General features: G+C 41.3%; 6 protein-coding genes across 12 annotated transcripts in view; 3 read left to right on the plus strand and 3 right to left on the minus strand.

The window, feature by feature from the left end:
* Positions 1-30530: 30530 nt before the first annotated feature.
* On the minus strand, positions 30531-48243 carry LOC101737153 (protein kinase C). 3 transcript variants are annotated; one of them, XM_038020208.2, is made up of 17 exons: positions 47974-48243; positions 47678-47810; positions 47202-47316; positions 43731-43791; positions 42748-42955; positions 42361-42392; positions 41767-41837; positions 41052-41193; positions 40577-40713; positions 40417-40510; positions 39749-39817; positions 38344-38695; positions 38067-38215; positions 37265-37504; positions 37060-37196; positions 36892-36990; positions 30531-35758 (listed from the first exon to the last, which is right to left on the minus strand). In XM_038020208.2, the coding sequence occupies exons 1-17, from the start codon at positions 48068-48070 to the stop codon at positions 35699-35701; spliced, it is 2196 nt and encodes a 731-aa protein (XP_037876136.1). In that variant the 5' UTR covers positions 48071-48243; the 3' UTR covers positions 30531-35698. The 3 variants fall into 3 exon arrangements, with proteins under 3 accessions (XP_037876136.1, XP_021203383.1, XP_037876137.1); XM_021347708.3 differs by having other exon boundaries at positions 39749-39820; XM_038020209.2 differs by lacking the exon at positions 39749-39817.
* LOC101743220 (ADP-ribosylation factor-like protein 2) lies at positions 48138-52494 on the plus strand. Of its 2 annotated transcripts, none has more exons than XM_062676007.1 (5): positions 48138-48277; positions 48658-48784; positions 49559-49714; positions 50224-50422; positions 51420-52494. In XM_062676007.1, the coding sequence occupies exons 2-5, from the start codon at positions 48720-48722 to the stop codon at positions 51552-51554; spliced, it is 555 nt and encodes a 184-aa protein (XP_062531991.1). In that variant the 5' UTR covers positions 48138-48277; positions 48658-48719; the 3' UTR covers positions 51555-52494. The 2 variants fall into 2 exon arrangements, with proteins under 2 accessions (XP_062531991.1, XP_004925700.1); XM_004925643.5 differs by having other exon boundaries at positions 48142-48282.
* Positions 52495-53463: 969 nt separating this feature from the next.
* Positions 53464-57611, minus strand: LOC101743394 (pinin). The gene is made up of 6 exons (XM_004925644.4): positions 57275-57611; positions 57067-57201; positions 55875-56097; positions 55115-55409; positions 54567-54812; positions 53464-53899 (listed from the first exon to the last, which is right to left on the minus strand). Exons 1-6 carry the CDS (start codon positions 57403-57405, stop codon positions 53742-53744), a joined length of 1188 nt encoding a protein of 395 aa, XP_004925701.1. The 5' UTR covers positions 57406-57611; the 3' UTR covers positions 53464-53741.
* A 25226-nt stretch (positions 57612-82837) lies between these two features.
* Positions 82838-117006, plus strand: LOC101743636 (paired box protein Pax-1). Its single transcript, XM_004925646.2, has 5 exons — positions 82838-83008; positions 112387-112540; positions 112989-113121; positions 113580-113825; positions 114774-117006. Exons 1-5 carry the CDS (start codon positions 82933-82935, stop codon positions 114852-114854), a joined length of 690 nt encoding a protein of 229 aa, XP_004925703.1. The 5' UTR covers positions 82838-82932; the 3' UTR covers positions 114855-117006.
* LOC134201367 (uncharacterized) lies at positions 100360-102598 on the minus strand. The gene is made up of 2 exons (XM_062676008.1): positions 101680-102598; positions 100360-100617 (listed from the first exon to the last, which is right to left on the minus strand). Exons 1-2 carry the CDS (start codon positions 101896-101898, stop codon positions 100435-100437), a joined length of 402 nt encoding a protein of 133 aa, XP_062531992.1. The 5' UTR covers positions 101899-102598; the 3' UTR covers positions 100360-100434.
* A 6321-nt stretch (positions 117007-123327) lies between the features above and the next one.
* Positions 123328-144179, plus strand: part of LOC733007 (copper transporter) — a 34857-nt gene continuing 14005 nt past the window's right edge. The window contains exon 1 of one of the 4 annotated variants that reach the window (XM_062675995.1): positions 123328-123484. The gene's annotated coding sequence lies outside the window, so the exon portion shown is untranslated. 4 annotated transcript variants of the gene reach the window in all.

The following is a 144179-nucleotide window of genomic DNA, read 5'->3' on the forward strand; positions in this document are numbered from 1 at the left end:
ATATGACAGGGCAGTTATTTAGTGTCGTCGTTATCTGAAGACACGGTCGTGTGTTACCGAGACCGACACTGGGCTAATTGTTACGATGAAATTATGGGATCCTTAATAATATGCGCAGGAACGTATTGGGAAGGCGAACGGGTCCTGACTTAAAATGCTTGCCTGCTATAAAACCTGCACACAACAAGTTTAACTACAGCTCTACATACGTATTAAAAAATTACTGATTTCGTTAACTGACAGAGTTAAAAAAAAAAAAATCTTCAACTCTCTCACTGTCTCTCTTTCTTTTCCTCTCTGTATTTCTCTCTGTTTGCCCACGGCCAGGGAGCATTTTCAAATCTCGGTTGAAGAAATACCATGTCATACCACTCTGGAAACACCGTGGAGTTCTGCTGCAGTGGTGAGTAGTGTAATGAACAAAATTAAATACATATTAACTATGTTGGTTTTGAGTTTCTCTTCACCCACAAAAATTTGGAAATATCAGTCTCCGGCACAACCCCAAATCCACTCCTGTCCAGTAAAAAGATTTATTGAATTGTTTCATTAGGAAGAGAAACTCTTTTATCTAACAAAATTGTTTGTTTCTGTCTCCACGGATTATTGGTGGCTGACGTATTATAAAAACACACAGAAAGGTACAAATATGATTACAGTTGAATTGAGGAAAAGTTTGTATTGAGAATTTCGAAAAATAAATTGTTTAAAAATAGTGTTTCTTCTGTCAAACATGTCCGGAAGCTGGGGAAGGCTCTGCCCGGAACAGGCCTTACACATTGACGTTTCGAATTCTTGCTGCGTACTGCTTCTTTCACCAAAACCGAAAAAAAATTAAAAAATCTTGTTCTGCTTTTTTCTTGATTTCTATATGAAACACTTTTTTTGAAAATCAGAAAAAATTGGCTGGTTTTTAATTATAATTCAAGAATCATTTTAAGGGTTGGACAAGCAATTGTCTGATATTTCGACCCTTGAGATTTCGTGTGTCAATCATACCGGAAGGAAATAAGGAAATACGTTACAATAGGAGTATGCTCCTATGTCTCCACTTAAAACCTATTTGTGATCGATAAGTTTTTTTTTACTTAGTTGAATGGACAAGCTCACTACCCACCTAGTATTAAGTGATTACTGGAGCCAATAGACATGAACAATGTAAATACTGCATGCCAGCTTGGTTGTCCCGTCCTTCAAGATCAAACACGTTAATTCTTCTCGGCAGAAATAGACAGAATAGTGGTACCCGTGCGCGTTCACAACACGCCCTACCACCAATGCGTTCTTTTCGCTACGTCATCACCGTCACTCGCGATCAGAACAATATTGTGTATTACCTGTTAGACTGTTTGTACACACGCACTGTGGCACAGCTTACGTAGTCAATTTACCACTATTTAAATATCAATGTCCAAGGCGATAGATGAGTCCTCACAAAACTTCAATTCCACCGGACTACATTGAATTGCACAACATTCAGCTATTGTCGAGGCAAGGGGACTATCAGCAGTCAGTAGCTACAGCAGGCGGCTGGCCACATCAAACCATGAAGCTCCAGCAACATGAGCCAGCCAGCAGATTTAATGAAAACATTGCTTCAGACAACAAATCTTCCGCTGACGATGTTCGAAGCAAACCCTTAATTACGCGAACAGAATCTAGTTATATAAATCGTGGGTTCATTTCCTGAGCGGGTACTATTCGTAATTAATAACCGCCCCTCGGCTGTCTGCGATCTATTCGACGATGCTATCTGTTAATTAAAAGCGCAGCCGCGGGCGAAATACTATATTACTATCTACGAGGTTTTGCGCGATTCTTTCTACTCATTTGTTTAGACGATTTAGCTAAAAGTGAGTTTTTATCAGTTTTGATAACTTAGTTTTTTTTTGGCGAAATTATCAAAACGTCGCATTTTAGAGCTAATTAATATATTTAAAATATTGGATTTGAATTAATCTTTGATAATAATTTCAATTTAATATCGCATAATACCAAACCATCTTCTAACGATATTTTAACCGACATATGGACGTTTTTCTTATTTTATTTAAAATAATTTCCAATTAATCGCTACCAATGTAACAAACGTTTTACTGGTAGGACTTCTTGTGAGTCCGCACGGGTAGGTACCACCACCGTGCCTATTTCTACCGTGAAGCAGTAATGCGTTTCGGTTTGAAGGGTGGAGTAGCCGTTGTAACTATTCTGAGAACTTATAACTTATATCTCAAGGTGGGTGGCGCATTTACGTTGTAGATGTCTATGGGCTCCAGTTACCGCTTACCACCAGGAGGGCTGTGAGCTCGTACAACAATCTAAGCAATAAAAAAATAAAAAATGTAAATGAATGAGACGAGAGAGTCGGTAGAGACACCGCAGCCCTCCAACGTGACAACAAAGTGAACACCCTTAGATTCTATATCATCCTGGCTATCAACTACAACTACAATGTCATCCATATTGTGGCACGTGCTCCACATTAGTCCTGTAGATCCTGGAACGCGATCACAGAACCCAACCGATGATTTAAACAAGCGTCATTTTAATATCGACGATAAGAGTGACCCGTGGGAATATTACATTCGCAATGCGTTGCGGGCTAACATAATTTAATAACACCGTCTTAGGAAGCTTCAGTGCCAGTGCCTGTCTACATTTAACTAAACACACCTTTGCAGTTTGAAGCGTGAGGCTCGACTAATGTGAAATAAAAGATAACGGATACAACAAAGGCAGGTACGCACAATATTTTCTTTGAAACCATTTGCGATATCGATCGGTTGTTACATAAAGAAGGTTCTGTCTGCGTTTATGGAGTTAGTAATTATTGAAACATGCTCGTATTGACAACAATGGTTGGTAATAACAAGATCCGTGAACTCACAGCCGACCCGAGCTTAGTGTACGTGGAACAGCGGGAGGAGCACGCCCGGACTGGTACAATTCCCGCAGTAAACTATTAATGAATGGCGCTGTAATGTTGTAACAGCTAAATCCCGATTATTTGGATACTTCTTTGTAATTAACGATGGGCAGAGGCACTATTACGTAATATATTCTTAATATTGCTGTCCTAAGTGTTATGTTTTTTTTTAAATCATTGGAACCTTAATTTACTGCAATGTATACACATATAAAAAAACAATTATCTGATTAAGCTTCTATAGTTCTTAGATTCAGTGTTTGAGTCAAACAGTTCCAACATGGTCTGACTCAGTAGACACGGTCCACGATATGAGTACTGTGCTCGGAGGGGACACGACCAACAAACGCGTTGGGCGATTTACGCTTTAATCGTGTTCATACTGAAAATTTCGACTCAAAAATAAATCGCGAGTGAACGAAGCGCTAGCAGTAACTAATGCGAAACGGAACAGCGTCGGAAGCGATCTTTGTCTAATTGGCCAAATGTTAATGATTCGACTCCTGGCTTGTCACTAGTGTACCTACAATTTCTTAGAATCGCGGCTCGCGTTTCCGATCCGGTGGTAGATTCTGCAAAGCATGGCCTTTGCTAGGGCCAATGTTGGCAACACTGCCGGTTTGAGCCCCGTAAGCTCACCTATATGTTAGGGTGAAGTTGAAATGGCCTCTCAACGCTATCAGCATAAATAGGAAAAACAAAACAAAAATAGAATCGCGGCTGAGAATGTGAAGGAATTTTGAGTCGTATTGTGACGTCTGATTAAAAATTATTTCTCTGTCACAGTCGAAGCGAAAATCGCAATGATTGAACTCAGCTGAAACACCAGAACCAAGACTTTGTAAATCCCCAGTATTTATTCAAATTTTCGTTTATGTAACCGACGTACGCTTAGAAATAAAAACATCGGCAACTTTGTTCGCCACCTCTAACATTTATCCTACTTAAATTTATGGATATTATTTAAGTTTCATTCCCGACATTTAGAAATTAAAACTAAAAAACGCACTTAAATTTTCGACGTAATGGCTTTCTGACATTTTACTACCAAACTATATCATATTTTTATCTAATATTTAGATAATAATTTGATTTGAAGCCCGCTGCCTTTCATCACTATCCGCCCAGGCTCGGCCCGATAAGATCATCCAATAATTGAGGCTTTCACTCGCCCCAATGTTGCCTCACGCTATTTGTAATATGAACGCTGATGACGTGGACACGTTGTAAGCATTCAGACTGTAGAGAGCACGTATCTACTGCCACTGTCAATAGGACTGCTAACAGCGAGCTGATATCAGAGCGACTCGACTCTTCTTGGAACATCGGTGAAATTTTTGGCAACATTGTATTCGGGTACAAGGGAGAGTAGGCTAGTAAATGTTGTGTTTAGTACAATCTAGCAACAAAAAGTGGAAAAGAAGTATAATTTCACATCAGATTTATCTCTGTTTCGTCGAAAGTAATATTTTAGACTTCCTCGTACAATATTTTAATCATAATGTCGCTTTAGACATCCGTTTATGTCATTTCGTGACAAATCGCGTCGTCGCTCATACAAACGTAATAAATTATTCAGGGCGCAGAGCAGACAACACAGTCAAGATCAGATTTGTACCCGACGGAGACGGTACGTGGATATAACTAATTTGTCCAACATTAATCTGAAGAAAAACCCTTTAAAAAAACTTTAACAAGGTTGGCATCGACGTTCTGTGTATTTCTGGCGCAAAGCAATCATGTCTTTATGCTGTAAGGGTGGGAGCTATTATTATATTAAAAGGGTCGAGTTCCCTGGTGCCAGTATTGGACCCAAGCAGCCGCTACCGACCTTGAGACAAGGTTGCAGGCACAGTTTTATTACATAATAGTTAGTGCACCACTCAGACCGGAGCGCGGGACTGCATCGCTGCAGAAACAGACTAAACGGTAGGTAGTAGTAGGTACCTGCCCACTTGAGAGCACCACCACATCTAGTAGTACCTACGGTACAGCGTCCATTATAGCAGCAGTCCCCAACACATTCACTGTACAGCGTAACTTTAGTGCAAGATGACCTAAAAAAACCAAAGACAGTTAGATCCATGTTTTTGAGTAGATTATGGTATCGTTAATCTCAGACCTGATTACCTGCACTTAGTATGCAGGTCCACCTTCTCTTCATCTCCGAGGATCGTCACGCGCCGCTTTAGAAGCACATCACGTACTTAATTTTACATTACAACTGTTGTTTTGTATGATTTTATAAGAATTTTTATGACGACTGCCATATTAGGTTGTGTAAATTTCTATTGTTTGAGAAAAGTTTCACAGATTGCCAAATTTACATGCAACACGAATTTAATGGATTTTATACTTACGAACAAAATTTAGAAGAAAATCCAAGTTAACACACCGTAATGTGTTATGTGATCGACGAGATATCTTAGTATACATACATATATCCACAAAGACAGCTAAGTACCATGTTCTCCCGTCTATTTGTCAATTTATTTTCTTTTTTGTTTTCTTTAGTAGCTATGACCGAGATTTAGTGGTATCAGTTTATTTTTTCAAAAATATTTAACTTGTTGTCTACTTGTCAACCGTTTATCATTTTTTTTAGTGTTTTAGCTTTTGACAAGTGACTTTAGTTATATCAATAACAAGAACCATATTTGCAAAAATAGTCAATTGTTATTTCAAAATAATCTAACTCTTGAATTGTCATTAAATATCGTCGAATTTCGATCATTGTCCAATGATCACTAGTCATTTTGAAATTGCTGAACTAACTAGACACATGATCTCAGCGTTCTCAGATATCAAATCAAAGTTTCAATAGCAATTGCATCATCCCTATCCCTTGAAAGACCTGAAATAATCAGCAGATTGACACTTGGACAACAGATAGTATAATACCATCAAGTAGTCAAATCTACGCACAATAGCAGATGCTGGAGGCACAACTCACAATACTAACAACTCAGGCAATACTCACAACAAATAATAATTTACATGTATGTTTGTAGAATGAATGTTAATAATACATCATAACCATCGTGCGTGTAGTGCCGTTCCTTAATAGAATAATATAAGTGACGAGACGAGCAGGACGTATGGACTAGACTAGACTGCTGTGACATCTGGTGCGTGTGCCACGCTTATGGTCTGGGCCATCAACCTCACGTGTGTCGTCGGCCAATCGAATAATACCCGAAAAGTAATGGATCTTTTTTTTTATTGCTTAGATGGGTGGACGAGCTCACAGCCCCCCTGGTGTTAAGTGGTTACTGGAGCCTATAGACATCTACAACGTAAATGCGCCACCCACCTTGAAATGTAAGTTCTAAGATCTCAGTATAGTTACAACGGGTGCCCTGCCCTTCAGACTTCTGACTTAAATAAAAACTATTAAAATTTCAAAGGCTGTTGACAACAGGTGGAGCAGTCAGAACTGATTACAAGATGTATGAAGATTTTATTTTATGTATTGATGATTATGGCCGAATAGTTCCTTTCATTTAGAACTCATTCAAGTACACATCAGTTTTGAAAACGTTCACAAACAAAGGTTTTACAGGACATTGCGACAAGCTGCGCCCGGTCACATTACACTATTGTTGATCTATTGACGCAATAATGCTGTGCGGCAATGAGAAAAGATATCAGCGGAACTGCGCTCATCCGCTTATCCACGAAGCGTTTCTCGATATCATTTTTGCCACCTCTCACTTGTTTCTTGAATGATCTTTGCTCCGCAGTTGCTCGAAGTGCCTTGTTGAGGTCCGCGGGCGGTGTCCACCCATCTTTCGCTGAGCCGTACGCTCATCTACCGTCAAGAGCAATAAAAGATACCTCAACACAAATGACGTCTAACATTCATTGTGAACTATGAATAGCTGTCAATTGAGATGTTACACCGTGAACCCTAACTTAAAACAAAGAGCCCACTTGACACAGAGCCATCTTTATAGAATAGATATTATTTTGACGTCGTAAACTAACGTGGAGGGTATCGTGAGGTATTGACGCAATCGACTGGGCTTCTGGATTTCATAGTAGTCCTTTCTTTTCTAAAGTTGGTCACAGCTACAACGTCCATGCATTTTGCCATCTGACCCATCAGAGTCACGGCCGTGGGCTGTGCACCCGCACTTTCTAAATATGCGCCAATCAGGAGCCAAGGATACGCCCACGGACTGCACCTCCTACTTACTGATGACGTCATTTGAACTATCTTAGATCTATAATTTGGCTAAACGTTGGGCGAACTAGATTCAGATTATCATTTATCTAAGCGTATTTTTATGTACGGACACTGGCGGTATTCATTACTTCTTTAGTATTAAAACACGTCTTTCTTGATGAATATGGACTAGCCAGCTCACTTATCACCAAATGTTCCAAATCCGTAGCAAGATGCTTACTGGTGGTAGGACCTCTTGTGAGTCCGCACGGGTCTGTACCACCACCCTGCCTATTTCTGCTGTGAAGCAGTAATGCGTTTCGGTTTGAAGGGTGGGGCAGCCGTTGTAACTATGCTTGTTGACCTTAAAGCTTATATCTCAAGGTGGGTGGCGCATTTACGTTGTAGATGTCTATGGGCTTCAGTAACCACTTAAATTCAGGTGGGTTGTGAGCTCGTCCACTCATCTAAGCAATAAAAAAAAGTGCGTGCGTACAAAGTACACATGTCAGAAGTGAAACTTTTTTGGCGAACTAATTTATAAGTCTTGCTTATATTTATACAAATCTAAAACTTTAGATTTCCGAGACTTAAGAGGAAGGAAAAAAGGAAGATAAATTCCCGCCAAAAGGCTGTCAAATGTCAATCTCAAACCTCAGTGTTGACAGTCACGTTATGTTTAGATTTCTAAATTGTAAATGACTAATATTTTGCCAATTGAATTGACTAATTTAATTTCATGCTATTTGATTAATGTTCCAAATTCTTTACATTTCATTTCAATTCCTATTAACATTTTTCACAAAAAAATTATAAAATATTAGGCTGTATGTATGATAGGCTGTATGTATGACTAGCGACCCGCCCTCGCTTCGCTTCGGAAACATTAAAACACACATGAAAACAAAAAAATAAAATAAAATAAAAATTAAAAAAAAAGTAGCCTATGTTCATCAGGGACAATGTCGGCTTCTAATGGAAAAAGAATTTTTCAAATCGGTCCAGTAGTTTCGGAGCCTATTCGAAACAAACAAACAAACAAATCTTTCCTCTTTATAATATTATTATAGTATAGATACATTTGCCTTTCCAGTTGGAAAAATACAACAACTACTACTACTGACATTTGACAGTACTTAATTTCAATAGTAGTTTGATGTCACTTCCGTTGCATACCTGCGTGACGTTCTGTAAAAATTTTACCCCCATGCGCCTAAAGAAGTTTCACTTCAAAAATGCCGCCGTAGACAACACCGGCACGCTTGGCCCTGGGCCATGATTATGAGCTGTGAATTCCCCTTTATCTGACATATACCTACACTAGACGAAACTAGTCAACGTTTTATGTGTCTATTACCTAGACCGCGTCGCTCGTCCCCACGCCAGTCCTGAGATCATCATTGTAATATACCATCCGGCTCTGGTATAAACTGCTCTCTTGGGTCGTGTAGTTGTGACAAGTCCTTCTTCAAACGAGCTTAGAACCGTATCGACAGGCTTGTGCCGGTCCTGACATTGCCATTATCTATGGGTGAAGGTGATCACTTAAAATCGTGTAGGTCGTAAGCTAGTTTGTCTTCAATGACCAAGAAATACTAATTGTCCAACCATTAATCAGAGGGCATTGGGTATGCGACATAATATAAACTCAATTTGTACCCAATAATGCATTTTGTGGTGAAACAGCAAAATAAGCAAAAGCAGCTTACAAATGTGTTAGGTTAGGTTACAATAACGAGACACCGTGTCACTTGCGATTAGATCAAACACGTCATGGTAATAAGGCGTTTATATCAGACACATCTAAATACAACTCACGGACTGCACTGCTCTGTGGGATCACGCGACTTGTTCCTTATTAAAACAAAACATTAGGCTATTTATTTATTACTTACCGCCTGCTTTGCTTTCATCGACTTGGATTACGAAATGTTAAAGCCTTACTCACCCAGTAAAAACATCACATTCTACAATACTTTCGGCTCTCTTCAGTTAGTAGTTATTCGTAACTTTTAATAACGGATTATTGTGAACAAAGCTTGAAGTAGTAAATTCTTAGCGTAACAGTCTCACTGCAGCGACATCTGCCAGCGAAAACTGAAAGGTACTTGTTTCCGATAATAATAGGTGAGGGATTACAAGCTGTAGCAAGCAAACACAACTGTTTATACATATATGTATATTTAATTCACTACTAGCTGACCCGGCAAACTTCGTATTTTCATATTTATTTAACTTTTAAACCTTATCTGGACTTCCACAAATAATTCAAGACCAAAATTAGCCAAATCGGTCCAGCCGTTCTCGAGTTTTAGCGAGACTAACGAACAGCAATTCATTTTTATATATAGAGATTACTCAAAACCCATTGAAGTGGAACCTAAAATACAAACGGATATGTATTTCTACTGCTTATTGGTAGACAACAAACAGTTTAGCCACCTAAAACGTAGATCAGAAGATCAATCAAATAGAAATTCATCTAAATTGAAAACAAAATAAGAATCAACAACAAAATAAACAACTAAACTAATGCTTAATCAAAAACATTCAGACTTTCACGTGAGCACTCGCGACGTATGTAATCAGTCTTCATTACATTTGGATATCGGCCATCCCACCTTACAATGAACTGTTAATATTTCTTGAAGGAACGAGCAGGGCGATATTACTACCCAGCCATACGGTCGCAGGACTGCCGCTCAAAAAAGTAGCAAGATAAATATTATAATCTAAACTGCTTATAATATTTCCAGATTAGGTGTGTCTGAATATGGACGTTTCCACTGTTTATTTTAAATATGTGACAAATTTTATTAAGAATATGTGCCCGGTCTTGAATCCCGCGATTGAGCACAGCTGTGCCGCGAGTGCATTATATCAGTAAATTTTAAAATCAGTCAGCCCTGTAGGATCGTTCGCGGCCCAGGGTCAGTCGTGACCGGCTGCAATTACACGCGCCGCTCCGGCCGCGGTTATTTATGTGAGCGCACCGCTTTTCATTCTGCTCCCTGACTGAAGTACCACCAACGTTTTGAGGTTTCCATGGACACGCTTGCGACTTTCAATAACACATTATCCAAAATATGCTAAAAGGCGGTCCAAGCAAAATCGCTTGAAATAAGATTTCTTAACATAAAATTCTACGTTCCAATGCTATGCCATTCCATTTTTGTGAATTTTAAATTTTAGTCGAAATGGGAGGCATGTGGACAGATTTAATTAACAATTTTTTTTAGTATTACCTGAAAATGTTTCAAAGCTACTTAATCAGTCATGATTTTCGTGTGAATGATAAGAGAAATGCCTGATAAATTCAGAGTGAATGTTATGGCTAATGGCCAGCGATTTTTGCCAACATAACCCAATCATTAACGAATATATATTGTAAATTTCACTTTTGTAATTGGTGCATATTTATTGGAGTATTTCTCTTCAATGTGGAATAGACAAATAAGGTTTGGAGAACTCGTGGTCATAGAATTGGGATTTCAAAGAGTCCTCGAAATCCTTATTAATGAATCCTTGGTTGAGTCAATGTCGACAGAGTTTAAGTTTTATTTTAGTATTCTGTAATGTTTTGTGATAATTTTAACTTGTGGTCACATAGCGGGCTAGTTCCAAGTTGACCGGCAGGGGTCGCGATTCTCCGTGTTGCTGGCTTTGCGCATTTTTATAAATAGTTCACGTATTACGCTGTTCGTTTTGAACGATAACTTATCTTTGTAAATTGCTTTAATGTTGTATGAATGGCGTGCTTAAACTTTTAATGGGAGATCGCTGTGAAGGTTTTTCGACTAACTAAAAGGCCATGTTGCATATGTAATTATTTTTTTTTGGAATTAACACCTTTACAAAAAAGTTTAAAGGTATAAAGGATTATAATAAAATGAATATTCTAGACCATTTATGGTAATTTAATCAATAACAAAATGAAAATTTGCAACTTTCTTCTAAAACTGAAAGATTAAATTTACATAATGTTGCTAATAAGCTTAAGGTTTTATTTTCAGTCTTTATCGTAATCAACCTAATTGTAAGCAATTTGAAAACAATTCTTCATTATCGTATTAAATTATCGGATTTTTCGGCTTTTGAGTGTAAAAGAATGTTTAGTTGGCAGGAAATAACCTTGACCACATTGCAGCAGCTGAAAACATCTTTGGATCCACATTTCGTTTTTAAGTTACTAACGCCATCTATCGGAAAAGGCTAGAAATTAAAACACATGACACAATTTTAGTCATCGATAATAATGGCTCAGCGTGACACGGACACAAAATTACAAATGCTTACGCAAGATGGCATTTTAACTTTAATTTTAAAAATACTGAAGAGTTGGTGTTTTAACGTAAATTTATTATAAAACTAAAATAAAATAAACAAGACTTTTGAAAATCATTAAAGTTGGTACATCCATGCAATAAAAATTTATGTTACAATTGCCGAAGCCCATAAAAAGCTTTAATGTCATGCAAATAACCGATTCACGCTCGATTATTTTGCTCATCGATCAATTACCACAAAATACCGATTAACGTTCGCTAAAATCGATTTAAGCCATTCACAAATGGATACCCTATTGGATTATATGCTCGATGCATTTGATCGGTTAAGTACACAATGAGGTGTAATGAATAAAGGATTGCGAGGGGACGACATTAATCCCTGTGTCGAATTTTGCAATATCTATAAGGGATGGGGGATTTCTATTGATCTATACAATTACATAGTTTTTATTTGTATGTTCGTAGTACTTTTACAGCTTGTTGGACAACTAAAATGGCGGATGAAAGGCGATTGCATGCAGCAGAGATGCAAATGTTGCGATGGATGTGTGGAGTAACGAGAATGGATAGAATACGGAATGAATATGTTAGAGGAAGTCTGAAAGTGGCACCTGTGACAGAGAAGCTGAGAAGTGTGCGTTTGGGATGGTATGGACATGTGATGAGACGAAATGAAAATGAGGTTGGTAAGAGACTGTTAACTATGAATGTGGAAGGATATAGAAGAAGAGGTAGAACCTAAGAAGAAATGGATGGATTGCGTGAAAGACGATATGGGCAAGATGGGAATGTGCGAAGAAATGGTATACGATAGAAGAATATGGAAAAACATGTTGCACCGACCCCAGGTGACTGGGAGAAAGGCTGGAGAATGATGATGTTCGTAGTACTTTTACAGATTATATTTAGTATGGGTCAGTGGCGCTTAAGTGTAAGTAGAGTTAAGGCAGAAAGGCAGACATGACATATTTATTTTTTATTTATTTATTTATAACTTCTTATACTAGAAAGTATAAAGGCGGACTTAATGCCATAGGCATTCTCTAACAGTCTACCTTAGGGGAGTGCAGAGATGAAGTTTGGTAAGTGTAGTGTGAAGGGGATATTACTTAAACTTATATTATGTGTATATATAACATACATAATACATAGTACTTACATAAATACATATACATATATATATAGATATAAATAAAAAAAGTGTGTGTGTCCGCTCCGACGCACGACTGGAGTTTACTGGATATAAAAAATTAAACGAAACAATACGAGAAATAGTTCTATATTACGACAACACGATACACTACAGATTATTAACAAATTAACGAGACACAAAACAAACGACTAACAAATATATGAAAATACAATAATGAGAGAAACGCGCGATCAGTACGAGGCTTTGTGGCGGACTGCCGGCGCAGCAGCCCGGCGCGCATTTCGTGTGACATGCGCAATCAGGCGCATAACGCATTTCGTGTGACATGCTAGTACGATTTTGGTCCCCATAATTTTCATACCCCGGGCCTATATATGTAAATCGATTCTAAAGGAGTAAACTCCAATATATACATATATATAAATATATACATATAAAAACATATATGTTATGTTTGTAATAAATGTTAGTGTGTCACTGGCCGTCTTGAGTATCACTTGTCCCCATACACGCTAACACAACATTGGCGACGAGGTACCCACACCAAAAAATAAAAAATAATGTATTTCGGAAATTTAAGTAATTTCGATCATAACATGCAAACTTGGAAGACTTGGAGATGCAGACTCACACAGTGGTTCATCGCGAACGATATTAACGTGGTGAAAGATCCAGCAGGAGTCAAAAGACGGGCCATATTGCTTAGCACACTCAGCGAATCTACCTACAAACTGGCGGCTGATCTCGTGCTGCCTAAAGAAGTTCAAGAAGTACCATACGAAGATATAGTTAGTACCTTGGACAACCATTTCACTCCAAAATCAGTGGGATTTGGCGAGCGTCATCATTTTTATGCCGCCACACAACTACCCCAGGAGACACCATCACAGTGGGCTGCGAGGTTACGAGGTCTCACTTCTCAGTGTAACTTCAGCAATGTAGAAGAAGCATTAAGAGATCGATTCATTATGGGTATGCTGCCGGGCGTGGAGAAAGAAAAAATGTACGTGCAGGAGCTGGCCGGGCTGACCTTCGCCAGGGCTGTGGAGCTGACCGAGAGCTTGCGCAGCGCCCGCGCGGCTGCTGCTGCAAGCGCTGCTGCCGAGACTGTCGTTACAGAGCTGTACAAAATAGGCAAACGTTCTCCGACTAGTGTACCTCAAAGTGCAAAAGTAAAGTGTTCCGTGTGTGGTTATTCGAATCACAAAGCCGCGGAGTGTCGTTTTGCGAGTTACACTTGTAGGAAGTGCAACAAAAAAGGACATTTGCGTAGAATGTGCAAAAGTATCAATTATGTTGTAACGGAGGAGAACGATGAAGGTGACGGTGACGACGGTAAAATTTGTAACATTCGATCTTTGCGAGGTGAACCATTAATCGAAGCCGTGTGTGTCAATGGTATCAGAATGAACTTTGAGATTGATAGTGGGTCAGCTGTTACCGTTATTTCCGTAGATACATATAACGAACATTTTAAAAACATTCCTTTATTTAGCACAAATAAGAAGTTATTAAGTTACTCGGGTGACGTGTTAGGTTGCGCCGGTCGCGCTCAGTTGTTAGTGGAGTGGCGGGGTCGCACGCGCCAGCTCGACGCGACGTGTACGTGGTGCGCGATGGCGGACCGCCTTTACTGGGCCGCGATTTTTTTTTTTTTTTTTTTTATGATTGAAGCATTACTGGTGGCCCGGAGGCCTTTCCAGTTTCACCAGGACAGGTGGGCGAGCAAAGGCTCAGCCAGGAGGGGTGGGATTTGCTAACAGCTACCCGAGCGCCTCCGAAGGAGACCTAACAACTCAAGAGTAGCTGCTTCGCGAATGAACAATTTGAACTGCAGCTAGCGCCCGTATATAAATGTGCCACTACCCGTGACACGTTGAAATTAATACAGGAACAATATCCCGCCGTGTTCTCGGACAAGCTAGGTAAATTCAACAAATATAAAGTTAATTTGATATTAAAAGAAAGTGCTCATCCTATATTTTTTAAACCACGGCCGGTCGCATTTGCTCTGCGTGAAAAAGTGGAAAAAGAGATAAACCGTTTGGTGGGGCTGGGAGTACTCCGACCAGTCGAGCATTCCGACTACGCGTCACCAATAGTCCCGGTACTGAAACGTGACGGTTCGGTCCGTATCTGCGCGGACTACTCTGTTACTATAAACAAGCAATTAGTTGTAGAACAGTATCCGTTGCCTACCGTAAACGAGTTGTTTTCTAAACTATACGGGGGCCAGAAATTTACTAAATTAGATTTGTCTATGGCCTACGGTCAGTTTTGTCTGGATGAAGAATCCCAAAAGTTAACTTGTATCAATACGCATAAAGGGATCTTCGCGTATACGCGTTTGGTGTTCGGGTTAGCTAGTGGGCCATCAATTTTCCAGCGAGCCATGGATACAGTGCTAGCGGGCCTGGACGGCACGCTGTGTTTATTGGACGATGTGCTCATAACGGGTCGCAATGACTCTGAACATCTTGAGAGATTGCATCAGGTCCTACAACGGTTGCAAGACGCAGGATTTGTTCTACAAAAGTCTAAATGTCAGTTCTTTCAAGATGAAATTAATTATTTAGGGTCTACCATTAATAAAGAGGGGCTAAGGAAATCACCCGATAAAATAAAAGCAATATTAAAGGCACCGGCGCCTACGAATGTTAGTCAACTACGATCTTTCTTAGGCTTAGTAAATTATTATAGGAATTTTGTACCGAATGCATCTTGTATTCTCGGACCATTATACGAACTTTTAAAAAAAAGAAACAAAGTGGCGTTGGTCTAAGTTACATGATAAGGCGTTTAATGAAATAAAAAAAATGCTAGCATCCGATAATGTATTGGCCCATTTTAATCCTAATGCAAATATAATTCTCACTGTAGACGCGTCGCCCAATGGATTAGGTGCTATTCTATCACAGGTGAGTTCCGATGGCCAGGAAAAACCTATCTCTTTCGCTTCGCGCACGCTCAACGACGCCGAGAAAAGGTACTCACAAATCCAAAAGGAAGCAACCGCGATTATATTTGGTGTTCGTCGATTTCATCAATATTTGTACGGCAGGTCAAATCCATTTATACTAAGGACGGACCACAAGCCGCTGCTCTCAATATTTGGCCCACAACGAGGCATCCCAGAAGTCTCGGCAAACAGACTTCAAAGATATGCAATTTTTCTTAGTGGTTATAATTATGTAATCGAGTACGTGAAGAGTGCAGATAATAGTGCGGACTATCTGTCTCGTGCGAGTCTACCGGCCGGCGCGGGCGCGTGCGGTGGTCGAGGCGGGGGGACCAGGCGCGGAGCGGGAGCGGTCGATGTCGATGCGTTCGACAGCGCCTCTTATGTTTGCTTCGTAGTGCAAGGCGCACTCCCGATATCGGTGACTGAATTACGTAACGCAACCAGCAATGATAGCATATTACGTGAAGTCATCAAATATATTCAAAACGGATGGCCTAAAAAAATTATTAACGCAGAAGTTAAGCCTTACTACTTATGTAGATTGCAACTGTCCGTTGAAAATGGTTGCGTTATGAGGGGTCATAAAGTGGTGATACCAGGAAGTTTGCGTCACCGTATTTTAACAGAGTTGCATACCTCACACATGGGCATAGTTAAAACAAAGGCTGAAGCTCGATCTCGATGTTGGTTTCCAGGCTTAGACGACGCCTTAGAAAATATGATTAGCTCATGTGAGGTGTGTATGCAGCTACGACCGACTCCGCCGCGCACTCCGGTGTGCCCGTGGGAATACCCCCCACAACCCTTTTACCGTGTACACTTAGACTTTCTAGGTCCGCTGAATGGTCGGATGTACCTGGTCCTAGTAGACGCGTACTCCAAGTGGCTTGAGGTGTACGAGATGGCTTCCACAACTACTAGTGCGGTCATTGAAAGAATGTATGAGTACATGTCCAGATACGGATTGCCTCATACGGTAGTTACGGATAACGGTACTAATTTTTGTTCTCAGGAGTTTCTTAATTTTTGTACACTAAACGGTATATCTCATATTACTTCGCCGGCATACCATCCGGCAAGCAACGGACAAGCCGAAGCTTATGTGAAAATAGTAAAAAGGGGTATCAAAACTTGTTTGTTGAGTAGTACAAATGCTAGGGAAAACAAACTGCGACTATACAAATACGTTTTCGATTATAGAAACTCGGTTCACTCGACAACAGGAATGTCTCCGGCACAGTTAGTGTTTGGTCGCAAATTACGTTCACGTTTAGATTTAATGAACCCGCGTTCGCCACCGTCGCCTTCATCTGCTTCGTTGACTGATTATGTTTTATCTAAACAGTGTACGCAAAGTAAAACAAAAGGAGGGAAAGTCAGAAATTTTGAGCTAGGCCAAGTAATTATGTACAAAAAATATCTTGTTAATAATAAATATACGTGGTGTAAAGGTGTGATATTAAAGAGAATTGGTAAAAACGTATACATTGTAAAAGACTTTAAATCTTCAATACAACTCAAGAGGCACTCTGAACAGCTGATTTCGTGCAAAACCAAATGTGGTGCCAGTCAAACCTGGGCGGATGACTTGAGCGGTTCTATTGCTCCAACCGTTGCTAGTCCGGCAACGGGGATGATGTCGTCGCCTTGTGATGATAGTAGCGGCATCGGACCTCACACACACGACGAAGAGAGTGCAACTGAGGAGAGGGAAGAGGAGAGCGGCCGCACTGGAATCTTTAGTGCATGTGACAATCAGCCGAATCGGGAGTCACCGGAACCGAGTCACGTAACTGTCACGCGAGGAGTGCGTCGACCCGCGCAGTCTGAAGACTCTGAGGAAGGGGATCTGTTCTTCGAGGCAGAGGAGGCGAGCTTGGAGCCCCAAAATATTAGGGACCCCAGGTTTCCTAAACGTAACCGTCCTAGGGTTAATTATAGACAGTTTTATTAAATGTGTAGCTTGTAATTTTGTTTGTCTTAATAGTGTTAATGTGTCTTAATAGTTAATGTGTCTTGAACTGATAAGGGAGGAAATGTTATGTTTGTAATAAATGTTAGTGTGTCACTGGCCGTCTTGAGTATCACTTGTCCCCATACACGCTAACACAACAATATATAAACAAATATTATCAATTAGACGACTCTGCTAACTCTCTGAGAAACAGTTCTCGAACCTTCGTCTTAAACGCTTCACGTGTAGTGGCCGACCTTATTTTGAGTGGGAGCGCATTCCATAGAAGAATAGACTGAATTGTGAATGAAGAATGTAAAAAGTCAGAGCTATGTAGAGGACAGCGAAGAAGATTGTGAGATGAACGAAGATTTCGGCTGTGGTCAGACCCTAAGTATTGAAAGGAATTAGTTAAATAAGCAGGTGGATTTGGGGAGTGCAACAAAGAGTAAAGAGTACTGAGAGCACGCAAGCTACGGCGTTGACGAATGGGGAGCCGTTTGAGTTGGGAGCGATAAGAAGATACGTGATCGTATTTCCGAAGATTATAAATAAATCGAATGCAGTTATTGAGAAGCCGGTTAAGTTTATTGAGTAGATCTGCATTCAGGTCAAAGTAGCACACATCACCATAGTCGATCATGGGGAAGACCAAAGTTTGAACGAGCATTGTCTTGGTCTCGCGCGGAAGGAAATTCTTCAGGCGGTAAAGCATACGGAGTGTAAGTGTAACTCGCTGACACACGGAAATGACCTGGGCTCGCCGACTCAGGCGATATTTCTGACAAAGCACGCCATCTCTACATTTAAGTTCGAGAAAAATTAAAATACCATAAAGCTAGACCAGTGGACACCTTGAAATTTCTATGCCAAGATCAGGTAAACGCTATTCTGATTAATTCAAATTTAAACATTATTGCGCCTCTCCGCCATGCGAGCAGGCTGCCCGTCGCCCCCCTCCGGCTGGACGTACCTAGGTATTGCCATGTCAAATTCTTGCTGCATCGAATCTGGCGTTCTTTAATTTCCAAATCTTGTGATAATTGACGGAAACGTTTATCCATCCAACCTTTTTGCGTTAACTAGGTACTTATTATTATTATGATGGTATATAAACGTAGGGGGCATCCATTTATTACGTGAGGTGCTCTAGGAGGGTCAAGATCAAGGGAGAAGGGACGATCAAGTTAAATCTTTCCAATCTGACTTAGAGAGAAGGGGGTTTTATTCACGTAATTGGTTTTCTAGCAGGAAACGGTATAAAACAGCGGGAAAAGTTATTTCTAGAATAAAATATGACCAAGTCTGACGCAATAGTGTTTATCACATTGGTTTTTTTTTCTCGTATAACTCGTGTTTCGTAGTCGGTGACGAAGTTTACGTTGTTGAGTTCTAAGGGTTCCACTTGCCTTCACTCCACCAAAGCTTAGCGGCAGGAGTAGCTCAACCACGGTCCAGTCATATGTTACAGAATGAGAGCTAGGGGGCGTCTATTACGTTGGTGACATTTCGTAACATTTTCCTCAACTCTCTCCCCTAATCCAACGCGAGATTCTTCAAAATTGATGTAATTTGTGCTAATTTACTTAATAACCAAAAGTTGCGAACGCGTTGGATTATTGAGAAAAAACAACACAACTTGTTCTATTAGTTTTTTTGAAGACTAGTAAAATTAACTTACGACGTTGCGCTGCGGGGTCCGCACGAATATAGCCTCCATGACGACCTGGACTTAGAGTCCATCAGTAAGTATCTTCAGTCGGCGTCGATGCGCCACTTCGATAAAGCGGCACGACACGAGAACCCGCTCACGGTGGCCGCCGGTAACTACATTCCCGATCCTGCGGACAGAATGGAAAGCAGTCGACGTCGCCCCTAACACGTCATTTCGGATCCTCCCGATCCAGTAACGGTGCTTACAGGTTTTTTTTTTTTTTTTTTTTTTTTTTTCTCGGGCCGGGGGCCGAACCTCCTACGAGGTCCCCGCGCCTAGGGGGCGCGCGGGGTATGTGAGACTCAACGATCTGCAGGTGTTGAGAGCAGATCGCGGGCCCAAGGATTTTAGGGCCCACCCACTAAACGACTCCCCTGCACTCTTACACCCGACGTCCGATCTCCGTCCGGGGTCAGAACCCGTTCAGAGTAGGGGGGTTCCCGCGGTCAACACTACAACCAGACACGCGGCGCCACCCCGAGGACGCCCGACCGACGGGTCGTCGAGGCGATAGTCGACGACCAACGACGTCAGTCTCCGCGGTACGGCGGCCCTACCAGGCCGCCCGGGCGGTGCCGCTGGTGTTCCGGGATACCCCGCTGGGCCAGAACCAGCCTGCCGGGTCGGAACGCGATACACCGCCGACCGGGTTGCTCTTCAACAGTATGTTCGGCGACGACAGCGACGACGAAAATGCGGACTGCATCGCAGTCCGCAGCCGCCGACGCGCCGTCCCGTCCTCCTGGTGCCAGCGCGCTAGAGTGACGGTAGCGTGCGGCGCAGCCTCAACCCCCTTAGGTCGCCCCGTGACCATCACCGGGAGGAGACTGCCTCCTCATAGGGGCTGGAGCTGCACAAACGCCCTCCTCCGACCCCCGGCCCGACGGCGGCGGCACGGCGCCGAGAGGGAAGAAGAGCTCTCCCTCTCCCGTTCCGCCGCCTCCTTCTGCGAGATGGTGGACTCGCAGAAGTCGAGCATCGCCTGCCAGGACTCGTCGCTGCCGAGCATCGTAGCCACGACGGTCGGAAGCGACAAGTCCGGTCCTATTTTTGCAACGAGGACGCGGCGCTGCTCCGCGAAAGCGGGGCAGTACGCGAGCGTGTGCTCCGCCGTGTCCTCGTTGCAGCCACTGCAGTGGTGGCACTTCGGCGTCGGCTCCCTCCGGGCGACGAGGTGCAGGTAGCGACCGAAACAGCCGTGTCCCGTGAGCACCTGCGTCGCCCGAAAGGTGAGACGTCCTCGGTCGCGATTCACCCAGTCCGAGAGGACCGGGCGGATCGCCTCGACGGTCCGTCGCCCGTAGGCGGGGTCCGCCAGGCGGCGAGACCACGCCTCAAGCACGGCACGCCGAGATTGAAGCTTCCGCGCTCGAACTTCCACCGCGCCAGGACGCGGCTCCCCCCTGGAGCGGAGATCGCATCGCCACGCGTAATCCGCAGCGAGCGCCTCCGCTTCCAGGTCCCAGGGAGGCGTCCCAGCTAGCACGCACGCCGCCTCGAACGAGACGGTGCGGTATCCACGAACCGCCCTGACCGCAATCGCGCGCTGCGGACGTCGCAACGCCGCAACGTTGTCGCGAGTCAGGGCGTGGCACCACACGGGAGCCCCGTACAGTGCCATCGACCGCACCACCCCCGTGTAGAGGCGGCGCACCACCACGTCAGGCTCCCCGACGTTCGGCAACAGCCGACTCAGCGAGCCGGCGGCCGCCATCAATCGGGGACCTAATCTCTCAAAGTGAGTGCGGAAGCTCCAACGACCGTCCAGTACGAGACCGAGGTACCGTAATCCGGTCGCCTCGATCTCGACGCGAACGCCTCCGATCACAAGGTGGGCCCCCTGAGGCGGCGCTCTCCGGGCCCCGTGAAACAACAGGGCCTGGGATTTATCGAGCGCCACCTCCAGACCCAGCCTTCGAATCCTGCCGATGACGAAGGCCACCCCCGCGCAGGAAAGACGGGCAGACTCTCGCAAGTCCCTCCCCTGGGCCACGACCAAAGTGTCGTCCGCGTAACAAACTACGCTCAGACCTGGGAGAGGAGCACTTAGGGCGCTACGCAGGACCCAGTCGTACCCGATGTTCCACAAGAGAGGGCCAAGGACCGACCCCTGTGGAACACCGCGCTGGACGGGGAAGCGGAGCACCGCCCCACCGTGCCCGGTGCACACGACCGACCTGTCCTCGAGGTAGGACCCGATCAGCCGACGGAGATACGCAGGGACGCCGTGATACTCCAGCGCCCCTGCGATCACCGACCAGGGCAAGGTGTTGAACGCGTTGGCGATGTCGAGGGACACCGCCAGTGCAACCCCGCCCTGGCCGACAGCCTCATCAGAGAGGGCACGCACGCGCATCACCGCGTCGATGGTCGAGCGGCCCTCCCTGAATCCGAACTGCTCCGCTGACAGATCGGGTCCCACCCCCGCCAGATGCTGGACGATGCGGGCGGCCACCACCCGCTCGAGCAATTTTCCCGCCTCGTCCAGCAGCACGATGGGACGATATCCCGCAGGTGAGTCCGCGGGGCGTCCCTCTTTCCTTAGCAGAACAAGTCTGCCCGTCTTCCACTGCTTCGGAAACCGTCCCGACTCGAGGCAGGCTTCATAGAGCCGCACGAGTCGGTCCCCAAGGGCACCGAAGGCCAAATCCCAGACCCGGCCGTGAACACCGTCAGGGCCGGGGGCCGCGTCCTTCCTCCGCATCCTCGACACGGCCGCACGAATCTCCTCCTCCGAGATGCTCGGAGGGACCACCTCAGCAGGGGAATCACCGCTCACGCTACTGCGTGGTGGCGCGCCCATGGAAGGGGGCTCGAAGCCCCTCTCCATCCGCGGGAACAGCCCGGAGACAATCTCCCGCAGCTGCTGAGGCTGGAGACGTTCCGTCACCGGGAGCGCCCACGGCCGCAATTTCTTGCGGACCGTTTGGTACGGGCGCCCCCAAGGATCTTGGTCAAGCGTCTCCAGGAGCGTCTTCATGCTCTGAGACTTGGCCTCGCCGATGGCCCGCCGCAGTGCCTCCTGCTTCTGACGGCAGTCGGCATGCAGGCGGGTCGCCACCTCCGCGAAATCCGCATCGCGAAGGCGGCGACGGCGGTGGCGGGCGCTTCGGCGGCGCGCCCGCACGCAATCCTCTCGGAGGAGCGCGATCTCGGGCGTCCACCAATACGCACCGCCACGCGGAGCGCGACCGCTGACCCGGGGCATCGCAGCATCGCAGACGCGACGCATCGTACCCCGGAACCATTCGGCCTCCAACTCCACGTCCACTAGACGCGCGGGCATCGGCGCCCACGCGGCCACTGTGGCCGCCTCCACCGCAAGCACCTTGTTCAGGCGCTTCAATGCCCATCGCGGGAATGATCGGGGAGCACTACGCGGGAGCTCCTCCTCACCGCGGGCGTCTTTGTCCGGCGCGTTCAACAAGGTGGAAACGGAGAGCTCAAATCGGACGAACCGATGGTCCGAGAGCGTCTCCGCCCCCTCGAGAACACGCCAGCCACGGACACGGCGTGCGGCGGACGGAGACGCGAACGACACGTCCACGTGTGATTCCCCGTTCCACCGCACGCAGGTCGCGACCGAACCTCTGTTCAGAAGACAGAGGCCGGTCGCGAAAGCCCACTCCGACAGGAACTCGCCGCGCGAGTCCGTGCGAGGAGAACCCCACGCCGTACATTTAGCGTTGAGGTCCCCCGCCAGTATCACCGGGCGAGACTCGAAGCGATGAACCAACGCCTCGAGCCCGCCCAGGAACCGCTCGAACTCAGCGAGACTCCTGTTCGGAGAGAAGTACACCCCGATCACGACGGTTTCGTTGACCCTAACGACGACGTACCCGGATCCCCTGGCCACCATTCCAAGGGGGGGTAACGCCGCAGACTGTCGCATCACGATCGCCACGGAGCCATCAACATCTCCGGCCCAGGAATCCTCCCGGTCGGGAGGTACGAAGTATGGCTCCGCAACGATCGCGATGTCGATGAGCCACTCCGCCATGGTGTGGACGAGGAGATCCTGCGCCCTGGCGGAGTGGTTCACGTTCGCTTGTAGGAAGCGATGGACGTGATCCATTATTGAGGTGTCACGTCCATCGCTCCCTCGTCTTCCGTCCCGCCTTGCGGCCCGACGGCCGCGGTGGGAACTGACCGGCCGACTGTATCACAGGCAGCCGGCCCTTCCTCTATATTTTTCTTCTTTTTTCCGCCACGCCTCCTCTTTGTGGAGGAGGGTGCGGAAAGACAGGACGGGCCCCCAGCCCGATGATCGGCCCGCCGCTTCGCCGCGTCGCATAGCACGCAGTGCGGTGCGGCGGCTGTGCAGGAGCCCGCCTTGTGACCGGGTTGGCCGCAGCGGAAACAAAGACCGCTGCGGTCCACAGCCGACGGGCACCTGGCGAGGCCGTGCCCGGTGCCGAAACACCTGAGGCATCGCCAGGGGCGGGCCTTCTGTAGCTGCACGTGGGCTATCACCCAGCCTACGCGTAGCCTCCCTGGTGAGTCGGCGGGCCGACCTTGTGGAGGCGTAGCCAGTAGTGTGGCTGCCTGCATAGGGCAACGCGCCCACACAGTGAAGGCTCCAGAGTAAGAGCTTCGCAGCTCTCCTACCTTTACCTGCGTAAGGGCGCAATTGCCCTGCGATGCAATGGCGGCGGCAACTTCCTCCTTAGTGGCGCATTCATCCAGGCCCGTCACTTTGACTTCCGCCATCTTGACGGGCCTGTCTATACGCACCACTTCTGGGTCCGGCAGGATTTCGCGGAGCCGGGCTGCTACCCTGTCCGCGACCGCGCTGGTGTTGGCACCAGGACACTCCAGCAACCGGGCCCCATTGGCGGTGTGCCGGACTCGGAGGCCACCCTCCACGCCCATGGCATCCACGTCGACGCTAACGCGCGCCCGGGCCATCACCTCCCCATAGGTGAGGCCCTTTTCCTTGGCAGCCGGCAGCAGCTCCAATACGACAGCCGCCGACCGCGGGGCGCGCGGTTTCCTTGCCTTGCGCCCTCCCTTTCTCTTTCCCTCAGTCACTGCTCGACCCATTACCTGGGGAGCGTTGACCGTCGGGACGGGACGGGGGTTAGGAACGTCTAGCGCCCTCCTTCGACCGCGTTTCACTACCGTTGTCCAGGCTGCTTCCATATTGGACGGGGCTGGAGGTAGTGGACGGGGCTGTGGGCGTTGCGCCGGCTGGGCGGCATTCACACACCCCTTTGTATTCTTGCGGCTTCTGCCAGGCCCCGCCTTCGCAGGCTGGAGCGGGGCAGAAGCATCAGCCTGAGGCCTCACGGGCTGGACCGCCATTCGCCGTCCAACGGGTTTGTTTGACGCGGCCACTTTGGTGGACGCGCGTGCCGAAGGTGCCGCACCCACCCTGGTACCTGCAGCCCTTGTGCGTGATAGTGCAGCTAAGGCGTCGCACGGTGACGGCGCAGGCGCCTGGCGCTCGTGCGCCAGCGGAGGCCTTGCGCGTTCAACCTTGGAGGCGCGGGCCTCGAGGATTGCTATTCGTCTCTTTAGTTCCTCTATTTCCTTGTCCTTCTCATTTTCCGCTCTTTCATTTGATGGAGACGGGGGCGACGGAGAGGCTAATCTACCCTGCTGTCCCAATAAACCGTCAAGGGATGCACGCATTTCGGCCATCTCTTCCCGCACCCGCACGCCCTCCGCTCGAAGCTCTGAGTTTTCTGCCAACAGTCGCTCCAGCTGCGACCGCAGACAGGTTACTTCCTCCGTACTAGTGCGTCGTAGAAACTCGTCCAGTAGCTTCTCCACGGCGGCAGCCACGCACTTCAGGGCCCGCACGTACGTGCCCTTCAGGGAGCCTGATTTGGCCGCCACCATGGAAACAATTTCCAGCGAAATTTCAACCGCCTTCCGCGGGTCCATTGTGTCCACTTCTGTGAGGGAGCGGGTTAGTTGCTCGACCTCGCCTTCTCTCACCAGACCAGCTTCTTTACGGCGGGAGGCACCGGTCCGCACCGAGGTGGTGACAGCCGGTTCTCCGTAGGTCACCGTAAGATCTTGTCGACCGCGTTCTTTGGCAGATGATCCTGTAGCATCCGCCGGCCCATCCTCGACTGCCAAAAATTTGGCAGGCGCGAGCTCAATCTCCGAGGAGTCGGAGAGAGCGGGAGTCACTGGTCGTTTGACCGTCTTCCGCTTCCTCCGAGTCTTCGGATCAGCCTTGTTCCGGCTCACAAATCGTCCGGTACTATCCCGGGCAAACAGTGGCGACTCTCGACCGCTCGAAGCGCAGCCCCTTGCAGAGCTTCGCGCCGAGCGCAGTGAGAGCGCACTGTCGCAGCGTTCGGGGTGCACGAATAGGACTTCGTGGCAGTTGTTGCCCCCCCCAGAATACGAGGGGCAGCGTGCCTCCGATTGCTCAGAGGCACGGAGGGATTCTCCTCCCGCCAAGCGGGAGGTACCCTCCTGGGGTACTATCTCTTGACAACTGTCCATTTCATATTTTTTCCTTTATTATTTAACCAGGGGTGAGGTCCCCTGGGATCGGGTGATGCCCTTGGGACTGGACTCCCTCCAGCCATTCATCCCCTCACCGGGCATCAGAGCTTGGGATTGGGGTATTTTTTATAGAGGTTTGCGTCCTCGCGGCCCCGTGCCTTGCGGCAGCGGCCACCGTCCCCCACATAGTGGGGATTACGGGTTGCCGGCAGTCTACCGAGTGCACAGGGCAACTCAGTAGACAACCGCCCGACGCTCGATACGAGCAACCACGGAGCCACGCCGGTGAACCGGTACCCCTCATATCTGAGGGGCTCTCCCCTGTAGCCGAAGCCGGGGACATGGCAACCAGCGGCCAGCAGTCGCAGAAATGCAACTCCGGCTCACTCCTCGATAACGGGGCACAGGGTGCCACCGCTCACGGCACGCCGGCGAACCAGTGCCATCGGAAAATGCGCTCTCCAGAAGGAGCACTCTTCACTTGGTGAAAAGTGTGGAGGGCGCAGGCCTTCCGCTCCTCCTAGTGCTGATTTGGTCCGCGTCATCCGATCTCTTTCGTTGCAAAGCCTAACTAAACTATCCTAAACCTAAACCTTAACCTAATCCTAAACCTAGGACCTTAACCTACATCTAAACCTAATCCTAAGCCTAGGACCTAAACCTAAGAATCCTTGCAACGAAAAAGATCGGACGATACCTCTGGGAATGTCGCCCAGAGGATCCCGTTATCCGCCACCTACGGACGCGCCCGGTAGGAGTCCAGCATCTCCTCCGCAGACGAGACCCACAGCACGCAGATTGGGTGCTGTGGGTCCCGTCTGCGACCGGGGCTTACAGGTACCTCAAGCACCGGTCATCGTTGTCGTCGAACCCGTCGCTTGCGACGAAGGGCTCGACGAGTAAATTAACCCACAGACCCAGCCCACTGAGTTTCTCGCCGGATCTTCTTAGTGGGTCGCGTTTCCGATCCAGTGGTAATTCTGCGAAACACCGCTCTTGCTAGGGTTCGTGTTAGCAACGTCGCCAGGTTTGAGCCCCGTGAGCTCACCTACTAATTAAGGTTACGCTGAAATAGCCTCTCAAGGCTATCAGATTAAGAAAAAAAAAAAAGGCGGCGATGATGGACGATCATTTGTTGGCCCATCATGGCCGATTGTGAAGAGGAGCCGTTAGCAACTTCTCTCAAGTTGAGTCCGTGAGCTCACGGTGGGGGTTGGTGCTTCCCGCTTCCGTAGGTTTAACCCGCGATTCCCTACAAGTGACCCCTGGGTGGTGCTAAATGGGAGCCGAAAACATAACCGGTGGTAGGACCTAGTCCGACTGGCTGGCGACCACCCTCCAACTAGAGTCCGCCGCCAAATAGCCTAGCTGTGTTCCGGCGTGTGGGTTGGAGAGCCAGTTCTATCCCTTCCCTTTCCCCTTCCTTGTTGGGGTTGAGTCTTGGTGACGCCTGGAACTTGCGGAGCAGACGTGCGTGCGAACTCACGAGGCGTGATTGTTTGACGGGGGTATAGGGAGACCCAGTGAAACGGTACCCGCTGCCGCCCGCCGGTCAGTAGCGGACCTGAACCCGGGTGTCTCTACTAAACTCCGCCCCGGGAAGCTGTCCCGCCAACCGGTGTAAAATCCTGCCGTGCGGTCGTCGTGCCGGAGTCGGAGACCGGAGTGGATCCCGGCGATCGCACGCAGAGTGGACTGGGGGCCCTTCCATGCCCTGCGTCAGTCTCTCACGCAACCCGTGGTCGAGCACGTACTATGTTCCGCGCTTCATTCAGGTGTTGCCTCGATCTCACCTCCAACATCCTACCTCTCCTAATCCTACTCTCCGAAAACTTAAACATCATGAAGACGACAAAAAAAAAGAAAAGGGTTTCACAGGCGGTCCCCCATTCCACATTTAATGTGGATTTCAGCAATGTCAGGGGCCTACATAGCAACCTTGACGCCGTACACCACCACCTTGAGACGGCGCAGCTTGCCCTGCTTTTTTTAACGGAGACGCAGATATCTGCTCCGGATGATACCTCATACCTTGAATACCCCGGCTACGTATTGGAGCACAACTTCCTACGTAAAGCCGGGGTGTGCGTATTCGTCCGGGCTGATGTCTGTTGTCGCCGTCTTCGGGGCCTCGAACAACGGGACCTGTCCCTCTTGTGGCTGCGCGTAGATCACGGGGGCCGTAGCCGAATCTACGCGTGCCTGTACAGGTCCCACAGCAGTGATGCAGGTTCAGCTCTGTTTGAGCATGTGCAAGAGGGGACTAACCGCGTGCTTGAGCAGTACCCATCTGCGGAGGTGGTGGTTCTTGGAGACTTTAACGCTCACCACCAAGAGTGGTTGGGATCCAGAACCACTGACCTCCCGGGTCGGACTGCCTACGATTCTTCTTTGTTGGACCTTCTGCTGACCACAGGTCCGGCCGGATACAGTGTGGTGGTCGACGCTCCGCTTGGATCGTCTGATCACTGCCTTATTCGTGCTGCCGTACCACTCTCTCGTCCTGATCGTCGAACGACGACCAGGTATCGAAGAGTTTGGCGGTATATGTCAGCAGATTGGGATGGATTGCGTGAATTTTACGTATCCTACCCATGGGGGCGGTTCTGCTTTTCCTCTGCTGATCCTGACGTCTGTGCGGACCGTCTTAAAGACGTGGTGCTCCAGGGGATGGAATTGTTTATTCCCTCCTCTGAAGTGCCCGTTGGGGGTCGCAGCAGACCCTGGTATAACAATGCCAGCAGGGATGCTGCACACCTCAAGCGGTCCGCATACGTGGCATGGGATAATGCCAGGAGACGTCGGGATCCTAACATCTCAGGGGAAAGGCGGAAATATAACGCCGCTTCCAGGTCCTGCAAGAAGGTAATTGCCAAGGCGAAGTCGGAGCACGTCGCTAGAGTTGGCGAGCGATTGAAGAGCTATCCCTCCGGGAGCCGTGCTTTTTGGTCGCTCGCCAAAGCTGCAGAAGGAAACTTCTGCAGGTCTAGTCTCCCACCACTGCGCAAGTCCGATGACAATCTGGCCCACAGCGCGAAAGAGAAGGCTGACCTTCTGGTCAAACTCTTCGCCTCGAACTCGACTGTGGACGACGGGGGTGCCACACCACCGAACATCCCCCGGTGTGATAGCTCCCTGCCGGAAATCTGCTTCACACAGTGTGCAGTCAGGCGGGAGCTCCGACTCCTGGACGTCCATAAGTCGAGTGGGCCAGACGGCATCCCCGCAGTGGTTTTGAAAACGTGCGCCCCTGAGCTGACACCTGCGCTAACGCGTTTGTATCGCCTCTCTTATTGCACTAACAGGGTTCCGTCTTCATGGAAGACCGCCCACGTCCACCCTATCCCCAAGAAGGGTGACCGGTCGGACCCATCGAGCTACAGGCCTATCGCGATAACTTCCTTGCTTTCCAAGGTGATGGAGCGAATTATAAATACACAACTCCTGAAGTATCTTGAAGATCGCCAGCTGATCAGTGACCGACAGTACGGTTTCCGTCACGGTCGCTCAGCTGGCGATCTTCTTGTATACCTTACTCACAGGTGGGCTAAAGCCTTGGAGAGCAAGGGCGAGGCTCTTGCTGTGAGCCTTGATATCGCGAAGGCCTTCGACAGGGTCTGGCATAGGGCACTTCTATCGAAGTTACCATCTTACGGAATCCCCGAGGGTCTCTGCAAGTGGATCGCTAGCTTTTTGGATGGGCGGAGCATCACAGTCGTTGTAGACGGTGACTGTTCTGATACCATGACCATTAACGCTGGCGTTCCACAAGGTTCGGTGCTCTCCCCCACGCTTTTCATCCTGTATATCAATGACATGCTGTCTATTGATGGCATGCATTGCTATGCAGATGATAGCACGGGGGATGCGCGATATATCGGCCATCAGAGTCTCTCTCGGAGCGTGGTGCAAGAGAGACGATCAAAACTTGTGTCTGAAGTGGAGAACTCTCTGGGGCGAATCTCCGAATGGGGTGAATTGAACTTGGTTCAATTCAACCCGATAAAGACACAAGTTTGCGCGTTCACTGCGAAGAAGGACCCCTTTGTCATGGCGCCGCAATTCCAAGGAGTATCCCTGCAACCTTCCGAGAGTATCGGGATACTTGGGGTCGACATTTCGAGCGATGTCCAGTTTCGGAGTCATTTGGAAGGCAAAGCCAAGTTGGCGTCCAAAATGCTGGGAGTCCTCAACAGAGCGAAGCGGTACTTCACGCCTGGACAAAGACTTTTGCTTTATAAAGCACAAGTCCGGCCTCGCGTGGAGTACTGCTCCCATCTCTGGGCCGGGGCTCCCAAATACCAGCTTCTTCCATTTGACTCCATACAGAGGAGGGCCGTTCGGATTGTCGATAATCCCATTCTCTCGGATCGTTTGGAGCCTCTGGGTCTGCGGAGGGACTTCGGTTCCCTCTGTATTTTGTACCGTATGTTCCATGGGGAGTGCTCTGAGGAATTGTTCGAGATGATACCAACATTTCGTTTTTACCATCGCACCGCCCGCCACCGGAGTAGAGTTCATCCATACTACCTGGAGCCACTGCGGTCATCGACAGTGCGTTTCCAGAGATCTTTTTTGCCACGTACCATCCGGCTATGGAATGAGCTCCCCTCCACGGTGTTTCCCGAGCGCTATGACATGTCCTTCTTCAAACGAGGCTTATGGAGAGTATTAAGCGGTAGGCAGCGGCTTGGCTCTGCCCCTGGCATTGCTGAAGTCCATGGGCGACGGTAACCACTCACCATCAGGTGGGCCGTATGCCCGTCTGCCTACAAAGGCAATAAAAAAAAAATAAAAAAAAAACCTACCCGTCTGGGCTGAAATACCCTAAAGCTACCAGCGTAAAAAAATAAAGCAGCCGCAGATCCCAGAGTCAATCATTAAATAAAACACGTCGTGTAATCTATTTCATTGATTTAATAGACTTGTAGGATTACATTTACATAATATATTTCTTGTTCTCATCATAAAACTATATATATATTATTTGCATGAGTGAACTAATCGTGAATACAATGAAAATGTCCACGCCAGTACAGCCGAGGACAAATTAACAGTACGCAAAATCAATATTATAATTAAATGCAGTTTTAGAATGATAGCGGTCTCGCCCCCGACTGTACCGGACCGGACTGCAATCCCAACACTTCTAAAAATCATTTTTTTTTTGTTTTTTTTTTTTAATTTAATTGTCAACTACACATCATAACACAAACTATATAAGATTTTATTATATAACTCAACTACTTTTACATCTCAAGGTACAAAAGTATATTGTACTTTTTCGAAACAACCAAGATGTTATTTTGTTTTCAATTAAGAGTTTTGTCAAGAGGTGTACCTCAGAATGTAAAAGTTAAATACGAAACAATAACATAGTTTAACGTAAGTACACGTGTATTATATAGACACTAAATTTTTAAACAATCTGTCGCAATGGCAAGACGGCTCGGCGGGGGTGACGCCGCGAGGCAAACCTTCCTTACATCTGTCGAAGCAGTCCTATAGAACTCTTCGATACAGTAATGGAGGCTAATGTACTCTGAGGATAAATAGTGACACTACTATCGGTCATACTCAATTTCGCGAGTACACAGAGATTAACATTTTATCAAAAGTTAGGCGAATTATTTTTGTGACAAAGTCAACGTTTGAATATTTTCTAGATACTAGGTACTTTAAAAACCAACGCAATAACTAAGTATATAAATTGCCTAACAAAATCGTACTGTTAATTATGCATTTGACGAGCAGCGTCGCCGCGTCGTGGAGGAGCGTGTGCCCCGCGCGCGCCCCCCCAACTCGAGCCCACGCAGACAACAGGGAAGGCTTTAAGCCACTTTGTACATTCATAAATCCATTTCTTTGGCTATAAAACACCTCTGGGAAGCGTAAAAATATATTTATCTAATATATAAGCATTTTATTAAACAATAATAAAAATCCTGTTAATGATCTACATTCTTCAAATTCGCTCTTAAATCAATTATAGTACATTTCTAATGTGCAAATTGTAATAATAATAATAATAATAATAATTCATTAGTAACAAAACGTTTTAATGTCAAATGTTAGAAAATAATTTCAAAATCAATGTGTAAAAAGCATGATCCGAAATAAAGAGCTTGACTGGTAGACCGCGCACCGAGATCCGCGTCCGACTCGGCAGGCGCGTACACTGGGAGCTTCGCAGCATCAGAATGTTATTGCACCCAATCATTTTATAAATAAACATACATCGTTACTGTAAGTTGTGTTAAGATCACTATGACACGTTACTTGTGTGTGACAGTACTACACTAACTGCAATTAACTGTAGTGATGATGCACCGTATAACGCGACAGACGGGCGCGTCACGTCACGCGTCACGCATCACGTAGACACCAGTGTGCTTAGTGCGAGTGTTTAACGTTCTCGACAGTGTAAAAGTTAACTCAAATTTGTATGGAGTTGGAACAACGCCCCTAGCGGCAAACGTTTACACTGTCGAAAACGTTAAAAACTCGCACTAAGCACACATGTGCTGGTTTGGACGAATGTAATTCGTTACTCTTCATTACCCAGTAACTATTTATTCTATTGCACCTTTCGTAGCAAGCATTTTATGCGCATTTCTCAGAAAACATCTCCCAACACACTACTATGTTTTCGACAGTTAAATTACACAAATCAAACATAAATAATTATTTATTTAAATATGTATATATATGTATATTGCACGGATTTGGTACTTTGGCACGATTACGTTTTGGTAACTTCTCTTTCAAAAATAAGAAATAAACTAAATAAAGAATATAAAACAGTATTGAACTGGCTCCTCAACGAGCCGCAGTCCCCTGGATTGTTCAAATTATTCGCATATGTGACAGAAGCGTACTAACCAGTTAATAGCAAAACATGGGATTTTTCCAGATTCTGTTCGTATGAAAACAATGTCCGCATATATGTAAATGATTTTTCAATACTTTTCTTTGAATAGTTCACAAGTAATGTACTAGTTTATATTCTAATACATATAATGGTTTCTTTACACGGAGTTTATGACAAGATTGAAAATAAATCCGAGTAAATCGGTCCAGGAAATATAAATTATGATCCGAATTAAAGAAAATGATGCGTCGGTTGCCACGACAAACTAATTCGTCGTTAGTGCAAGCACACATCACTACAAGAGAAGTCGCTGAAGCCAATTTGTACAAATCACTAACAAGATCCGCGGTGACGGTATCGACAAAAAGGACACGCTGTAGGTTTAGATGCATAAACGAACGGGCTCACAGCACGTCCGATGTTGAGTGGTTCCTGGAGCCTATAGAAACCACAACTCGGATGCCGTCGCCCGTTCAGTTATTTTCAAGAGTACTGATTTGGTAATTGATTAATTATGGCCTTTTCGATTAAAATGCAGGAAGAAAACCGGGGTCCTTTACGACATTGGCAGCAGCCGCCGGCCGCAGTGGCAAAACGGTGCTCACCGCTGTGTCTCAAGCGTCCACTACTATAATCGATCAAGATGTACCTTTTTGTCAATGATGATATTTCAACTATATTTTAAAAATAAAATTGATTATAAAAAAATATAAGTAATATGATGCATAGTCATTATTTAATATTGTAACATACAATATAATTATACACTAGTGTGAAGTGAGTACTAAATATATTTATCTGTATGGCGTTTTAGCTTAACTACAACTCGGCCGTTGCGAGTGCCGAGGAAACTGTTCTCTGCGGCGGCGCGAGCACGACTGTAGGCCGAGCGCGCCCGAGCGCACCCGAGTGTGGCCGAGCACAGCCGAGCGGACCCGAGTGTGGCCGAGTACAGCCGAGTACACCCGAGTACAGCCAAGTACAGCCGAGTACAGCCGAGCACGGGGGAGCGCTTGTGATCGCGGGCATTCACGGATCACGGGCGCTCGAGATGTTTACCTCGGCACACGCACACACGCACCGCTCTCACACACGCGCGCGCACATGCACACATCCGATAAAAACACACAAACAGTGAACAACACTCAACATATTAATATATTATATTTTTTATAATCGAGTAAATAACACGACAGTGACGTCACAGCTATAACTATAAAACTATATTATATAATATATATATTATTATATAAATGATGTATATAATAACGCATAAAGAAAACAGTGAATTCAATGAACAACGAAACGAGCTCATCGGCGGCGGAGTCCGGAGGGGCGCGGGGGCGGCGCCCCGGGGTTCGCCCCCGCGCCCCTCCGTGCGCGCGTCGTTTTCCTCGTCTTGTATTTTCGTTATTGTGTGAAGATTTCATGTTTATAAACAAACTGGGCGTATAGACACATAAACCTTTGATCTTTCACGAGGAAATTATAATGTCCTGATTGGTAACTATTAATAAAAAAAAATAGATTTAAATAAAAGTTAAAACACGACAACGGGAACACGTAAAGAGAATTACCATTTTTTTAGTTTTTTTCTTCAAATTTTATTTAAATGTATGTGTATATTTTATTTTAATGTTACACTAAATACTACGTAAAGCATCAAAATTTGTGCATCAACCGCGACAATCGCACGAGGCCGGCGGGCGGCCGCTACAGAACAAATCAAAAACAAAAACTAAGAGATAAACTACAACATCTAAAATATATTTCGACTATAAAATTTATGTTTATTTTAAAATTAACACCTTTGGTTTTGTTAAAATCTTAAACTAAAAAGTAATACTTATGAATACGTCGCGACTCGACAGAAGCGGTGCCGCGGTGCCGCCCACAGAATGCGATCCATTTCCAAATAACAACAAAACACATCAGACGGTCAGACTGTCGATGATCCATCACGTGAACGCACGTTACAGAAGCGCAATGAGTATTAGAACAGACAACAGTTTACAACAAAACCTAACACAACGCACGACTAGAAGCGACAAATGTATCAATAACTAGGAACGAACCCGCCGCGGACACTGGTACCCCCGCGCCCCCCACCGCGCCCCCGCCGCCAGTAAAACCCACCCATTAATTGTTAATAAAAAGAAGGTTTTCAATGTGTGCAGGGGGGCGAGGGGGGCGAGGGGTGGGGGGGGGGGTTCTGCAGTATCCTCAAGGGCGTGAAGTTAATTTAGTTTCGTCGTACCAGTGCCCGCGGGAGCAACTATGTATCCTATGTATAAATTAAGTAACATAAAAAGCACCAATCGCAGGTGAATTTAGTAAGCCAAGTTATAAGCACACGACATGATCGATCGGTCCGGAATATTTACAGCAATCAATAGTTGGCCAAACATATTTCATCATAGTTCAACGTCCACTCGTGGTCATAATATTTATATTTATCAATTAGCCTGACACTTGGCCGCACGGACGATCTCTCAGGCGGGAGAGAGCGCCAGTGAAATAATTCCAGACGCAAGTTAGTGAGTGTGCTCGTCGTGAGCACGTGCTGCGGACCACACGCCTCGCTACTCCTACAACGTGGCTAGTGTATATACTTTCTTTCGTATGGACAGATATTTATCATAAGACTTCAACCGTGTCCTTTCCTTTCACAAAAATAAATCGTTTGGCGACGCACCGTGTCCAGCTCGCACGGTGCCGCGTCTAAAATAACAAATACATCATTTGTATTAACATGCAGTAGGGTGAGGATAATATTAATAGTTAAGGACAATGTAAACGAAGTTACAGTAATATTTGAGGTTCGAGGGGGAGGGGGGACGGTGCCCGCGGACCGCAGCACGATGCGGGCGCGAGGCCGGCACCGCCCGCGTCTTTCCATTTCATTATATTATGAGATTTCACTTCGAGTCGTCCTTTTAACGACGGCCGACAGGTTAAATTTATATTTAAAATGATTACCCATATTAACATTTGGTAAAACTAAACGAGATTTAGATCAGATCGATGATGCGAGTGTGTGCGGGGGGAGGGGGGCCTCATTAATTCGATTCATATAAAAACAAGGTAATACTTTGCACATTAATATGACTAGAGAGATGGCATGCACTGGGCGCGTGGCGACAGGACAGGGGGAGGGGAGGGGGAGGGAGAGGGAAGGGGAGACGTGTGGAGGGGTTCAGGCGGCGGGCAGGGGGTTGAAATCCTTGTTCACGAACGAGAATCCTCGGAACTCCTCCTGCGTGAACAAATAAATACATTTCAGAATGTAATTACACTAATTTTGAAAATAGGCATACATTTCAGGAACCAACTAGTGTAAAGAAAACATCATCATTTATGGACATTGACAATGCCAAGGGGAAAACTCAAGCACTATTCAGTTGCAAGGTTGATTACTAGCATCACAGTACGGACAACCTGTGCCTGTGGTACAGTTCACAAGAAACTGTATTTGGACCTTATTGAAATATTTGCCACTTCATATACTCAGCGATGAGGGAATTTTGCCCCTGTACCCCTCAATGCTTTTTTCAGTTATGATCAAGTCACTCGATTCGAGTGCTCCTCTACGGATAACTCCAGACCTTCTCTTAAAATGTGTCTCGTTTCTCTCAAGATCCAAATATTGTCAGTTCCAACTTTGTACTGCAGCCAGTACCCGTACCTACCGTTTGCCGCTACTTGTGGTCTGTAGAGATTAGCACGTAGTGGGAGTTCCTTTAAGTACTTTTATTTATTTATTTTTATATTTTTTATATTTTTTACAAAGATATTTTTAAAACTTTCAATTTAATATTATTTTAAAGTAATTCATTGTAAAACCCTGTAACTATAAAATATCGATACTGTAGTTATAATAAAGGAAATAAAGGGGTAATTTAAAAATACATTATTGATAATACTTAAACTAGTTCGTGAAGAGCGACAAGACAAAGAAAAAAAATCAATAAAAAAACGGTGCGCGTGCAGCTCGGCGCACGTGAAAGAAGTGAAACTTCTTTTGCGGAGTGTATTGTTTTTTTCATTTTTTGTTTGGTTTTTGTTCATTTTTCATCTTTAAATAAAATTTCTCTTGTAATAGGGAACGCTGTGTATAAAAGAAACGACCTAGCTCACTTTTTCCGTTCTCTCTCTCCATGGTCCAGTGGCTCGCGGGATGCTGTCTATTTTTTGACTCTCACTCTTCCTAAATTGTATATTTTTTCTCTAGCCGTAACGAATCTGTTACGAGTTAAATTTTACTCTCAACGCTCCTAAAGAAGTTTAACTTCAAAAGGTAAAAGTGGACAATAAACTAAGCATACAATTGCAAGTCGGGTATATAAAGCGCAATTTGCAAGGTCCAGAGCTGTTAGAAGGTGCGAGTACCTGGTTGATGGTCCGCAGCACGTCCGGCGCGACGGGCGTGAGCACGGGCTCCTCCTTGGTGAACTCCGCGTCGAAGTTGACGGCCTCGCGCTTGCTCTTCTGTAACCGAAAGCACAGCTGGCACAGCGCTCCCTCGGCAACGGACCCTTCCCCCGCAACCCTACGCACCTTGGGGCGGAAGGGCGGCCGCAGCTTCCTCTGGGCGAGCGCGTCCCAGTCCACGTCGCGGAAGAACGCGTGCGCCTTGATGCCCGCCGCGCCGCCGCACACGCCCAGCCGCCGGCTCGGCGCCTTCGTCATGAACCCTGCGCACGACGGTGTGGTCAGTGGGCCGCCGGACACTACGCCGGGCGGGAGAGTGCCGATGTGTCACCTTTGAGTATGGAGACGGCGTCGCGCGAGAGCCACACGGGGTAGAGCACGTCGTCGTGCAGGATGGACTCGAACAGGTCGTCCTCGTTGTCGGCCTCGAAGGGCGGCTGTCCCGCCAGCATCTCGTACAGCAGCACGCCCAGCGCCCACCAGTCCACGCTGCAGCCGTACTCCTGCTCCTGCAGGATCTCTGGCGCGATGTAGTCCGGGGTCCCGCAGAACGTGGTGGTGGTCACGCCGTCTACAACAAACAATTTAAACTTTTACTCTTTTAAATCAATAAAAAACCCTATCGGAGCCTAAGTAAAATATAAAACATCCTAACATCGGTTAGGGAGTGGTTAAACGGTAATTAATTGAAAAACTAACGTAAAGTGGGGATCATGTAATAAGTGAACGAATAAGGACAGAATATTTTGTAGTGAGCAGCGAGTGAACTTGTCGTGAGTGAAAGTGTATTGAGTAATAAGTGAGCTTGTAATGAGTGAACGTGTAGTGAGTGAGCGTGTAGTGAGTGAGCGTGTAATGAGTGAGCGTGTAGTGAGTGTAGGTGTAGTGGGTGTAGTGTGTGAGCGTGTAATGAGTGAGCGTGTAGTGAGTGTAGGTGTAGTGAGTGTAGTGAGTGAGTGTGTAGTGAGTAGTGAGTGAGCTTGTAATGAGTGAATGTGTAGTGAGTGAGCGTGTAGTGAGTAGCGAGTGAGCTTATAATGAGTGAACGTGTAGTGAGTAATGATTGCGTGTGTAGTGAGTAGTAAGTGAACGTGTAGTGATTGTGCTGTGGTGAGCGAGTGGTGGAGACCTACCGATGATGCCCTCCTTGCACATGCCGAAGTCGGCGAGCTTGCAGTGTCCCTCGGAGTCGAGCAGGATGTTGTCGAGCTTGAGGTCGCGGTAGATGACGCCGTGCTCGTGCAGGAACTCCAGCGCCAAGGTGACTTCCGCCGCGTAGAACCTGCGCGGGCGTACAGCGCGCTAGTGCAGCCGCACGCCGGGACGTGCCGCCGCACTAGGACTAGGACCGACCACTAGTAATCATTCAAAATTAAAATTAGCGATGACAAGAAATGAATCGCGACTGACCTGGCGCGAGGCTCGTCGAACTTGCGCGCTCGCTGGATCTGAAACATCAAGTCCCCCCCGTCCACGTACTCCATGACGAAGAACAGACGGTCCCTGGTCTGGAAGGCACAGTGCAGCGCCGTGAGGAAGGGATGCGCGGCCGCCAGGGCCAGCACGCGTCTCTCGGCGAGCGTGCACTCCGCGTCGTCGTCCTGCAGGATGGCGTCCTTCTTCAGGACCTTCACGGCGAACACCTCCTCCGTGCCGCGCCTTTCGGCCAACATCACTTTTCCGAAAGATCCTTTCCCGAGGACCTTGATGAACGTGAAGTCCTCGAGAGATGGCTTCTTTAACCCTCCGCATTCTGTGTCCCCTGTTCGATGGTAACATTCCAATACATGTTATATATTATCTAAATCAGATTGCTCTAAAGGTAAAGAGCCTCAATCGAGCCTAAAACTGAATGTACGTTTGTGCGTCTGCGCTTTCGATCCGTTCATGTCATTTTGAAGTGAAACTTCTTTAGGCGCGTTGAGAGAAAAATTTAACTTGCGACGAGCTCGTTACGACTACACAGAAAAGGTGCAATTTAGCAAAAGAAATTTACGAATGAAAAATGAAGAAAACCACAATACTATACCGCAAAAGAAGTTTCGCTTCTTTCACGTGAAGAAATCATTTTTTCATGAAATAAACATGTCTATTTTTTTATAGGAGAAATGAGTACATGTAGTTTATAAAAATCAGGCATTGAACGAAATGCAGTGTGCGTATGTATGCAATGTACGTGTACATGCAGTGTGCGTGTGTATGCAGTGTACATATGTATGCAGTGTACGTGTGTACGCAGTGTACGTGTATATGCAGTGTACATATGTACGCAGTGAACGTGTATAAGCAGTGTACATATGTATGCAGTGTACGTGTGTACGCAGTGTACGTGTGTATGCAGTGTACGTGTGTATGCAGTGTACATATGTGTGCAGTGTACTTGTGTACGCAGTGTACGTGTGTACGCAGTGTACGTGTATATGCAGTGTACATATGTACGCAGTGTACGTGTATATGCAGTGTACATATGTACGCAGTGTACGTGTATATGCAGTGTACATATGTACGCAGTGTACGTGTGTACGCAGTGTACGTGTGTACCCAGTGTACGTGTGTATGCAGTGTACGTGTGTATGCAGTGTGCGTGTGTATGCAGTGTGTGTGTGTATGCAGTGTACGTGTATAAGCAGTGTGCGTGTGTATGCAGTGTACGTGTGTATTCAGTGTAGGTATGGACGCGCAGGGCGATGCTATAGAGGACTACCACTATTGCAACACTCCACGTGCACTACAATCGACAGCTATGTGTCCCATGATTCGAAGCCAAAAAATTTACTAAAATATTCTTATATGAAAAAATAAAAAGTAACGAGACCTTCTGCAGTAACAAACAGCTGCATGTCGTGCCAGGGGGGGCGCCACGTGCCCTCCTTGTCGCGCACATCTACTGGTGGGGATCAACGCAAAACAATCGTTCAAAAAGCAAACCAAAACAAATGAATACGGAACATAACAACGGAATGACGCGACCCTGTCAGCCTCGCCGCGCGCTGCTGCAGTCCGGGGGCTACAGCGGCGCTGACAGGGTCGCGTCACTCCCCGGTCTACGGTCGCCAAAACAACAAGATATTTAAACAAAATATTATTCAAGCACTCATATTCTTTGAGAATTTCAATTAAAGCAAATAAAAATGGTTTATGAACAATGTAAGACCTACTATTTCGTTCTATATACAGGCCGTTGTTTTTGTGTGGACGATAACAAAAAATAGCGATCTCAGGGGCCAAATTTTTGCCACAACAATTAAAAGTCAATTTGTAATAAGTTTTAATACAAAAAACATCTCAGTGAAAAGCTATCATATTGCTATCATAACAAACTACAATTTCTTATCTCATTGAGAACGTCCGATGAATGATTTTCGCTATTTTCTGCTCGCTACCTGACCTATCGAGTGCCGGGCTGCGTGTGGCAACAACACTACACAATGTCACACAAACATAACATAAACATTTACAGTAATATGGTTCCGGTACGCAAACCTTTATCGTCTTGTTTGTCCCCTGCGTCCTTCGACTCGGAGTCCCCGGACGACGACAGCTCCGAGGATCCTTCGAGCAGGGCGGGGTTGAGATACTGCGGGTGAGAGAGGCGGGTTACACAGTGGGTCGGCGGCGACGGGAGCTGAGGGGACGATGTTACCTTAAAGGTCTTCGGTCTGGGGTTCTTGTCGGGCGATATCCCCATCTCGTTGAGCAGAGCCGCCATGGCCTTGGTGTTGGTCCCGCAGTTGTTGGCCACGTTCTTCTGGCACCGCTTGTGGACGTTCATTGAACACGCTGCAAAACGTCACAGTCCGGGAATGGATGGAACATGATTTGGTACTTTCTTTTGCGGACGTCACTGACTAGTGGATAATACCTTAAATTACCTTAAATTACCTTAAAACGACCGTCTGGTGTAATGGTAAGTGACATGGTCACTACACAAGGGGGTCACGGGTTCAAGTCCCGCCAAGAGGAGATATTTGTATGATAAATATAAAATGTCTTTTCCAGGGTTATGGACGTATATTAAATATATGTATGTGTATAATAAAAATGTTACATTTATTTCCGTTATCTGGTACCTACAACACGCACGGGCCCAGTGAAGGTGGCGCGATCGTTAGTAATACCTTCGCACTGCAGTCCCTGCTTGATGAGTCCGTAGAGCAGCGAGCCGCAGTGGTCGCAGAAGGTGAACCGCTTGTAGGAGTGCACCACGAAGCGGTGCGGCACGTTCACGCTGAAGCCCTGCCCCACCGCGCCCGCGCCCGCCTGTGCCGCACACCACACTACAACTCGACACTCGCAACAACATGTTACCTCAACCTATATCTACTAGTGTTCCTGCAAGCCCATGTCCTTCTTCAAACTAAGTTAGGGCCCAAATGTTAAGGCTTCGTCAAACAGAACACGTACTGAGCGCTGCGTTTTAACGTCGCACTCTTTTCATGTCACACAAATTGACTAGATGAGCCTAACGCTCCTCGACGCAACGTAACATCCGCCAAATCATAGTTCCTTTCGATAGCAGTGTGAAAATTAAAAAGTATTAAGATGTCGAGTGATTCAGATGTGGCATTGTATAAGAATGGGTATTTTTTAACTAATTTTATCAATCTTTCGGGCATTATCCAGTATTTTAATACACATTCACTCGGACGCGATAGCGCTGACTCTCTGTGTGACAGTATATTAACCCTAGTAGTACAACATATCTCGGCGTCATAGCGCGCAGTTTAGCGTTCTGACGCGCGCTAAGTACGCGTTCTGTTTATATGTAGGCGGCTGCGAGGGAGCCGCGGGGCCGGGCTCACGTTGATCTGTTAACAAACATGATCGCGTTACCTCCTCCTTCATGCCGGGACACTTCGTGACGATAAGGGAATGACATCGCTTATGCAGCACGCAGGTGCAAACTGTGAACAAAGTGACGACAAATCAAATTATTCACTCAATCCATTTATTTACTTTCCAAGTACGATTCTACAAAATGTATACATATTGTTACAGCGGAATTGTCTTTAGAGTGAAGATCTCTGATTGCAACGAACGATGACAATTGAACTGATGAATCGAGGTCGAGACCGGTACAACATTCCTGTGATACAACGGCTGGGGTTGTTTATTATGTTGCCTTTTATATTAGTTACTTCCGATTGCGATTACGATTACTTACAGTATACTCATTTTTTTATTGCTTACGTGTGGATAAGCTCAAACCCACCTGATGTTAAGTGGTTACCGAAGACCATAGACATCAACAACGCTTGTTGTATGTTATTAAGCATTTGTGTCATATAACTGTTTAAATGTATAAAACTGAGCGAAAAGTCTGCTCAATCGGTTTTGCAACTTTTTATAATAAAAAGATAGTGACTGAAAATTCGAAGTTTGTTTATTTTCAAGTCTAACTAGTTGAAAACTTATTTAAAATCTTACCTTGACACTGGTATCCTTGCTTGCCGATGCCCCTAATAAAGAAAGTTCAGTATTAAAACCTCGAACTTAAATATAATTTATCGCATATTATATAAGTAAACCCTAAAGGAAACGTTAGGAGGTAATATTCCGTATCCGCGCAGAGAGGTCGGAGCAGCGAGAACAAGGCATCACGAGTGGTACCGGCTCGTAGCCAGCCAACATCAGATGGTCTGTGAGTTTGCTCATCCCAGTTTTTTTTTTAATCATGATATAAAGATAGTAGTTGTATTCAATAAGCTCGTTCACCAGTAAATATCTACGCAATGACGGCTTCCGGACCTGGCATCAGAAGCGCCTCGTCTGGGAACAAGGGTTAGCGGATATGAGCGCGTGCATTCTACGTACCATATGAACTCCCGACAGAGGCTGCAGAAGGTGGGTTGTCGCAGGAAGGTGGCCATGAACTTGTGTCCGTTGACCTGGTGCACGCGGCGACGCATGGCCCCGCGGCGCCGGGCGAACCCCGCCCCCTCCTTGAACTCCCGGGGAGCGCCGCGCCCCCCGCGCACTCCGCGCGTCCCCCCGCCGCCCCCGCCGCCGCCCTCGCCTGAACCTGAACCGTGCGCAAACGACATTTATTCTATTTCAAAATCGTTTCCTCCTTCTATTACAAAATGCTTTTACTATTTCATGAGACACTAAGTATTTTAGTAGATTTCATGAATATTCTAAGCCTAAATTGTGTATACAGTATCTTTATATTAACTAAATTGGGCAAATTATCTCACAATCCACTAGATTTGAAGAGAGTATCGAAGACCAAAGGCACCACAACGTAAATAACTCTGCCTACCTTGAAATATGAGTTGAAATCGCATCTTTCAAAATGGGACAAAGCTGACTTTGAGTCAAATTATTTTTTATTACCCTTGTACGCAGGCAGACGATCTTACGGCCCACCCCGATATTAAGCAGTTACCGTGGCCGCTGCCCATTGCTATTAATCTACCTATGATACCTTTCCAAGCGAGTCACAATGTACAGCAACACCACAAAGAAAAATAATACTGAAGAACTTGCAATATAAAATTGTCACACAAGACATTATGGACAGAAATGCCAGGATAATGTCAGACTTAAATTGCTGTAAAAGTATCATGTTTGAGATAAAACAAACACACACACACAAACACCCACATCTAGTTACAATTACACATAACAAAAGTTCATCAATAAGTTTAGTCAGTTTCCAACTTCACTTCATCATTTTACAGTATATCCATTTTAGTTTATACTAAAATATTAAATATAATTTGTCATGTATTTTTTTTAGGTTGATGCTACGGACAAGTAAATAACGATTACCTATACTAAGTACAACAACTGACCTTGAGAATGCCATTTCAGATCTATTTTCAGATGCAGTTTCCCCTGCGGCTCTAGGTCCACCTGCAACAAAAACATGTATTAACTTTCAATCTTATATATTATTCAGTCTTTTAGATAAACATATATTTATAATTAAAACAATTAGAAATAATACCTTATCTTAAGAATTCTCAAACACATGACTGACGCTTCCCAAACCAAAGATAGGAATTTCTTGCAATATAACTATGATTTAAATTATTATGACCTTATTTAAATAATTTTAAAACCAACTTTTCGTGTGAAATTTCTTTTTGTTTTGTTAACTAATTTAGAAGACCAATTATTGTTGGTACAAGCTTACCGCCCAAATGATTTAGCCTTAATGAGTTTAAAGGCGCGCTAACTTACAAATAGAATGACTATTAATGATTTTATGTGTCACGAGATGTGAGACGGCCTTTCTTTTGCCGGAACTAGAACGAACCCTGAGGTAAACGGAAACAATATCCATGAAGTAATCCAGGCACCGCGCCGATACTTTTCACATTTGTGTTGTAGTGTTGGGCTGTTTCTTTTTTGTTGTTGACTGTTTGTTTTGATTTACTTTACTTTTTAAGTTTATAACAATCTGCATTATCGTTTTTACTTATGAGATAATATTTATCACGTAACTTATTTTGGACAATTAATAACTTCTCTAAACATGCTGTGTTCGTTGGTACAACTCTTTGAACTAATATTTAATTAACCAGTAATGTAAAGAAAAGCAACCCATGCGTCAAACGACCGGGTTTTTTTTATTAAATCACCAGCCCTAGGACCTGCGTTCGTTTTCGGGAATAATTACAAAACGCTCAACACGTAGTATATGTATTTGCACACAAACACACCTCTTCAACCAATTGCACGTATTTAGGTTCAGGACTAGACAATCTCCTTTTGAAATTATTAATCATTTTTTTTTGTCTTACTTGTTAAACTCCACGGAAACTAATGATATTACAGCAGAAACAAGCTAAATTATCTATCAAAACAAACATTATGCCAATTGTTGATAACAATCTGAGACATGACAGAACTCAGAAGTATTTTTGGGGGGTTAGTAATTGTAAAAATTACTAAATTTTTATCTGTCTATACTAATTTAAATTGACACATGGCTTGTTTGTAAAAATATAACACTGTAAACCGATCTTTAAATTTATTTAACCATTCCAGAGTTACGTGACATGAACAAATCTAAAGTTAGGTGACATGAAAAAACACTTTGTACATACAAAAACCCATATTTTTTCTTTCATACTAGGTGAAGCTTTGTTTAGAATTCTTCAAATTTAAAGCGAGAAAAACCACGGGGCACTTCCTTGGTTGGAACAAAAATAATACAATAATACAAAACTGAGTACAAGCCTGCCGCAACCTAACCAGACATCCAATCTTCTTATCTTATCACTAGACTGCTCTGGATAAAGATATAAATTTATCACCTAAGATTTAAAAAGACAGTCCTTACATGTCAGGTAGCATTGAAGGTTGTATTTTACAAGATTCTAAGTACTGCAATACATGTACACTGTGAAATTATGGATAAATCAATAAGGTAATATTCACAATGAAATAATCAAGTTAGACGCTAGAAGGTTTAAACAAATTCATAAACTGCCTTATTTTACTCAGTAAAACTTAACATTTGTCAAAACTGTAATGTAACGTAACTGTAACGTAAACACACCATCTCAATGTTTGTGCCTTGTTTTGTGTTTCAAAGGTCTTTAATGTTTTGTAAGCTAGAGAAATATGTTAATGAAATAATTAATTTATGGTGAAAAATTATTTGCTATCATTTTTTTAAAAGATAGCAAATATTCTTATTCACAGGTTTTCTACGTCATCATATAGTTATCCCTTTTTTTCACAATATAAGATACCAAATCAATCTTATACTAAATTGGATTCAAAATATGACAAATCAACGTGGAGTATTTATTGCTAGAAACCAAGAAAAATAAAAATCCAGATAATCTATTAAATTTATGACCTTAGCTGGTAGCTCGATAGTATTCAACAGTCAGTTACTGATTACAATTGAATTTTAGTCCAATAATCGTCACAAAAACAATAGTAAGCACAAGATCCAGACATTGGTTCTTGTTTTTCTGGTCCATACTCTGTTACACTACTATTTTAGTACAATATGAATATTGAAGAAGCATACTCATTATTTCTTATGTACTATTCACCTTCACCTACTGATTGGAGTATTCTTATTGATGTTATCAGGAGGCTAGCCTTAACCAATTTACCATTATATATTTTTCCATAAATCATTGAAGTCCATGTTATCATAATAAAATTAAACCTTCTCCACAGAAGTAATAATTTGAATGACAAATTTAAAATGACAGCTACTGCCATAACTGATTCTGGTTGTGGTGTCATTCTATTTTATATCATATACTGTATTTTATAGCCAATAAAAGTCATTTTAAAGATATCACAATGTCCAATGCTATTTGTGTGTTTCCCTATTTACAGTTTATTGTACAAGTAAGTATCTCAGTCAGATTCCTATCATTTTGAAACATCTCCTTGTAGCCTAACAAGTATTGTTTATATCTCCTTATAGATTATCAAATACTTATCCTTTAAGTTGTTGTAAAATAATAAAAATTTTAAATTTCCTATTGTCATTGCATTTACTAGTGCTAGGGCATACTCTGAGCCCAAATGGGTAGTCATCACCAACTTGCCTAATTCTGCCATAAACCAGGAATGCGTTTGAAGGGTGGAGCAGCTGTTCTACTATAAAACTGAGACTTAGAACCCATGTCTCAAGATGGGTGGCAGGATTTACGTTGTTAATGTTTATACACTTCAATAACCACTTAACATCAAGTGGACCATGAGCTCAGCCACCACAACAGGCAATAAAAAAAAAAAAAAACTCATAAACAAAGATATATTCATATAAAGGATTATTAGTTAACCTTTAAATTATCTTTGCAGGGAATCCATGGTCTGACAGGTACCCAGTATAATTATACAAGTATACTGTGCACATTCTATATTTAAGAAGGTATGTAACAAACTACAACCAATTGATAGTCACTTTGCTACTATTTTTATTGCTTTAGGTGAACAACTTTAGACTCACCTGGTGTGTGGATTCATTACATGGAACATGACAATAATTCACATTGCCTCTTCGAGGTGTGGAGTTAATGTCTCAATTTTACTATATGCCTCATTTTTATGCTTTCCCAGCCTTCATACTCAAATACATTGATGCCGTTTCCCCTCTTAGCTTGTTTTAGACAAACTAAAAAACTCAAGCTACAAACCTAAACTAATGTTAGGTTATGCAGTACAATAAATATTATCATATTCTCTGGCACTGTTGTATTTTTACCTTAAAACTGCTAGTAACAACTAATCAGGCTATATTTAAATTTCTCCCTAGTAAGCACCATTGAGCTGTAATTACTTACCCAAAAGTCTGTGGCATCCTTATCTCGCAGCATCAGATCCTCAAAAGATATTGTGCAATTTGCAACAAAGTCATCAGGAGGGATAGCCGCATCATGAAATACTGTGATCCCCAAACTGAAAGCATTTATTAATATAGGCTAATTGTTTATTCAATTTAAAAATCATAGTACATAGTTTATACAAATTATTCTTTAAGTGTTTGTTTAACTTAATTTAATTAATTTTCAATGCCAGTCTTGATTAGCATCTTTATAAAGTTTTTGGGCAGTTTCAATTAAATGCTTTTGGATAAATATCATTCTCAACACACATTTTTAAATAAGTTTTAAAATAAATAAACAAATGATTATTTATTTTTATATGTTTATGAATTACATTTGAAATACAAGTCATTACTTCAGAAAAATATTTAAAAAAAAAAAAACATCAACAATTATTTGTGACTAAATAAAGTACTTTATGAATATTATGGCACCTGGAAACATTGTGAACGTCGTGTGTAAATGTCTCGTTCCAGACAGGATCAAATGTTTTGGCTTTGGTGCTGGAACGGTCCAGGTGGTGCTCGTCGGCATCTATTGAGACGTAAGGGTCTATCGGCTGATCGTCTGCAATAATATCCTCACATATATCTATTCATCTTAGTAAACACTAGGTACATCTTTTACATGACAAACTCTCATGTTGACTATTAATTTACAGGTCAACATTTCGCGAGTCCTTGAATCTTAAACAGTGCATTGAATATTCAAGATGTTGGATTATCCTCACCTGGCTTTCCAAAGGCCATATTGAGCCGTTTCTGAAAGTCGGTTGGCCGAAGACCCGTCGCCTCACATACTTTAACTCGCACCGTGCCACTGAACATGGTGCTAGCGACCAACGAGACGTATCACCGAGACCGCGCCGCCACACGATCACTTCCACGCTATAAACCCACTTAAAATCATTGAAGGAGCTTCACATTTGATGCAAAAACTAAATAAAAATCTTGACAGCGGCGACGAGATCCGCCATGGATGGATGGATATTTTTCTCTATGGGCACAATGGTTCCAGTTTCGATTTCTATAAAAGTTAGGTATGATTGCCTATGGAGTTGAAAGCCCACCTAAAAAATATAACAAAAACGATATTGTTCACTAATGCTAATAGTACTGTTCATAATTGAATACAAAAGTTTTGTTCTCATAGCATACAGATAATATGTTAATAACACAAGTTATTTCATTTTTCGACAAATCTGCAGAAATGTAAACAAACAAAAATTGAAACTCATTGCTGGACCACACCTAAAATTGAAAAGCGACCTCGTCCTAGTTTACCCTCAGTTTGACAGTTGACGTTTGCCAACAAAATTTGACACTAACAGTTGCGGTCCTAAAACCGAAATAATCACCAAAAGGAATCGAAATTAGCTAATTTTGTGAATACACTCATTATTAAATATTTTCAGAATGAAGAACTAAACTATTAGTAGTGTGATAAACGTCAATATCAAACAGTTGAATAATTATAATGGGTTTCTTGACAATTCTAAAGAAGCTGCGGCAGAAAGAGAAGGAAATGCGAATACTTATGTTGTATCCTTTCAGAATTCACATTGTTTACCTTTTTATCAAGGAAACAAAATTAACTGTTATTGTGCAAGCTTTTTGGAACACTCTAGACGCCATAAATAGTCTACAAAGCGCGTTTTAATTTATGATAATCGTGTAACTTCATCACACTTTTTTAATCCATTTACTAACAACCTTCCTGACTTTTAAATGATAGCATGGTTTTTCGGCATTTTAAAATTAATTGAATGTTATTAACACAACCTTACTGATATTTTATAACTGTTGGTGAAACCATATAAAAATACATACTAAAGATTAGAAATTAAATAATTGTATTGAACTCTAAACTGCAAATTACATTTTGTGCTAATATAATTGATTTTTATGAAACAACATCTCTGATTAAATTTGTTCAACTTGGCAGATTATCCTGCAAACTTTTTACTGTTGATTTGGCTTGGCAGACATGCATGCGCCTCACCCGATAATATGTAATCACTTTTGCTCAAAGACATTAACAATGCTACAGCTAAGCTGTTACCTACTGCTGAACACTCCTCTAATCTCATTTGAAGATGGATATGTCATAGTGCTCTAAAAAATTCACTAGGAATAAACATAGTTGTTCTGTATAGTATGGTTCAGCTCAGCTCTTATGCCAGATGATGTGATGTTATAAAGGAAAAAGGCATCATCTTGAACAATTCCTCCTTGAAACATTCAGTACAATACACAGAGAACCAAAAGCTCTCAGAAGATCTAGAAACAAAACATAACTTCCTGAACATTTATCAGAGGCCTAGACAATGCAGGGAAGACAACAATTTTGAAACGATTTAATGGTGAACCAATTGACACTATTTCTCCAACACTAGGCTTCAACATAAAAACTTTAGAACATAAGGGATTTAAGTTGAACATTTGGGATGTTGGGGGACAAAAGTCTTTGAGGTTAGTAATTTATCTTGTTGCAAAATTGAGTAGGAATATATTGGATAAAGGAGCAATTTATTATATAAATTTATACACTAAAAACATTAGGATGTATCAAAACATTATAATAATTTTAATATGTCTCCTCCTTTAGAGGCCAATTTCCTTGTATTCTTGATTCGATTTCCTTGTATTCATGACTTGTATGGCATTTTAAGATTGTCTGAGATGTAAATCTCAGCCCATAGACTTCAGTTAGTTTTTCTAATAGCTTTTCCTAATGTTCGTGATCAATGAAATAATTTGTTAACAGTGCCAATTGAATGTATAACTGCAATTACAGACACAGTCTCTAAGATGTTATGTGATGCTAACTGCTGGCTACAGACAGCTGTATAACTGCTGCTAGGGTGACAGCACATCATATAGAGAAAATAGGCTGAAATTTTGGGTGAAGCCAAAACATTCATAAGATACTATTGTAGGAAACAGGTTGTTGCTGTGGGTTGTTAATATGTAGTTGACAGATCATACTGGAAGAACTACTTCGAGAGTACGGATGGAGTAGCGTGGGTGGTGGACGCGGCGGACGGGGCGCGACTGTCGGCGTGCGCGGCAGAACTCCGCGCGCTGCTCACGGAGGAGCGTCTGGCGGCCGCCACGCTGCTCGTGCTCGCCAACAAGTGCGACCTACCCGGAGCACTCTCCTTGCAACAAATACGAGAGGTCATTATTACACATATTCACATGGTTATGTAACAAAGATTTTATTTACAAAAACACTTTTCTAGTAGATACAAATACCTTAATTTCATCCATATTTGCCAATAAAATAAAAACAATTGTTTTAAAGTTTTAAGAGATTTGAGAAATGACACACACTCACGAACTACGTTATCTGGACGTGGTGCAAGAATTTGTGTACTTGGGGTCATTAATATCCAGTGACGGTGATTGTGACAGGGAGGTGGTCAGGAGGGCCCAGATGTCAAAATCAGCCGTGAAGCGATTGGAGACGATTTGGAGAAATCGCAGCATAAACAAAAAAACTAAGATAAAGCTCATGAGAACCCTTATCTTCTATATCACAGAAGCATAAGCATAAGCGTACAAGAATATGGTTCTTGTACGCTTCTGAGACGTGGCTCCACGTACCCTCAAGGCTCGTACCCGATCGAGAATTGACGCATGGGCGTATCATAGACGGAGCGCCGAACAAATGTGTCAATTCTCTCGGAGCTAAACGTCAAGACCCGTCTATCTACGATCTGTATGCAGCGTCTCCTCAAGTACTTCGGACACGTAGCCAGACGAAATCCTGACAACTTGGAAAAACTAATAGTTGTAGGTCACATGGAAGGAAAGAGAAGTCGAGGAAGATTGCCAACCAGGGGGACAGACATTGTCAAGGAGGCCACAAACACCAGCGTCCCGGGCGCCATTAAGCAGGCCGAATGCAAGCAACATTGGAGGAAGCTAGTGCAAAAACTGGACCAAGGTGGTCACGACCCTCAATAATGAGGAAGCGACAAAGAAGAAGAAAAATGATGCTCTGATCCTTTCGTCACTATTTTCCATTGCCATCACTGGTTATTCTATATGATCTCATTCCTTAATGCTAAACAGTATTTAAGTCTATTCATGTTGGTTAGCAGATTTTAAGGTTGCTTTTTTATGAATAAACAGAAATTAGTTTACATAACAAAAAACATTTCGTTTTCAGGCTCTAGATCTCGACAGCATAAAATCTCATCACTGGCGCATCGTGAGGTGCTCTGCAGTCACCGGAGAGAACCTTTTAGAAGGAATCGACTGGATGTTAGACGATATTGCGTCGAGAATATTCACTCTAGACTGAATTTATTCTATTTTCTTTATAAAGCACTATATCACAAGATAAATTGTGACGTCATAGTAATAATTTAAAAAAATCATAAGAAATTTACAACTATTTAGAAATAACAGCTCATTCTAACAACACTTATTCAACACTAAATATTACTTAGTTTTTATTTCACACATTTATTTAACATAATCCATTGAAAAAAATTACCTTTCGAAAATGCTGTACATTCAAGTAAGTTTTATATGTATCGTTAATTTTTTATGATTGAAATGTCAATCTTGTGAATTCTAAAATCCTGCATGGTAAATTTACGATATCAAAGAAGAAAATTTAAAGGATAAAATAATTTATCATTATAGTATTATAGCATTTTCATTAAAATATTAAAATAGTTTGTATTGATAGTATTCCATGTTCATTAGAAAGTGTAGTGTCCTATGTATTTTTAAAGTAAAGGTAACCCTCCTATAACACGGTAGATACATTCCTACAAAGTCCCGTGTTGTGCGCAACCCTGTTACTGTTATATGAGACCAGAAGCCAGTACAAAAAGAGTAATTTTTCTGAATGAAACATCTCATATAGATGAGATGTTACAATGTTACATGTAAAATACAGGTATACCCGATTTTTTTTTCCTTTAATGCATAGAAAAATAGCAAAAATTTCGTTTATTCCGATATACTGTGTGTTCATAGTGCATAATGTAATTTTCTAAATAATTTTAAACAAATCAACATTATCCTGCTGGAGAAGTACTGTGTTACTAATAAGGGATTTGGGATTTTTCCTTTAGTTTTATAGTGAAACCGTGTTTTTATAGGAGGGTTACCTGTAGTTAAAGGTCTACACACACATTTTCAAAATGTAATTAGGTTTACAAAATGCAGATTTAATAAATTTACATATTAACTGTGATGCTTTTTAAAAATAAATACATGTAATGACAAAATTCTTATTGTAATATTTTTACTGTTTATCCTTGCAGCTGGAAGCCCTTACGGAAGGCAGGTGGTGCTCCCTACCTTGCAACATAACGGTTAGGAATTTGGTAACTGGAGAGGGTAATAAGGACTTGTAACGAAATAATAGCAGTATCTCCAGGACAGTCTAGAACCTCGGATTTACATTGAACATAAAAGAAGAGTAGATAACAATTGTTCTAAATCTATATTATACATAAGGACATTACTAGTTAACAATTTTCTCCAGGCTGAACCACGTAACCTCACCTACTGCCTGTTGCTGCCAAAGCATTCATACAATCCGATTTGAAAGCTAGGGCAGCCTTTACCTATTATTCATAAACGTTTGTTAAACAAAAGAAAGATAATAATAATAATATTGAAAGGCCTAATTTAGGTTTAAAGCACAAGAACATTAAGAACTCCTAATTAAGTGTTATAAAGAACAATAAAAAACGTACCTAGTAGTTCTTTACTTGACTTTACTTATTTATTGCTTAGATGGATGGACGAGCTCACAGTCCTGGTATTAAGTGGTTACTGGAGCCCATAGACAACTACAACGTAAATGCGCCACCCACCTTGAGATATAAGTTCTAAGGTCTCAGTATAGTTACAACGGCTGCCCCACCCTTCAAACCGAAACGCATTACTGCTTCACGGCAGAAATAGGCAGGGCGGTGGTACCTACCCGTGCGGACTCACGTGAGGTCCTACCACCAGTAATTATAATTTTGCGGGTTTGATTTTTATTATACAATGTTATTCCTTTAACGTGGAAGTCAATCGTGAACATTTGTTAAGTACGTATTTCATTAGAAAAATTGGTACCCGCCGGCGGGATTCGAACACCGGTGCATCGTTAGATACGAATGCACCGGACGTTTTATCATTTAGGCCACGACGACTGCTATCAGCTATACTTACTTATTTATTAAGAAAATAATGAAAAACCATTTTAATACGAATAAACTTTTAATATTTTCTCTTGTCTATTTGTAAAATTTATCAACTTTGCAGATTTATTCCTATATTACGCCTCGACATGACCGACTAATGTTCGCTGGATATTACCCAGTGTATGTACCTTCAAAATGACTTTCCATAAGCTGCTGTACGCTTGTAAGAAAAATCTGGAAATACCGTGATAAAAGTAGACCTTTATCACAGAACTTGTGTTCTTCAAGTTCCTACTCTGTTGATAATATTACCAGTCATGTCGATGTAAAGTCTACTAAGATTGATTAATAACTTCTTCTGTTGTTTCGGTGGAAACTTCGTCGTTTTTAGGATTGTCATTCACCTCTGATGGTTTTTCAATTATTTTACCTTCATCATCTTTTATATTTCTATCTTGTGGTTCAACAATTTCTGGTGTATTTTCTTGTTTTACTGCAAAGAGGTAGTATGGTTCTTTAGTATATGTGTAGATTACACTAAATATCCCTTTTATTTTTTTCTGCCATTCCATCACCATTAAAAACAAACACTGCACTTATTTAACTTCAGGTTTGTAATTTAGATTAACATATTCGGATTATTTTTTTCAATAGGGACAGTAGCTTGATATAATAATTAAAACACATTCTTAGTTATGTTTCATAATTCACCATTATTGAATAACTAAAAATTACATCAGTTAAAAAAATTACTAATGTGTATATTTGAAAACAAACTAAGAAGTAAAAAGCTTATTTTTTCTAAACTGATTACAAAATGGCATCATTGCAGAAAGTCTGTTTGGGGAGTATGTTGTAAATGAAGAAACCAAAAGAGAAAAATAGACTTTCAGGTGGCGAAAACCCCTTTTTGCTAAGACATGCTAGGGGAAACTGTCTGATATTACACAAAAGTACTTTGAAGTGCCTGTCTTATCTCTTACTCAAATGAGTGTGGCCCCTAAAAATGTGGAAAAAATGCACATGATAGTTTGTAGCACCACCATCATGAATGTGTAATGCAAAAGAGTCAACCAGATATTCATCACTTTTCCTTGTGCACTCACTTATCTTTCCTTCCTCTCATCATACAACCTTTAAATTACTCATAAAATACATACTCGTCTCTTCTTGATTTGAATGTGTCATAGTGGTGTCTTCGTGAGTATCCTCATCCGGTCCATCAGCATCACTGTCATCTCTTTCAGTGTCAGCTGCAAACTTGTCTCTCGTCTTTTTATCTGGTTTTTCCTCCTTAACTTGCTGTCCATTCTGTTCCGGCCCTTGTTGGTGGAAACGTTTAGTGCAGCGTTGTTCTATACGAGATAATTCATCTTGAAGTTCTTCGCGTTTCTTTATAACACATTCTGCAAGTTTTAATGATTTTTATGAATTTTATATGTATTACATTGCTCAATATATGCATGTTAACATCAATAATATATCTATTGGTTGCAGTAATTACTCAAGTGTTTGCACCAACAATATATATAACAGAAAACATAATAAATTAATTATTAGTAGAATTCTACCACAAATGAAAATGATTTCAATTGCAATAGACAAGACAGTGAGACTAGCGGGCTCACAGCCCTCCGACTAAGAAACAAAGCATTGTCTATGATAAATACAATGAACTCCCCAAAGAAACTTAATATGGAATACTGACTATCATGGTACATCTGACTCAAGTCCAACTTTTCTTTCGCTTTATCATTCAACTTCTTCGGCATCCAGTATACATGCGGCTTTGCTTTAGTCAATATAAAATTCCTAAGGTTCTTCTGGGTTGTCTCCCAGATCTCAAATTCTTGTACTCGACCCATCTTTGCTTCTAATGCTTTTATTGTGGCTTTCTTCTGTTCTCTTTCTGCAAACATTACTTTTCTCTCTCTAAATTCTTTTTCCTTTTGTAATCTTGCTTGCTCTTCTATTTTCCTTTCAACTTGTGCTTTCTTATCTTCCTGAAAAATATTAATTATCATAAAATATGAAGAAACTACACAGGCAGATCAAAGTTCATTGAAAAGCTGATTTACAAACAAAGTATATTTACTGCATGAGTTTTTTCAGGCAAGGTTACTATCCTGTTGGTTTTTAGTGGGGAGTCATCAACATTGCTTGGCATCAGAAATGAGCTGGGTCATATTGATGAAAATCCATTGTGGGCTTACATTGTAGTTTGCCAAGCAGCCCATTAGATACATATTACCAGTAAACCAAATTAGATATACATTTAATTTGAGGAAAATATTTTTGAGAAAAAAAAACAAATTTATAGATATATTTTTTTCTCAACAACATTCTGTACATTTATCTTTCAAAAATCCTCATTGTTCCAAGTTGAGGATCGGTAAGTTACCATGATAGGAACACAGCAAGTAATCTCAAAGTATAATGTTTAATATATTTAAACGTATGGGCCAAACCTTAGTCTGCAATTCAATTTCTTCCTGTTTAAATTTCTGTAATGTACCAAGTAAGGAACCAAAAATTCTTCTATTCCGTGTGCGTGCCTGTTCATCATCACCCTGTGCTTTAAGGATTGCTGCTCTTGTTGGTAGTTCTCTACACACTGCTGATGACACCCGAACTCTTTTGTTCGTTGGTAAGTCATCCTCACCATCACTATTGTCAGCTCTTGCTGATATTCTGATGAGATTTATATATCATAAGAGCAATTTTTACAAACAATAATAATTATATTTTTGTTTCCATGTAAAATAATTTGTACAATAGGTTGCCCATATTAATTATTGTTAATGTTTACTGTGACTTTTATTATTTTATACGTTTTAAATACTTTAGAATTTTTGTGGTCACAGACAACAGTCAAAAGGAACAGTTTATTCATATATTTCTTGGATGGCTAGATGAGATCATGGTCCACCAAGTGTTGAGTGGATACCAAAGCCCCATAGACATCAACAATGTAAATATCGCCCAACTTGCAACACAAGTTCTAAGTCTCAATTTTATAGTACAATAGCTGTCCCCGCCCTTCAAACTCAACAACTTCAAACAAAATGTGTTTATGATTGACTGCAGAAATAGGCAAGGTGGTATTCGATATTTACCTGTGCAGGCTGTGAACCTACCACCAGTAATTAGGCAAATTTAAATTTTGCTGGTTCAATTTTGATTACAGGTTGTTATACCTTTAACATGGCAATAATTTGTGAATATGTGTTAAATACTACATTTCATTCAAAAATTGCTAATGGCTTGTGAGATTCCAATTTCAGGACAGTTGGATAGCTTAATACAAATATACTGGGAATTGTATTTTTAGGCCATGTTAATTTCAGTTTTAATCATGCCTACTACTCACGAAACTGAAGCAAATACTTAAATACAATTTAAAACTCATTCAGAATTAAAGAAGTTAGTGGGAAAATGATGAGTGTAAACTAGATACACTGACAGATTTTTAATATGGAAATTTATGTTTTAAATTTGGTAATTGGATGTCGTTGAAGCCAGTTGTGCACAGGACAATTATGACCTTGAAAAACAAATTTCAATATTGTTTACACTTAGCATTATGACATCTAATTTAGTTTTTCCAACAGATTGATCTTGTTCAAATCCGTCAACGTAATCTATATAATTGCAATTTACCTGCTAAATACAGTTTTTGTCTCCTGTTTACGTTTTCCAAATTGCTCATCAGGTTTGAAGTTGTTACCGCTTTCTGTAAAAGAATTTCTGTTTCCGATACGATTGCCACCTCTAGGATAGTCTCCTGAGTTAAATCTGCAACAATTGATAATTAGATTACAAGTTATACATCAAGAAATTTACAAAAATCTATATTTTAATGGCTAACCTATCATTCGCAAAGCGTCCTGTGGTTTGAACAATCTTTTTAATGTTTTCATCTAGTTTAAAGAGGTTACTCTTCTCGTTCTCTAGTTGTGCTCGTAAAGAACTAAAAGATATAGCTACTTCTGTCCCCATTCTATTTACAATTTACGAGAAAATACTGGTATCATCTAAAACAAAATTCTCTTTAGAATAGCTGAAAATTGATACAAAACGCACAGGTAAAACACAAATACACAGACAACAAAAACTACACATCAAACGTCACACTGAAAACCATAGATAGTCAGTCGACTCGGAGGAATTGAAAAACGGAGGAGGATCTTTCCACTGCGCGCCACCAGAGCAAATATATTAAAGACCATCTGAGTTACGTTTTCAGAGATAATTTGTCTCACGGACCATCCGACTCTGGAATGAATACAGCTATCACCCTCGGTGTTTCCTGAGTGCTATGTCAATATCTATTTTTAAACAATGTTTGGAGAAAGTCCTCTGCAATAGGCTACACTTTGACTAATTCGATGACGTTGCCGATGTTTATGAGCGACTAGCGACCCGCCCTCGCTTCGCTTCGGAAACATTAAAACACACATGAAACCGAAAAAAATAAATAAAAAAATTTATAAAAAAAGTAGCCTATGTTCATCAGGGACAATGTCGGCTTCTAATGGAAAAAGATTTTTTCAAATCGGTCCAGTAGTTTCGGAGCCTATTCGAAACAAACAAACAAACAAATCTTTCCTCTTTATAATATTAGTATAGATAGTAAGCTCGATAATCGGAAAAAAGGTTTAAAGAACAACATCAAAATCAACGGTTAGAATTTTAAATATTTAACGGTGGTAGGACCTCTTGTGAGTCCGCGCGGATGGGTACCACCGCCCTGCCTATTTCTGCCGTGAAGCAGTAATGCGTTTTGGTTTGAAGGGTGGGACAGCCGTTGTAAATATACTGAGATCGTACTTATATCTCAAGGTAAGTGGCGCATTTACGTTGTAGATATCTATGGGCTCCAGTAACCACTTAACACCAGGTGGGCTATGAGCTCGTCCACCCATCTAGGCAACGAAAAAAAATAAAAAAAATTACATCAGCATCTTGTAATACCACAAACCGAATCATGGAAAATAGCCGCACTAAGACTTACTTATCTTAGATAAAAAAGTTCTTCTCAGTCGCTTGTACTCTTGGCAGAATAGTTGTGGCCATCAGTTCCGGTAGTGGCGCGCTTCAAAATGTCTCCACTCCTCGCTTACCGCGGCCCTTCTTATGCACTCGTTGATCGAACCGTTTAGGGCTACTTTTATTTGGTCGGCCCATCATGGATCATAAGGCGCTCCACTGAGTCGTCACCCCGTCGCGACAAAAGTCCGAAGAAAGTGAGAATGCGACCCTGAACGATGGAGGATAGACGCTGCTTGATACCGAGTTCCTGTAGAATTGACTGATTCGTTCTGAACTCCGTCCCCTGTATTTGCAGCATTCTTCTCCAGGACCACATTTCGCATCTATCCATCCAGCATCTATCTTCTTTTTCTCAATTTCTCTCAATGTCTAGGTCTCAGCAGCGTGTAAAAGAAAAAGAGAAGCCAAGCGCTCTTACAAATCTAATTTAAGTAGCTTTGGTGATATTTAGATTCCCTCAAATTTTCTTCAGCCTCAGCCCATGGCTGACATCGAAATACCCATACGTCACTTGACTTCATCAACGCACCCGCCACTCTTTGAAATCAGTATGGCCAAGTAAGTGTACGATGATAACATTTATCTTATGTATTTGGTTCGATATATCCACTGATGAGACTAGCGCATACCATAAAATGATACAAAAATAGTATCTATAAATCTGAATTATAAATTAATAAAAGTCCTGTGTGGCGACATTGTACTCCAAGACGCATGTTGAGACTTGTGAATGGGACGTTCAACATTGGTTCACCTTGGTTGTCACCTGGGTGGTTGGTCCACCTTATTTTGAGCGGATTTTGATATTATTACTTATTAGTGTCTTCCGAATTGAATTTTGCTATTAAAACGTGATATTTCTTAGCGCCGGAGAAAACCGTATTTATTGGGTAATTCGTGGTATTATCATGACAGCTCGTCCCTAAAATTCCTAGTTAAGTGACAAGCATAGTCATTGCTCGTGTTCATCAGCAGTGCTTAGGTTATGTTATTTAGCAAATTCGCGACCGTCAATAAGCCCTATTGATTCTATACTCACCAAATTCATAGTACCTAGTTTGTTGAAAAAATATCCCTAAATAAAATAAATTTAAAAAGTCATAATTTATGGTGTCACCAAAAAACTCGAATGCATTAAATATAGGTACTGACTAAACGCGTAAAACAAGCTAAGTAGGTATGTATATTACTTAGGTGAAGACATTGCAGGCGGGGATAAGCAAGGATGTTCAATATTTTAGAATACATTGACCGATTATCATTGCTATATTCGCGGACGGCATATTGAAATAACATGCTCGTGCATTACTATGCTCATCAATATGCTCATGCCCTTCAGCAATGCCACTGGGCTACTTACCTTCAGATTTTTTTTAAAAACTTAAGATGATTCCGTCAGACGAGTTAGTCTATAGATTGTGCTGAAGAATTGGACAAACATATGGTCAAACAACATACTCTGCTTTGGCTTGTCAATTTTATCACCCATCAATGTCACTATGACCTTGTATTTCATTGTAGTCATTTTGTGGATTCCCAGCCGAGCGTTCAGGCGTGCTATGAAAAATTTACCGACCACCGTCAAACTTTTACAGACGAAATTGGAAATTTAGTACAGGAAATTTATGTTAAGACTTGATTTCAATATAATGTCTGTATAGAATAGCAAATGACTAGATTACTGAAGTTTTTCGAACTGCATTCAAGATTATTTGAAAAGCCGTCTAGAATTAGAATTAGCCAACCATCACAAAATACATTTGCATTTGAGATACTTATCGTGTCTTAATACGATATGACGGAATAAATTCGGATCTGGCTTTAATGATGTATTGCGACAATTTAAGTTTTGCTTAAAACACTTGTGATTAAGAACCCGCTCATAGTAGACGGACACATTACTGCAAAACTCACAATTGCCTCACCCACCTCCGTAAATACTTCTCGTTACGAACATAACTACACTAGAAGGTGGCGGATGCCCTGCAAGAGATCGACGGTTGTAGACCAGGCTTAGACAGGTACATTTCCAGGTTTTCTGACCATGAAGTAACATGAAGTATATTTACAAGAACTCACAGACGACCGCATCTGAGCGGTTTGTTTGTTTGTCTGAGTATTTTGATACGTTTTTATATTTGGTATGGACGACTCTGTGTGTCTCACCACTACCACTAAGTGCTCAATCTTCATCCAGAGCCATCTTGATAAACATCCAAGATATCGATGTTCCGTCACATAGTTGAATATTTTCTATAAACTATAAATAAGGAGTACCCACTCGAAGTACGTATCTTACCCACCCCATTGCTGATTACTGACTGAAAATTATCATAGCAATTAAGCTCATTACAGTATCGAAGGTAAGTTGTGAGTTTTGTGTCGTGATAGGTCACGGTCGTTACCGATGTATTGGCGTTACACGGAGTACAAATGTGAACGTAAGACATAACGAAAGGCAAACGGAACTTACACTGGAACGTAACTGTGATATAATAAAAAAAAAAAAAAAAAAAATATACTGCACACCCACGCGTATGTGTAGATACAATATCATCAAGTCACCGTACGTAGGTACCTACTAAAGGCACTTGGACTACGCAGAAACAAAATGAAATTGCGAACTCTCTGATGGTGAACGTTCTGTGTCGTGAAAGGCTACTAATGGATTCCATCGCAAATGCACAGCGATCTCTGAGTACTATACCAGTTTAATGCCATCACCGACCTGCATTTACTGGTAAGAGGCATTTTAAGCCCGCATCCGGCTATGTTTGACTCTATCTCTGCCGCATTCGGTTCTGCGATTCTGAACAGTCGCTATTTAATTTGAAACTTCGACCCCGACTCAGGCTGGGTGGCTGGGATTCACATCGAGATCCGGCAAATACCAGATGAGCTATCAGTGAATATGGCTAGTTAACGTAAGAAAAAAAGTATCTAAGCCAGCACTTTTTTGTTTGTTTAAATTAGCATAGGCCATTGTTTCAACTAAATTTTCATGAAAAGCTAAAATTCTAATTGACAACATGACAAGAGAACAAGTATTAAAGCAATTTCCACAAAATGTCTTTAAAATCAACGCCAATTTATTTTAAATGCTACAAATAATGAATGAGTATGTACGTCAGTTCTTGATCAAAGTACAACAAAACGAAACGCGCCACACCACAGCCATTTGCAAGCGTTTCGCGCCAAAACGACTAACACGCCATTTTGTTTGTCTGTTTTCGATTTACGCTAACTGAGTTGGATTGGAACTTAGTAGTCATATTTTACTTGTTCAGACGCATTAATTTTAAACTTCAATTTAATGCCACTGTTACTACCATATTCTACCAAAGTAAGTTAATTCCTATTAGTAATCAGCTCTAATCTAGATGACAAAATTCGACCAATTTCTGAAACAATCTTATGCCCTGGTGTTGTACCAATCACTCAATCACGATGCACTTAATATTAAGTATGCCGTGCGCCCCTCCTTTATATAATATGATTATAATAACCGGGAACAAGTCACACATGCTCATCTACCCCAAGCTAAAATACCCTGTTCTGTGGGAATCATTGACTGATACCTATATGTAGGTACTATGTGTGTATTGTGTACGTTGAAAAACATATTGTTAAAGGCTGGGGCTCGGGATAAATAAAACATTAACCAATATACAAATTAAAACTCAATTTCATCATTACCACACTTTGGTAGACTTGGAAGGTTGCAATATCACAATTCACTTGTTTGGCTTCGCTAGAGGTGATCCGTTCGCTGTTTCACTTCGAGTAGAATTGATTACTGTCTTCATTTTTTTACTTACGTCACGACATGTCCACAATTTTCGAAAATACATATTTCCAATAATACTAGTTGTTTCCACATCCGTTTTTGCTATTTGACAATAGATGGTGTTACATTCCCCGAACATAGTATATTGTATTAGTTGTTTTGAAAACTATTTGTGCTGTTTGATGACAGGTGGCGCTACTCGTACCGACATATAGACATTAAACACTAACAAAATTCAAGCTTTCTCCTTGTTCATTACACGTATGTTGGTATGATAGTCGAATTGAACCCACGATACTTAACCCACAGTCAAGGGCGTTAACTACTGTACGACCGAGTCAGCTATGATTTAGTGAATAAATTGATTAATTGATTTTAATACATAAATGCAATGCGTTAAAAATATAATAATTTGAAAAGTAACAAAAGCAATCTGAGGGAATTAGCGCCAATACCCAATTCTCACAAATCCACATACAACGTTTCGATATATTGTATAAAGTTGCTGTCAGACGCACGAAGTATTTGGCGGAACCGCGCGCGCACACCACAACCGCCAAATAAAACGTTCGCGCTGATTAATTACGACGCAACTTACAAATGACAGTGTGTTTGTCCCCGCTAATATCTTTAGAAGTCGAAGCCGCTTTGGAAATTAAAAAAATAAACGTGTAGTCTACCGGAAAAGATTTAGTGTTGCCTGTATTATTAAATTACCGAAGACATTTCAGTAACCTGTATGGAGTTTACAAGCGCATCAAGTTAATAATGTACTTAATTTGTAATTTACACTGTAATAGGCTCTAGTTACCAACAATATCGCTTATTTCTAAATAAAAAGACTATAGGTTTTTCACGTTATTCCAGCACCTAATATAATATATAACTTAATGAAAATTATCTAATGAAATTTGTACCGTACCATTTTATTTATTTCTATTAAGTGAAATACTGTATGAGGTTTATGGCATAATACTCTTACTAATTTAAAAAAATCCTTCGTTCTTTGAAGTTGTAATAACAAAAAGCCCAGCTTTTTTTTTCTTGCCATTGTAGGTAGACAAGCCTTTCTGTAATATAAAAATACATGTATCTAAGTGCAAAGAATGCAATTACAATAATTAGCTAAACTAACTCGTCTTTCACTTCTTTTTCTCCACCTTATCCCACTAGGTGGGGTTGGCGCAGCTAATTTTTCTCTTCCATTCTCTTCTATCAGCCGTCATCTCAACACTCACTCCTCTCTCTCTCATATCGTCATTCACACACTCCATCCATGTCTTCTTCGGTCGACCTCTTGCCCCACAACCTTGCACTACCATTTCCATACATCTCCTAGTCACATGCATCTTCTCTCCACAAACTAACTGGTCTTTATCATTTAAATTACTAAGCATCTAAATGCTTTTATCATCTAAATGCAAATCCGATTTTTGCAGTTAATTGGGCCACAAAAATAAGAAATCTATAATTTGTGTAATTTCACAAACTTGTTATCCCCGTCGCTTGAAAAAAACCCAAATCGTTTTCTACTAAAAAGCGTGACTGTTTTTATTTTTAAATTGAACTGTACCGTGGTGCTTTACATAAATCTATCCGGTGTAAAACACTCGCATATTTTGTGACTTTATTTTTAATGTCATTTTATTTTAAAAACACGCATTTGTTAAATTAAGTATTTGAGAGATGTTTGTTTATACAATCATTCAGCTATCTATCCATATTTAGGTTCAACCTAATTTATACAGGCGGTAAGATTAATAAACTCTGTCATGAATTACGATGCCTGTGGTTTTCGATAACCACTTACCATCCAAGTGGATCGTGAGACCGCAACAAAACGGTACACGGTTAACCAGAGTTAATTCCCTACGAATAGATTTTCGCACGTTTGCTTTGCAGGAGTTGACCTGTTGTTCGTACGATTCTTTCCTTAATACATAGGTATAGAAAGGAGCAAGTCGAGAACTATTACGTAATAGTTCTCGACTTCTTCAATTCAACATTTATGTATCCGCGGACCAAAGAGGGTCGTACATAATACTCGTATAGGTACTAGAGTCTGCCCGGGCAGGTCCCATCCTCCTACATACGAGTAGTTCTGCTGCAAAGCATCATGCTTCCCCGTTTGGAGAGCGGAACAGCCGTTAAATTATACAATCGAAACCTCGACCTATCGTTGAAGGAGGAAGACGTCTGTGGTTTCAACCTCCTGCCTATTTCTGCCGCGAAGCAGTCACACCCTCCAGTTTCACAGCCGGTATACTCGTACAATACAAGAGATCTCAACCTCCTGTCTCAAGATGAGTGGCCGCATGCGTGTTGTTGTTGATGTCTGTGGGCCTCGGTGACCAATGGCATCAGATGGATCGTGAACTTATTCACATTTTAGATGCAGCATGAATAAATTATTAAATGAAACAAAAATCTGTCTATATAAAAATACTTATTAAATTTTAAACTTCGCTAGTTCGTAAAGTTATTACAGGTGAGTTTTTTTTTCATTGTTTAGATGTGTGGACGAGCTCACAGCCCACCTGATATTAAGTGGTGTCTGGAGCCCATAGACATCTACAACGCAAATACGCCACCAACCTTGAGATATAAATTCTAAGGTCTCAGTATAGTTATAACGGCTGCCCCACCCTTCAAACCGAAACGCATTATTGTTTCACGGCAGAAATAGGCTGGGCGGTAGTACCTACCCGTGCGGACTTACAAGAGGACCTACCACCAGTAAAAAGCAAAATATCAATATTGTGGCGGTAGCTGTCATACAACACAAGAGATTTGACAGATGCCTGTATCTCTCTTACGACATCCAAGATAAGCTTCCATGTAATAGTTCCGAACAACAACAATCGGACCGTCGGTCTACCGAGCAATCTCACCCGCTCTATGGAAGATCTTTCCTTTGTCGATAAATATATTATATTCAATAAAACAACGGAATCCGATAAGTATTTACTGTTGAAGAAAAATATAGATCTGAAAAATAAAATATAAACCAACGATTTTTACAATTATTTTTGTCTGTCTGTTTGTTTATTTCCGGAACCACTGAACTGATTTTCCTGTACTTTTCCCATGTAGACAGATATTTATTTCATACTGAATATATCATTGTATCAGGATATATAATTATTATTATTAATATATAATTATGGATATTGCAATAAAAACATAATTTAAACATTTTAGGCCCTTACTTTGCACTTATTATATAATAAAGTTACAGGAAATATATACCTACATACTTTCAAGTTAAGGACTCGGCGAATGCTGTTGGAAAAATTAGCGGAATCCACATGAATTTATTAAGATGAAGTTATTTGTTAAGTGAATTTATTAATATATTCCTTTACATATGTACTGCATAAACTATTATATGTATATGTGTTTGTATATATATATATATATATATATATATATATATATATATATATATATATATATATATATATATATATATTGAGCATGTAGGTATTTGTAATTTAATCTAAATTTAATTGCACCTACCACTATTGACTCTGCACTACCTTTGGTTGATTGGTAGAGAATGCCTTAGGCATTAAATCCGCCAATGTAAATTGTACATGAAGTGTAATAAACAAATAAATAATGTGCATACGACATGAACTCTGTGTCGATAACTTTTGAACGTCCAAGCTACTGACCAAATTTGAGAAAATGTATGAATGAATCTATCTCTAGGAATTTATTCCCTATAATCCCATATATGTAAATAGTCATTCCATATTCATGGTATCTGTATGCACGACATATTTACGGAACATATACACTGCGAATAAAGAGGTTTTACTGTACTTACGACTCAACGTCGACGGTCATGGATGACAATAAAAAAACTAAATTGAACCGTAACAGTAGTTCTCGTTAAGTAACGCTCTGTAAAATCTCGTGCTTATTGTGTCCATCCTATCTTCCGATGCTACCAACCTAAGTTGACGAAAAGTGATCTTTTGGGCAAGAATATAATTTTTCATCATCAACCATCTAAATATTGAGTAAAAAGAAAATTACAAAACGTGAATTTAGTGATGAGTAGGCTTCGGTGAGCGACGACAGGACAGCAGCGGTCAGGTACACGGCACGGCACATGGAGCTGCAACTAGGTGTGGCGCCCGTCACACCCGTCACGCCCGTCACGCCCGTCACACTCTCCGCAACACCGCTCCGATGCAGACGTTTGATGTTCTAATGATACGTTTGTGCCAATTTATTAGTAATTGTTAGTTATGCTCATTATAACCTGGAAATGTTGCGTTCACTAAGTCGTGCATTGACATTACAATTAAATATTTAGTAACAAAACGAAATCCACCAAAATTGTAAAGTACATTAAAAATATTGCTAGATAATTCTGCCAAAGACAATAACTATAAACGATCAAACTATAATGTAATGTAACATCATCGATGTGTAAGGGAAATCTAGCAGACTTGATGATTAACAGAACTTGATCGGCAATAACTATGTGTAGTAGATAGGCGAGTATCACTCTTCAGATCAACGCTCGAAGTTTATGATTCTGTTGATAGTAATGAGCACAAAGCAGTATAGTAGGTAACAAGAACAGACTGACGTCGGAGCCAAAGACGCAAGCTTAAGATCTTTTAAAACTAAAATACGGCAGTTCAATGACAAAACCGGAAACGAATTAGACGTTTCGCAAAATATCGCGGCCACGAAAATAGCATTGCGATCCAGAACTATCAGACAGTCCATTAATTAAACCTCGAGACGGCTCAAAGTTACCTAACAATATTTCACGTTTAATAAATCATCATATTGGGGTTGTCAACGTAAACAGATGTCATTTATGAATGGCCGCGAGATCCCGGGGCTTGTTCCGAATGCACGAGCCGTAGATGAAAGAGTATTTCGACGAAGCGACGCCCGACCGAGCGCCGGTTCGCGCGCCGCCGCGCCTCACTGGGCGCGGGCCTTTTGTGCCCAGTGGACGGTCGTCTTTATGTTTTATTCAATATGACGTGTCATTTCATTTTAAGATTTCGAAAAAGGAAATTACTAAAATAAAAATTTGACCGAATCTTTGTTTTTTGAAGTGAAACTTCTTTAGAATCGTTGTGATTTCAAGCTCGATGAAACGAAAAAATAAGTCCATAGAGACACAAATACATAAATGTATAGGATTCAGCCGGCGAGAGAATGAGATAGAACACATTAGACGTTCTCGGTCTCCTTTTTGTGCGACTCTTCGTAGCATCCCCACTATCGTCTACTAAACATTTTCCATGTGTATGCTCCTGTGTAGTGGGATAGTCAGTATATTTTTTTTTTTTTTTTTTTTTTTTTTATGATTGAAAGTTTACTGGTGGCCCGAAGGCCTTTCCAGTTTCACCAGGACAGGTGGGCGAGCAAAGGCTCAGCCAAGAGGGGTGGGATTTGCTAACAACTGCCCGAGCGCCTCCGAAGGAGACCTAACAACTCAAGAGCAATTGTTTCGCGAATGAATCTACTACCGGATCGGAATCGCGACCCGCTGAGAAGATCCGGCGAGAAACTCAGCGGGCTGATGCATGGGTTAGGTTGCACGTCGACCTCTTTGTCGAGTTCGACGAGTACGGTTACCGGGGTCCCTAAGCCTGCCTCTAGTATTAGAGCTGAAGGCATCTAATGCAAAGGTTATTGGATCTGATGGATCCGTAAGGACGTGTCTAGGGCGTCGACGGTGACTGGCTCCTGCATGATCAGGATTCGGGGAGTAGTCAACGGCGGCAACGATAAGGCGATTATCATGACGCATAGCCTTATCGAAGTATCGTTCCGACGCTGACTTCATGTATTTCCGAATTGATTCGAGGCCCAGGTCGTCGTGTAGGTCAACGTTCCTCACGAACCACGGAGCCCCGACAGCTAACCTGCAAAAGCGGGATTGTAGGGATTGGAGGGTGTCTATGTGTGTGCGGGCCGCGTGAGCGAACACCACACTCGCGTAAGTCATGACGGGCCTTATGCAAGTTTTGTAAAGTGTCACCTTGTTCCGAAGGGACATTTTACTCCGCTTACAGATCATGGGGTAGAGTCTACCGAGAATAAACGCGGCACGGTCACGGACTGATTTTATATGCGGGCGGAATGTCATCGATGCATCCAGGGTAACGCCCAGGTACTTGACCTTCCTGGCCCAGGGTATGGGTTGTCTAAAGAGAGTAATCGGGGGTGTGAGATTCCTCCTCCTAATCCGGGAGGAAATCCGTGTGGAGCTTCCCCTCTGAAATAGCACCGCAGTACTTTTCGCTGGGTTGATGTCTATGCGCCATTTTCGGAACCACTGTCCTAGGGCTAGGGCTGCGCTCTGAAGCTTCTTCGCGATTAGGGACTTATTTCTACTAGAATAGTAAACAGTCGTGTCGTCGGCGAATAAAGCTAAATGGGTCGGCGGCGACCGGGGAATATCGTTGACGAATAAGCTAAATAGGAGGGGTGAGAGGACAGAGCCTTGCGGGACTCCAGCTGTGAGAGATCGTGGGGAGGAGCGGGTTCCCTCGACTCGATATCGAAAAGAGCGGTTCGACAAGAAGTCCCGTATGATGAGCACGAGACTATCCGGCACGCCCATGTTGAATAGTTTGAAAATCAAACCATTGTGCCAGACTTTGTCGAACGCTTTGGCGACGTCGAAGAAGAGAGCTCCCGTGTATAACGGTTTTGGTCGATTAAGCCCCACAAGAATGTGCTCCGTGAGGCGGTGCACCTGTTGAACGCATGAGTGATTTGTACGGAATCCGAATTGTTCATCGATGAGAATGCCCTTGGATGAGACGAAGTCTCTGAGGCGTTTGTAGAGCAGACGCTCATACAGTTTGCCTAGAGACATGAGGAGGCTAATCGGGCGGTAGCTCGTCGGATGATTTTTTGGTTTACCGGGTTTATGTATGCCGATAACGTCCGCTTCTTTCCACACCGCGGGAAAGATACAGTTAGCCATAGCGGCATTAAAAATAGATGCCAACATCACGATGAGTTGGACGGGTAAAAGTTTAATAACACGGTTAGATATACCGTCGGAACCGGGAGCTTTGCGAGGACGTAGGTCTTTGATCAAGTCTTTAACTTCCATCGGGGTGACGGGTGGTAACGCATCCAAGGGTGGCAAGGAGGCTCTGCGTTCTACCTCACTGTCTACTAATTCTACATGAACAGGGTCCACGGATTGAGTGCTGGGCGTGCACTGGGTTTGCAATGTATCGGCCAGCAGCTCTGCTTTTTCGTCATCATCGAACGCCGCGAGTCGGCCTGAGGGGCCTACGAGGGGGGGCATAGTTACTACCGTATCCGATTTGAGAGTACGAGCTAAGCGGTAGTAAGACCTTTGGGAGGGCGCGAGTCCTTCTAAGAAATCAGACCATCTGACATCTCGGACTTCGGCGATGCGAGACTTTACATCGCGTTGTAGGGCACGCATTCGAATACGATTTGCCGCGGTAGGATACCTGTCGTAGGCGCGTATCGAGGCGTTTTTAGCTCTAAGGAGTTCCCTAATATCGTCGGACAATTTGAAGCGGTGAAGGAAGTCCTCCGCTACAACTTGTTTCGATGACCTATCTAATGTCGAGGTGATGTGTGACGTTAAGATGTCTATGGCTTCAGCGGTATCCTGAGGAGACGGGATAGAGTCCGGGTTAAACGGGAGCGATGGTGGATCAGATTCAGCCAGGCCGATGCCCAGCGTGTGCCAATCCACCACAGTCCTCGTGACGGGAACGGAATCGGGAGCGCGACCGAGCTTCATAACGACGGGACGGTGGTCTGAATCTAACTCTGAAACTACTTCGATCGAGTGTAAGCGCAGAGTTACGTTTTTTAATAACGCTATGTCGAGTATATCCGGGCGATGCGCGATATTTAGCGGGTAGTGAGTCGGGGTTAGCGGAGCGACGATATCGAAGGCGAGATCATCGACTAACGCGTCAAGCCGCCTGCCATTCGGGGTTGTGGTGTGTGAGTTCCACCTGATGTGTTTACAGTTTAGGTCGCCCGCCAAAATGACAGAGCTCCCCATACCGAGCAGCGCCTCGATATCACTGCTTAGAACGATCTTATCCGGTGGAAGATAAACGGACGCGATAACGATCGGCGCGTGTCCCGTCAGTGAGATTCGGCACACTGATGCTTCGATATTAGCGAGCGCGGGAGGATCGAGCGGGACGCAATGCAGGGCTCTTCTATAGTAAATGACGGTACCACCACCACGGGCAGAGAGCCTGTCGTTCCTGACCATGTTATAGTTCGCGATTTTAGGGTCACGGCGCGCGGGCTTAAGTAGGGTCTCCTGCACTAAAAAGATATCAATTTGATGGTCACGCAAAAAGTCAGAAACCTGATCACGTTGATTTGCGAGACCGTAAGCGTTAAAAAATCCTATCGTTAGTCAGTATATCTATAACTTATTTAAAAGTTTCACTTCTACCGTGTGTGACTTGCACACACACACACATTTTTTTCTCCACAAATCAAAAATCTCAAAAATCTTCCACCGAGCGAGTGTGAGCATACGCTCGCTGTCTGCCCCGCTTGGGAGGTGCAGCGCCGTGTCCTTGTCGCAAAGATAGGACCTGACTTGTCGCTGCCTGGCGTCGTGGCGTCGATGCTTGGCGGCGACGAGTCTTGGAAGGCTATGCTAGACTTCTGCGAGTGCACCATCTCGCAGAAGGAGGCGGCGGGGCGAGTGAGGCAAAGCTCTCCTCACTACGCAGAAACCCGCCGCCGCCGAGCAGGGGGTCGGGACCGGTGTCCCGTCCGTAACCCGGCCCCCTAAGGGCTTCGGGCTCCACCCGCTTTGTGCGGGGAGGAACCTAGGCGTGGGGCGGCGTGGTAGGTCGCATTCCCCCGACCGCTCCGGGGGAAGGTGTAGCGCGGCGCTATCAATCGGGCTCTTGGCCCGTCGACCGAGGGAACCGGCGGTCGTGTTGCTGGCGGCCGCCGGTCCGGCGTCTGGGGGACGGCGGGATGGATGTAATGTGCACTGCGTAAACCCTGTCCCGCCGTCTCAATAGCTCCGACTGGGTTCCCACCCGGTCCGGGGTAGGGCGCCGGCTGTGAGCGGCAGGAGTTTTTAGTGAGGTTCGACTCCCACATACCCCACCTGCCGTGCGGGTGGGGATCCGGCGATTTTCTACTGTGGAAAAAAAAAAAAAAAAAAAAACCGAGCGAGTGTCATTGATCGGTGGGGCAAACCAAACTCGGCACTCGGCAGCGATGGATCAGTTAAGGCCAGGGTGCTTGTTAGCTATGATAGCTCCCGCTGCACTGTGTATGCGTAGGGGGGATTAGATCGTAGACAAAGTGCCGGACTGAGACACTGCATGCGTCATAATGTACCTACATCCCGCGGCGCCACTCGCATATGTTGAACTTAAGAGCTGCAGTGGAATAACAATGCACACAATCTAATACTAACTACCTATATACATATGTACGTGTAGGATTTTTTTCTGTAACGAGAGGCTTAGAATTAAGCGGGCTGTTATGGTTACCTACGCTGAATAAGATTTGTGCATCTTCTAGAATGGGAAAAAAATTAGATTGATTGAATCAGAAACATAATAATATTATAAATGAATTGACATGCATGTAAACACCGAGCAAATACTTCCAGTTGCCTCCTCAAATAACAAAATTTAATTAAAATTATCTAATTAAAATATTCAGATACGATCGCTGCGTTTCCTTTAAAATTCAAATTTAAACCAAACTGAACCTTATGTTAAGCCGAAACGCTTCAAACTTGCCCAACAAAAACTGTGTTTAAGATTTAAAAAATGTACTTAAAGGAATAAAGCCTTTATGATGTGGGCACAGTGTTGAATTTATGTTGTACGTTTTTTGTGTAGGGTAGGCGGCCCTATTACCGCTGCAGTTGGCGCGTGACGCCCGCCGCTGAGATCTGAAGCGAACGCAGTCGGGCGCTACACTATTTATAGTGGGAGGATGTACGCGCTCACATGTGATCGTAATGTACAATCAGTTTATGGACTGCCCTGTTCCCCTGTCTCTAGACACTTTATTGTCTCGTACTACTTCAGGAAGTATACTCGGAGATAAACATATTTGAGAAAGCTCGACCCTTCTCTGTCGTCAACAGGGATTTTTCAATCAATGCGTTTTATTTTGGGCAATTTGTTTCATCTCGGGAAAATTAGCCCGATTGTTTTCAACTGCACCGCTACCGTTTCTCATGGAACAGCAGCGCTTTCTTTTTCCCAGGAGGCACCCGGGTTTGCTTGGATTTAGGCGTAGGTACGTTAGCGTACGATGATTTTCGATGCTTTAATATTCCCGACCCTGCGGACAGAAGGGAAAGCAGTCGACGTCGCCCCAAACACGTCATTTCGGATCCTCCCGATCCACTAACGGTGCTTTCAGGTACCTCAAGCACCGGTTATCGTTCTCGTAGAACCAGTCGCTTGCGACGAAGAGCTCGACGAGTAAATTAACCCTCAGACACAGCCCACTAAGTTTCTCGCCAGATCTTCTCAGTGGCTCACGTCTCCGATCCGGTGGTAGATTCTTCGAAGCACGGTTCTTGCTAGGGTTCGTGTTAGCAATATCGTCAGTTATGAGCCCCGTGAGGTCACCTACTAGTTAAGGTTACGCTGAAATAGCCTCTCAAGGCTCTCAGCTTAGGAAGAAAAAAAAAAGATGCTTTAACGGACCGACCAAAGTTTCATTCAAAATTAACACAAACATTCTTTGTAGCTAATACAGCAATTGATTGACCCGAATTCGTTTCTTTCACACCAGTAGTGTTGACAACACGCGCATTTCTTTAATTACAGGACGAAAAGGAAACAGTCATTACAAAAGCAGAAACATCCTCACAAATCACAGACCGCATCATAAAAACTTGAACAGCGAACGATCTGTGTAGCCCTCGCGCTCGTATCTAGATTAACAAAACACTTTATTATACGTTTTATTTTTAGTTTAAAATCCATCAAACGTTCAAGTTTAGACGACAATCCCGTCTATAGTTAGCTGGCAGAGGGACGCGGCGGTCGCGCTCCGCCGGCCGTGACCGCCGCACGCTGTCACACACTTATTAACAAGAATTCCTGAAGTTAGTAGATCATTTCGAAAAATAATGATGTGGACCAGATTATCTCTAAGTATTTGTGGCAATGCATGTAGGTACTACTCTTATAATAATCAAAAAAAATTTAGATTGGAGTAAGTAAGTTGAAACTGGCGGTAGGACGTCTTGTGAGTCCGCACGGGTAGGTACCTACCAGCATCTTGCCTATTTCTGCCGTGAAGCAGTAATGCATTTCGGTTTGAAGGGTGGGGCAGCCGTTGTAGACATCTACAACGTAAATTCTGCCACCCGCCTTGAGATATGAGTTCTAACGTCTCAGTATAGTTGTAACTATATCTACGATACAACTCTAATGTTGTTGTGTTGTTCTCTAATATTTCTCTAAGACATTGTAAAATGGACATTATTCGTAAGGGGAAATCGTAAGTGTATTAATGAACAGAAGGTCATACTATGTACACAAGTAAAAGTTGATATTAGTGCCGGCTGACAAATCTGAAAGCAACTTAAAATCGAATCAACATTAACAGGGCCCCGCGTAATCAGAGCTTGTGTCGATAAAATCGTATGAAACGAAGAAAAAATAACATTTTATTTTTCGCGAAAAATAGCGTATTAACGACATGTCATAAAACTGAGTTTTATACAAAAGATAAAGGGAGCGAACAATACTGCGCGAAGGATTGATGCTGACCAGGGACGCATTCAAAACAGTAATCGGTTTAGTTCAATTTAAATAAAAGTTTTTATTGTCTTTAAAACCCGACGAACCTTTCATGGACATCTGCTATACGAGGCTAGAGTCGACAGCCGAGAGAGAGGATCTCATGTGGTTATGGAATAATAGTCCCTGTGTATAGACACCTATAGCCTGCAACTGTAATTCCTCCGTAGTCTCCAAGACTTTCGTGAATCGCAGGCGTTAAAATCACGACACGGTATGATTTGTTTCATTGCTTTACAATTACGAACGTTCCGAACATTTCTCGTTTTCATGAAACACTACGTATATCGTTATTTTGTACTCATTTCCCCCCTGGCGGTAATCCGGCACGGCGACCGACGGACAATCGAGTATAATCCACGCCAGTCTGACCGAGAACAATGACTTTTATAGGTTATTTATTAAGTTCATGAAAGCGGTACTCCCTTCCCGCGCCGAAACGCTTGTAAATATACACAATTATAACATACAAACAAACAAGACTCTTATTGATATTTTACTTATTATTCGTAAGTTTAAATTTAGGTACGCATTTTAATGCTAGGTAATCACGGTCGGTCTGGATTCACTAAATCTTTTGACTTGTATTAAGCTTTCGCGGGTATCTACATTACACCCGTAATACTGGGTGTTATATTTCGGTTAGTGTCTCGGGTAGACTCATAATGTGATCATGGTGGTTGCAACACCGCTGAATACTTCCGTAACTAATTAAATGGGAAAATCGTGATAACACCCAGTCAAAGAGCGGTGTGTTTAAATCTTACCTTGTCAAAGAACATTTTTTTTAGTTATGTGGAAATCACCGGACTTCCGCCCTCCACTGGTAATGAAGGGCGGGGCATGTCGGAGTCGAACCGACTAAAACCTCCCGTCGCTCAACAACCCACGTCCGAGCCTCGCATGAGACAGAACTCATTAAAAGGCAAAGGAGAAGAGTGAAATGTTTAGTGCGGAGCACATCTCTCCCATCACCCTCTCCCTGTCAAAGAACCTAACAATTATATCCGAAAGAGAAACATCAGTAATACACTAGGTAAGAAGATGCCGCGGCTTCATCTCGGGATAGGCCCTAATGTTTAAAAATAAATATAACGTGAAGCTGCCAACAAACTACTGGTGTCAAACTGCTTCCTCCCTTGTGTCCACATTTACACCGTAACCTTTTTTTCTTGATTGAAGGATTACTGTTGGCCCGGCGGCCTTTCCAGTTTCACCAGGACAGGTGGGCGAGCAAAGGCTCAGCCAGGAGGGGTGGGATTTGCTAACAGCTGCCCGAGTGCCTCCGAAGGAGACCTAACAACTCAAGAGCAGCTGCTTCGCGAATGAATCTACTGCCGGATCGGAATCGCGACCCCCTGACAAGATCCGGCGAAAAACTTAGCTAGCTAATTGCATGGGTTCGGTTGCACGTCGACCTCTTTGTCGAGTCTGACGAGTACGGTTACCGGGGTCCCTCGGCCTGCTCCTAGTGTTAGAGCTGAAGGCGTCAGCACCCTAACCTATGCACCTTACAAGTGTTAACAATTAGCATTAAAAATGTATTAGAAAGAGACCGGAATAATATTCACACATCCACTCGTAGGACAAGAGTACACCGGAATATAGCAGTCCCTTAAGATGACCGTAAAATTTAACATCTTTTTTCAAGGTGGATAGCCGCACTCCAGCTCCAGCAGGACTAAATAAACCTATTTACTCATCCAAAATGAGTCGTAGACATTTAACCTACAAGTAGCAAGTACATGACTACTACCTACTCCTACAGGACCTATCATGTGAAACCACTCTGCCAATCTGCATTATCAGTATCTGACAGTTTCTTTGAAAGACCTCAAATTGCCGCATCATTAAACAAAATTCTAATTTGTAGCATCCGCAGCGTCGCAGCGGTATTCGCGGTGAAGAATTTTTCAGTTTTTCTGAAATGTTAAGGTGTAAATTTGTAAAATATTCAACACTTATTTGATATTATATAAAAACTGAAAAATGCAGCTTACGAGGGATAGGGATATGATCTTTTGTTTCACGTGTAGCATCCTATCTATAGATTAATTGGTAAGGAATTAAGTTGCGAAGTTAAGCTCCTGGAAAAACCTGCTTGTTGCCAATGTTGGTGTTGTGGGATAGATATGGCCAAGACCAAGTTGGGTGGGTACGCATATTTTACCACCTCGCTGCACTCAAGTGAAGGTATGTTTTCTCTAGTTCTAGGAAGACAATTGGATATAGAATCATATTCTGACATGTAAACATACTGAATTAGAATTTGATTTGTTTTTATATTTTCGTTTATTATGTTTGTACATTTGTAAGAAATAATTTATTCTATTATTATAAAAAACATTAATAGTAAATTTAGCTAATGCCAAAACATCTGACCAATTTTCTACCCATCTTCTCCTAACCCTAAGTACATATTTACATAATGAGATAACCTCCTTTAACGCTGTTTCATATTGTGCTCTACTGTGATGGATCTTATACGCAGCGTTAATCGGGGTCTTACTTTATTCTGTAAAATGGTGTACCGATTCTTCTCAGTGCGGAAACTGCGTTTCAAACCGGTGGTAGAGACAAGAGCATTTAGAAGCAAGCATATTGCGTTTATTTAATAAATAAAAACTAGATTAAGTTCTGATTTTGATTAAAAATTATTTGCCGCTGTCTGTGCTCTTTTTTAACCTAAGTAAAGTATTAAAATATTTAGCAGGGCCTGTGCGATGCACCGGCCGCCGAACACATTTGGTCCTTAGCAGAAATTGAATATTAAGCGAGTGAGTTCGGCAGAAATACTAAGGGTCACTAAAACCCATAATTATATTAGATAAAGCTGTATTAAATTTCCGTAAGACTTTATTAAAACAATGATAGTGCGAGACTGTATCTGTATTACGAATTAATTTCATAGTTTCAGAAGTTTCCAATAGCTGAATAGTGAAGAGATTACAAAGATGGTGTTATTTGACGTTGAATGGCAAAAACAGACAACTCACGGCTTGCTACCCGCGGAAATACAACTAGGTATACTAACACCAATTAAGGATTAAAGAATACATCAACTAAAGAATAAATACAAAAATGTATTTAGCAAAATCTAAAACACGGAGCAACTTTAATGAAAACAAAATCAAACAAGATGGTTGCCTTAGGCTTGTTTTTTTTTATTGCTTAGATGGGTGGACGAGCTCACAGCCCACCTGGTGTTACGTGGTTACTGGAGCCAATAGACATCTACAACGTAAATGCGCCACCCACCTTGAGATATAAGTTCTAAGGTCTCAGTATAGGTAGTTACAACGGCTGGCCTACCCTTCAAACTGAAACGCATTACTGCTTCACGGCAGAAACCGGCAGGGTGGTGGTACCTATCCGAGCGGACTCACAAGAGGTCCTACCACCAGTGAATTTTTGTCAACATACACCTTCTAGGAATAATGTATCCAGTTAACACAATCAAATAAAGCTTGCAGCGTCATCATCAGTCGGTTCCCCTCAAAGGCAAGTCAGTGTCGCGTCATTTGATTCGTAGCAATTTGTTTCCATCCGCTGCGCTCGAGTTTCATGTCTGTAACTTCCAAGACGGTAGGGTGACTGCGATTTGGGTAGAGACATCTGATCAATAGGAAACATTAAAGAATAAGGAACTTTGTGAATTAATTCATTGAAGTGAATGATTGATTTTATACCATTTTACATAAAAAATACGAAGTAGACGTCATAAAACCAGATATGAATAACTTTACAAACGCTTTTAGTCATGACTTTACAATCTGTTCGCATACAGTTTCAACGCTGAGAAAAGTCGGCAAGAAATTCAGGGTTCGTTATTTCCCAATACATACATACATATGTGGGTACACAATACATGAGAACACACAAAATTCACAGCAAATAAGCCGCATCATTATCTACATGTTGTTTTAACCTTGTTTGAGTTTATTTAAGAAGAGAAATATGTAATAGGGAACGAGCCAATGCCCGACGGAATAATCAGGTTTATTTAGTGATAAGATCTTCCAATAGCTAATTAGTAAATTGAACGCTAACTTCCAGGAGAAGGAACATACATAACATAATGCAATGAAATTTACTGGTGGTAGGACCTCTTGTGAGTCCGCACGGGTAGGTACCACCACCCTGCCTATTTCTGCCGTGAAGCAGTAATGCGTTTCGGTTTGATGGGTGGGGCAGCCGTTGTAACTATACTTGAGTCGCTCGTCCACCCATCTAAGCAAAAAAAACAAAAACAAAGTGCACAACAAATTGTAAATTTGCGTAATTCATTCGGTCCCTCCCTACTGTCTCCTAATGTTCCCAGCTGGTAGTGAAGTGTAATATGACCCCGCTCGGGTAGATAGATACCACCAGCCTTTGTCTCGGGCTGTCGGTTGAGCGTTGGATTACATGGCTCCAGAAATCTTCGCTAAACGATCGCCGGTGTGATAGTTGACTCTCTATCAAGAAAAATACCGAGATAAATAAGAATTGGTGGACACGGGGTCACTCTACATCCGCACATCAGTTTTTACGTGAATAAGCTACATATTTGTGGTAATTAACAGGCCACGCCCCGCGGCGGCGCCTCTCATGTTTTCCCTCAACAATTTACGGTTCTTTTAATTACTACTCCTGTTCGCTACTGAACTTTTATTCGTGTCATATGTCGCCTTTTAGATAAAAAAAAACAATTTCCGACGTAAACACATATACATGTGGCATCGCGATCACTCAATTACCTACAACCTCGTACTTATGTGTTTACAATTAAAACGGAACTTTGTATCTAGATCCATAGGTCCGTATCTATTTGTTCACATCGCACCCTTCTCCAGCGACGTTCAAAATGTAATATCTCTATTATTATAAGGTTTTTAGTTGAAATGTTTGTAACGGTGCCGCTATCTCTTTGCTATCAAACATTCACCGCCGCCGAGGAGCATCATCAATGCCAGGGGCATAATGAAGACTGTGCCTACATTTTATAGTCGTCGTGGCCTAAAAGATAAGACGCCAGGTACATTCGTATCAAGCGATGCTACCGCGCCGGTGTTCGAATCCCGCAGGCGGGTACCAATTTTTATAATCAAATACGTACTTAACAAATGTTCATGATTGACTTCCACAATGAAAATAATATCTTGTAATAAAAATCAAACCTGCAAAAAATATAATTTGCGTAATTACCTACTGGTGGTGGGATGTCTCATGGGTTCACAGAGGTAGGTACCACCACCCTGCCTATTTCTGCCGTGAAGCAGTGGTGCGTTTCGTTTCAAAGAGTGGGGCAGCCGATGTAATGTTAAAACTGAGACCTTAGAACTCATGTCTCAAGGTGGGTGGCAGAATTTATGTTGTTGATATCTGTGGGCTCCGCTAACCACTTAATACGGTGGACCGTGAGCTCGTCCACCAATCTAAGAAATAAATAAGAAAACATATTTGTACTTATCTTTACAAACAGGTTAAAAAATGTACCGAAGTAGATACATAAATGAAAACATCACTTATTTATGTGTTCATGCGTGTAGGTATATTCCCTTTAATACTTACACGCATCTTCAAACATACACTCGGTAGATATTTTAAGCAATCATATCCTCTGGAAGTAATTTTGAAAATATTTAGCATGGGCAGGTACTAGGTACTAGGTCTATTCTTCTTAGTCATTTGCTCTCTTTGCAAAATGATCGTGGTCACCACTAGCAGTTACAGTGTACTTGCCTACAGGTACATATGTAACAACTCCGAACCACAACACACCGACAAGACACCCGTTCGGTCCTTGCGTTATTACGATTCCCAGGTCGTTCTCACCGACGCAACCAGAGCTTCTGCTAAAAACCTAATCGCTGTTCAAAAATCAGTTAGGTAGATTTTTCAGTACAAGTCGGTTCATTCCCGATCCTGCGGAAAGAACGGAAAGCAGTCGACGTCGCCCAAAACACGTCATTTCGGATCCTCCCGTTCCACTAACGGTGCTTTTAGGTACTTCAAGCACCGGTCACCGCTCGTCGAGCCCTTCGTCGCAAGCGACGGGTTTGACGAGTAAATTAACCCTCAGACACAGCCCACTGAGTTTCTCGCCGGATCTTCTCAGTGGGTCGCGTTTCCGGTCCGTTGGTAGATTCTGCGAAGCACGGTTCTTGCTAGGGTTCGTGTTAGCAACGTCGTCAGGTTTGAGCCCCGTGAGCTCACCTACTAGTTAAGGTTACGCTGGAATAGCCTCTCAAGCTGGAACGCTGGTTACGCTGGAATAACCTCTCAGCTTAGGTAGGAGAAAAAAAAAAAACAAGTCGGATCGCTTAAGCCGTGCCACTGGTGTCGAAGGCACTGCGCGTAGGAACTGTAGGTGACTAGTGAAGCCAAAGACACATCTTGAAACTTTGTATATTTATTGCCTTTGTAGGCAGACGAGCATACGGCCCACCTGATTGTAAGTGGTTGCCGTCGCTCACGGGCGTCAGCAATGCTAGGGGCAGAGCCAAGGCGCTAAACTACTCGGCCCATGATATTAATACGCCTATTTTTTCAATCTAAGTAACTCGTATGGGCTATTATTACATTGTGAGAATTCATTAAAATCCATCTAGCAATTTTTAGGTGAAAGAGTAACATCTACACATCCCCAGACATTTTCGTATTTATAATACTTAGTCTGGCCATAAATACTGCTACAATTAAAAATAAACAAAATATTACATTTGAATTTGGAATCTGTCATTTATATATGATTGCTCATTGAGTTTTCTCATTTTGGCGCCAATACATTGTACAATATTTTGCGATATTAAAATGGAGTGCGGTGATAAAGAGAACCGAATCGCTGTGATTGCATTACACAAAGTAGGTATGGAGCCGAATGCAATTTTTAAAACTCTCCATACGCTTGGTGTTAGTAAAATGTTTGTGTACCGGGCTATTAATAGGTGCAATGCTCTGTTTGTGACAGAAAAAGATCTGGCCGTCCACGTAGTGTTCGTACGAAAAAGGTAGTCAAAGCAGTAAGGGAAAGAATTCGAAGAGATCCTGTCCGAAAGCAAAATATTTTATCTCGGGAGATGAAGATAGCACCTAGAACCATGTCGCGTATTTTAAAAGATGACTTAGAACTTGCAGCCTATAAGAGATGTACTGGTCATTTCTTAACTGATAATTTAAAAGAGAATAGGTTGGTAAAATCGAAACAGCTACTGAAGCGGTACGCAAAGGGAGGTCACAGAAAATTTTTGTTTACGGATGGGAAATTTTTTACTATTGAGCAACATTTTAACAAACAAAATGACCGTATTTATGCTCAAAGCTCTAAGGAAGCTTCACAATTAGTCGAAAGAGTACAACGTGGGCACTATCCGGCTTCAGTGATGGTTTGGTGGGGTATTAGCTATGAAGGAGTGACTGAGCCATAATTTTGTAAAAAGGTATCAAAACATCGGCACAAGTGTATCAAGATACCATTCTTGAGAAGGTAGTGAAGCCCCTTAATAACACCATGTTCAATAATCAAGAATGGTCCTTCCAGCAAGACTCGGCGCCAGGTCATAAAGCTCGGTCTACGCAGTCTTGGTTGGAAACGAACGTTTCGGACTTCATCAGAGCTGAAGACTGGCCGTCGTCTAGTCCCGATCTTAATCGGCTGGATTATGATTTATGGTCAGTTTTAGAGAGTACCTACGGCTTGCTCTAAACGCCATGATAATTTGGAGTCCCTAAAACAATCCGTACGATTGACAGTGAAAAATTTTCCCATGGAAAAAGTGCGTGCTTCTATTGATAACTGGCCTCAACGTTTAAAGGACTGTATTGCAGCCAATGGAGACCATTTCGAATAAGCTTTTATACTTTAAATTGTTTTATATTTATGTATTAAACTAACAAACTGTAAAAGTAAAATGTTATTTAAAATAGATTTTTTTTCCTTTGTTTCAGTACTTATGACAAGACTAGGTTTAAAGTAATGTTTTTTTTTAAATTACTTAGGCATGTTGGTATTTCCAATATTTTTGTCAAAGCTCAAGCTCTATCCAACCTTTATGTAACTTGAAGGTCCTATGTGTATTTCAGAATTCTGAAATTACTTTGTCCACTACTGACTGTTAACTACACAAAATCGGTGCCAAGAAGACGCTCGGAATAAAGGAAATCAATAGAAGATTATTCAAGAGCAGCTCACTCAGATGGAACTTGGATAGGCCTTTGTAACGGAAAGGCCAAAGACGGTCATCTTAACTAATCTTTGATATCTAAGGGAAAAACTTGGCTCTATTAAAACAATTCAAATCGTATAACGATTAAGCACCTTTTGTTTTTAGGCCGCTATTAAATACGCAACTTTAAACAATGTACAGGCTACCTGCATTATAATTTGGATCGTTCAATACTTGTAACAGAAATTATACCGCAAAATCGGCTCGAATTATTCCACAAAAGAAGAAATGTAAACCCTTTCATTGTAACAAATTAAACGAACGTAAAAATATCAATTACAGCCGCGTGTACATAGTGCGCCACTCGCACTCGCATGTACCGCACCCGCCAATGAACCGGCCCGGGCGGGACGCGCCCTCTGCCCGAGCGCAACCGACCAGACCACAAAACATACGTTAATCGTACAAGAATCACAACCGAGAGTCGGCTTTCAACCATCCGCATAGAGTTGAGACTTGCACAGCGATACAGCGCACGCTTCGAATAAAATGCGACACGGAAAAGCGTGTGAAACGAAGCGGTTTGATTGGCGGCGTTGCGGGCTCCGCGGTGGGCGGAGCGAGGCCTGCGCCGGCGCATGTAGGTCCCTCACATGTGTCGTGGTCACGCGCCGTGACGAACGTCGGCCGTGAAGTTTCTGGTGATTGAGTGCGGCTTCTGGACATCACCGGGATGATGCTCGGAAGCATGGACGGAAAGGATTACGGTGCGCTCCACGCCGCCGCCGCCGGCTACACGATGGACCCCGGTGAGCGTGCATTACATTTTATTGCTATTTTCAAAATACACTTCAGCAGGTGCAGTCTAATAAGAAGTACATAAATGGTATACCTGAGTGTAAATAAATAAACAGAGCGTATTTTCTACGATGAACTGTACGTATTGTGAAAATAACTGAAAATTTCGCCAAATAAAATTAATATTAAACTTTATCTAGGTATGTTAAATTATATAAGTATACGGTACTATCTATATAATTTTTCTGGACAACACAGATTCCACTGTCGTCATCGGTTTCACGAACCTATGTGAAAGTATGCGAGTATTATAAATATACCTACCTACTGGAAACAACTATGCGATTAGATACAAACAAAAAATTAAACGGATTATAAGATATAAGATTTTATATGGATACAACTCTAATATTCGTGAAAATAACTATCTATCTATACGTATGCAGCACAGAAGTGTAATGTCTCGCTTGTGAGCTACTACATGGTTTTGTTGTGGGTGCCGACACCGTAGAGGTTGGGAATACCCCTAATTAAATGTATCAAAATACAGAAGTAAGGCAGAATAGTGCTATTTACTGTTGTATAGTGAGGCGGCACGGGTAGGTACCGCCACACTGCTGGTGTCTGCCGCACAACACCCATGCGTTCCATTATGAAGGGGGGGAGAAAGCCCTTGTCCAAACTATTCGAAATAATGACCTTGTGGGTATAGGTTACGCCACTGCGGTCATCCACAGTGCGTTTCCAGAGGTATTTTTTGCCACGTACCATCCGGCTTTGGAATGAGCTCCCCTCAATCCACGGTGTTTTCCGAGCGCTATGACATGTCCTTCTTCAAACGAGGCTTGTGGAGAGTACCTACTCAACGGTAGGCAGCGGCTTGGCTCTGCCCCTGGCATTGCTGAAGTCCATGGGCAACGGTAACCACTCATCATCAGGTAGGCCGTATGGTCGTCTGCCTACAAGGGCAATAAAAAAAGGTTGAGGGCGGTACTCACGTTGAGGAATCTATGGGCTTCATCGAGCGCCTTAAAATGGAACCGGTTCCATCAGCAGTTTTTTTTAAATATATTTTCCGCCTTTCCTCCTGTTAGATGATATTAGTACTTCGTCTCGCAAGGCTTCCGTGAACACATATGATAATTAAATGATCCTAAAAAAAATATAGCGGAGATCGAGATAGTTCGAGCGGTTAATGCAGTTCGGTTTATCTTTTATCCTGTTTTGTATTTTCAGTTAATTATTGAGTTAACTGCCTAAATAAATGTCACGTATTGCCTTATGATTTTAGGGGGGAATGAACTTTATATATTTATTGCGTAGATGGATGGACGATCTCACGGCCTACCTGGTGTTAAATGCTTACCGGAGCCCATAGACATCTACAACGTAAATGCCGCCACCCACCTTGAGATATGAGTTCGGTCTCAGTATAGTTGCAACGGCTGCCCCTCCCTTCAAACCGAAACGCATTATAGACAAATAGGCAGGGTGGTGGTAGCTACCCGTGCGGACTCACGAGACGTCCTACCACCAGTAATTGCGCAAATTATAATTTTGCGGGTTTGTTTTTTATTACACGATGTTATTCCTTCACAGTGAAAGTCAATCGTGAACATTTTCTAAGTACGTGTTTCATTAGAAAAATTGGTACCCGCCTGCGGGATTGGAACACCGGTGCATCGCTCAACACGAATGCACCGGACGTCTATCCTTTAGGCCACGACGACTCAAACAATATTTTATAATTCTTATTATTACAAAAAAAAAATAACAACCACAATATATTATATTCAAGAAGACCTAAACGAGCGCTTTTAAAATCGCCATGACTCTATGACCATTTCAGTTTGGAGTTTAAGGGGCGAGCTGGATTTGTGGTACTTGACGGTTTGCAGATGCTAGGATCAGTCCGCGGACCCAGTGGTGTTTTTAGGGATCTAAAAACCCCTTGTTCTCTCTCGTCCGACGTCAGACTTTCGTTCAGGGTCAGAGCCCGCGTAGAAAGTAGGACACTTCCTAGGATCAAACCCTCTTAAAAAATTTCTCGTTGAACGTATAACGTTGAGGTATCTGATATTTTACACTATAATTTCGGAGGGTACATATTAATTAGTGATGTTCTTCCTTAAATAAATCAATAAATATTCGATCCAACGGCATGTAGTTCTGGCGTGGGCTTTTTTTTTTATTGCTTAGATGGGTGGACGAGCTCACAGCCCACCTGATGTTAAGTGGTTACTGGAGTCCATAGACATCCACAACGTAAATGCGCCACCCACCTTGAGATATTAGTTCTAAGGTCTCAAGTATAGTTACAACGGCTGCCCCACCCTTCAAACCGAAACGCATTACTGCTTACAGCGCTAAACCTAAAGTAATGTTTAAAGTGCATGAGATGATCGTTCACCTTGGTGCCACTACCGCCCGCCGTGGTCCATCTCTACCGTACGATCGTCTGCGTTCAGAGACAGATAATTTCAAGCAGCATTTTTGTCTAAACACTTCTTAGTGCTCTTGAGGCGCTGGATATCTAAATTCTTCAAATGAGATTTTTAAAGCGACGAGGAGCAGCCTATCTGTACTCCTGGTATTGCTGGTCTCCATGATTGAAGGTTACTGCCCACCATCAACCGAATCGTATGCTCGTCTATGCTTAGAGGGTCATAAAAAACAATACCCTGCGATAAATAAACCACAAATTTATCATAATTTTTTCTTCGAAATGTGTACCTATAGTTTTAACGAAAATAAAAGTCACTAGGTAAATATATTACTAACACACATGTGTATATAACATAATATAAAAGCTTAGTTCATTAACTCCAGCGATAAAATCTAGATAGTGGTTCAAATGTCAGATGTAGTATCCTAATGTAACAGCTAATGAGTGGTCAGTGCGTCTAGTACCGATCTCAGGCGAGCGATATCGCGTGACGTATGTGACTCGTGACGCGTCACTCTGCACATCACACGCATGACACTTAATTTAGGCTTTCAGTGCTTCCTTCACTTAAAGATTCCAAGGACAGTTTCCTTGTACCATTTCACCGCGTGCAGTGACGGATTGTGTGCACTACGCTCAATGTATTGCATAAAACAGTTCTTCTTTCTTGATTTTCAGTATTGCAATTAGCTTCTTGCGATGCAATTCTTACTAGTGTCAAGTTCATAAATATCTTCGATTTTTGGAATTGGAATCATAATATGATAATATGATAAACTATAGGTAATTATTTTAAGTAAAGTGAGTATGAGTGTGTGAAAACGATACGTGTAGAGGGGAGTGAGCGAAGAAATGATGTACATATATGGTAGAGGAGTATGGAAGAAGAAAACTTGAAAACAAGAAGGGCAGAAGAATGACGATGAAATGATGACTTATCTTCTATACTAGTATTATCTATACTTCTATACTAATATTATAAAGAGGAAAGATTTGTCTGTTTGTTTGTCTTGAATAGGTTCCGAAACAACTGAATCGATTTGAAAAATTTTTTCACTGCTTGGAAGCTACACTATTCCCGAGTGACATAGGCTATAATATTTTTTGAAAAAATTAGGGATCCTTACTAAAACTCCAACAATGTAACCCAAGGTGTAAAAAAATTACCTAAAATATTCTTTACATCGCGTGCCGTGCGAAAACTATTGATGATAGAATAAAATAATGTACTACGACTTTGTAGAACACATTATTATTTACAAAAAGTGTCGCGACAGTAAATGTCTACCTATTATAGTAATGCCGCAATAAGTGTTCTTTTATTTAAAAAAATAAAATTACGTCTAATATCTTTGAAAATTTTGTTAAAGACCCGAGCGGAGCCGGAGCGGGCCGCTAGTTTTAATGTAACTAAAAAAATTCAGGAATTGAGTATATTATTTACATTTTCATTAAATTAGGTAATCGATTTAGCTTATTATAGTTTCACCATTGCTTTGAGGTAATTCTCTATTCAACTACTGGATATGTACATACATATCGACGCTTGAAAGGCAAAAGTGACTAAACGACAATGCGTGAACTATTTAAAGACTAATTTAAAGTTGAAATACCTAAAAACAAAATTTATTTTAACGAATCTAGCTGTAGTAGAATCTAGCTAGTAGCTGTAGGATTGAAATTATTTTAATAGACCTAGAAATATATATTTTTGGCGCATCGAATATGGTTTATTGCCTATCATTTATGTACAAATCAGCTATTGTCGCTTAGTTACGTTTGCCTTTCAAGCGTCGATATGTATATTAAGTAAGGTCCTTAACTGAATCCGTGGCTTCAGTAAAATGGCACTGAAAATAAATAAAAATGTTTTATAAAAACTCAAATAAATAAAGGAAAATGTATTATAATATATACCTACAATTTATCAATATCTCGTGTTAATTACCTGGTTTAGTTAAAATAGTGATTAGGGCGAAGCGCATTGTTGCACCGAACGCGAACAGTTTATCGATAGTTCAAAGGGCTTAGGTTATCGACACACGATAGTTCGGCGCGCGCGTCACTACTACCGCGCTCGGGTTAACTTAATTACGTACGTATAACCAATATGTACATTCCGTTGTATATTTGTATATATTGTATATTTGTATATTTTAGCTTCAATACCAAAAATTTTATAAAAAAATACTCGCAAAATGGTAATGACAACCGATGACTGATATTGACATTCATCTATATTAATATATAAATGTACAGTGGTTTTTACGGATGTTCCCTTATAACTACTGAACTATGCATCCGATTGACTTGAAACTTGGTATCCATGTAGAAAATACATGTACTTAATGGATAGGCTGATATATATATGAGTGTTGGACTCCCTAATAATAATGACAATAAAGAATTATGTTAATTTTAAATGCCCAGCGAAGCAGGCGTGTTCGGTTAGTCTTCTTTTAAAAACCAATCTAATGTGCCATCGGAAACTGATTAAAACTGTAAAAATTAAAATGTAGGTAAATTATTCTTAAAAAATTACCGATCTTTCCACATATACATATATTGATAGTTTTATAAGGTATTTAATATTGTGAGTTGCCTGCCACAAATAAAAAGAATAACCGCTTTTATAAACTATAGGTACTGTAGCAGAATCGATACGCTCCAGCTTCCAGCTTCATCATGAGTTCCACGTTTTCTGTGTTTCTGTGTTTGTTTACATCAGAAATTCACAGTTGCTTTGGCTGTATGAGCCCTTTGCCTATTTAAAACATGCTACTTAACCAAAAAAAGTAGTTACCGCCAAAACCACTAAATGAAGTGAAGAAATTTTTGGCGGGAACGCGAGGAGTGAAGTTGTGTGATTTGTTTTATTTAGTCTATTTAGTGCTTCTTAAGGTTTAAATGCGTAATAACGGTGGCTTATTAACTGTTTAGAATCTGTGAAAATGCACAAATTTGGGAATATGAAACAAAACCGCTGAACGTAACTTCTCGGGATCCTCCAAAAAGTCAACCGAAAAAGTCTCAGTAAATGGTCACAATTTTACTGAGATTATATTTCATCCCATCTCATCCTATTTGTAAATTTAATTCGTTTTTAATAATTTGTCGTGATTCGTTTCCTTCGTTTTTTATTATTCATAAACTGTAAATAGCTAAAACGGCGAATTATAAAAATCTTATTACTTGACGCTGGCTACGTCGGCACAAACCATGCCGGAGAAAAAAATTAAAGAAGAAGAAATGAAGTGAAAACACTTTTTCATTTCAATAACATTTCTCAAATGTCCATGAGTTTGCAATTAGCGCATACTTTGTATTTCTTAGGATAATTGAACCATAGCCCTTAGAAATGATTTCCATTTTTGACGTGACAACGTCTTATAATTCGATGGAGCCAGCTGCACGCACGAAAAAACATGACTCATTGAGGCGTTCCATTTAAGGCTTGAAGTGCAAGCGAGAGCGCGCAACGAGCGACAAAGAGGCACAATCGGTTTCCGCATTAGGCAGCGTTCGACATCTGTCTCTCTCCTACTTGAGTGAGCGATGCATCCGCGTGGACAGCTGCTATACAATAATACATTTACATGTTGTCGTCAAGTATGAAGTTCAGTGAAAAGTGAATGTGGTGTCAATTTTCCATACAAAATATCTATCAAACAAATAAAATTAAAATTGTCTTTTGAAAAATGAAACCATTCCATCAGTATTTTCTTATGACGTTGTCACGTTCATCTATTGTCAGTAAACCGACTTTACAGACAACCGATTTTAATACACTAGCGGAACTGGACTATTTGCCAGGTCCTCAGTCCACTGAGGATATTTCGTAACTCTGTGTGTGTGTGTATGACGCGGCGATGGTTGCAATGAAACTTAGTTGGTGTGTTAAAGAGAGTTTTAGTAAAATGGCCAGTTCGTGGTTGTAAAGTGAGTAACTGAATTCATCTTATTGTCGCAGGAGAATTTATATATTACAACAAATCACGCACCATCACCGGCCCCCAATTAGGATTCCCTGTGCTATGGATACAAGAGACTGACATACTTACTTATATACGTTTAAATATATTGATAAAAAACGCCCAAGTAAAGAGCAAACAGACCTTTTCATCATACGAATGTTTGCACCATGAGGGAATCGAACCCAGGACCCTCGGCACAACAGTCAGAATCACTAACTACCGAATCAGTCATTTTGAGACAAATAACAATTTGTACAGTAGGTATTATTGCGTCACGCTTATACAAATATATTCATCGGTATTTATTGACCCCGAAATTTGTTTGTTAATAAGCAGAATGGAAAATTATTTACTTTAAAATCCTTATCGTTTTAAAATTATAATACACGTGAAAGTCTGTTTTTTTGTTTATTTTTTGTCGTTATTTCACATCGAAATGAGGCAACTGAGTGATATGATTTTTTTAGTTATTCGATTAGGTCAGGATTAGGAGGCTGACATCCGCTGCAGAACCGGGGGGTCGGAGGAGGGGGCCTTGGTCCCGCGGTCTGCTCCCAACATCTGCAGATCGTCAAATCCCACATAGCCGCGCGCCCCCTAAACACGGGGTCCTCGTAGGAGGTTCTGAACCCGGCCCGAAAAAAAAGAAAAAAGAAAAACATTCCATCCCCACGAGAAACTACACTGACATTCATTCTTAAGCCGCGGGTTACAACTAAGTAATTAAATATCACGTAGACGTTACATACAGATTTTCAATGAATTAAACATTACCGTTGTATTTTTTTTTCGCAATAAATAATTGGCTACCGCTTATTAACTATTAACAGCATAGAAACTAAAGCACTCGTAGACGTAGCCAATATACTGGGTTCGTTGGACATCTTTATATAAGCATTTATCTCCCCAAAGAACCTAAAAAGAATGTTTCTAGATATTTGTTCTTTTTTTCTTTCTAGTCGATGGTCACCACCGTCAGTTTTAAGGAAACTGAAGCGAGAAGAAAAGTTTTAACGCCGACCTCTTGCTTGTGTCACGCGTATCATTCCGTTCCGCGCATAGTGTACCAGTGCAAGTCGTCTATTAACGAGTCTGACTATATTGACATCTCATGAACACATCGGCTAGAGTCGTTTATCATTACCGCGCTAAAGGTGCACCCGACAAACAAAAACAAACTCGCAAATATCTCGGAGACTCCGTTCCCGTGTCTTCAGAAAGCTTTGGCCCCATCGTTTGGCATCAGCTGCCCTCATTAACCCCAGTAAACAGTGTCGGGCAGCACCATAACTCATGGCCGACTAATTATTGCACGGCACGCGCCATAGACACGCGGACTCACTAATGAAAACCGCCTAGCGCTCTCCGCGCGATCCGTCTGCAATCGTAACAGACGGTAATTTGTTAAGCTGTGCCATTTATGGGGTGGTTATGGACTATTTTGAGATATCCTCTTTGGTTTTCGACCCACAATGGTGACTTAGTGTTTTGATTCCATGAACTGAATAAGTTATAATGGCTTACCTACATGCGTGCCCAAAAGATATGCCAATTGTGAAATGATAATAAAAAATGACTGAAAGATATTACGAATGTGATATCATTTGAAGGCTAAATAAACAACGACCTAATCAGAGTCTAAAAATTAACAAAGGACAGTCTGAACCCGGGTCGCAGAACGTCAAGACGAAAAATTATATTTATAAAAATGTAGTTCATTTAAAGCTGCTCTAAGAAATAAATTGCTTGAGAGGATCCCTTCGTGATTGATTGATGATGAAGACGTAGCGTAGGCCTCCCACAAGTTGAACCGATGACTTATTGAGGCTCGCGGGGATCCAGCAAGCAACGCAGGACCGATCTTTGTGGCGAGGCTTGCGGGAGTCCTACGTCCAGCCGCAGACCGTCTGTGGGCTGATAGATAGATCCCTTCGTGTCCTTTTACCGTTGTACCAAAGTAGACTTCATGCATACTACCGAGAATTTGCAGTTAATCTGCAGTGAATTTCCAGAGAACTTTTCTGCTACGGACCATCCAGCTTTGGAATGAACTCCCATCCACGATGTTTCCCGAGCGCTATGACATGTCTTGCTTCAATCAACGTTTGTAAAAAATTCTAAGCAAATAAAACAACAATAAACAGGAATAAACATTCATAGCGATTTAGCTGTTCCTCTGGTATTGCTGTCATCCATTTGCGACAGTAGACACTCATCATCATGTGGGCCGTGTGCTCGTCTGTTTACAAAAGCATTAAAAAAAAGTTCAGTTTTCAAATATCCAGTATTTTTTTAAAACATATTATATTTAGTTCATAAAGCCGGCAGGTTCATATTCACAATATTCGAAATAATTAAATTGACAAGAATTGTTAGTTAACTCACTAAGCGACTCCTTTCCTGTCGACACTATTGGCTTATTGTATTTCGGATCAAAAATCATACAAAATTATAACAATAAAGATAAACTTCTTCTTCAAACTTCTACAATTTAAAATGAGAATCAATCAATGTATTCGAAGTCGAAGATAAGATTTCAAATAAATAAAAAGAGTCAACAAAATTGTATCATCACTCAAAACACAGTCGAATTGACAAGTTGCTACTTTTTTAACGTCTGTTAAAACTGAAAGAATATCGTGCCCCATGTCGAATCGCGCTGTGACTACGGCAAAATTTCATCGAGCAATTATTTTCCTAATTGTACTTTCGTCTTGTAACATTTAATGAAATAAGACGAATCGTTAACATATATTACGCGATAATACCTTGATAACAAACACTTGCCAAATCATTAAGACTATTAATAACCGTCGTTCAAAAGTGCTGCTATTCATCATTTTCAAAATAGATTCGCAACTGGCTTACTGTGATGTTAATAACCTTTTCAATTACATATCATTTGGTTGGATAATCTACATGTGTACTCTGGCAAAGTAACTCATACACTCATTATCTATATATTAATACGTGAAGGAAAAACTTTGTACCTATTTTACGAAAATTGCGCGGACGGAAGAGTATGAAACTATCCACACTTAAAGAAAATATAGAGAAGGAGTGCAGAGTGTTAGTTTTTTTCAAATTATGCTAATAAATTCATTAAATCAATTATAAAAACATTACACACACTACGATGCATTTGACACACACACGCATATATACTCTTTGTTTGTTGTCAAGCTTTTGTTAATGTTTAAAGCCTGTGATCAAATTGAGAATAGATTATTATTGTTTGTCTTTAATATTATTTGTCTATAGTGTAGTCTTGGCGAAATCTGTGATTATAGAAGTATCTTTCAAACTTATAATTTCAATTAATTATAATCGAATTCCGACTACCGAGGGACCACTAGTTAGCTTAATAACATAAGATAAAAACGTGTGCGAGCACAAAAGCTGGAACGCAGAATCGCCATTTAAGCTTGTTTAGCGAAGAAGCTTACGAGAGCATTCCGGCCACCCACCTCTCTGAAATCAGTTCATCTGGCCGAAGTTAATCTGCATAAAATCCTACCGGGTCCGGTGGTCAAGTGGGAGCGATGTTTGCGAACGCATTAGCCGAGCCGCGCTCCGTCAACACTGTAATGGCGGTAAACACTCCAAGCGCCGTCGGCCGTCGCGCTACTGTGGCCCGCTCGATATCGCAACGGGCCTTACTATATTTATGACGAATACACGGATCCATTAAGCCGTTGCCTCTTCTATATTAGCAATCATTGGACCAGGCGTCACGGTGCCCCGGGACATGATATAAATGCCGCGACACGGCACGTATCTTGCCGGAATTGAAATGACGACGAAACAATTTAATCGGTGGTCTAGTTCAGCGATCCTGGATAGCGTACCAATACCGTGTGTCTGTGGTGAGACTGCCGTTCAATCCCAGTCGGAGTTCGTATCTCTGTCAGTGCTGCATATTTGCTATTCGATTTGTATTCGTTCTTGACTTATATATTTGTACTCTACATACATAGATGAAGTTGGCTTAGTTCCGGCCGGTAGACGTGGCAGTCAGAATATTGCTGTTCGTAAATTGACTTAAAACTGGTATTAATTTTGAGGGTTTTGGAGGGCATCGATTGAAATCTAAAAATCGATTGTAAAAGTTAAGCCTTACTTAAATGGTCCGTTCATAATTTAATTAGGGTGTCTTTTTTTTATTGCCCTTGTAGACAGACGAGCATACGGCCCACCTGATGGTGAGTGGTTACCGTCGCCCATGGACTATGGACTTCAGCAATGCCAGGGGCAGAGCCAAGCCGCTGCCTACCGCTTAATACCCTCCACAAGCCTTGTTTGAAGAAGGACATGTCATAGCGCTCGAGAAAGACCGCGGAGGGGAGCTCTTTCCATAGCCGGATGGTACGTGGCAAAAAAGATCTCTGGAAACGCACTGTGGATGACCGCAGTGGCTCCAGGTAGTATGGATGAACTCTACTCCGGTGGCGGACGGTGCGATGGTAAAAACGAGACGTTGGTGTTGTCACAGAAACTGGAGAGGCTATATCAGCTTCGCCCTAACGTATAGCAGTGCTTCGCAGAATCTACTACCGGATCGGAAACGCGACCCACTGAGAAGATTCGGCGAGAAACTCAGTAGGCTGTGTCTGTGGGTTAATTCGCTCGTCGAGCCCTTCGTCGCAAGCAACAGGTTCGAAGAGGACGGTGACCAGTGCTTGTGGTACCTAAAAGCACCGTTAATGGATAAGGATACCTACATACATTTGTAATTTTCTCACCATAAGAATACATTGTTAAGTCCATTCAGTACATAATATATTATTATTTCTTGTAGACCTCTGTCTACCCGCAGTACTGCGTTCAGTTACGACACGTAGATCTAGATGTAATAATATATTCTTCGTTTTCGCGTATCGTAAACCTAATTCGAACTACTTTTACGGTTTGATCTCGGGTTTTTATTATCATTATATTATTTCCGAACTATAACTTCACAGTTGCCGCACCGTTGTCACTGACAACTGAGGTGATGTCTTCTTTAGTCCTTCACCGTGAATACTATTTAATTTATTTTAATAAAAGTAACCTTTACTTTTGTAATTGAATCTAGTTAGTCTAAAATTCACCTTAACTAACATTAATACCAGGCGGGTCATCTTCAGAATTAAAATAAAAACTATGTGGGGAGATATACGACAAAGGGAAGATCTTCCACCGAGCGGGTGATGTTGCTCGGTAGACCGACACGGTCCGAATGTTCCGAATTTTTCGGAACTTGTAGGTATATATGCAAGCTTATCTTGAAAATGTCGCATCTGTCAAATATCTTGCGTTGTATAATGATACCCGCCACAACTAAATAATTAAAAATTAAATACAGACCAAATTGTGCAACCAAGGAAACTTTGAAAAAGTTCAATAGAAATGATTTGTTCAATGTTTGTTTTCGGTAGCGCTAGTTGAGCACGTATTCACGAGAGGAACAAACGTGTATTTGAAATATCACACGATATTTATCTATCGGCTGTTTAATATCACCTATATTATGATATTTTTATTGAGTTATAGGTATACTTATCTGGTTTTTGTGGTTTTCTCATGTACACATCATGTTTGAGCATTAGATACACCATGTTTATAATGTCGACATTAAAACTTAATTCTATCAGAATGACGACTTTTTTGTTTCAACAATAATAAAAACTAGTGGTCCCGCAGTAGTCGAAATTCGACTATAATTAATTGAAATTATACATGAAGCTTAAACATTATTATGGTTCTATTGTCAAACTCTATAATATCACTAATTTCGCCAAAACTACAGAACTATAGATAAATAATATAAAAGACGAACAATATTATTCTATTCTCAATTTGACCACAGACTTTAAACATTAACAGCAGTTTGAACAGAAACAAAGAGTAGATATGCATGTCAAATATCTACATCGTAGTGTGTATAATGCAATGAAGTAGGAAACCTATGGAAATGAAACGTCAACCAAAATTTCGTGCCACTGTGACGTTATCTGGCCACAAAACATGGCGGCTTTAGTGCTGTACAAAAGATTTCAATGTTATCAGGTTTTATCGATAAACGTTCTTGGCTCATTTTATTTTAAGTATTGTTGAGTATTATTTATTTGTAGAATTTATACTTTAATGGGAAGTAAGTAGGTATATTGTTATGTGCAAATATGATATGATTTAGATGGGTGAAATCTAAGACAAGTTCGTCCTTCGAATTTGCCAAGTAAACGATATGATGATTTCTAAAAGTTGCTACACTGATTTTATAAAGTTGTCGTTTGTCGCAAAACATAAAGATATGACGTAGTTCAAAGCCATCAGCCCATTTCTAGCATGCTAAATGTTATCGTATTTTAAGTACGTGTTTTTCTTAGACTATTACAATCTATTTTAATTGTTTTGCTGACTCTAAAGTCCGTAACATATTACCGCAGCGCACCCCAAGGAAGGTGCGCCGCACCATTTGAATCACTTTCGCTTGAGAGTGATTCAAATTTTAAACTTATCAAGGGACCGCGTGAAAAAAAAAACACCTACAGAACATTTATTCGTTAATAAAATTACAAACGTCATTCCTTGTGACTTCCTCTCTAAATTAACTCAATTATTAAATATTTAACGAGTTGACAATAGTGTTTTACTCACTGCGGAATAAAACTATTTTATTTAAATAGTTCCGAAGAGATTTTGTCGGTAGCCTTTTTCCTGAAATATCTAAACAGAATGTCTAAATATGTTTTGATGACATATTTTAAAGAGGCATTTATGATTAGTGTCATGATCAATAGATTCCGACCGAAAAATGGTTTCCGATTTTTCGGATGAGGGCTCCATAATGAATTTAAATATATATAGATAATAGTTTTGGGGCATCGACTTTCTTGAGATCCTATAAAATATGTTTTAATTATTATTTTTGTATGTTTTAAGCATGATAAAATAAGAAATTTTATATAAGCAATCATATTAAATCGATATCAAAGTCAATAAATAATGTACAACCCAAAACAGACGGCCGAACTGACGTGACAATGACATTTGGCGCGCTAAACATGGCGGATTTTCGGCCTCATTAGACGGAGACGGAGACATTTACGTATATTCATGTTTCATTATGTACGCACTGAAATACTGTTATATTGTTTTCCTGCGAGTTAAAGTGCTGAGTAAGAACGAGATAGATATATGTTTATGTGTGTGCCTTCAAAATGGGTGCTATTTATATAAGCAATTGTACGTATAGAACAATATGTCGTGTCTCTACTATATAGGTCTATGGTATAATGTAATTTTTATTGATTTAATGTTTTTTTATGCACAATTTAAAAAAAAAATTATCATTCTGCACTTCTTCTCTATTTTTCTCTATAATTGTGGAAAATTTCATACTCCTCCGTCCGCGCAATTTTCGTAAAAAGGGGTACAAAGTTTTTGTTTCACCTATTAATATATAGATAACGCAGGGCTTAATTCATTGGAGCTACAAACTTTAAATGTTGGCAGTTGATGCTTTTTCTGTTGTAAGCATCCAAAATGGAAGCATTTTTGGAAATTTTACCCCTAAAGGGGTCAATTAAGGAATGTTAGTACAGATGTATGAAAGTCCGACATTTTTAAAAGATACATAGATATTTAATTATCTGCTCCTCGTTGGAAGTGAATGTTGACACGTTACGGTGTTTTTGAAAATGTTACCTACCTGACAGTTTATAATATGAAAATTTCGTCAGTTAAGAAAGAAACATGGAATATTCAACCGTCTTAAATAAAAATTTACATACGTATAATAGTTTTAAATAAGTCATAAAATTTTTGTAATGTATCAAGTAGATTAAAATTTAGGTTTATTTTAAGCCAGAAGGATTGAAGCTTTTGTCATTTACGAAGCAAAAAAGCACGACATTTAAAAAAATATATATGAATGTAAAAATCATTTAAAAAGTTTAAAAAAAGACATTGTAAATAATATGTAATATTGTAGGTACAAGTCCTGACCTATTCGCATAGTCATCACTCACCATTAGATGGGCCGTGTTGGACTCGTCTGCCTGAATTAGTAATAAATAACAGATAATAAATACAACAAAGCAGACCCTCCACATAAAGCGACTCACGTAAAATCCATATTCAACTTATATAAATGCGATTTGCAGACAGACAAACATACAAATAAGGCACTGATAATCCCTTAAACGGTGTCTGAAATCATTTCCCAACAATAATAAACGTTATTCCCCTGGCACACAGTTGAAAATCAAATGGTTTAAATGAAAAACAAGGGCTGCCTTTCTAAACAATGATGTAAACACGTCTAATTGACAGGAAATTGTAACATTATTCGTTATTTGTGCATGTACTTAGGCGCGATCTCAGGTTACAGTGCCACCGTACAGGGTTCGACTCCCGATGCGACAGGATTTGGCAAATAAACTACACCGCTTGACACTAGAAGTGCTCTGTGTTCATATTTCGTGTAATGGAAAATATAAGTAGGTAGGTATGTATTTACATAATTACAGTTTCATAGAATTCATTCCTTAGATTTGGTGCTAACCAGTGGCAGATCTGTAATGATAAATACAGACTAATTGTTTAAGTAATAAGGTATTATTATAGGATCACTAAAATATCTAATTTTTAGTATTTCTGATATGTACGTCGAAAAAAAATAACAACCGTTCTCTGATTGATTGTCTTCGACACTAATAGTGGGTAATTGCCATTTATTGGATTGCTATCTCTGGTAAAAGAGTCTTTAACCCATCCTGTCGGTAGATAGATACGCACGCACGCATTGAATTGGGTACCTACCTACAGCGCGAACATACAAAAGTTCACATTAATCATTTAGTAACTAAACGATCGAACACCATTAGATAAGAGTCGTTCCAATTTTGTGTTTATTGTTTCGACACAGCATTAGCGCGGGACGATAATGAAAAAATGAATAATTGAACAAGATGGCGCGTGCTGGGCCGCGGATAACCTAACGATAACCGTTGACACGTCACGTCAGATGTCCACGCCACTCTCTGGTGAGCCGCGGGAAATAGAAAAGACTCGACAGTAGCGATCATGAGTAGACTCGGTCACTACAGTGTGGGTAATCAATAAACCCATTTTGTTACTTAAGATGGAAATCCTAATAATATATGTGTCAGCACACAGGTCAGGGTTGGCTGAGCGGTAGGTTCCGTCATCACTCGTATTCGATTGAACTCAGTTTAGTCAATAAAACTTTTCAATAATAATTATTGAAACTCAACACACACAACTTTCACAATGACAGGATAAACCGACAGTTTCGTTGCATATACCGACAGACCGACTGACCGACTGACCGACTGACAGAGACTCACTGACTGAGACGGACGGAATTACTGTCTGACACGGAATGCCACGACTCTGTCCACGTACCGCCATTTTATACTGTGGCGTTACGGAGTCTACCCTTCATTTTGTGATATTTATCAAAACAACATTTCATCATTTAAAATAATAATCAAAACCACCGTCTTAATATTACTAAAAGTCGTTATCCACGACACGGCCATTCTGACACGTCACACGTCCCTGTGTGACGCTCCTGCAAGGAAAACAACCTTTTGCAATATCAAACAGGTTTCGTCTCGGCCAATCCTGATACATTCACGATTGAGGATTGGGATTCCTTTCATTACAAACTCTGAGCAGTATTTCATCAGTATTATGTATCAACCACAAACTATCGTTACAATTACTTCCATCTAGTGAGATTAACTCATGCCACCTATATCGAGTGACGATAACCCAATCCAAGTGCCACCTCCATCGAGTAGCTCTTGACTACTTATTGCCTCCATCCGGAAAATAAGTGGGACCTCCATCCGGTACCCAACTTCAACACAAAACACTAATGCCTCCATCCGGCACGCAAGTGGAACTTGCATCCAGTACCCACTTCAACCATAAAACACATCGCAATGCCTCCATCCGGAATAAAACGAACACATCACCTAAATCGGGCGAGGTGTTCAATTACCAGTCATAAATGACACTGAATACTGTTCTTTACTAATCACACAAAATAGGACAACAAAATCCTTACTTTAATCAGTCAGTTGTATCGTGGTCATTTGACTCTACTACATCTTCTACATCACTAGTTTCAACAAAATCGTATAGAACGCTCATGGCCTGGCTGCCGGCGCAGCTAGTGACATTGCCACCCACATTATCATTACCACAAATGATAAAACCAATACACATCATTTCACAATATAGAGTCAAGGTCATTACTAGACCAACACAACAATAGTATCCATTGAGACCCAGGTCTCCGCTGTACCAATCGATGGAGGTACTCTCACCTCATTCATCACAGTCTCGTCAGTAGCACTACTTAAAGGCAACTATGTAATCATGAGTGTCATAGGTTCTATTACCAGTTAAAGCCATCCATCTCCATTTCAACATTTCAACATCAAATCATCAGAATTCAACATCAATTTCAACATAAAATTTTAGCTTACTTTTCAATTTGCTCTCTGGTGTCGTCAAGGTTGATGTCTTGTTTTCAGTATCATTTAAAGTAAAAAGCTTTGGGGGTATGGTTCGCGAATTATTAAAAGCTCAAGAAGGCTCACCCTTTTTATACGTTGGATAGAACAATTTAAAAAAAGGTGTGCTTCCAGCACTTCTTGTCAAGAACAATTCCATGAGCTCATTGCGAGCTTGGTCAGCAATAACGCTAGTCTGGGCTTCGAATAAGGACACACTAGATTTAAGTGTTCTACTTCGCTGAATGCTCAATCTCACTGAACCGATTAAAACAACTATCGGGTAGTACATGACATAAAATGAGTAAACAATAAGCCATCGCAAAGGACTTGTTCCGTACAGTTTTGGTCAAAACAACTAAATCCTTTTATGAGGACCATCGCAAAAATTGCTGAATTATGAAGCTACTACTAATAGATTTCTTGACAAGAGAGCATTCGGCACCAGGATCCAAATAAAAATAATACGACTCACCAGATTGTTCTCATTTACCAAAAATGCCCGATATGCAGCTACCGGCACGTCGCTCCGCTCGGCCGGTGAATAGTTGACCCATCGAGCGCCGACAGACGGCGTTTGCGTCCCATATCTCGTATTGGCTGCAGCAATCACGTGTCGATTGCGACACGGCCTTCCTGACTGTACATGTCCTCGTGTGATGGTTAACCTACAATCAAAAACATCCACGAGAACACTTGTTCCGCTCGATCACTCCTGACTACACTTTACGACTTATCGGAAAATTTAAAGTCATCAAAGCTTTAAACTGTTTTAATACCATTTTAACCAAATCAAACAATAGGGTATACAAAGTTCACTATTCAGCAGCCAGAGCACGTACCACAGTCGTTCATCAAACTTCAAATTTACTCTGTACAAATCTGGCATAGCTTACAGGAACTCAGATCAAAGAAAACTTCCGAGTAAAAATATCTAACGCCACGGCTCTCCAGCCGACCAGCAATCGCAATTGCCCTCATGATGCGCATCCACAGCGTGGATCGCCCGTGTGCATCACCCGCTGACTACACACGATGGTCTTTACAGACCCCGACCTCCGCCAGAGCCAAACGCGCACCGCGCACCCACGGACTACTTGAGTTGCCTCAAGAGACACCGATTTCTACCGGGCTACGACTACGTAATAGCTACTGGTACGGTCGAACACAATACGGCCGATAGACTATCCTTACTCGAGTTTTCACCACAATTTAAGCTTGCTCTTCATCATCATCATTTACATCAACCTCGACTGGTATGTGTCATGCTGGCATTTTTCTTAGCCTATCATGTGGGTATTTGTAAGTACGTTTTGAATTTAAAGCTTTCAATGTGTAACGGTCACCATCCAATACGTCAACTACTTTAAACGGCCCTTTAAACTTCGTATCTAATTTCGTTTGATTACGCTCTTCGTTTTAATGTGTGGACGAGCTCACAGCCCACCTTGTGTTAAGTGGTTACTGGAACCCATAGACATCCACAACGTAAACACACCACACACCTTGAGATAGAAGTTCTAAGGTCTCAGTATAGTTACAACCGCTGCCCCACCCTTCAAACCGGAATACACCACTGCTTCACGGCAGAAATAGACAGGGTGATGGTACCCGTGCGGTCGATGGCACTATACGGAGCACCCGTCTGGTGCCACGTCCTTACCCACGAGAACGTCGCCGGGCTGTGACGCCGGCAGCGCGCGATCGCAGTCAGAGTCATTCAAGGATACCTCACAGTCTCCTACGAGGCGGCGCGCCCTAGCGCAAGTGCAGCCGCAGCGCGGGGGCTCCAATCTCGGCAGTCCGTGCTGGAGGCGTGGTCTCGTCGTTTGGCGGACCCGTCGGCCGGCCTCCGTACCGTCGAGGCGATCTGCCCGGTTCTCGCGGACTGGGTGGGCCGCGACCGCGGAAGTCTCACCTCCGGCTACCTGTGCAGACTCACAAGACATTTTACCACCATGCAAACTTCTTACCGCAACAAATCTTACCAGCCACCACGCAAACTACAATTTTACGGGTTCCACCTCTCCTACACGATGTTACTCCCCCACTGAGGAAGCCAACCACGAACACTTGTCAAGCACGCACAAGCACGCACTTCACCGGAAAAACCTGCATCCGCCAGCGGAACCCGAACACCGCCGCATCGCCAGACACGAACGCACCGGACGTCTTATCTTACAGGTCACGACGACTTCAGATGTGTCAATTTTTCTTCCCCACGGAAACTTGCTTGCTTTCTTGTTTGCTTGCTTGCTGGAGCCCGAAGTCATCGAACGTGTAGTGTTATTGGTATTGAATCTAGTAGATTCTAAAATTTCAGCGACAATTCACAGTCTCATGTCCTGGTTTACTGCACTAGTGCCATGTAGCTCTAGCAGAAGTCAGCCGCTTAAAATAATTCTTGTCGGAACTACCCACTCGTCATGACAGATCCATTATTGCGATCGAAGTTTCACTTGAGATTTGCACTTGCCTTAATTTCTTGCAATAGCTTGTTACGTGTTGTATTTCCGCTAGTAAATGCCATGTGATGAAGTCGACAGTCAAACTGGGCAACATGAACCAGAACGTAAGATGTGACGATTTCTTCATGGCTCAGATCTTCCATCGAGGTAACAGAGACGTTATTACACGACTTACGTATGCTGCATTCACGCTCTTGTGGCGTACCACTACTAGTACTCTGATCTGCATCATGTTTTTTTTGCTGTACTTCGAACATGTTCAAACACGTCACGCCGGTGAGAGTAGAGTCCTGATCCCACTTCTGATGTCAGCACACAGGTCAGGGTTGGCTGAGCGGTAGGTTCCGTTATCACTCGTATTCGATTGAACTCAGTTTAGTCAATAAAACTTTTCAATAATAATTATTGAAACTCAACACACACAACTTTCACAATGACAGGATAAACCGACAGTTTCGTTGCATATACCGACAGACCGACTGACCGACTGACCGACTGACAGAGACTCACTGACTGAGACGGACGTAATTACTGTCTGACACGGAATGCCACGACTCTGTCCACGTACCGCCATTTTATACTGTGGCGTTACGGAGTCTACCCTTCATTTTGTGATATTTATCAAAACAACATTTCATCATTTAAAATAATAATCAAAACCACCGTCTTAATATTACTAAAAGTCGTTATCCACGACATATGCGATATGCGTCATACAAAAATAGTGGACAGGACGAATGGGTGCTGGTGGGAGGATCTATTGTGAACCCCGGTCGACTAATTTCTGCCGTGAAACAATCATGGATATGCGGCTACTGGTTGCTAAAGCTACAGGTCCATCTAATTAAAGACATTTACTGCCAATCAAATTAAAAAACCAATAAGATGGACCTCTATAACTATGTAGCGTAAGTTATTAAAAATGATTTACTGGTGTAAGTTATTTATTGGTGGTAGGACCTCTTGTGAGTCCGCGCGAGTGGGTACCACCACCAGGGACGTCTTAAACTAGAATGGGGCCCTTGGGCACACAAGAATTTGAGGCCCTTTTGGAAAGTAAAAAAAGCGAATTATAATAACATTTTTTTACTGAGTATGGCCATTTATTGTAGGTAATCAAATACAGTATGATATAATATGTCATTAATGATATTAGAATGCTGCTGGTTTTTTAGTTACGATTTCGATAACGGTTTCTTTCGGGATTTCTGTTGAGCAAAATCTTTTATTATAGGCATAGTATATGCCTTGTAAATACCTTCTGATTACTGATTTGTGAAAAAAGTGTAATGTGCTCGACAAAAATGTTTTGAGAATAAACGTGTGAGAGAAATTGTCGGTCTTTCGGGGCCCCCTGAGAATGGGGGCCCTGGGCACGGGCCCCGTGTGCCCTTATGGTAAATACGGTATTGACCACCACCCTGCTTATTTTCGGCCGTGAAGCAGTAATGCGTTTCGGTTTGAAGGGTGGGGCAGCGCAGTAACCACTTAACACAAGGTGGGCTGTGAGTTCATCCACCCATCTAAGCAATAAAAGAAAAAAAAATGTACTTATACTAGTTACTTAGATCTTTGTCTATGTCCTGGAAATACACAAACATGACCAGAACTACTACACTCAGGCCTCGACCACCAAACATTTCCAACAAATATTGACTGCGATCAGGAAACGAACTCTGTGAAACAACAGCCAGTTCCACCAGGCATTTGTCTAGACTAATCACGATGTTAACGAGGCTATAAAACATGACATTTAAGCTTTACTATTTTCTATCTGAGGTGTCGCGTGTGCAGATTCAGGTTAATAATCATATCCCCTATTCATTACATATTCCGTAAAAGTTCCTACCTCGTCCCGGTCATAGCAACGATCGCGGGCTAGCACTAGTGCTCCTATAGCTACCTCGAGACCTCAAGGGCTCTTACTTCAAGTGTCGGTAGCTGTTTGCACTGCGGCCGCGTTTGTCGGCGCACTGTCGTCGTGTGTGGTCGGTGACGGTCAGCGCCCGGACAGCAAACAAACACTACTGTTCTGTGGCGCGGTATAGTTTTACTGCAAGACGTTAGAACTTTTGATGATTTGTATGTGGTGCCAGCCATTCTATACATATTGGATTAGAACGTATTAAATATGCACCTTCGATATCCTGCCTCCAAGGTACGTAGGAATATTACGCATATGCGCATACCAAAAACCCCTAACTCATAGCTTAATCACTGGTAGTACAACACTTTGCAAGCCTGCACGGAAGCAAGGGCCAATATCCAATTATGGCGTCCAATTATGCTTGGTCCATATAAATATAATATATACATATAAGTATGTATAGACTCTACGCGACTTCTCAGGTCTTTATCCGATTTATAAATTGAAAACAGTGCGCTGAAAATGCACACAGTCCATGGAGAATGAGAACAAAGGGATTTTTTCTACCATTTCAAATGCGCCCCTGTGCCTTATCGTCTGGTGATAGCTCCGTTCGCTCTGTGGCCGGGTCGGCACTGACCATGCTGCACATACGTCCTGAGGGAGGCAGCGATTATCAAATTTTGATTTCCATGAGTGTCATTCGCCGCTTAAAATCGACTGAACAATTTATTCACTCGGCCGCGGGTGGTCAAAACAACTGCTGCAACGACTGGTGAATTGTTGCACTTATTTGCATTGTTTTTACGTAACAAGATCATGAAGTTTAATGGCACCGTGGTTAGGGATAGATAGGGCGATTGGATTTTAATTTTGGTATCACACGATGGCTTTCATCGTAGAAATCGGTCCTGGGTCCAAGCATTAAGTACAAAATCACTTAGAAAAATTGATACCTGCCCCGGGACTACTGCGACGTTACACCGGACGTCTTACGTATTAGGCGACACACGCTACTAGTGTTTGGTTAGAAAGTTGTATTTTAAAAGGTACATAGATAAAGCCGTGTCAGATCAATTGAGAACGTCTAAATATTGGAAAAGCTTCGAGTTGAACAAACAATGGCAAAATTATGAAACACAATATACTTTTGTTGACTACGCACTCGAAGAACGCTGAGACGTGATTGGCCGGCTTTATTGACAGAAAGAGATAGACAATGTTGTTCGTCTAGTTTGAAAATCCACGTCTGTCACAGAGCCAAAATCTTTCATTGAAATTCCTTCATCTTTCTTCAATCTTAGTATTTTTTAATTATGGTTATTAGTCACGTTGGGCTTCGTTGACTCCTTACCGGAGTCCATGGAGAGCACAGCGGGACTGCCGCTGCTCTCTTTATGGCTTAGTTGAAGTTTCATTGCGTGCATTAATGCATTGCAGCAAACAGGATGGTGGTACCGGTCTGTGCGAGCTGGTAACATGATCTACGTACTGAACACTACAATAGAAATAATTAACTTGATTTCTTATGTATTTTTGGCCTTGCGATATTAAACAGACCATTATTAGAGTGCTGATAGGGCATATCTTTCGCCTCGCAACGTCCGTGAAGTATATATAATAAAAACATCAATGACCTAGGCGGACCCGCTCATGGGCTGATGCGAATTATCAACATGTTATCGACAAATTGTTAATATCTATATATAAAAATGAATTGCTGTTCGTTAGTCTCGCTAAAACTCAAGAACGGCTGGACCGATTTGGTTTTGGATAATTTTGGTCTTGAATTATTCGTGGAAGTCCAGAGAAGGTTTAAAAAGTGAGAAAATAAAAAAAAGCTCGGAATTATTAAAAACAAACAATTTTGTTTTTCCTTTGATGTGTTCCCCGTCGGACGGATTCCTTTTGATTTTTTTTAGTTTATTTTATACAAAAGTTTAGGTCTTTTATTTATCGTTTGAGGCACTACGAAGTCTGCCGGGTCAGCTAGTCTGATTACTAAAACGGATTAACAGCTAGTCGATTTTGTTGCCAACAAAACCATTAAAGTTTCCCAAAACGCTGAAGTCGGAACTTAAACTCGAATCTCACACCCATTTCAAACATAAAAGAAACTAAAATTAATCAGAAATTCAGCCCAAATGACTTTTATTAATGGACAAAATTTAGTGATGCATTGCGCGCTTTGTTGCGTCAAACAATTCGATCTTCAAACGAAAATCACAATATATAACGCGGAATATAAAATCTTTGAGTCTGAATTAATGAATGCGAACACTAGTAGCTGTCAACAGTTGAACGTCAAAGAGCAAGTCGTAAATTACACAGAGAAAGAATGATGTTTCCCGCTGAATCTGTCTCCTTTACACTAAAACAGTTAACGTATATCGCTATCTCTTTTACAGGCCAATTAGTAAAATTCAGCCGGTCCAAGCTACCGCCACTTGTTTTTCATAGTAGTGCTCGAAATATCGATAAACAATTATTCTCTTACGTTCGATATTAACATAATCGTGTTTATGTTATTTCTAAGTGCTCTTATTATCATTATTTTTGAAGCAACATTTATTTATTACCCGTTTATTAGATAATGATATCCAACAATGTTTTCAATGTGAAATTTGGAAAATTGAATGAATTTGTTTGCAGAGAGAATTTGATGAACTGTGTATTTGATTAACTGCAGGCCCTTGGACAGCATAGCATATTACTCTCCATTCACTATACGTATCTAATAAAAAATCGTATTGACATTTAGCAGATAATGTTGAGATGTGATAATTTACAATGTTCAAGCATTCTGCTTATAGGAACGTGGAAGATTGTTCAAAACCATGTTCTAGCGAACGAGCAAGTGGTTCGATCCAACGGGAGTTGGTGCCGTTCTGAGTGCTCTAGACCCTTAGTGATCAGTGGCTACTCGAGCCGGGCTGGGAAGAGAATGACTAAAAGTGAGCTTTCATAAACAACTTGAGCAATAGAAATAATTCTTAACCTGCAGTCTTAGAAATAACATAAAACTTAGTGGTACGTGATCAGTCTCAAACCTATAATTTCGCGCTTGAAACTACTTTATAGCTATGTACCGACTTTATATACCACTGTGTCGTTATGAAATTTATTAAAAATGTGAAATAAGGCGTTTATGTATTAGTTATTAAATTGTTAACCGTATATTTTTCTATTAACGACACTTAAACTGGGACTCACCTGAAGTTCTGTCTTTAACATCGAGCTATTCCATTATTTTCTCGTGCCTGTCCCCTAATTTCAAATACGCTGAGCTCAGCGACCCAACTTTTTGAAAGGAGAGAAAAAACAGAGACATTTATAATTCTCGGATCGAAATGTCGCGAAGGGAACCAAGCTTCACCTCGACTGCGCTGCCTACCCATCAGCCATCAGGACGCGCCGCTTGCAGGATCGGCTTGAGGCAACAAAAAAAGCTATTCAGGGCAAATAGCTATACCATAGGACGTCATCAATAGTATCAAATTTGAGATTTCTTATAGTCCAACTAACCACTCGTCTACCCATCGTAGCTAATACATAATGTTACACGTGTCCAAACGATAATATTAATTAAGACACAATTAATAACTTAAAAATAAACGAGTCGTTTCTGTTTGGATTCTGATAAATATTCGTTAGACTTCGAGCTGAGTATCGTATGGGTATCGTAAGACAAACATTAAAATGACTACGTATTCATCTGAAGTCAGATATGACAGATAACATATAATTCCACGTGTATAGATATTTTTTTTCGCTCCAAATGTCAAAACATTCGGTCATGCGTGTCATAGAATAATAATAAAATATTACGATAAGGAGAAATATGTTAAAATTATCTTTGAAAAAAAGCGGAATCCAATAACAATGTGTAATATAAAAGTAATTAAATTCGAAAATGTTCACTAGTGTTTTACTGATTAAAAGTAATAAAAAATTACAGCGTTTTACAGGGAAAACAATTAAAATTCACGTATAAACATAAATTGTATCGCAAAGGAAAACGCGTATTTAAGCGCTCAATTATTTATTGTAATAAATGAGCCCACTGAGCTTCTCGCCGGATCTTCTCAGTGGGTCGCGTTTCCGATCCGGTGGTAGATTTTACGAAGCACGGCTCTTGCTAGGGCTCGTGTTAGCAACGTCGTCAAGTTTGAGCCCCGTGAGCTCACCTACTAGTTAAGGTTACGCTGAAATAGCCTCCCAAGGCTCTCAGCTTAGGTAGGAAAAAAAAAGGTAATAAATGCATAGTGGTTGGACGGTGTGCTTAATTAAGCATGTCATCTAGAACAAGAACGTGAGATATCTGCTAAGGCACACCGGGCGCGACGCAAGTTTCCGCAGCCCCGAACATGGCCGTTCTCAAGGGATCAAAAACATTGAAAGCTGCATTTGATCTATAGCGTTCGTATATATGAACGAAAAGAAAAACATCAATCTTATTCGCTTGCATTATCTCACTGCAAAAGTAGACAGCATGGAATACCTACCTTACGGGCTAATAATTCGGTTTTTGTTTTTAACAGCCGATATTATTCGACGTGAAATTCGTCCGTAAACACGTGTTGTGTGCGTATTTCCTTATCAATCCGCATCATCTGGTACTGTGTAATGAATTAATGAAAACGAAAGATTAGATTTATTTTAAATTACAATTGACATCATCGACAACCCCTCTTCACATCACTAGGTGAATCGCGTCATTCACTAATATGTACATCGTCAGCTCTTATATCAAAGTGTTAGTCGATTTTCATTCCAAACGGGAATAATTGTATGCGTTTTGCCAGACACAATTAACTATCATTCCTTTTAACTAATTTGGTATATCATTAATCGGATGTTTATAATATTTTGAATTGCCTAGTACACCTCACCTCAAAAAAAAGGTCACAGGCGGGCGCATCACGATGCTCAGCAATGAGCGATCGACTGAAGGAGGAGGAGAAGGAGGAGGAGTACACCTCATAGAATGAGAACAGGAGATCTCTACCTTATGTACCTATCCAATATCGAAATTTGACAAAAACGAAGCACACAGAATTCCTTAAAAATAATAAAAAGACAAAAAAGTTACGTCAAAAGAGGTTACCGTAAAATACCGTACCTACGCGTAAGTAAAAGACAGATCCTGTAACTAATGAAACTATTGACTTGTTTGACATATGCAAAATGTACTCACATATTACTAATAAAGAATAATGAAATAAAAGACAATGTCGTACTAACACGTGGTCGACATTAGCCCATGTTTAGCTTTTTCTGAGCGGTTTTCTTAAGAAACGTCAATTAGAATGACTTCGTTGAACGTGGCGCGGCCCTTTGATGTGAGTGTGTGGGGCGGGGACAGAGAACAAGCAGCTCGCTTTGAATTTCAACCACTGGCCGGTTATTATTGAATAGAAGCTTCAAGAAGTGCACTCAAAACGCCTTCTTGTAGGGAAATACAGTGGCACCATACCGTCTGGTGGCGGGACGGGTCGCGTGTTGCCACTGCAGCTGAAGCACTAACGCGGCTAGCTTTGAGGGCTAGGATATTCATTTGCAATTCAATTGGGTCTTCAACCTCGTGTGAGATGGCCACATTGAAGTTCTGCGTCAGGGCGCGCTCTCTAGAAAAACTTTCACTGTAGGTCCCATTTAAGTGACACAAGAAGTTCAATGCGATAAAATAAGAATAACTAAGTTGGTATCATGACGTAACTTTAGGTGAACGTCTTTTTACTTGCAAGTAGAGAAAAGTCGAAGGCAAAAGTCCACCGGGAAAGTTAGGCCGAAAAGCGATAGATATTCAAACAGTCAGTGTCACACTAGCATCACATTTTACTGTTAAGGTTATATGGCTCTCTCAGTTCTGTTGTACTTGTGAAATAAATCCAGCCAGATGGTCAGTGAGCAGTTTTTGTGGTAAGCAATGTCGGTGGCAAGTGGTCGCAATATGTGTCGTGGACGCAGCCCCGCCCTCTCACATCAAATATGCCGCCCGGCGCTTGCAGACACGTCCTTATTATCTTATTTTAATGGATGCCCTCCTCTTTAATTAAAATATGATATGAATGATGTTTGCGACATACCAAAATCCAAGAAATCTATTATATATTTCACGAGCGTAAAATGATTAAGGTGCAACAATATTCTAGAAACCTTTCAGTTTCATTATGCCACTATAGTCCAAACGGTGCGAGACGATCGGACGTGACACATGCCATCAATGTCATATCCTCTCCGCTTTGACAGGTTGGTGTCGCATGACAAGCCGTCACTCGTACGCGTCTCCGTGACGTTTGGATGACATTTATTAGACGGATGCAACGGGATACTGATATATTTTGTGCGTGTCTTTAATTTTCATTAATATTGGTAACTAATTTGAATATGTTGCCACGTTAAGGTCAACTTTGCTTTAATTTGCTTTTATTATTATTTTTTCGCCACTATAAGTGAAAAGCAGTCTTATCTGATTCGTACTGTAGTACATATTTAGTGTGCACTGATAAAAACAGGCTATCTATAGTCCAGTCGCTTTCTGGTGTAAAATACTGTTTGAATTCTAGCTTTTGATTTAAATACGCGCGCTAACAACATCTCGGCGGTTTGCGCATAAATTATCTTTATATTCTAATATAAACAACATTAAATCAAACACCCCTAGGGAATTACTTGTAATTTGTAAGAATTTCACACAATTTAAAGCCATTTAACAATAAAAACGAAAAATAAACTCCGATTCTTTCGTTCTTGAAGAGAAAAAAAGAAATATAAATCAATATGTGCCGCGTTAATAATGAAATATTTTAACAAGGTGACCGTTTTATGAGCGAGCCGGGGATCGCGCCGGCTCCGACTTACAAAAAGACAACAATCAACGGGTTACCAGCTCTACAAACGACAAGCTCCAACCAGCTCCAGGAGAAATTAAAATATATATTTTTCTTTACTGAGGCAAAGAAGTTGGTATTAAATGGTATTAAATGGCTATCGGAACAAATAGTTATTAAGAATAGCGCTACTCAGCTTGTGGCCTATGGTCAAACTCCCAATTTTAACGGCTGTCTATATAAATTTAAACCCAAAACGGGTGACTATTTCGCGGCATAAATAGGCAGGATGTTGGTACCAATCCCGCCAGTAAACAATCATTTTAAGTTTCATTATTTTCTTACGAAATCGAAAAATTATAATGACCAATTTTGTATGCATTGCACGCATGTATCACAAATGCGATTAGCTTTGGACACTTTTCGATTCGGTATCATTAGGCGCATATAGAATACCAGTACTAGGAGTCTCGTAATTCTCACTCAATACTGCGTGTTCAATCCAGTATTTCTTTATAACTGGTAACATTGAAATTAGAGCGTTTTGTAAATGTCCGCGTGCGGTGGCGACATCAAAGTGGGTGTCGGTTTACACGGGCCCGTGACGTCAGCACATGTGCCGCTCCCAAAATCCCAACACAACACAAAACACTAAACCTACTATTATGTGGTTTTAATCCAATTGGAAGGGAATTACAACAATAACTAACTATGTATAAGTAAGGGAATGGAGATTTGTTCTTTTCTGACGTACATGGTAGATGAGCCCAAAAGCCACCTGGAGGCGACAGGGTCCAAAGACGGCACCCACATTACGGATATTAATCCTTCCAACAGCAACACATTATTGTTTTATGCAAAAAGGCAAGACTTACATTATATCTTACCTCATCATAGTCAAATTTCATCAAACTTTGGCACTTTTTTTTTATTTATTTTTGTGGCTTAGATGGGTGGACGAGCCCACAGCCCACCTGGTGTTAAGTGGTTACTGGAGCCATAGACTTCTACAACGTAAATGCGCCACCCACCTTGAGATATAAGCTCTAAGTTCTCAGTTAGTTACAATTCGAACACCGATACATCGCTCGATACGAATGCACCGGAGGTCTTATCCTTTAGGCCACGACGACTTCAAAACGACGAGGGCTTTCGCAGCTGTATGGCTTTTTTCAGTTAAGGTTGAAAAATAATTCTAAGTCGTGGGTGGGTAGGGTATGCCAATCTAGCTCATCTGCCTTTGTTAATAGTGATAAATTTCCCACGCAGATCCAAGCGGAGGAATGGGCAATATAGGCGTGGGCGGCTCGGGTGGTCAACAGTATGGAGAAGTCAACCAGTTGGGCGGAGTGTTTGTCAATGGAAGACCTCTGCCCAATGCTGTGAGATTACGGATTGTGGAACTAGCGCAACTTGGAATCAGGTAATCATGGTGATTTACCTCAATAGGAAGACTTGCATGCAACATAGATACGCTGATAGAAACGGACCACCGCCGTAACCTAAAAATGTAGAATCAGCATTTGAGTGAAGACATGTCATTACGTTCATTAAATACCTAAGTTGACCAAATGAACATGTGTATATAATTTCGTTAATAACTAAAAACACTTTTAAGATTAGACTCTAGTCCTTCTTCTTCTTCTTCGTCGCTTCCTCATTACTGAGGGTCGTGACCACCTTGGTCCAGTTTTTGCACTAGCTTCCTCCAATGTTGCCTGCATTCGGCATGCTTAATGCTTAATCTAGTCCTAGGTGACGATAAAAATCGTGAAGTGATCAACATCACAATGAGTTCTTGTACAATTTAATGATGTTTCAATCATAAAATCACAGTAGTTGTTAGTAATGGATTTGTTATTTGATCCCAGGCCTTGCGACATTAGCAGACAGCTGAGGGTCTCGCACGGATGCGTGTCCAAAATACTGGCCAGATACCACGAGACCGGGTCCATACTCCCCGGTGCTATCGGAGGATCCAAGCCGCGGGTCACTACTCCGAAGGTGAGAAGATTAAATTACTTTCCATTATTATGTGTGTTGCGTAGGTATATATAAATATTAGAACAGAGAAGTCAAAAGTGATTAAAATACACCACCCACTTTGCTCATGAGATTGAAGTTTCATCTGTGGCATGCGACGGCTGACCCTTCGATTATATTTTGAAGTAAGGTTGCATGACACCGTACAAGTTCCAAGACCATTCCATATGTCGGTCTGCAAGGCTCCAACACCGACTGGTGAAAGATCTTCCCTATCTTAAGAAATCAACTATCACGTTTCCAAGAAGCAATTGGACCGACGTACTCATGACTTCCCAGCATTGTATAAAAATCTTTAACATTCCAAAGTAGTGTTCATATTAATAAGCGCCGGTCCTGCAATGCAGTGCACTGAGACTAATCCCACCTATCTACCAGCGTATCAAACAATACATTTCTCATGGTCATGTTTCCTACAGGTGGTTTCGTACATAAAGCAGTTGAAAGCGAAAGACCCTGGTATATTTGCGTGGGAGATCCGAGACCGGCTGTTAGCTGACGGGGTTTGTGACAAGTACAATGTGCCCTCAGTGTCTTCTATATCGAGGATATTGCGGAATAAGCTAGGCGGTGGGGCCTTGTACCCGGTACCGCCGCTGTACCCTGTACCGCCTCAGAGATGCTGGCCATTGCACCAACCATACGACTACTATGTCTATTTGCAGGTAACAAACTATGTTCTAACAAATGTTCTAACTTCTAACATGCTGTTAGATTCCTCTTTGTATGTATTTTTATTTATTTATTCCGTAGAAGGGTGAATCAGCAAGAGCCCACCTGGTGTTAAATGCTTACCGGAACTTATAGACTTCACAACGTAAATATCGCTTCACACCTTGACACATGAAGTTCAAGTCTCAACTATAGTTACTACATCTGTACTGTGTCGATCGGCTACTCCCCGCTACAAGCCGGAATTCCTGACTGTATCGTGAGAAAAAAGGGGGAGGAGGGTGGTAGGAACCCGTGCGGGCTTACAACACGCTCTACCCCTAGTAAATACCGCTTGGAGATCGCAGTACGTTACAACAGTACGCTGTAGTACTCAGAGAACGCTGTTGTACACTCCTCGAACTTTAATCGCCCTCTGCAACAGACTCAGGAAGGGATGAAGTAGAGTAGCTATTGTTCTAAGCCACCGCACATCCATAACTGAAACTTCTATACAGAACTGTAACGGAAGCTATAATTCAACTTTCGCTAATTCTCGGTATCTGAATAGTTGGATGTTTTATATACGTAAACAATTGAATTGCCCAACATTAATAAATTATCTAGAACTGTTTTAGGGCAGTGGATTTTAACTAACAATAATATATTCAGATGTTAATCAGAAGAGATTAACTGTTATACTACAGTAGCACATTCTTACTTACCTCACATCGTCACGGGTTCCTTCATAGTTCTGCCTATTTCAACCGCGAAGAAAACACGCAGTAGGTATAGTTTCAAAGATAAAGTGGCCGTCATTTCATAAAATTCCGACAAGTATATAATTATGTCAAGGTAGAGTCACCGGTGAACGACGATTCTGAATGTCTGCCCACCTAAAGGAAATAATAACGATATTATTCATTAGTCTCTTTGTTTAATTGACTGTTTTTCATCATCAGGGCAGACAGCACGGCGGCGGAGGAGCTCACCTAGCCCCGCACCAGCAGCCTCCGCACCACGCCCACGCACACGCGCTCTGACGCTACGCGACTACTGCACTCATGTGACAGTGACAATGACATTATCTCATAGTGACAAGTGTGAACTAAATCCGCGACTTTAGACTCCGTGACAATGTTTGTTAGCCGTGTGATCGTGGGTGATGAAGCGCCTTGACTGACATTCCACTCGGCTTGGAGCGGTGGTCAGCTTCTCTCTCTCTCTCTCTCTCTCTCTCTACGTCACTCTCTTACAGTCAGTAGAGAGAAACGCAGCGAGTAGTGCTATAAAAACCTCAAAATAAATTGTTTAGTCGCGATTGAGTCATTCGTTGGAATGGCCAGAATTATAATATTTATACCATGTATTTCTTAGAGACTGCGTGCCCGCAGTGAGCGGTAATATAACCTCTAATTTATTAAGTTGTAAATGCTAGATAAACGAGAAAGTATTATGTAAATATAAGTCATATAAGCTGTAAGATAATAATTTATTGATAAGGAAAATATATATTCATTTTTGGTTCGTTAAGTAGCGCCAAGTGACCGGTGATGTCAGCCGCGGCTCCTCGCAAGATATATTGCGTGCCAGCTGACTTAGCCCTTGATGAAGAGCTGTCTATTTGTGGTACAGTACCAACTAATATGTATATAGATCGTGAAGAATAAATAAAATGTAGCTTAATACTCAGTTACATAGATAAATACGGGGCGAACTTTTTTTTTATTGCATGGATGGGTGGACAAGCTCATAGCTCACCTGTTGTTAAGTGGTAACTGGAGCCCATAGACATCTACAACGTAAATGCGCCACCCACCTTGATATAAGTTCTAAGGTCTCAAGAATTGTTACAATGGCCGCCCCACCCTTCAAACTGAAACGCATTACTGCTTCACGAGAAATAGGCAGGGCGGTGGTACCTACCCGCGCGGACTTACAAGAGGTCCTACCACCAGTAATTACGCAAATTATAATTAAATTAAAAAAAATGAAATAAAACTTATAATAACTTGTTGAAAAAGACACATACATACATATATTTTAGTGTGGGAGTTGCCCGAATACTGTTGTTGCGGTACGGTGTGGACCCACACGGGTCGGTGCCAACATGCACACCAGACATCCACTAAACCACTACGCGCTCCCATCTGAACGATTAAGACTTTTATTATGTTCTACCTCGTGTAGCAAGGGAGGCAGTCGGACTCGCCTGACGAGGACTATGAGCTCCGGTTTCCGCTTAACACCAGATGGGCCGTGTCGCTGTTGAGCTTGAGTTATTTTAAACCAAAAAACTAAAAATTACGTGCTGTCCAAAAAACATCACAAAGTTATATATATGACAACAATAATACATATATACCTACATACATACAATAAGAGTAGCACCGCGCGATTTAACCGTGCTCCGAGTCGCAATTAGCTCGCAAAATATTAATGTGTTCGAATTGTATACTTATAATAATAATATTATAATAACTAACTAGTTGTGATATTGAAATAAATTAAATATCATTGCGGATAATAATAGATCCCGAAATGTAAATTTGCAGGAAACATTATTGATATTCTCTAATTGCATAAAAATAATGTAATATTTATTAGTTCGTAATAGCTACGGCACGAGTTACGATTTCGATATAATATATAGTTTGTTATCTATCTAAAATATCTAATAGTCTCTCGACGTATGATGTTTTAATGTGAGAAATGATCAGAGCATCGCCCGAGAAGTCGTCAAAAAGCACTAATTAAAACAAGCCGCCTTCAGGGCTAGCATGAAGCCTGGCGACGGATGTGTTTGACATTACTACAAATATAACATTTGCTCATAATACATTTAGTACCATGTTTAGTGCCAGCAGCCCTATCCACCGGCTTAGGGCAGCCCTATTTTGTTTTCCTGGCACACCTGGTGCTAATCGGTTAGGTGATGCCGAAGTCTCAATAGTGGAGTACAACGGCTGCCCCACCCCTCGAACCGGAAGGCACAACACACTTTTAGACATAGTAACGACTCGGAAAACTGTAATTATGTGTTGGATACAATTATGCCTCATTATAATTTAAATAACCTGATGTACCACTAGTAGGTATGCGTATAATTTTATTTGTAAAAAGTTTTAGTGTAAGTTTTGTAATTGATGTTTATAATGTTCAACGTGCAAAAAATAAAATGGTTTGTTGAGATGATTAATGTTGTTTTTGTTCTTTTATTGTTATCGTTGTAGTATTCTGATCACAAGCACCGGTCACCGTCCTCGTCGAATCCGTCGCTTGCGACGAAGGGCTCGACGAGCGAATTAACCCATAGACACAGCCTACTGAGTTTCTCGACGGATCTTCTCAGGGGGTCGCGTTTCCGATTCGGTGGTAGATTTTGCGAAGCACTGCTCTTGCTAAGCTCAGTGTTAGCAACACTTAGGTTTGAGCCTCGTGAGCTCACCTACACACGATAGGGTGAAACTGAAATAGTATCTCAAGGCTATCAGCATAGGTAGGAATTACTACAAAAAAAACAGTTGTAGTAATAGTGAGGCGAGCTGGCTGCAATTCATTTTAGAAATACATAGACAACATAGTTGTTATGTGCATTGCCTTATCTCCAGCCTTCAGCCTCAATGCAATCGGTTTGTTTGTCATTGAATTACAGTAAACAGTAAAAAAAGACGCGCAAAACCTTTGGCTGACCTGATGATGAATTTGAGAACTAATTGGATCACTGTACTGCATTTTCATCAGAACTTCAACACAAAATTGCCAAGTTTCATGACACGATAGTTAGATGTGAGTGGAAATTGAATTGAAATATATATATTTTTTGCTCACAGCCCACCTTGTGTTAAGTGGTTACTGGAGCGCATAGACATCTACAGCGTAAATGCACCACCCACCATGAGATATAAGTTCTCAGTATAGTTACAACGGCTGCCCCACTCTTCCAACCGAAACGCAGTACTGCTTCACGGCAGGGTGGTGGTACCTACTCGCGCGGACTCACAAGAGTTCATACCACCAGTAAAAGAGTAGTAGTAAGGCTGACTATAAGCTATTGGTGCTGTTGGTTATAGAATTTGCTGGCAAGATATGCCTATGCTTGTCTTATAAGCTTGGTTTGCCAATAGCTTGAAAACATCAAGAAGCAACTTAGTATTATTGTGCACCTTTACAACAAGATCCTTATACAAGCACGGATTTAAGGAAACCATGAAGAACCAGTTGTATTGTTTGATTTTTTAAGTATTTTCAAGTGTCCGTATTCTGGTGATACGCCCGGTGTACCTACTCGTATCAAGCCATGGGACTATGACAGAATTCTAATCCTGAAGGCAGGTATCACCGTTTCCAAAGTAAGTGTAAGTTCTAAAGTAAGTAAGTCTAATAAATTTTCGCGAACATCTTCTGCGATGAAGGAATAGCCATTACATGTGCAACTTATGAAAAACGCGCAAGTTTTAATTCCTAGTCTAAGCATTCAATTCACTACACACACCATCCACGAAATTATTATTGCTCCTAAACCATAAAACAGCCAACGCACTTTTATAGGTAGAACCCATTACATACATCCGAGCTTATCAATGACATCTAACGTGTAAAATTAGCTGTTTACAATCAAATTGTAGAATCTAAAAGTACATAACAATAGTACAAGACTAACTTTTTGTTAAAATGAACGAGTCCTCAAACTTTATTAAAACAAATGTCATTACAAACGACTAATATTTAACGGTAGGCAGCGGCTTGGCTCTGCCCCTGGCATTGCTGAAGTCCATGGGCGACGGTAACCACTCACGATCAGGTGGTCCGTATGCTCGTCTGCCTACAAGGGCAATAAAAAAAAAAAATAATAATAATATTTGTGTTTACCTAATCAAATCTGAATATTAAATACTATAAACATTAGGGTAGTATTTAATTAGTGGCTTTGAGGTAATTCTTTACGTACTTACTCTTACTTTACAAACCATAGAATTTAAAACCACCTTATCAGCAGAAAGCTGAAAATTATGCAAACTTCAACGTTTTTTTTTAAATCCTAAAAACAAAATTATTGAACCGCATCGAATTGTCAAATGCCGCCGCTCTCTGCCCCGGCGGCTTTGTAACCGGAGAAGGACGGGGTCGCGGGTCACAGCCAGGTCGGCCCGCCACAACTAGCTGATTATGTGGCGCCTTGCTCACCAATTATTTTGTATTCGATAACAAGTTGGAAAAAATGTTTTATCGCTTGATATAAAATGTTAAGGATTACATTTAATTATGTAGGGTGTGTGTTGTTGCAAACTTTTTTAGTTCATAGTTCACTACACAGTCCATACTTTACTATTTCGGACGTAAGTTAAAATTAATTAAATATCAAACTGATCTTCTTCGAAAATCATTAAAATAATAATAACATACTTACATTGTTTACTTATATAATATGGAAATAATGAATGCACTACTGGTATGTAGTTCTGACCTGCACATTATTTTTAAGAATAAGACAATGAAGTTGAAAAATGTCGAAGCGAGCCCGCCGCGTCGTAACTTGACCATTAATGCATAAAAACATTATGTGATTGTTACAAGAGTTGAAAAGAATTGTTTAATTGTCCCGAAACCGGTAGGAGCCGCGGAGACGAGAATTGCGGACTACGGGAATAAAAATACGGTCAGCATATAGTTAAAAAATGAAGACGGCGATAGCTAATCTATAGTAACATTATGTATAAGATTTTATCTGATAAGCGAAAATGTCAGATGTCAACGAAAACTAGAGGTCCCGCAGTAGTCGAAATTCGACTATAATTAATTGGAATTGTAAGTTTGTACACTATTATGATTGTATTTTAGACTTCTATAATCACAAATTTCGCGAAGACTACACTATTCAAAATATTAACAAAGACAAACAATATTTAATCTATTTTCAATTTCACAACAGACGTCAAGAACAAAAGTTTGACAATAAATAGTATGCATGCGTGTGTCGTATGTATGTATGTCACATCTGTCGAGCCAGCGACGCCAGGTGGGGGAGGAAAGTCCTCGAATGGAGGCCACGGAAGGGTATAAGGAGCGTGGGGCGTCCTCCAACCAGGTGGACTGACGACTTAGTGCGCACGGCGGGAAGTCGTTGGATGCGGAAGGCGGAGGACCGCATTATGTGGAAGGCATTGGGGAAGGCCTTTGTCCAGCAGTGGGCAGATAAAGGCTGATGATGATGATGATGATGATGATGATGATGATGATGATGATGATGATGATGCGTGTGTGCTTCAAATACATGGTATGTAGTGTGTGTAATGTTTTCTTTATTGATTTAATGTATCTTTTATGCATTATTTTAAAAAAATATTAGCATTTTGCACTTCTTCTCTATATTCTCTATAAGTGTGGAAAATTTCATACTCCTCCGTCCGCGCAATTTTCGTAAAAAGGGATACAAAGTTTTTGCTTCACGTATTAATATATAGATAGGAAGTTATACGGAAAGGCAGAGAGAAATTGTACCGACGTGCGGGCGACGTTGCTCGGTGGACCCACCATCAGGATGCTGATTTTGGACACTTGACTAAAACAAATACAAACTTATCGCATATTTGACGCTATTCAGGCTTCCTCTGAGATTGCTTATATGTATGTAGGTACTATGGAAACTACCGCTAATTATAAGCTGAAGAACCCAAGATATAGGTTTGAGTCTTGTTTAAGAAAATGATCTAACATTAACAGTTCCTGTAATAGGATTTAAATCGAAGACTAATAAATGTAAAAAAAGTGTAAATTATTTGGCTATTTTCGTTGATACATAAGTACATAGTTTCCTTTCGTTGGATAACTTTAACTGTAACTTTACTGAGACTTTTAGAACTCATATCTCAAGGTATGTGGCGCCATTTACGTTGTAGATGTCTATGGGCTCCGGTAACCACTTAACATTAGATGGTCCGTGAGCTCGTCCACCCATCTATGCAATAAATAAATAAAAGACGAAACGAGAGTCCACCTACCGGAGCCCACTGACACAATGGCGCGGCTGCCGGTTAGTTGGCTTAGTACAGGATGGCCTGCGACGAGCCTCAAACGAAACAAAAAGAAACTACAACATAAACATGAACAGAAGATAATTTTACTGGTGGTAGGACCTCTTATGAGTCCGCACGGGCAGGTACCACCACCCTGCCTATTTCTGCCGTGAAGCAGTAATGCCTTTCGGCTTGAAGGGCGGGACAGCCGTTGTAACTATACCTACTGAGACCTTAGAACTTATATCTCAAGATGGGTGGCGCGTTTACGTTATAAATGTCTATGGGCTCCAGTAACCACTTTACACCAGGTGGGCTGTGAGATCCACACATCTCAGCAATAAAAAAAAAAGTAGTAAATCTATAAATTGGACAATATTCAGAATTTTGTTAAAATTTTATTCCGGAGACTCCAACCTCTCGTAGTCTGAGTTGAAAAAATATTGTTTACGGTTGTAAAGTCGATTTTATTTGCAACTCGACACGCCGCCGACGCGCCATTATTTACGTAACTAATAATAATAATATTATTATTGCACGTATTTTAATTAAATTTTGTCGGTATACGTATTAATGATAAGGCTATTTGATTAAAAATTTAATGTATATATGTAAGTTATGATTAAATCAAAATATTTTTACCAATCGCCATTTAAATCTATTATTTCAAAATACCTACTTGAATACATAGAAACAATGAACATATTCGCCAATACAATTTCATTATGTGTTTCATGATTTACAATTTGATGAACATAAAAAACATTAACTGAGGCAGTAAAAAGTTCTTTATCTTGTTTTCAATATTGTAATTGAATTGGACACGTTTGAATATGAGAGCGATGGGAAAATAAAAATCTAGCACATTGCCATCTAGCGTCAAGGATGTTAAGCTTGTGAAGAATTCTTTAAAACTTAACTACAGATTCAAATGGTACTGCTACTAACCAATAGATGCCATTAAATATCAATTTAAAAGTCAATTAGGCTTAGATTTTTGAAACGGTTTTGGCATATTCGCCAAACAAATGTTTTTTTTTTTAATCTAAAGATAACTGTTTTTTTTTTCAATTATCTAACAATTATCAATAAGTTGAAAACAATTATTTGACCGTGGGTATTGAGCGCCAAGAAAGTGATGAACGCATGAATTGATTGCGACAATAGATATGATTGATTAAAATAATTTACGAAAGCCTCAATGTTGCGCACGGCACTAAAATAATAATTGGTGTCGTGTGAATAACTGTTAAGGAGTAGTTTCATTTTGCGACGGTTTTGTTCTTTGATTTTTAAGAAGTCAATGGCCGTTTTCCATTTACAGCACAAGAGCGCATTATGCGGCATAATTAATGCTAATATTTATTAGTTTTCCAATTACAGAGCATAATGCGACTCAGTGACGCACAATGCCGAATTATGCTGAAGCTTAGTTGAGCATTATGCCGCATAATGCGCTCTTGTGCTGTAATTGGGAAACTACCAAAATCTATAAAATAGGGACAATATAGGTACATACCTCAGCTACCCAAAAAAAGGATCTAGCATGCAGCATTTTTGGACATATTTATCTGCTAATGTTATTTGATGAGTTACTTGGAAGCTATTAGACCGACTTATTATAGACTTCAAAAAGTCTCTATCTATATCTAAAAGAAATCTATTGGAGAGGCCTATGTTCAGCAGTGGACGGCGATAGGCTGAAATGATGATGATGATGCATTTCAGTGCAATGCTGAGTAACGGTAACTAGTCCATCAATGGAAGATGAGCTCCCTTTTTTTTCTTCTACCTAAGCTGGTAGTCTTTAGAGGTTATGCCAGCGTAACCGGACGAGTAGGTGTGCTCACGAGGCTTCGCGGAATCTACCACCAGATCGGAAACGCGACTCACTGAGAAGATCCGGCGAGAAACTCAGTCGGCATGAACTCCTATTTGAACGTATGAAATAGCCGTGCGTAAGTGAATGCACTTGTCACAAACAACAAACATCACAGCGTGAATGTCACCGTTAACCTTGAGACATGAGGTCGAATTTCCAATTGTATCGTATAGCAGTGTCCCACCCTTCAAACCAGAAACAATGACTCTTTAAAGTATGCAGGCTGGAGATGTTTCCTCGCATGGACTCTGAATACGTTTGGTGATTATGCATATTTATTACAAGACGTTATTCCTTCATCGTGGAAGTCGATCCTGAACCAGTATTTTCTAAATTTTATTCCAAAAGCAAACTCTCGTCTTCCTTCATTCAATATTTTTTTAAGGCCAATGCACTTTACGAAGTAGTTTTATGTTAAACTTCTGCCGAGATATCTACAAATGCAAAAATATTCCTAAAAATATTTTCATTCGCTTAGACTCTTGGCAGAGTGATCGTGGTCATCATTTCGCAAAAACATAATGGAAAGCAATTATTGTACAAGAAACTATCTGTGTCTTAACTGTTTTGCGCACGACACCGCTGGTGCTATTATCAGCAGCTTTTGACTCAATCATCACTGATAGGACGGTACAAGCGCTGTTGCCACCGGCGCGGCCGCGCTCTGTGTCTCCAACTGATGAGGGAGAACTCACAGAGACCACGGCTAGAGACAGCATAGCAAATACTCCTGGATTTGAAGGAAGCGCCTGATCTAAATAGTCTCCATAACAGAGTAAGTTTTTATTCAATCATAAGCGAGCCAGTTTCTGAGATATACATTCAAACAAATACATATCATATCGTATTTGTAATGTATGCAAAGAAACAAAACATATACCTTCAGAGTGTCCAACAAGAATAAGAATATACCTAGTTTAAAAATTAATACCAAACCTGGTTATCCTGCTCAGGACATCCTTTCAGGCCAAAGGAATAGGTTATAGTGTCGTCATCAGCCCACTCCACAAACTCTTCAAGCTAGCTCGGATTTCTTGAAGTTAGAAATATTGCATTTACTGCTGGTAGGACCTCTTGTGAGTCCGCACGGGTAGGTACCACCACCCTGCCTATTTCTGCCATGAAGCAGTAGTGCGTTTTGGCTTGAAGGATGGGGCAGCCGTTGTAATAATACTGAGACTTTAGAATTCATATCTCAAGGTGGGTGGTGGCATTTATGTTGTGGATGTCTTTGGGCTCCGGTAACCACTTAACCAGGTGGGCTGTGAGCTCGTCCCATAATGTATGCAATAAAAAAAAATAAAAAATAGAAGATCACGTAAAAACATAGATAGATGCATGACAAGCTAATAGAAGCGTGTTTAAATATTTGAAACGATTGTATGGTACGCAATGCGCAATGTAACACAGTTTTGAATCAGTGATCAGTTGATGTCAATGACCTCGTATGACGCGGGGTCACTTACCAGCTGAATATTAGTTAATCTATAGATATAAAAGTCGATGAGGATGTATGTTCCCCATTGACCCCGAATCGGTCCAACTGAATTCTATGAAATTTTCAGCAAGCCTTCAAATTAGCGTAGAGTGTTATTATATGAAGTTTGGTAGCGATCAGATCAAAGGTCGGCCACAATTAAATCTAAAACGCGAAAGATCCTAATTACAATGAATAACAATATTATAACCATTTTAAATTAAGATAAGATTACCTATTTACCTATGAAATTGCCGCTTAGTATAACGAACGCCAGTATTTTTTATGAATGACTAGCTGACCCGGCAGACTTCGTAGTGCCTCAATCGATAAATAAAATACCTAAGCTTTTGTATAAAATAAACTTAAAACTAACAAAAGGAATCCGTCCGACACGGACACATCAAAGGAAAAACAAAATTGTTATTTTTATTTAATTCCGAGTATTTATATATATTTATTTACCTTTTAAGCCTTCCCTGGACTTCCACGAATAATTCAAGACCAAAATTAGCCAAATTGGTCCAGCCGTTCTCGAGTTTTAGCAATTCATTTTTATATATAGAGATTTTGAAGTGAAAATTCTTCAGGCGCATTGAGAGTAAAATTTAACTCGCGACAGATTCGTTATAGCTAGAAAATATACAATTTAGACCGAGGGAGAGTGAGAAAATAGACAGATCGTCTCGCGAACCACTCGACCTTGAGAGAGAGGGAGAAAGCGAGCTAGGTCCTTTCCCTTATACACATTCTGTTTACGGGCGTCGGCCAATAGATGGCTTGTTATTGGATGGATGAAAAATTAAAAAAGAAGTTCCGCTTCTTTCGTCCACAAAATTTTATGCCCACCATTATTTTTTCTATCTATCAAAATGTGCACCCGTAGTATCGATACATTAACTGAGGCTGGCCGAAATTCGCGAGTTTCTCCATCATTGTGTCCAACTCTTCACAAAATCCGCTGTAATGCTGACGTCATTTGGTAAGAAACTGTGATGAATTACAGCGGCACTAGATCATAAAAATAGTGACGCTAAATTTTATAAGGGTTAAGTTTTACAGCGCCCCTAGCGGCAAACGTAGGCAAACGATCCCATTCCATTCAAATATGAGCTAACTTTTACGCTATCGAGAAAGTTAAAAAACTTGCACTAAGCACACAGAAAAAATTGGTCTAGTGTGCTTACCTAGTGCGAATTTTTTAACGTTCACGCTTTTGAGAACAGCGCCCCTAGCGGCTAACAAGTTTGAGTTAACTTTAACGCTATCGAGAACAGTTAAAAAATTCGCACTATGCACACAAGTTTATTTTTTTATTTTTTTATTACTTAGATAGGTGGACCAGCTCACAGCCCATCTGGTGTTAAGTGGTTACTGTAGCCCATCGACATCCACAACGTAAATACGCCACCCACCCTGAAATATAAGTTCTAAGGTCTCAAGTATAGTTACAACGGCTGCTCCACCCTTCAAACCGAAGCGCATTACTGCTTCACGGCAGTATTAAGCGGGGTGGTGGTACCTACTCTTTTTTTTTTTTTTTTTTATTATTGCCTTTGTAGGCAGACGGGCATACGGCCCACCTGATGGTGAGTGGTTACCGTCGTCCATGGACTTCAGCAATGCCAGGGGCAGAGCTAAGCCGCTGCCTACCGCTTAATACTCTCCACAAGCCTCGTTTGAAGAAGGACATGTCATAGCGCTCGGGAAACACCGTGGAGGGGAGCTCATTCCATAGCCGGATGGTACGTGGCAAAAAAGTGCGAATGTTATTCCTTCACCGTGGAAGTCAATCGTGAACATTTGTTGAGTACGTATTTCATTGTGGTGTAGCGATGGACGCGCCGGGCACCAAGGCTTGCCCGTGTCCGCACGACCTCCCAACCCCAGCCAACTCTAGCCACTACTAGAACTACTTCGACGAGTACGGCTACCGGATTTTCCTGGCACAGAGTATACGGCACGATACGGTAGATGTCACCATTCTACCAGCTGGATCTGTGCTCGAGAATTCAGCAGGGAGCCGAGTTATGCTACTATTGAAATATCCATTTTTTGGCACGAGGTGGCTAAACTAGGCCTCTTGCTTTAAGTGAAGTACTGAAGCTCCTATGATATCACGCCGTAAATGCTGTCCTCTGCTTACAGATTTGTAGGTCGATTGATGTCTCCGGGTGCATCACTACCGAATCTATTGTTCGACCGAAAATAAACCTATTAACATAAATTACGATGACGCAGTTACTACTTATGTATTGATAAGTATTATTCGTGTATCTAGTCCTACAACGCACCAAATAGTGCTGGTTGAATAATAATTGCGAACGTAAAAACCAGTAAATGAATTACAATTCCGTTAAAAAAACCTTTAAGTGGTATGCAATGTACAGCTTAAACAAGGTTAATTGTTTAAGCAACCGATGTCCGTTGCTTAAAGCATCTAACATTTTAAGTAACTCTACTGACTACCCGCATCATCAGATTCAGGACTACTCGAGTTTTTTTTTCTTTTTTTATTTATTGCTTATATGGGTGGAACGAGCTCACAGCCCACCTGGTGTTAAGTGGTTACTGGAGCCCATATACATCTACAACGTAAATGCGCCACCCACCTTGAGATATGAGTTCTAAGGTCTCAGTATAGCTACGGCTACCCCACCCTTCAAACCGAAACGCATTACTGCTTCACGGCAGAAATAGGCAGGGCGGTGGTACCTGCCCGCGCGGACTCACAAGAGGTCCTACCACCAGTAAAACTTTTGTGTACTTCGCCACTTGGGGATCTTTTCCATCATATCGCATACCCTCCAAAACATAACCACTAAAGGCCATCCGAATACAATTTATAGGTTGAAGATACCGTTCCATAAACGACATCAATGACCCTGTTCTGTGAATCTCGGACTTCAACTACAAAAATATAATACGTAAAGAATGGATATGTGTTTTTCTTACATAATCATAGTCACGTCACACATACCTGCAACTAATGTATTAGAATTTAAATTGTGTAGTGTGTAAATTTGTAAATAGTAAATTTATTTTTAAAAGAGCAAGCAATGAGTGTTCTGCCAATAGTTCTTAGTAGTGATACTGTGTTCCGAATCGGATATATTGACAAAACAAAGAATCAATTATTTGGCTAGCAGACAGGCTATCAGATCTCATTAGGCAAGCTTCGTTGTATCTTGACAGCAATTATATACGTTATATCCGTTGAATTTGTTTTATTGATATCTAATCGCAATTAGGTATTAAATACAACATAATCGATTTAGCCGACACGGACGATTTGTAATGATAAGTATATTTAATTTATATTGCAAGTTTTCTGTCAATCTTGGTTCATAACAATTGATTAGCAAGTAAGCAAGCTCTGGACGTTTCACTTTTTTGTAGAAGCCATTTTATTGTTTGGTGAGTTTCATTTGCGAATTTATTTGAGTTTTTTTGATTATTAAAACAATATCGTGTATAATGCAATAGATTCCACCATTACGCTCTACCATTTTTTTTAACTTTAACATTAAAGATTTGCAGGAATCCAAATAGCAGTTTGATTGTGTCATTTTTTATATTTTGTTTTTGTTCTAAATCGGTAATTTTATAATATTTTAGCACATCTTGCATTTTTTTATAAGAAGCGAGGGCGTTTTGCTGGGATTTTTTTAATAAAACAAAATTATACACAATAAACATTTTTGTATTTTCATATTATTATATATTTTATGGTTATGATGAGCTAACTAACTTTATTTATCGAGTTGAATAAACAAAGCTACTCTTAAATTTCATATACATTTTTACTAAGGTTTTGACTTTGTTCTTCCATATTATTTCTATGTCAGACCAGAGTCGACTTTATTGTACTCGTAAAATTTGGAGGAGGTATTGTTAATGCTTTTTATACAAATTGAAGAACTTGTAGCCTAGGGGAATAGGCATCGTAGTTCTACGATTAGAATCGGTTCGCTTTCTATTAATGTCTATGAATGAATGTCCGAATGATCTTCATGAGTACTTAAAAGTAGTCACAAGGCGCCGTCTGCTACCGTCCATCATTACGCGTAAGCTACTGTACTTATTGTATGGCTGTTCTACCCTTTAGTCAGGGATTCCCAAACAATATTGGGCAAAATATCTCTTTTCATAAATGAACTCAAACCTCAGACACATACAGCCTTTATATAACTTTAAAAATCCTACAAAATAATTAACAATTAAAAAGCTTTTATCATGTGTGTAAGTGGTGTAAGGAATCCCAGCTCTGTACCGAGACGCATAAATGCTTCGCGGCAGATCTAGTTTACTATATCTTGGGGTAGAAAAGGGATCGTGTATAGCCGGACAGACTACTGCCAATATAGTATCATATTAGCAATTATAAAATCGGTCGACAATAAATAGGTAAAATAAATTTGAAATAAATAAAAGATTAAAGCGTTTCCTTTGAATAAAATAACTTCTGTGATGACACATTGCTTACCATGTTCTTCATTTATTATACATTTGGTACTGGAATATAAAACATGATTGAAGTTTATCCAGAGATCACAAGAGTCTAAATTCATTTTAGTAAAGTAAAATATTCTGAAATAATTGAAAAATGAGGAGTAATACTTACAGTTAAAATTAAATTTAGACATCAAGTTATCAGCACACGTATGCTGATAAATGTATTGAATAATAGTTCAATAAAATATATTGCGAATAAATGCCTATTACTTAAGGACATTACAATAAACAGTAAATTCAAGTTTCTTTTACAACGACCAATTGAAAACTATTTACCATTCTATTGAACGGTAAATACGTCAAGAAAATATCGAAAAGAAACATTTCCTTCATATACTTAAACATCTGTTTTAAAATTATACTACATATTCAGAGCACGTAACGTCGCGAATAAAAAATTAAGTAAGTACTTGCGGGGAGCTACCGGCTGGCCGCATGAAAAATATAAACACAAATACCTATATTAAAATTCAGACGTACCATAGGTATAAAAATGTACCTAGCGGCCAGGACATACGGTTCAAAATCACTAGGAATAATTCCGTGTCGCTTGCTCATTTATTTTGCGTCGATCGGTCTGTCTCGCTCGCTCGGTTCCGTTCATGTATTAAGCAACATTACACGACAAAGAAAGAAACATATTGGGTGATAGTGTGATGTTTGTTTCCTTCGCGTAATGTGTGATGTTGCATTACATCGTAGAGTAATATTACCCGAGTAATATCACTCGCATTACTTACACATGTCTATTGTAAATATCAGGGAAGTATAAAATTTTTCGAATACTTAACATTGTTACAAAATATTTTATAAAAACTAACAACGGTGTAACGTCAACCTAAGCTGAATGCAACAAAGTCTAAATCCCTTCTTAAAACAACTGAACTTTCAAAGTATGTCTACAAGCGATTTTAATGTCGAGTTCTTTGACAAAAGGTTGGAAATTGACTGGGATGTTTCTAGAGTGAATAGGTTACTTAGTTAGCATATCGGATAGCGTTTATCAAGGCTCCTGAGTTCTCTGCCAAACGGCGCCTGCATATTTTATACAGATGACTTGAAATTTTCTTCTATGAATAATACCACAATCTTCAGCAAGGCGTAACTACATGGAAGCACATTTTGAAAAATACTGATATTGGATTGTCATGTCGTATCGTTAAATGTCAAAGTGACTGCCCGCCACCGGAGTAGAGTTCATCCATACTACCTGGAGCCTGCGGTCATCCACAGTGCGTTTCCAGAGATCTTTTTTGCCACGTACCATCCGGCTATGGAATGAGCTCCCCTCCACGGTGTTTCCCGAGCGCTATGACATGTCCTTCTTCAAACGAGGCTTGTGGAGAGTATTAAGCGGTAGGCAGCGGCTTGGCTCTGCTCCTGGCATTGCTGAAGTCCATGGGCGACGGTAACCACTTACCATCAGGTGGGCCGTACGCTCGTCTGCCTACAAAGGCAATAAAAAAAAAGTGAAGTAATATTTTTGGGCCGGAATCATAAACTATGTTTTTAAAGATGATTTACCAAGTATCGTTGGACCGTAACCATCCAACGATTTATTTCGAATACCTTCATTAACGACATTAACAACATCACATGCAGAGTAACGACATTTGAGATTACAAACCCGAATTTCATACAAATAACACGCACGCGCTCTATCTTTAGGTGTGTAATGTCATAGTATTGCTGTTGTGTAACACATTAATATGCAACAATCATATTATGTTTCTTAAACAAAAGGTTGTAACTTTGCGACGAAGTTCATTAAAAGTATTTTCCACGCTTTTTTTAATTCTCCTTTTAAGCATCTTATATGTTCCCAATGAGTTAAAATTACAAATATATGTAGTTGGAATTAAGTTTTATCCTCTTTAGTCCATTTTTAAGCCGTGGTACACAGATTAAAAAAAAAACATACACGTGTACATATATTACATATCTGGAGACATAACTATCCAACCTAACTGTAGCAATTATTTTTCATCTGTGTTTTATGTCATTCTCTGTGTTTTACTTTTGAAACTACCAAACTTAAAGAGGCTTAAGACCTCCTCTTTGAAAATTTAAAAGGATGATTTGCGGTAACACGCGAGAGTCCACCTTTGGTAATGGGAGTAAATGTATTAAAAGATTAATTTCCAAAGATAATAAATACCTCTAAATCGTCTAGCAGACTTGCGAGCTCGGCCTCTTGGCGAGTCACTGGATCAGAATAAATAAGTGCATTTCTAGCAATGCCTAACCCAAAATAATATTTTTATAAAAAAAAATCGGAAATACGCCATAAACGCCAATACCTATACGACAAGCACAAAATTTAGAGAAACGAGCAGGAGTTTTAAATGGACCATTGACCATGTCGATTGTGAATACATTCTGAGAAGCTGCCAAATATGAGCTCTCGTGAGCTTACTTCATTACTTAGTTCAAAACAACTTAAAAATAAACGTAGCTCATTTTATTTTATCAGTAGTAGGGCACCATATATAGATATATATATTTTTTTGACATTTCTAAAAAAAAACCCTACATACGTGCTGGCTTTAATCATTTCCGCGGTAATTCGCGTGCTGTTTATATGATATTCAGCACACGGACATATTTGTGACATGTCAATCCGGCGCATCGTTCTTACTTGGTATGCTAAGCTTGGTTGATTTAAGTAATGTCGCACATTAACTGCTAGGCGATGTATTATTGTTATTCAAGACCTATCAAGATTTGGTGTTTTGAGCTTTGAAAACCTACTAACAGCTCAAATATATATCTACTGAAACTTCATTTCACATAGGTACCTATTGAAAGTGAACATACACTTGACAACTTTATTTCTTTTTTGGTTTTTGTTTTTAAATTAAATGTTTTAAACTAATTAGTTATATTTCATGTCCCTAGTTAAGTAAAAAATAAATAAACCTAAGTTTTTATTTATCCCTTACTTTGACTATCCGGCGAAAAACAATTGTAGCGCCATCTAGCTGTCCCAATTAGAAAACTGCTTCGAAATCTGGCATTTTCATAGGTGGAAAACTTCCCTTTTCAAATATCTCTTGGGAAACATTAACAAATTTCCCTAAGTAGATGACGTTTAAACTGTGTAGTTTTATGAGGTACTAGTGGAAGACGGCATTACGTCGCTGGGACTATCAGAAACTGTTGTACTGCCCGAACACATATCTTACGTTGATGGCACTATGCCAGAAACCTTATCCTAAGTAGCAACAGCTCGACTCAATCTGGTAAATGGCGGGCGAACAAACTAATAACGCTAAAACGTAAGGGATCTTCCGGCAAACTGCATATTACTGTGAACAGATCGCTTAGAACAAACACTAATATGACGCTACTCTTGGTAAATTATATAGGACTTTTTCTAGATGTCGGATAGGTGTACGAACGAACTGACGGTCCATCTGGCGTCCAGAGCCACCGACCACGACGTAAAGGCTGCCACCGACTTTCAGGCATGAGATCGAAGTCGCTATTGTATTCTGCACCAGCTGTCCCAACCACTATTTACGCATGGCATCCCTCCAGTACGCCAACGACGACGGACGACTTCGCGATAGAAATAGACAGGATATTGGTACCCGAGCGGTCTTACAATACGTCCCACCATTAATATTTCAATGAGGACTGCACCGTATACAGTAACTTAATTAATTATTTAATTACAGTTATCTGATAGCTTTTGATTTCAATAAAGCCTTGTCTCTTATCAAAACAAATGTAAGGAACGGACAGTGCTCCTATTCTGCACTTAAATGTGGTCCTTGTAAAACAAATCAATTAATATTTGATTTACAACGAATGGTTTATCGTTGAACTGTTATGTGTAACGCGATAATTTTACAGATTGAAACTGTTTCCCAGTAAATACTAAGGCTGTCTTTCGATTGTAAGAAATTATAAAAACTAGTGGCCCCGCCCGCAGTAGTCGAGATTCGACTATAATTAATTGAAATTATAAGTTAAAACATTATTATGGTTCTATTGTCAAACACGATTATATTTCGATAATATAATCACAGTATTCGCCAAAACTGCACTATAGATCAATAATATTAGAGACAAACAATATTAATCTATTTTCAATTCGACCACAGACTTTAAACAATAACAAAAGTTTCCCAATTGACAGTAAACAAAGAGTATATTTTTATGTATGTGTTGTGTGAAATACACGGTGGTGTGTGTAATGTTTTCTTTATTGCTTTAAAGTATCTTTTATGCATTATTTTAAAAAAATATTAGCATTGTGCACTCCTTCTCTATATTCTCTAAAAGTGTGAGAAATTTCATACTCCTCCGTCCGCGCAATTTTCGTAAAAAGGGGCACAAAGTTTTTGCTCCACGTATTAATATATAGATAGGTTTGACTGTTTCGCGCCACTTCTTATTACGTTTTTCGATGTTTCAAATACATAACGTGCGTACGTGCGCCGCCTAACTTAGAAAAATTTGATTTTTATGAGGAGACGTTGGAAACAAAATTTTGGTTTGATAGGTTTGATATAACTGGTAATTAAGCAGTGGCCGTCAGGAAACCGTTTGTGCAGCTGAACTACTCACAGATCTCTACGTACTTACTTACACCGTTAAACAATACTCCTATGCTAAGTTGAGCAGAAAACATAAACATAAGGAATCAGCTTATCGAGCCCGTTTTTCTATTTAACGTGCGATACAAGGCAACTTACATCGCGTATTTTAGTTATTTTAATGACAATAACAATAGCAGCATCTTCTACCAGCATTCGTATTGAGGTTCGGTAATGATTGTGATCTGCTGTGAACTTTTTTTTGTGAAGCACGGCTCAGCACGGGCTCAGCCAGGAGGGATGGGATTTGCTAACAGCTGCCCGAGCACCTCCGTAGGATATCTAACAGCTCTAAGGCAACTGCTTCGCGATTGCATCTACTATTACATTAGAATCTCGACCCGTTGAGAATGTCCGGCGAGACACAAACATATCGGCGCATAGCACGGTGCACGGTGGGCGCGAGGCTAGCCGACCGCATGTCGCAACTACGGCCGCCTCGCAACCAGCAAGCAACAACAAACGCATCACTCCTGCCAGTTGGTCGCGTCGCCCCGCCGCCGTCGCCCGTATCGCAGTCCGTGTCATTCGCGCGTATTTGGCAGCTGTCAAAACGAACGCACGTTCGAATTCTGAATAATTTATATTTGTTTTTGTGGAATCGTTAAAGTTTAGGTATGTATGTATTTTTATGTTTCAATTAATTATTATTTTGCGATAGGCGAACGTAGCTATGAGGGCCTTTACGTAGTGCGTTTATGCCTAAATAAAAAGTAGACGAAACGGAAGTTTTGACATTACATTTGAATATCTTTTTAACAGCGACTGTTCGTAATTAGACTCAGCTATCTCCCTCGCATTTCTGTTATTCATGAGTATCGGTAACCACTGGCCGTTAGATGGACCGTATGCTCGTTTACCGTGTACAAAAACAAAAAAAAACCGTATTTAAAATAAAGTTGTAGAAAAGTTGAATAACTCGACATAAACAAAAATTTAACAATAAGTAATATTTGACACCCACAATTCATTCTAAGCAATAGTTACATATGTTCAACGCAAAAACCATAAAATTTGGCATTTCCGCTATTTGGATTAATTAAAAATCTTGGTGCATTGACACTTCATAGTTTATTTTGTTGCTTTATTGAATTCAAACAATACGAAGTGAACGGCGAACGTAACCTCACATTAGGTTGAATAACACCGTGTAATAGCGAGTACGCATATATGTGTGTTTTGTATTAAAGTATGTATGTAAACACAGACAGCTAGAATAACAAAACTAATATGACCTCTAAATTCGGATCGTCGTCCATTCGTATGTTTAAAGCAATTGTTTTTTGAATATAAACTTATAACTGGCGGTGATACCAACGAAATTTGTTTTTATTTGTGTACTACTTACTACAATTCACCTTAATGTGAGTCCGCATGGACAGCTACCACGATCCTGCCTATTTTTGTCGCGAAGTAACAACTTCCGGTTTGAGGGATTTACTGGTGGTAAGACCTCTTGTGAGTCCGCACGGGTAGGTACCACCGGCCGCCTATTTCTGCCGTAAAGCAGCAACGCGTTTCGGTTTGAAAGGCGGGGTAGCCGTTGTAACTATACTTAAGACCTTAAAGCTTATATCTCAAGGTGGGTGGTGCATTTATGTTGTAGATGGGCTTCAGTAACCACTTAACACGCGGTGGGCTGTAAGCTCGTCCAACCATCTAAGCAATAAAAAAAATTATAATAATATAAGCTTTTACTTAGATCCTCTTTCTCTATTAAGATTCACATTGCAATTTCTATGCCTATCTTTGGAGTTGGAATATCAATTATCTAATGTGCTTACTCAGCACTAGTTCCTTGAACTAGTCAGTTAAGTGTCCGATAACGTGCCAGCCGAGGTTTCAATATATTATATGACAGCTGTCCCCCTCTAAAAAACCGGACACATGATTGCTATAGTAGAAATAGGCAGAATAACAACACCTAGCCGTGCGGACTCTGCATGCTCATACAAGTGACCGGTCACCGTCCTCGTCGAACCCATCGCTTGCGACGAGTGAATTAACCCATACACACAGCCCACTGAGTTTCTCGCCGGATCTTCTGGGTCGCGCTTCCGATCCGGTGGTAGATTCTGCGAAGCACTGCTCTTGCTAGGGTCAGTGTTAGCATCACTCCGGTTTGAGCCCCGTAAGCTCACCTACTAGTTAAGGTTACGCTGAAATAGCCTCACAAGGCTATCCAGCTAAGGTAGGAAAAAAAATTCAAGTGCTTGTAGTTTATCTATTAAATTTTCTAAAAGTCGAAATTGCACATGGCTAGTGGCACAGGTAACAATAACTATAATCATTAAACGCTAAAAGTATAATTTTTTCTGTCAGCGTCAGCACTGAACACGTAACAATGGACTAAATTGTCCAAGGTAGACCACTAGTAATCGACAGGTGAACAAATTATTTTAAACTGTTTAAATGTAAACGGAAAGATCACATCGGCCTATCACAGAATAGATAACGAACGAGATATTCCGATAAATGTTTATCAGCGCTGTTAGCTTACAACAAGAAAAGAAAAGGAAGTTTCCCGTCGTCGTTGGAAACCCAATATTTTACTTAATGCCGGGATATTGGAGTTTTCTTGGTTAATATAAAATGCAGCCTACGTCACTGGTGTATGCGAACTTAATACCAAGTAACTTAAAGATATCGATTGCATAATTAATTCAGTCTTAAATTACGATTTAATTGTAAAATTTTTGATGTGCCTCGGCACACACTTGTAGTAATCAAGATGCCCTGTCACCTCAACCACAAACCGACAAGACAATTGTTGAGGTCACAAGGCGGGCCCCGACTCGGATGAACGGCAGACCTGATTGTTTTAAATTAATCCGAATTGCTCGTTTTTGTTAGGGCTTTCATGATCTCAAAATTTGTATTAATATCACTATTATTGCATACGTTTTATTTATTTATTTTTAGTGCGTATTTTACTTAAGAACGGTTACTAAAGAATTCCTCCAATTACATACACATTACTACGCGCTCAGTTATAACTGCCGCTGATTGCATGAAGTACATTGATTTCTTGAAACTACTCGCGCAGGAACTCCAACAGTTCGGTTTCGACCGTTCCTAGTCAATGAACTATTCAGATACTCTGGATTTTCTTAAACCAAAATGAAGACTACAAAGTCAAGGAATGCCCCTGTAATTGCTGTTGTCGAGGAGCGATGCAACCACATGCAATCAGGTAGAGGAGGCACGACAATCTACACAGAACCCATACTTTAGACTCGCGCAAGTAAATCTACATCAAACGAAACTGGTTTTCCTACAAGAATAACTGGTATTTCCTGATAGTTCAACTCTCGACCGCCTTTATGCTATGTATTGGAAACATAGTTTGTCCTTCCACGGGTTCAAGTTAAAACTGTCCAAAATTGAACGAAATTAACGCAACTTGTTGATCGACTTACTTAATCAAAGTTAACATGTAGTGAAATATTTAAAATCATATTATTCTTGTTATTTATTATTTCGTACCTGCTATTTACGCCAGAGACAAACACAGATGGAGAAAGATCGTGTGTGACAAGGTGATTCAGAAGGGTGCTCAGTAGTGAGGAACACGACGCAAGGAGGACTTGTAATTTGTCTTAAACAGTGGGGAGCTGGTATTATTGAACAAGAAGAAATGATGGTCTAGTGCTTGTGTTTCTGACAACATAACAAATAACGTGGTCTTTGCACTGAGCTCAATTTAACATCACTTACTAAACATCTGCCATCTCGTGGGCCACGCTAAGCTTAGCTCAGGGAATTGTATCATCAGTTACAGCTCCAGTACAAATGGTCCCAACCTGGCTAGCAAGCCCATAGATACAGCCAATTGAGTTTCTCGCCGGATCTTATGAGTGGGTCTTGTTTCCGATCCGGTAGTAGATTCTGCGAAGCACTGCTCTTGCTAGGGCTAGTGTTAGCAACGTCCACAGGTTAGAGCCCCGCGAGCTCTTCTACTCGCTCGGTTACGCTGGTATAGCCTCTAAAGGTCAGTTTAGGTATGAAAAAAAAGGCTAACAAGTTTTATCCTGCGCTACAAGTACCGGGAGGGCACATGCAAGACGCCAACAAGGACACCCAGATCCCGAATATCTACCAAATACCTTTAACAAATATATTATCCGTGACTGATCGGGAAACGAACCCGGTACCCGCAGTACAACGCTCAAGGTCACTAAGCACGCCAACGATACGATCAATTAGTTTCATAAAACTCATTAAACCATAACATATTATTATATGAACATGTTTTATCAAATGCACCTTGATTCAAATTTGTCACAGTCGCACTTCAAGCGATTAACATATTTTCCAGAGCATTGTTTGGCCATCGAATTAGCGATTTTAAAGCTAGCCGACGAGCCAGCACAGTACAATGTTGCTTGCTTGTGGGGTTATACCATCGTGCGGGAGAAAAACTTTTTTAATTGCTTTCCCAGAAAAACACGTCTGTTATTGTAACTAGTCGATGTAGTGCCAGGGATACAACTCAGTTGCCGCTAAGAAAAAATTACAAGTCTTGTTTTAAGAACATTTTAAATAGTAGAGCAATTCATGATATGTTCCAAAGAATAACTGTAAAATAGTAAAAATATCTCTAGCAACTGTGAATAGGGATGGACTTTAGTAAATTGCAGTGGAAAAGTAGAAATTGAGCAATTATTTTTATAAAAATCTGAGAGCTTTCTCCATACAATATCCCATCAAAACACAGATAGAACTACTATCTATGATAAAATTGCGACAGTCATGGTATTTTAAACCGATTTCCGAAAGGTCGAGTGTCGAAACATTACGTTGTAAGTGGCCTTCGAGACTCGGACTGATTGCTTTCATTCAGTTACGCAGTAGGACTAGAAGGGCTCATTCTTTACGCCATCAAAATCTTGTTTTATAAATGATGTGAATTTATGAACATAAATAAAATTGTAAGATTAATTTCCCCTATAAATTGTTCACTTTTTACGATATACATACATGATTTATGAAACAAATAACTGCATATAACTACATATTAATAATTGGTAGGTAACAAAGATCATAACCAAATCCACTACACAATAACAACTTGGATTTTTTTCCCCTACCTATGCTGATCTCCTTGAGAGGCTATTTCAGCTTCTCCTTGTCGTGTAGGTAAGCTCACGGGCTCAAACCGGAGTGTTGCTAACACTGGTCCTAACAAGAGCAGTGCTTCGCAGAATCTATCACCGGATCGGAGACGCGACCCACTGAAAAGATCCGGCGAGAAACTCAGTGGACGAACGTTGATGATGTATGACAAACAGTATGGGCATCTCGGCCCCTCGAAGATATTTGCTCACTTACTTCACACATACACAAAGCTGAAATATAATAAAATGCCAAATAAGTAGTCTGAGTTTATGACGTGACGACAAAGCTAGTGCATGTTATCGTTTTAAAAGTCCTATAGGTGAACCCCAAAATTATCGCAAATGGACGTAGTCATTACACAATAAAACAAAGTTAGCGTTTGACCAACATTTAACTGTTTTGAGCGATAATTATTAAATATTAGTTTCTGATATTTTTAATTATCGACTGACCACATAAAATTAGTGGTGGAACTCATATAAAACTTTATTTATTTATTTAAATGACATCTTATCTTTATAACATCGTTAGGTACACATAGTGGTTTATTTAACTTTAACGTATCACAGCTAGCTCTATCACGGTTGACCAATTTCACATTTGAACGGTTCGATAAGAAAAGCAACAAATTTGAAATGATAACGGATGTGCAGATAATATTTCGAAGTAGCTCTGTGTAGACTGTAGTACGATGCCCACCACCGGGTCGTATCTCTTATCGTCTCCCTAGGAATACCAATACGTGGGCCTGAACATGCTTAAATCGTGTATAAATAATTAAGGACACACCATAATGTCATAGAGAATAAATACATCAAACTAAGTTCTCAACGTTTGTTTGAAAAAATATGTTTGACATAATTATGCTACCTAAGGAGGTAGAACGGAAACTAATAGATCATCTCAATGAGTTCTTCACTGCATTTCCCTGAAAATAGGCGGTAAAGAACGCAGAAAGCACTCCTCCCTCAAAGATCGAACATCCAAGTTGGTTCGTGTATTTAAAATCAGAGTCTCGTTTGTATGAAGTTGAATGACAGCCGGTGGGTGAACCAGTATGGAGCCGCAAAAGTGACAGCATCTCTACACCCTCTACCTATGGGTCATAAAGCAGAGCTTTTTTCGGCTAGGCTGCAAAAACGGAAGGAATAATCTGGAGAGAGTTAATGTGCATGCGGGCCGCGTGTGCGAACACTACACTTGCATAAGTCATGACGCGATGGACGGAATGAATGCAAGTTCTGTAGAGTGTCATCTTGTTACGAAGGGACAATGTATACTTCGCTTGCAAATTATCGGGTAGAGTCAATAAGAACCAGATAGGTTATTATGCGATGTAATTAGTTTGTACTACCTACCGATGACCGTGATTCAAGTGATATAAATTTATAATTGATTGTTACTGAGTTTAATACATATCGTAATATTACGGTTATAATTTGTTTAAATTAAAACAAGTCTTGTAAGTGTGTCTTCTATGAAAACTACCGATATTTGAACTTGTTAATTAATGCTATCATTAGATAGCATTTTTGCTCGGAATTCCCCCTGTTTATTTACCATACATTTTTTCTTAACATTCTTAACCGGGAACTCTTCAAGTACTTAAGTTGATACAACAGATGTTCGCAGCGAACCTTTCGTGGAATAAAGTACCCCCATGTATTGGTATCGATAACTTTGCCGGGGGGATGCCTTCAGCTCTAACACTAGGAGCAGGCTTAGGGACCCCGGTAACCGTACTCGTCGAACTCGAAGAAGAGTTCGACGTGCAACCTAACCCATGCATCAGCCCGCTAAGTTTCTCACCGGATCTTCTCAGCGGGTTGCGATTTGGAACTGGTGGCAGATCCATTCGCTAGTTCCATTCCATTCCATTCCATTTACTGGTGGTAGGACCTCTAATGAGTCCGCGCGGGTAGGTACCACCGCCTACCTATTTCTGCCGTGAAGTAGTAATGTGTTTCGGTTTGAAGGGTAGGGCAGCCGTTGTAACTATACTGAGATCTTAGAACTTATATCTCAAGGTGGGTGGCGCATTTACGTTGTAGATGTCTATGGGCTCCAGTAACCACTTAACACCAGGTGAGCTGTGAGCTCGTCCACCCATCTAAGCAATAAAAAAAAAATTCGCGAAGCAGCTGCTCTTGAGTTGTTAGGTCTCCCTTGGAGGCGCTCGGGCAGCTGTTAGCAAATCCCGCCCCTCTTGGCCGTGCTCGCCCACCTGTCCTGGTGAAACTGGAAAGGCCTATAGGCTACCGATAATCCTTCATTCATAAAAAAAAATCTGCCGGTGTTCGAACTCTGAAGGCGAATAACATTAATTCTCTGATACCAGAAATACCAAACAGCACCAGGTAGACCAGGATATATATATATATATAGACACTCACGGTGTCTCCTGAGACGACGTCCTGCGGGATCTTCCCGGGGATTGGATCCCGCCCTATTGTCAGGATGGGTACCGGCGACGGCGAGCCTGCGGCGCGCATTGTGCGGTACCGTAGGTTTCGTGGAGTCGGAGTGGTGGAGCTCGATGGGGTTTAGTCGGTAGTCGGTTTTGCGGGGCGGGTCCTGCGTGGTAGACGCCGCGCAGCGCCTCGCGCGCTTTTCTCAAGGCGTCGTCTCCCGGTAGGAATTGGAAGAAGAGGAGGACTTTGGTCTTCCTCTTCTCCCTCTTCTTCTCTGGAGGCGCCGGAGTCCGACATAACCCGGTCTATTACCCCTCTCGACCGGGTATCCGTAAATGGATTCCCCAGCGTTAAAAAAAAAAAAAAAAAAAAAAGGTAGACCAGGATTTCTTCTGCTATTTCTGGATGCTTCTCTGGGAAAAGGAAAAATCATGCTGCAATAGGTTTCGTAATATTATATAAGTAAAATTTACAAAATACTACAGTTACTACTTTTTATATCTGTTTATGTCAATATTGATATGTGATGTGATGTGGACTGAAGTGAAAGATAAAGATATTATTATTAACACATGTGAAGCGATCGATGGCTGTATAGATTGCTAGTTCACAGTTTATTGTTATTTATATTAAGAATCTTTAATGGGATGTGTTTACTTAGCGCTGGTGGAGTAGCTGTATCATGTATTGTTCTCATGCTAGAGATTGCAGGGTTGAGACTAAAACTTTTTTAATTTATAGCAACAATTTTTTTTGGATGAGTACTAGCATATAGCGTATAGTAGCGTTAAATAATAATCAATATCTTTAAACCTGTAATGTAATACCTTACGGCAAAAGTAGACGGTGGCATGGACATATTCGTAATCGCTTTGTGATATAAATCTGGTCATAAATCTGCGTCCTCACACGCCTCCGCGCCGGTACACCACTAATTGCAGAAAGTAACAAACCTTTCGTTTTATTTAATCTGTAATATTTATTTTTCGTCTAGAACAATCCTCCTAGTCGTTTTAAGGTCGATTTTAGCGATGAGTACTAAATTGTCAGCCATTATGTTAGCTATTATAGTTCTAGAACAATAGAGGCTCCGCGAGTGTGCTGTGTGGTTCGAATTACAGCGACTCCGATCAATTGCGCGCAGTCTTTTTTTTTTTTTTTGTTGCTTAGATGGGTGGACGAGCTCACAACCCACCTGGTGTTAAGTGGTTACTGGAGCCCATAGACATTCACAACGTAAATGCGCCACCCACCTTGAGATATAAGTTCTAAGATCTCAAGTATAGTTACAACGGCTGCCCCACCCTTCAAACCCAAACGCATTACTGCTTCACGGCAGAAATAGGCAGAGTGGTGGTACCCACCCGCGCGGACTTACAAGATGTTCTACCACCAGTCTAGTCTAACGATATCGGACAATAATAATTATGACTAGAACCGTCTAGGTAAAAACTGCTATCCTTGTTTTTTCCTTGTCTTGACTGTGAGGTCATTCCATGAACTTCCACCGAGCGTCGAACGGGATTCCCCGAAGACCTATATGTCATTCAGATTAATGCAATAAAATTGATTGTCTTTTTTATTTTATCAAACAATTTAAATAAAACATACAATCCACATAAAATGACTGCATATTCGGCACTGGGATGAATGGTAGCCTGCATGACATCCTTTCTCAGAGTTGAAAATATTTCCAAACTGAATATCATCAAAATCGAACGAGTGGCTTAGGTACGAAAACATGACAGGCAGATACTTGCGTAAATTACACTTATAAAGTAAATTCCAAATCTCTTTAAAATACTATAGCATTTTTAAATATGATAATAAGATCTTATATTGTACTCCCAATCAATGTACATGTGAACTAGCTTACAAATTTAATGAAAATTTATTCAAAAATTCCAGAGACGTGGGCCAACAAACAAACAAACAGACAGACTTTACTATTCTTCAGTGTACAGGCACCCGAGTATTGTTCTGTTATATGTAATCATGTGTAGACGTGGAAAACGTAGACAGTGTAAAGAGTACCTTTTTACTCCGGCACATTATTCCTTCTTTAACATACGCTGAGGACAAAATTCATCTTTGTGCGCCGGCGGAGAAAACAGAAAACCTTAGCGTCATTAATTTTTTAAATGGCGGGCTTGTGATGTTATCGATTTAGGAACGGCTAACAGGACAACTGAATGGAACCACAACTAAAATTCGTTCCTTACGCAAATCATTAGCACACTTACCTAACAGTACTAATTTTAGCACAAGAATATTAACTTCATATTTTTTTGTTTAAATAGGCGTTGAATGGTGTGGTTTTATCTTGAGGATTTAAAAAAAAATAAGATTTTTAGTACTAAGGTACTTTATACTCTGAGTACTCTCCGTAAGCCGTGTTTGAGGAACGATATGCCATAACGCTCGGGAAACACTGCGAAGACATGTCCTAAAATGAATCAGCTAATGTCGCCAGCACTGGTACCCCCACTCAAAGGAAGCTCACAATTTATCCACGCACACATTCAAACATTGAGTTGCTGCGTCATGTACTGTATTCAAACAGCGTATATGTATGTGCATTTCTTTGATGACACAGCATAGTTTTACTATAATAGTCTTTGGCAAAAAGGCGGTATCACTAATCAGTCATCTTTAGCGCAAACCTCTAAAACCGATGGGGTTACAGGCGATGCAACACAATTACCGCCATTCGAGTTTATCTGGTGTTGTGATCATCTTCTGCGAACTCAATAGACAAGAAACTGTGCTACATCAGAATGTCATCATTCAAGTGCCCTTCACATGCGCTTTTCGTAGTTATGACTTTGTCACCGATTTGGAATACATTTTCGCCCTAAGAAGAATGGGGCAGGCACAATAAAGATTTGCTAAGAACGTAATGTGTCTATCACGAAGCAGTCATGGTAGCTAAAACTGGATTGTGGCGTTCACGCTGTAATGTCTATGGAAGTGTGGACCTCGGTAACTCCTTAACACCAGCCGCGCCGTGAACTACACTTAACATTCCAACATCACAGAAATATACTTTTATATATACCAAGATTGAATCAGTGTAAGAGATGGCAATCACTTCATCAAAGACTGCAACTACTGGTATACAGTACACAGTCCTGACCGCGGTACCAGATGAGAGGTACAGGGGACGCTTTAAGGGAATTTATACTAAATTAAACGCTGCGTGAAAACTTACTATCATTCGAGAGCATCGTAACAAAACTATTTCCAAAAACTATTCGAAATGGGACATCAAACAACGCATGTTTTTCTTTCATGGCTGCAGTCTAGAGACATCTAGAGCTTCCCGATTTTTTAGTGCTAGATAGT

This window comes from Bombyx mori, chromosome 25, assembly GCF_030269925.1.
Source record: "Bombyx mori chromosome 25, ASM3026992v2".
Lineage (NCBI taxonomy): Eukaryota > Metazoa > Arthropoda > Insecta > Lepidoptera > Bombycidae > Bombyx > Bombyx mori.

Excerpts from the sequence above, each read along its gene's own strand:
- LOC101743636 (XM_004925646.2), top strand. The coding sequence starts at position 82,933 with ATGATGCTCGGAAGCATGGACGGAAAGGATTACGGTGCGCTCCACGCC. Across the intron at positions 112,541-112,988 it reads CTAGCGCAACTTGGAATCAG|GCCTTGCGACATTAGCAGAC; the intron begins GTAATCATGGTG and ends ATTTGATCCCAG. Across the intron at positions 113,826-114,773 it reads ACTACTATGTCTATTTGCAG|GGCAGACAGCACGGCGGCGG; the intron begins GTAACAAACTAT and ends TTTCATCATCAG.
- LOC101743220 (XM_062676007.1), top strand. The coding sequence starts at position 48,720 with ATGGGTTTCTTGACAATTCTAAAGAAGCTGCGGCAGAAAGAGAAGGAA. Across the intron at positions 48,785-49,558 it reads GAAATGCGAATACTTATGTT|AGGCCTAGACAATGCAGGGA; the intron begins GTATCCTTTCAG and ends AACATTTATCAG. Across the intron at positions 49,715-50,223 it reads GGGGGACAAAAGTCTTTGAG|ATCATACTGGAAGAACTACT; the intron begins GTTAGTAATTTA and ends TGTAGTTGACAG.
- LOC101743394 (XM_004925644.4), bottom strand. The coding sequence starts at position 57,405 with ATGGGGACAGAAGTAGCTATATCTTTTAGTTCTTTACGAGCACAACTA. Across the intron at positions 57,202-57,274 it reads GGACGCTTTGCGAATGATAG|ATTTAACTCAGGAGACTATC; the intron begins GTTAGCCATTAA and ends CAATTGTTGCAG. Across the intron at positions 53,900-54,566 it reads TTCAAATCAAGAAGAGACGA|TAAAACAAGAAAATACACCA; the intron begins GTATGTATTTTA and ends ACCTCTTTGCAG.
- LOC134201367 (XM_062676008.1), bottom strand. The coding sequence starts at position 101,898 with ATGTCTTGTGAGTCTGCACAGGTAGCCGGAGGTGAGACTTCCGCGGTC. Across the intron at positions 100,618-101,679 it reads GCCTCGTAGGAGACTGTGAG|GTTAACCATCACACGAGGAC; the intron begins GTATCCTTGAAT and ends TTTTGATTGTAG.
- LOC101737153 (XM_021347708.3), bottom strand. The coding sequence starts at position 48,070 with ATGTTCAGTGGCACGGTGCGAGTTAAAGTATGTGAGGCGACGGGTCTT. Across the intron at positions 38,696-39,748 it reads GCTGTTTGTTACTGCAGAAG|GGGACACAGAATGCGGAGGG; the intron begins GTCTCGTTACTT and ends ACCATCGAACAG. Across the intron at positions 35,759-36,891 it reads TGCTGCGGACCATCAACCAG|GAGGAGTTCCGAGGATTCTC; the intron begins GTACTCGCACCT and ends TTGTTCACGCAG.